The sequence below is a fragment of the Lissotriton helveticus genome, chromosome 2_1 (genome assembly GCF_964261635.1).
Source record: "Lissotriton helveticus chromosome 2_1, aLisHel1.1, whole genome shotgun sequence".
Lineage (NCBI taxonomy): Eukaryota > Metazoa > Chordata > Amphibia > Caudata > Salamandridae > Lissotriton > Lissotriton helveticus.
Window position 1 is genome coordinate 1,023,643,751 of NC_136059.1, and position 144,179 is coordinate 1,023,787,929.

The following is a 144,179-nucleotide window of genomic DNA, read 5'->3' on the forward strand; positions in this document are numbered from 1 at the left end:
TTGCACTCGCAGCTTGCGAAGCCAGGGAGGGGACAGGCAGAGCCATAGCGGAAGTAGCCGGGTCAGAGACAGAAGGGCCGGATGCAGTAACAAGAAGGGCAGAATTCGAGGTGCCTTCCGGAGGCGCAGGTTATCTCCCCCTCTAGCCAAGCTTCGGCAGAGCAGCGGCACCCCAAACACCATAGTTTGCTCAGACAAGGCATCTTAATACAAGACACGGTCACTCTTCACACAAAAACAATAACACATCAAACAAAGGAAATCCAAGAGGCAGCCCGCAGACTGCACCAAAACCAAGACAGTCCGGAGACTGTACCAAGACAAGACAGTCCGGAGACTGTACCAAGACAAGAGGATAGGCTCTAGCCCCAGGCCTTTTAGGAGTAAATCAAATTCAGAAGGTGGCCTGGCAGAGTGTTTGCAAACACTCTGTATATCAAGGGTCCACAGACCCATCAAGTAAGTTCAAACAAGCTAGGAATGGTCCTCAGACCATGCTCAATATTACTCCAGATAGCACCATATTTACCAAGAAGCAAGACAAACTCACTTGGTGTACACAGGTCAAGCAAAGTTATACTCCACCACTGACTCTTCGGACCAAACGGTCGGATCCAAGGGGTTCGCCTTTTCAGGACCCCAGCCGGGAGGACTGCTGGGCAAGGCACCGCCCGACCAGACAGGCAGAGCAGCTTCAAAAACTAAGCTCTATCATGTGGGGATCCCCGATCCGCCCATCCGACCCGACGCGCCATGTCCTCTACATGATTACAGGCGAGATGGATCAGCCCGATGGAGTCCCTGTTCAGGCGCCAACTGATGGAAGTGACCCGAAATGGGCCACCGGGGTCAATCGCGACCGCCTCTTGGTCTTCCCAGAAATGAAGAGTCGGGATGACAGTTAAGAAAACAATCTAACACTTTATTAGCAAGTACACTGCAGTGGAGTCCGGTTTGACCAGCGTCACAGGATAGCTGTCGAGGGACTGCCTTCAGAACACTTGGTACACAAAATAAGCTTTCCAACACTTCCCAAGCCCCGCCAATGGGAGAAAAGTACAGCTTGGGCAAAGGCTGAACAAAGAAGGCAAAGAAGGACGAGCTACCACCTGCAGAATAGGTACACATATCAGGCTCCCAAGGTCATCTTGCTCGGTCTCAGCTATCTCTAATGTGGGAGCATAACAATGACCAGGGATAGACATGCGAAAGCCGAATAAACTATTCATTTAGTACATCTGAGTTTCAACCTTGAATACGATATTAGAGGGAACAACTGAACAGCAGCTTTTTGAGGAGACAACAGAAAGGAGCACAGGGGCTGGGTTTCAATCACAGCATAACATGGAGGTTAAATGGCAGAAAATGGCGTCTCAGGTGTTAATTTTAGCCTGCACAATTTTAGAAGGAACTGGCCACACGCGTTTGCAATAGCGATCAATATAAAATAGCTACATGAATGCTAACATAACACAGTATACGGTATAGAGGATGGGGCAGTGACACATTTAATTCTAACACACATACAACATACAAAAATAACTTGCGCACAGTCTGGTTTGATTCGGAATGTCAAAATCTAAAAAAACTGTTAAAGAAAGCAACTGAATTTAAGGGGGAAGTAATAAATCCAGAAAGGGAAGCAAGTATTCTCAAATTACACACAAAGTATGATAATTTAAATAAGGGAAAAAGAGTAAGTATTACAGAACCAATTGAGATAGGATGTTGGCTGTAATAGCATTAAATGACATGAACACATTTTGGGAAGTGATGAATGAAGGAGGGAATAAAAGTACTAATACTTTGATTTTCATTGTACCAGAAGAAGCCTGATTTGACTTTTTATGGAAGCTGTATTCGGCAAACATTGAGGTAGTATTTGGAGACTGGGTGGGCCCGGATGAGGATCTGTTAGTTTACATATCTCGGTCTGCAACAAAAAACAAGCATTTACAATGCAACGGTCTCGCCTTTGCCAAAGTTAGTGCTATTGGCATTGTAAATGACATAATGTTTATTTATGTGTTGGTTTTGCAACAGATAAATAAATGGCATTGTCATTTACAATGTCAATAGCTTAATCTCTCGCAAATGCGAGACCTATTGCATTTGCACCCACACACACACAGACTCACACACACACACACACAGAGAGCCCCCCACACACAGAGCCACGCACACACAGAGCCACGCACACACAGAGCCACGCACACACAGAGCCACGCACACACAGAGCCACACACACACACATACAGAGCCACCCACACAGTCATTCACATAGAGCCACCCACACACACAGAGCCACCCACACACACAGAGCCACCCACACATAGAGCCACCTACAAAAAAAAGCTACCCACAGAGCCACACACACACACACACACACACACAGCCTCCCCCCCCACAGTCAACTAGCTCAATGCGTACTGTAAAATTACGACATGTACATTGAAAAACAGTTGAGAAGTCTCTTGTCCTGGCACGCAACGTGCCACCCACAACGCAGCTTATCGCCGATGAAATATTTCCAATCAAGAGCTTGAAAATCCAAAGGCTGGCACAAGGATCGTCTTATGGGGCTATACAATAAAACGAAGAGGTAGTAAATCTGTAGTTGGGTCTCCTTTCATTACCCTCAACGTACCCGTTCTTCATGTCTACCTCCAGGAGCCTGCCATAGCCACCGAAGAAGCGCTGGATGTCCTTCTCCCGAACCTGGTAGCTTAATCTGCCAATGTAGATGCGCTGCATCCTGGATTCAAGAAAAGCTTCGAGCTCTATGTATAACCTAGCATGTCCAGGCAGCTCGTCAGCTTCCCAGCCTCCGCAGCCTGTAAGAAGACGACACAATAGCCTTGCAGCGCGTTTTACTAAGACGTCTGACGTCAAACCTAGACTGAAGTAACGTATCACACAGTGAGCCCTAACTAGAGATGTGAAAATAGGACGGTCTTCGTGATTATGCCACGTACCCATTCCAATCTACAATTTAAAAATGTACCGTGTTTTGTTCGTTTCCACGTAGCTAGTCGCTGAACCCAAAATGTATTAAAGCGTTTAAAAGATAATATAGGGCGGCCGCTTTATCGTAGTTTTTCAGAAAAATATTTTGTATTGTCTTCAGAGGTACTGTCACTATAGGCTATTATGCATCTGAAAAATAAAGAATCACAGTTCCTAGTGAAGTCTGAAGATACCTTTTTTTGTTTGTTCCTAATTTCCTTTTGCACAGTGGCGATTTCACTAATGATACGAGGCCGCATTCTAATTGGCTGTTTCCTTGGCGTATCTTTTCCATTTCAATAGACGCCAAACTGAACTGGAATTTGGCGCATGCGTATCTACCTTCGCAAATCGCGGTTCGGACGCGACTATGAGTGGGGATCGTTACTAGTTCCTCGTAATATTCAGACCCATGTGTGAACTATTTACGCGTAGGTTAGAATTACGAGTTTAAATGTTTATTTATTTATGCGTTTTCATATTGCGCGAACTTTACCCGAAGGTGACAGAGCTTTAAAATAGAACCAGTTACATTACATAAGGACTTCACATGAAACCCTGCGCCAGACTAAAAAAAACACACAATTACAAAAATGTTTGCTGGTGAAAGCCTCAAGATAAAATGCGTGTGCATTTACAAAAAGCAAGAGAGGAGCCTCCACACGACCACGTTTCTCCGAGGCGAGGCAGAAATGCCTCGGAGAAACGCAGCCTCATTTTGGAATTCGGGGGCGTGTTTTCTTTCTCTCCTCTTCCCATTGGCTGGAAGGTAAAAATTCCAGCCAATGGGAAGAGGAGAGAAAGAAAAGAGAAAGAAAGTTAAAAACACTCCCCCGAATCCCAAAAAGACAGGGCTTGAACGGAGTGAAGCCCCTCTCGTCCAATGGCTGGCCTCCGTTTAGGAAGCCAGCCAATGGAGAAGAGGGGCAGGTTCAAGCCCCACTCTCCAAAACATCAGTTTCTCCCAGCGAGACTGCGCAAGCGCAGCCTTCGCTAGGCAAAACCTAAAAACCTTTAACGGGTACAAACCTTACAAGGTCTGCGGGTCTTGACAATGTCCTGATAGTTCTAGTCAAATCCGATCCAGATTGTTTGGCCATCTTTTTGAATATTGCCTCTGTTGACTTCTTGAAGAGAGGAACATTTCCAAGGAGTTTGTCAGGGAGCCAATATTAAATCAATTTATAAAAACAAGTGACCCATTTAACCCCAAAAACTATCATCAAATCAGTTGGGCCAAAGTTATTTAGCAAACAGATCCTCCTGTATTTAAAGGAGTGGATTGAGGTCAACAACATAATCCCTATTGAACAATATGGATTTAAGAGCAAACACTCCACTATTGAACACGGTTTTAGTCTTTGGGCTATGTACCAAAAAGCAATCTAAACAAGTGGGAAATTATTGTGCTGTTTTGTAGACTTTCATTCTGCTTCTGATCTTGTTAATAGAAACATACTTTAGCAAAAAAAAAGGCAGGGAGAGAAATATGCAAGTGTCTCCTTGCAGTACTGAGAGAAGTACATATTGGAAAGTGGGCAAGAGGGAAGCTAGATTTTAATCGATCCCCCTCAAGTCAAATCAACATAAATAATGACTTCTGGCAGCGTTGAGTTCTGGCTCCTATGCTTTTCGCACTGCATTTGGCTGATTTCCCAATCAATCAATCAGGGGTTTCTAAGGCGCCCTGCTCACGAGTTAGGGTCTCAAGACGCTAGAGGGATGTGTGGCTCCATTGGGGTCACTTGTTTAAACTCTTGCTCCCACTTGCTTAAAAATTTAAATCTCCCTCCCCAAGGAGAAGTGGTCACCATATACTTTGCCTATTATAAGCCGATGACCTAGTTATCCTTGATGTTACCCAGGTAGATCGCCATAGGAAGTTGAACATTTTAAATAATTATTGCAAGGTAAATCATTTAATATTAGTGGTAAAACAAATGTTTTAGTAGTGGGGAGAAAACCAGAATATAGAAGTGGTACATTGGGGATAAGTTGATTATAGAGGCTACTACATATAATTATCTAGGAATGACGTTCTAACATAAGTTGCATAGAACTCTCATTTAGATTGCCTAAAAATCAGAACATGTACTTCTGTGGGGGACTTGAAAATGTTTGAGAGAATATTTTAAGTTTTGAGTAGGCCTAAATCCTGGGTTCACTTTCTCCCTGGGACATGGAAGATTGATGAATGCAGATCATTTCTGGTAGTGTCGGCTAAATGCTAAATGTTACAGTATGCAGATTTTAATAAATTATAATTATTTTGTTAATTTTAGGTTACAGTATTTAAGACTTATTTTGAATAAATGTAGAATAAGATCAAGATCAACCAGATTCTATAAAACTATTATATGAGATATGTTTTTTAGGTGTTGCTATCACAATTGGGAGGTTTTTCGTAGCTGTAAGCAAATGGAATGAATAGAGAGGTAGGAACAGTTAAAATAAGGAAAGAACTTCCTAATTCCTGAGTATTGGAATGTTAATAAACGTATTTTATCAATAGTTTCAGCAGGTTGTTTTTATATATTTATATTTTATTCCTGCTTAGAATTGTAGATGTACATTTTAATTGTGTGTTTTGTTTTATTTAGTGAATCTAATGTACTTATGAAGTTGCTGTATGTTGGTTTAATAGACTACGGTCCAAAGAAGTGGATATTTATATCTTATCCTGTTTTGTGTATATTGAAGTTCTATAGTGAGACCTCTTGATGTTCTAGATAACGACGTCTTTCTCTATAATTTACTACCTTTCCTTTGCTTGTGAATAGTGACACTAAACTTGGAGAAGCAGCTCTATGCAACTGAAAGACTGGGTAGGGTAACATTTATTGTTGAGCTTCGATATTGTCTTAGGCTGACTCCCTAAATCCATCACCAGGATTATCAACTCTGAAGTAGCCCATTAAGGCAAGTCAGTAGCCACATTCTTCGAACCACCGCTGATCGCCACTGGGCAACCCAAGAAACCGATCCTCAATTATCACAATTTGCACAAGAGTCTGTGGACCAGGGAGTGTCACCTGAGTCCAGATTGGTTGCCAAAGACTGACACCAGCTGTTGGAAAATGGCGCTCTCTGAAGGGTCAACCCGAACATTTTACCTTCCTCCTCCTCTTTTTCTGACTTTGTTTTGTAGGCTTTAGGACTCTGGGCAACTTACGACTGCTAACCAGTGCTAAAGTGAATGTGCTCTCTCCTCTAAACATGGTCAAATTGGTTTACATCGGTTTGGCATGATTTATTTACTTGCAAGTCCCCTGTGAAGTGGTATACTATATTCCCAGAGCTTGTAAATGAAATGCTACTAGTGGGCCCCTGCAGCACAGATTGTGCCACCCACAGAAGTAGACTTGCAATCTGTCTCAGGGCTGCCACTGCAGGGCTTATGTATGCTACTAGCCAAGATTAAAACTCTTCTTTTATTACACATAAGTAACCCCTAAGGTAGGCACTAGTTAGCCCTAATGGAGGAGTGCTGTTTAGATGAAAGATAGGACATGTACTGGTATGTTTTTCACATCCTCGTTTTGACAAACAGCTGATTCATTTTTCACTACTGCGAGGCCTACTCCTCTCATAAATTAACATTGGGAATTCTTTAATACACTTTTAAGCTGTAATTCCTGATCAGAGAAAAGTAGCTTTTTCGTGTTTCATAAGTTTGGAAAGTTAATGACAAATCCTCCATACTGGTGAAGTTGGATTTAATATTACTGTTTTATTAACACCAATTTTAGAAGGTGGATAGTTCTCTGTGCTTGTAACTCTCTGTGCCCTGACAGCCCGTCTCTAATACACATCTTGACTGAGTGACAGCTACACTTTATACACACCCTCTAGACAGCCACAAACACAGTAAGGAGGTAAGGCTCATCTGCATTCTGAGTACTCCTCTGCATTCTGATGGGTCATCCTGGGCAGGGAGGAATGAGAGCAGCTGACACACTTCAACCGGTAGTGTCCTGCACCGATTTACCTCCCCGCCCCCCAATGATAGCCTGGCAGACGGTACTGGGTTGAAAGGGATCATTTTGCACTTCAGAGACTCCTTAGAAGTCAGCCCCTACATCAAAAGCATTGGTGAGTAGAAGTACTGGGTCTCGGACTCCCTGAAATCAGACACTTCTGGATCTTGACCTGAACCTCTGTCCAGAAGGACGACGGAGCTGCTTAAAGGACTAAACTGGACTGCTTTTCTGCTCGTTGCCCTGCCGCCTGCTGCTGACTCTGGTGAAGGAGAGCTGCACTCTGCCTTCACTCCAAGTGATATCCATGGGCTTGTTGGCTTGCCTTCAGTTGCTTGAGACCCAGGGATATTAAGGTCACTACCCCTGCTTCTGTACCTGGCTCACTAGAAGTGGCCCAGATACTTGCAACACGAATTTTGATGCACCTCCTGTCTGTGTGTAGCAGAACCGGCGCATCTGCCAGGTTGCAGGAGTAAAATCGGAGCATCACTTCAGAACCAGTGCTTTTCCTCCAGAGATCAACGTATCGCCGCCGCTGCATCTTGGTAGGATTGATGCATCCCCTAAACTGCGTGACAGAATCAAGCACATTGCTCGACGCCTCTCGACTCCGGCACCCATCTTGGGATTTAACACATTACCTTTACTGCGTGGATCAGATTGACGCATTTGGTTGCTGGCGACCAGGAAAGGTACTTAGTTCACCGGAACCTCCGTAGGCCCTGTGGCTGGCCTACGCTTCCCCAAGGTCGGCCTGAACTGTGACTTTGCACTGGTTCAGCGAGACCTAAATTAACCATTTTTAGCGGTAGGTGCCTCTAAGGGCTTTACTGGATTTTCTCCTTTAAATTCAATATCTCAAATTATGTACCTTGGAGTTTTGGTCTTTTTTTTTTGTTCAGAATATAACTCTCTATGTTTTTAAACCTTTGTAGAGTCTTTTTGTGGTGCATTTATTGTGGCACTGTGTGTGTTGCACAAATACTTTACACATTGTCTTTTTAGAGAAGCCAGACTGCTCTGTGCCAAGCTACCGGAGGGTGAGCACAGGTTATTTTTTAGTGTGCATCTAGCTTACCCTGACTAGAGTGATGGTTCCTGCTTGACCTGGGTGCAAACATCAGCAAACCAGGAATCCCATTTTTAATACTGGCCTTCACCAAAGTATAACGCTGGTTCACTGTGTACAGAGAACGATAGCCCAGCCACAGCTGGCATTCTACTAACGCAAAGAGGACTCTAAGGGACACCAACCCCTGTCGCCCCACCTTACCCCTGGATTGAAAAATAACCGCAAGGAAATCCCTGTCGACCACACAGCACCCACAGCTTCTTTCAACATCTTGCATCCCCACCATCAGGACCACACCATTGAAGTCTAAGAAGCTCTTGATTTAAAGTCTGTAACTGGACTTGAGACTGCTTTATTGACCTGGTCACTGTCCAAATACTCCCTATTGGCACCCCTGACCTCCTTCCTGGCAGGATTGGTCGCCCAACCTGGGCCGGCGAGCCGAACACAACTCTTTCAAACTTTAAACAGTTTCTAAATATTACAGTTACCAATGCTTGTTTGTGCCTTGAACTAAAAAGCTGGGATTTAAGTTTAACTTAAAAATATATGTTGGTATCTAAAAATTTGTAAAAATATCTATTTTTATACATTGTGTTGCATTTCTTTTGTGTAGTGTGACTTTCTTATTTTAATGTGTGGCACTTCTAAATGCTTTAGACTTGTTCCTTTGTTTAAGCCATTTTGCTAAAACCCGCAGGGAGTCAGGGTTGAGCTAAACGTTTTGCTTTACTGGTCACAAGACAGTTTTGAAGCATATTACAAGGTAAGGTCGCAAAACGATGCCATATAACATAGCACAATCCTCACGGTTCTATACTCTCATACTTTTTAATATCCATATGGAACCCCAAGGGCTCCTGTAGATCACCAGGGTATTGGCCTCGCCCAATATTCTAGGTGTCTTGGCTCTCTTATGCCATTGCAGCATTATTTACTTTGAAGGTCTTTCTGGAGAACCTAAAGATTTGGATGCCAGACCTCTTTCGACACTTAAATTTACCGAAGAACAAGTTTCTTCCTTGTACCTCAGATTAATGCAGAAACTGAATATTAAGCCTTTTGGTATACCGTCCAAAATCGTCATCTCTGAAATCGGTAGGGTTTTCTTGTTTGTATTTAAAATATGTTCCCTAGCAGTAACACCTCCTGCAGAAAGCAACAAAAAAACACTGATTGCAAGGGATGACTGTTGTACAGGAATCTGTCTTGTCACACATTAAAGGGGAACTGATCACATCCGCAGGGCCATATATGGATCCTCCTCGAGGACCTAAATGCTTTCAAGGAGGAATACATGGTCTGTAAGGCTGGTGACTTTCAGAAACTAGCTTATTACTTTAAAAATGTCACTTGTGGTTGCTCCAATTATTGGAGGGATAAGGCAATTCTAGAAATCCGGCTAATAAACATAAGAGAACTTTCTCCTGTCTCGCCCCCAAGACTTTAGGGGTACATCAGGCAAACCTGGTTTTCAAAAGTCCATAAAACCCATATTTGCAAAGCACATTTCTTAAACTGTTTCCACGCTCATTATTTTTTCCATTGGATTGCATGCTACAGGTAATAGTTCATGTAGCTTTTCCATTCAATGCAGCTTGTTCTTATATGTGTAAAAGCCTCTTGTACGCATGTCAGCTGTGCACTATATAAACATCCAGTGCACACGCACAAAATAAACACAAAACGGAATTTTGAAAATAGTTTATTTTTCTTTACACAACATATAAAATGACAGTGTTTGTAAACATTTGCAGTATGGGCTACCACTTTGTAGCTCAGCTCAGCATATGTTAAAGAGACTGGTGCCAGAATTTATGACTACAAGTACAAATTCATACACGTACAAGCAGCTTGATTTAAGTGCAACTAGGCAAGGAATAAGCTGATCAATTAAGAATTTCCAATAAATATAAAACGTAATACTTCAGTCATGTCTGTTAACAAAATGATTTGGAAATAAACGTCTTCCTCACACTCCTGTAAACAAATTGAATCTAATGTTTTACATCAGCCGATTAGTATGATATCATTTAACATACAGTAACGTTTTTTTAAATTACAAATAATAGGTGGGTAAAAAACTATTAGTCTTTGTAATGTCCAGCAATGTAACACTTGATTATGCAAGTGAACCTGAAAAATAACCCAAATGTTATGACAACGCAAACATCAATATCTTATTAGCAAGACAGATAGATATGGCTCAAATATCTGCTAACTTGCAATTTTCCGTAGTTTTTATTTATACATAATTTCAGGATTTTTTTAATTTAACTAACGCAGCCAGACGATGGGACTGATTCCGAACTTCAATAAACAAATGCACATCAAGTGTCTCCAAATTTTCCACAAATATCAATTACAAGTGATTTGCAAATGAAATGCCTTATTTGTTTTGTTTACATTATGGTTGCATTTGGTTACATTTTACAGGAAGTGGTACTTTTTCAAATGCCAACAGCACAGCCGCGCTCAGATGAAGAAAACACACAACACGTTTGAATGATGTAACTCACATTAACAATGTACACGTTTGCATAACGCTAAAATATGGCACAATAAAGTGCCTATCTGGTTTGCATTCTTTAACAAAGTACCACATGCCACACATTAAAAGGAGAGTCGCCATGATCATATAGAGGAACAAGGCAAAAGGCTGAGTTACATTATAAGGTCAAGGATTCTCGAAGTGATTTGCAATATCTTTTTGACAGAGCAGGAGGTACTTTATTTCAATTAGAACATGATCACATCATCACCCTTCACATAAACTCCTTAAATCTTTGGTTACAGACATGGAGAATAAACATGGAACTGTAGTGCAAAATTAAAACACACCAAAAACAGTTAATAATATGTTGCAAAAATATATTAGAATCAATCAATTGTGAAACGGACAAAAAAAATGGTGTAGCACATAATCTGTAGAAACATGCAGAGATTCTCCCTTTCCTGAAATGACCTAAAGCATGCGTAAAATAAACTAGTTACCATAACTATCCCATTCTGCTAGTCACTCTTCGTTTCAGGAAAACAAAACAGAAGAATGAAAAATTGGTTCTCGTTTTTGTTATCTAAACTGAAGCTGTAATTATGCTCTGTGACCTGCCGTTCACCTTGGCTGCTTGCTGTGGCAGCAGACATTATGGCGTCACAAGTCAACTGTAATAACTTATTACAGTTGAGCCGCTTCTTCATGTCAGGTGACTACAATATGAAAACTGGAGAATGGCTTTTATATAGGGATTGCAGGCTTCCATGTATTATCTAATTATGGCATACCTTCTTGCATAATGAAGCAGCAAATATGGGCTCTGCTATAGCCTTAGGGCCCTTCGTAGTGGGCTCTACCGCCCATTAAAGGCCCACACCAGCTTTCAAGGTCTGAGCAGAAGATGAGGGCCTTTAACAAGGGAGCAGGCCTTTAATGGCCGGTAGAGCCCTATACGAGGGCTCTAAGGCTATTGGAACATTCAGCCCATTGGTGGAAGAATGTTCTACTTTGTAAAACAAAGGCCTCATGGAGCCGAGAAGGTTGAAATCCCTGAAGGTTGAAATCCCCTCGGGCTCCTTGAGGCCTTTTGTTTACAGCAACAGCAACAGCTTTAAACAAACATTGGAATGTTGGAGCTCCGGGCTTCGACCGGCCATTAGAAGCCCGGAGCGTGCCATTCTGTTCAATGGAGCTCCCAACATTCCAATTTTCCAATATGGTATACAAAACTCAAACTATCGGCTGTGAAGTAGTACATTAGGAAAGGGAAAGTTCAGACTTCTTAATCCATACCTTATTTTTCATACCTTAGTCACATTTAGCATAAGACCTGCATTTGGACCAACAAAAGAGATTACATTAACTTTTATTAACAGCTTGATTTAAGGCACTGCAAGGAAATGGATAAGGTATGGGTGACCTTGACTGATTTTCTTTTTAGAGCGTTGAAGTAATCAACAAAGCTAATTTTCAATGTTAAAGTCTAAACTTTGATTCAGACATTAAACAACAAAGTAAATATCTCCTCAAATAACGTACTTTGTACTGCCATCTAATTAAAATATTTCCTTCTCCATCTACATTACCTTTCTCTACCTCCAACATTCTTTAATATCACCATCATGCAATCAGCTGTTAAGCGCTCTCAAAAATGGTTGGGTGTAATTGAGACATCAATGGCTACAGAAGGGTATGTAACTCGTGAAGGTGGCAGTTCGAGATCACATGAAATATTTGGAGCTTCTAGAAGGGTGCAACTCAACACAATTCAGAGACTATCTTTAAAACTGCAACTGAAACCTGTTAATGGTGTGCATCAGCAAGTTCCCCAACACACTCCTCTTGCGCTCAACTAATGTTTAGTAACAGAGGAGGTCGTGAAAATATCATGTTCTCTGTCGTAACTATCACAATGGGTCTGATTCGCATACTTTTTACAGACCTAAAAAAAACACTGTACACTAAAGCACTTTATGAATGTAAGCTTAACTTATGGCAGCTGAAAATCTGCAAGTATGTCCAGCACCATTTTAAAATTAGAAGAAATATGGAATATTGGATGGAGCTTAACAAAATGGGTGAGCAAGGGTTGTATGAAACAAGTTCCAAAATGCTGGTGCTAGGATAGATAATGATTCAGAGGGTATTTGATTTTGCAATCTAGACAAAATCAACTTGACATTAGTTAATAAGAATGTTTTAGAAAAAAGAAGGGCAATTTAAAATCAGTACTTAATCGCAGAATTGAAAGCTGCAATGTTTCTAGGAAGGAAAAAATTTGCTTTTGTATTTCCACCTCCCACAGGAAAAATATATTGGCCCCCACCCCAAGAAAAACTGATGAATCTATTTTGCTATGTTTTGTAATGGAAACACTGTCAACATAATCACATCTCTGTACAGGACTACAGATTGCAAATGCCTTCAGGGTATTTCCCCGGACTGATTCAAGAACACTGTTAGTGACTTCCTGAGAATTCCAAGCAGCACTTAATTTGTGAGGGCCCAAGATATTTTGCAGGAGGCCACTGCTGCCTGTCCCCGCACTGGTCTCTCCAGTGCTAAAAAAATACAAGTAAAAACAACAAATTCTTACCACTTCATTCCATCAAATGCTGGACAAGTTGACCAAAATCCTTAAGAATGGCCAGATCACCCTAATATTATAATTTTCTTAAGTTGTATATTGAATTGTTAAACACTTTGCTAAAGTGCTTTTTTTTTTAAAATAGACTGACAGCCACTATGTGGCGCACTGCCATAAATATGTGCCGGTGTTACGAAATAGGTGCTATTGCCGAGCAGCGGTAACCACGGGCACAAATTAAGCACTGACTTTCTTTTTTATTTAATTTCGAATATTTATACATCGCAAACTTGACCTGAAGGTATTGTAGAGCTTTACATGAGCACTAGTTAAATTACACAAGAACACATTCCTATTTTTTGTAGGCGTGGGGAGATTAAGTGATTTGCCCAGAATCACAGGATGTGGAGTTGACCAAGAGGCTCGACTTTGTCTTTTGAGGTGGATTTTTTCTCATTCACCAGAGATTTGAAGGATGGATGTCAAGTTCGCATTTATGTTTCTAATTTACTAGAGCAGTGTGCGCGCATAGAAACCGAAACCGAATACAGAAACAAATACAGACCTCCTTCCTTCCTTCCTTGTTGGCATGATTTAGATAAATCTATAAATATATGTATCACGGACTCCTGTCTATGAATTGCATAGATTAACACATTTTTGGTGATTCTTTTAATTTCTGCAGGAGGAAATTATGTTTCAACGTAGAAAAAAAACATTCCCTTACATTCTTAAGAATCATATTCTGATTCAGAACCTAGGAATTTCCAGACCAAATTTGTTAGGTAATGCAAGACAATTTGTATCCACTTTCAGATAACATATTTAAATCATCTAGAGTCAAAAATGTATTGAGCAATATCAATAAATGACAATGTGTTTAACACTCCCATATACAGGACAAAAAGAAAATGCAAACGAATAATCCAGTGTTTGTATAGTTGACGGGAGGCCCCTCCTTAACGGCATGATCTGCAAATTGGTGGTTTCCGTGACAGTTGTGATCTGCCACAAAACAGTTCCAGATCAAACCGACCTCAAGGGTTTAAACTTTCTAATCTAGAACAGTAGATACAGTTAACAGATTCCCTTAAGTGAAATTTAGATCTTGATCCACAACTATGGTTATGCTTTTCTCCAGCCTCATAAGTGTGTCCGTCATGACTTAAGCACAATAGTAACATCAGTACAAGATTCATTTCACTTTCTTGAGTCAAGAGACTACAGCAGTAAAGTGTTATGAAATTGATAACCTTGCCCCGATTCTTCAGGGGGAAAGTGCCGGTCCTCTGTTTGAAATTCCGAATTATTTCTGCAGATCTACTGTTGGCCGTACCTGCAGGCAGACTTGTGTAAGCAAGGGTTATCTGAGTGAGGCCCGTTTGGAACTCACAATGCAGGTTGCTAAATAAAAATGAGCAAGTTAGGCTCCCACAACAACCACTGCATTAGCAATGCTACAGGCGCATATTTATTACTGGAGGCCACAGTAAGCTACCAAGCCTGAAGATCAGGCCTAAAAAAATATATAAACCAATAGCTTGCCCATTTTCATAGACAACAGATTATTTAGTCTAGTCTATCATATGTTGCAAACGCTTACATGTCCAAAGAAACAAGGGTTTTCGCTTTGGTTGACTGTCTTAATCTGCTCTGCATCACTGCTCTAGGGTCCCCCTGACCAGACAGTTGGCATGCACGTGCCGATGCAGGTGCTGTAAGTACTCATTACTATTAGAGGGATCGTAGTAGACACTGAGACACTATACTAGTTAGATTTTCATGTTGGAATAGGATCAACATATTGGTGAAGTGCTGCAAATGCTTTATTCACTAATCACCTACAAAACATAATATGGCAAAGTAAACTAGCTGAACTGGTAAACACAAAGAACAAAATGAGAAAATCGTGTTTATCAGAAAAACTGAAACAATTGGCCGAACACAGGTGAACCGAAAGATGGATTAATCCTGGTACCCCATTTGTTAACTGACAAATGTATTTATGAATACATTACAAAGAGTAGATGCCCCCTAAGCATTGAAAATAATGCAATGTTAAGTCTACACTGCAAGACAAAGGTGCTAGACTTAGAACCCGGAATGTATGTAAGCAAACATTTCACAAACTTAACTTCTGCCATCACGTTTGGTTGATAACCCAACTTGGATTTTGTTGCAACACTGCAGCCTTCATTTTCAACATTATGACCATGACCCTAGCAGGCAATCGTATCCCACTGTTCAGCCGAACATTTCAAGGTTCCCAGCCCATATTTTTGAAAATTCATGCAGTATACCATTTGACTACCACAGTGATACTCAAACCACAGCCCAGGTTGAATTACAGCAAATATTTAAGTTGGTATTTTGTGAAATATTTTGACTCTTAAAGAAAGCTGCAAGACAACTGACATTGTAAGAAAACAAGATGCTAGGGGTTGTGTGGCGACAGGTGACAATTATACAGTGAGATCAGCACAAAGTACACCGAGATAGTAAAAAAGGGGGACCAGAAACAAAAACGTTCAATTGCACTTCAGGTTGCCCGCAAAACTGACCTTAAATGCTCTCCTAAAAAGAGAAAAATGAAGGTACAACTTGTGGTTAACTGAGGTTAATAATGCAAGGCACTCTGTGTCTAGAAGGAGAATCATTATACGAATGAGATGTAGGAAAATAAATACGCAACATGGAGACACTAAGACAAGAGATGTGCTTTGGAAGTGTACAAAAAGCATGGAACTGCCTTGGAGATCATGTAACAAAACTTTAAAGCCAATAATAATTGTCTCCCGATAAAGGGTCTTCTCTTATGGAGAAGAAACGTGTGGAATAACTTGGCATCAAAAAAATCTGAACATCTAGCTAGCTGGCCTAAATAGTTGGCTTGTTTTGAAAAGTATGTAAAGAGATGTTAATAATTGGTTCAGCACATTACAATCACCAAAGCTTCACAAATCACAAGCCCCTGCACCACACTTAATTTTATGCCATAGATTTAATTGTCAAATATTCCCATTACAATCATAGAGGTCACTGGAAGGATAAAATAAGACCTACTAAAAAACAGGACCAAGAGCTATCACCAAGCATTGGTGTTTACATTGTACAGGCTCAGTGTTTTCTCTCATTCTAATGTGTGTGTGTGCCGTCATATTAATAAGAGTAAACCTTGTCAACATGGCACAAAATATAGTCATCTATAAGGAACGGACAATGGCTACAGACTGAGGTCACTGAAGAGCCATACAAACAGGTTTTTAGGATAGTTGAATTTTACTTCTTTCATTACATAAGTGCAGGGGAAGAGGAGGTGTGCCCAATCGACAAAATCTACTTTAGTTGGGGTCACGAAATTAAGCGAAAATAATTGTGCATTTTAGAAACAGTAGCAAGCAGTGTGTACTTAACACAGTGCTTAATAAATGGTCAAGACTGCCATCTAAAATATATTTGTATAAATGTAATACCAATTTTAATAAACTGTATTGCCACCATTTTTGCTTGTAACACCTACAATCCATGAGAGATCATGTAATATTTTTGTGACGCATTTCTTAAAGTTACAAACGTTTGCTTCAGCTAAACTTACAATAAATAAGCCTACATTCTTCTCATCACATCTTACGTTTTCTGTAAAAAAAACATTATGGAACTTCCAAACAGGTATTCTTCAAATGAAGTTAAGGAGTAGAAAGTATGAGAAAACTTGGTGCACTGGCAAAGCGGACATCAGTTTTCAATGCAATGCTTCCTAACTCTAGTGCAATACTTGTCGGATAAGTAATATGGTACAGAATATATACTGGAATATAACATATATAGTGGCTGCAGCAATTGATTCTCAAAATAAAAATATCCACATGATGACAAATTAGGATATGAAAAAGGCTGGAAGAAAGGCTGGTCAATGACCATTCATTATATTGTTTCCAGTGTTGTTGAAGAACTGGTCTTTGAGTTTTGTGAATTCTGGCAAATCAAGTTGTTTCTTGGCCTCTTCAATGTCAGAGTGTATGGCAGAAATTAGTGCATCTGCAGAGATAGAAGAAAGATAAACGTTACCTCTATCATTTGCTAGCCATCAAATTTTACAAACAGAAATTATGAAGTAAGAAAGTTAGAAGAACTGAGTGTGCTCAAAGAGCAAGATCTTTCAGAACATGAACTTGAAACGCACAGTTTCCACCTCCCACGCACATCAGCCATAATTTCTAATGCCTACATTGTCAATTCAACCTAAATGGAGTCATTTCCCAAACGGTAGGAAGTACAAGTCTAGACTATAAGAACACAGTGGTCATCTTTAGTGGGGAACCAACATTTCACTTCCTAAAGTTCTGCTCTACATTTTTCATGCTCTAATTATTTAATATGCGTCTTAACATGTTCTGCATATACATACACCACACTTTATATGTTATTCACAACTTTGCAACATGTCTCATTTGACCAGTGATGTCGGCTTCAAAATTATAATTGCGAGGTCCCCTATTTTATGAGCCCATTGGGGAGCTTTAAGTTAGGTTGGTGGATGTGGTGATAAATAGAAGACTTCAAACTAGGTAATTGATAGACATTTCGGCCTAAGGGTGGTCTTCCCTTTAACGTTTTGCCTATTTGCCTCCCTTTTTTGCTGAAATTAGTTTTTGTTGGTCTTCGGGCTCTGCACACTTTACCACTGCTAACCAGTGCTAAAGTGCTTGTGCTCACTCCCCTAAACATGGTTCGATTGGCATATACCTAATTCAACCTAAATGGAGTCCTTTCCCAAACGGTAGGAAGTACAAGTCTAGACTAGAAGATTACAGTGGTCATCTTTAGTAGGGAACCAACATTTCACTTCCTAAAGTTCTGCTCTACATTTTTCATGCTCTAATTATTTAATATGCGTCTTAACATGTTGTGCATATACATACACCGCACTTTATATGTTATTCACAACTTTGCAACATGTCTCATTTGACCAGTGATGTCGGCTTCAAAATTAGAATTGCGAGGTCCCCTATTTTATGAGCCCATTGGGGAGCTTTAAGTTAGGTTGGTGGATGTGGTGATAAATAAATATAAGACTTCAAACTAGGTAATTGATAGACATTTCTGCCTTAGGGTGGTCTTCCCTCTAACGCTTTGCCTATTTGCCTCCCTTTTTTGCTGAAATTTGTTTTTGTTGGTCTTCGGGCTCTGCACACTTTACCACTGCTAACCAGTGCTAAAGTGCTTGTGCTCACTCCCCTAAACATGGTTCGATTGGCATATACCTAATTGACATTTAATTTACTTATAAGTCCCTGGTAGAGCAGTATACCATATACCCAGGGCCTGTGAATTAAATACTACCAGTGGGCCTGGTCCTTTTTGTGTCACCTACTCAAGTGGCACTTCAAAATATGTCCGAAACCGCAGCCTAAATGCAGTTCTAAATTGCCATGTAGACTTGGCATTTAAAACCCCTGGCCAAGCCTTAAACTCCTGTTTTGTTACATACAAGTCACCCCTACAGTAGGACCTAGGTAGCCCATAGGGCAGAGTGCTGTGTAATAAAAAGGTTGGACACAAACTTTTACATGTCATGGTAGTTAAAAACTCCTAAATTTACTTTTGACTACTGTGAGGCCTACCACTCCCACAGGATACCTTTGGTGATTCCTTATTACATTTAATAAGCTGTAATTCCTAATTAGGAGCAGGTGGATATAGCATGTTTGGTACCTATGAAATTGTAATGATAAACCCTCTTTAATGGCAGAGTCAAATTTGTCATTACAATTTTAGAAATGCAACTTTTAGAAAGGTGGCATTTTTTCTGCCCTCGGCCCTTTGTGCCTTCAGTCTGTCTTGGGTCACATGACTGGGTGTAGCCGACAGTTAGACTTTGTCAATTCCTCCCAGACAGTCACACAATTGAGGGATATGTGTGCCTCAATGGGAAAATCTACTAGCAGGATGGGGGAGTAGCTAAGGACAGCCCCCCTTTAACCGGACTAGCATGTGCTCTGCTTTCATACCAGGGGTGTATCAACTTTGTACTGTCACTGCAGACAGCTTTGAGCCATGGTAGAGAGTCGGGAAATTCCATGCACTTCAAAGAACCTTTCTAAAAACTACTCCCACCTTCCGGAAGGGCACCAGGGTATACAAATAGGACCTTCAGACCCACTTTTCAGTTCACTATTGGACTTGCGGAATGACTGAGCACTGCGTGCTGCTGTGACCTGCTGTGCGCTCTGCCACCCTGCTGCTGTATCTGGAAGGACTTCTTTGCTGTCTTGAGCCTGCCTTGAAACCTCAGAGGCCAGCCTTGTATCTTCATCTGCACCCGGAATTCCCAGAAGTGACTCCAATGGCTAGTTTGCTGGCTTCCTGTCCAGAGCCAAAGCGGCATAAAAGGCACCCACCCTCTTTAACCCGCACCCAGACCCAGCCGGAGTCAGTCCTGAACACCCAAGAGGTGTACCACCAGACCTAGACCCTTGGTTGCAGTGCTAAAGGTCCTCAGACGGGCAATTGTAAAACTGAGGACTTAGACAAAATTTGGCCAAAAAGTGCTCTTAGAACCAGGAGACCGGGACCAACATGCACCCCTATCCACCCAACATGCATCGCCGGATGGATTGACCTTTGTGGCTTCTCCTGCTAAGTTCACCTCCGCTGCAGTAAATCAGTGTTAGCGGTCCTTCGACAAAGGGGTATGCAAACTTGTGGAAGAGTCTTCGACTACAGCCCTCTGCATTATCCCACTGGAGATTTCAGTGACCTCGTCTGAATGCAGAAATCTTCACTGCGGCTTCGACCAAAGGCCATCCAATCACAAAACTCCCTTCTCAGACACCTCCAGCAGCCGTGCCCCACTATACTTTACATTCTCAGAACATTTTCTTCAGGAATTTTTCAAAGTCCAAAAGGTAAGCGCCGACCAAGCCCAACCCACTTCTGGTATCCGGACCGCGCTCCATCGCGGTCGGCCTCAACTTTCGACTTTTGCCAGGTCTCCTGCGACTAGAGGTCTTAGTTTGTTGCTTTGATCTTTTAGACACTAGTTTTCATAACTCTGTTTCTACCAATTGGATTTTTGTCATTTTACCAGCAAATCATAAATTAGAATGTACTTAATTTATTAAAATTTGCTTGGGATTTTTCTTCTGTTGTGTTTTCAATGTATTACTTTTAGCTTGTTGCATAAATACATTACACATTGCCTCTTAAGTTAAGCTTGACAAGCTACCCAGGATTAAGCGCAGGTTAATTTAGAGACTTTTTGTGGGTCACCCTACACGGGTTTGTAGCTGTTTGACCATGATGCACACCCCAGTCAACAGACAATCCAATTTCTCACAGTAACCCTTTACATCAGTGTTTTGTGACAAACTACAGGTGTTTACAGTATTAACTTTCTGTTTGAGGTTTTGATGCTAATGAGCTTTTGGAAGGCAGGCAACAGTCACCAGCAGTTGGGGCTATCCTGAGACGTGAACTGTGGAAGTATAGTGTTTGAGGGAAGATGGGAGGAAATCTATTACACAATCTGCAGCAATGTAAACATACTATAAGAGCTTTCTAAATATGTTATATGTCTTGCTTGTATAACTTGGGCCTTCAAGAATGATTGGAATGCATAAATATTTTGGTGAACTTCAAACTTTTTTACCCTAGAATATCAGAGGTACATACAATTATCCTAAGGATAAGTGAATAATAATTTTTTTTGAAAGTCATTAGGTTAATGATACTACAGTCCAAGAAACTTCTTTTTCTGTCTTGAGACAGTCAACGTTTGCCAAAAGAGGGGTATAAAGTGCTAGTACTTCTTATTTTTAACTTGTTCACATTAATTGCTCATAAGGGATTCATAAGTCCATGAGTATTAAACATTAAAAGGAAGTTTCAGACTCTGTTGAGCTTTTCAATAGTATTGAAAAATTGAATATCAATCATTCTAAACTCAGCTGATCATGGAAAAATGTCAGGGAATATGCTGATTAAGCTACAACACTGGCAAGTAATTTTATTGCTTTATTTAATGTAGATCTCAACATTGTTAGACGCACTGCACACATTAACATAGTTGGTGTTTGATGTACCCTGATGCTTCACAATATAACAATTATTGGGCGGTCCATGATGCGTTTTCTCACTGAATGTTAATTTTACATGATTACATTTACAGACCTATAAGATAGTGTAACACATAGTTGGGCTGGATTTTGCCCAGAAATCTTTTGTTTTATAGAATAGTACTAATAAATGTTTCATTTGTGCAGGTCTATATTTATCAACATAGGTGGGACAATTGCAGATAGAATTCTTGGATTTCTTTAATCGAAAATTCAGGTCTCTAAAATAGAATACAAGTGTGTAGGAATCAAAGGAATACACTTGATGGATCTTTATCTAACTGGAGAGGAGTACTCTGGTTACACTTCAAGAGACATGAATAATGTTGAAAAGTGAATGAAAAGCATGGAGGAGGATTATGCCCACATCAGAAGTTCCCCTATACCTTTGAACTAGCTCCTGATCCAGAACTAAAATTCCTGTCAAGCAAGACATATGCTAGGAAATATTTTTTACGTGAGAGACCAGGGATATCATTTCTATGGGCTGCATATAGAAACACAATCCAGAATAATTAAAATTGACTAACAATGACTGAAGATTAAAAAAAAGACCCTTTTTGAGTTTTGCAACAGTGCAATTACAAACAAAAACTCCCCACATTACGGTGGAGTGTAGTACATATTTCTGGTATATTCACTTTGATAACTTTATTTCGGTCAAAGACCATAAAAGTGCAATAAAATATGTACAAGCAGGATAATAAAACATAAATACTTCAGAATTAAAAAGTTATTAAACGTTGGTTATCAAAGGAATAGTAAAGCATAAAAACAGTAGTCCATTATTCCTTATGGATAAATGCAGTTCTTCTCCGACACATGCCGAATAAAAACCGGGAAACAGCAAAAACAATGAGAGGGGCAGTGTCATAAGTTAGGACTCTACAGGCATGTACACAATGTCTAAAACCCAGGATTTTGCATAATGGGATAATCCAGCACTTCCGGATTTCACTGTATGCTGGGCAAAAAAAGAGGATATGTATAATGTCTTCCCTGGCGTGATTACAGGCAGGGCAATTAGCCTTCATCGTTTTTGTCCATCTGGATGTGAATGCCCCAACCGGTAAGGAGCCCTGCCTCAATTGAATATATAGTTTTCTTGCCAGTGGCGGCTGCACCAGGTCCAAAAACGCCTCCATCCAGTATTCAACTTTTGTTATGAGGAACTCAGTGGACAATCTGCCCAGGGAAGTAGAACAGAGTAGCAGTTTGAGGTTATGGGATTTTACAGCTGCCACCAGTACAGTCCTCTGCATCCTCATACAGCTGTCCTCCGGTGTATCCCAAAGTTGAGGAAGACCAATTTGGTAAAGAAGAGTCTTAACGTGTACCAACCAAGGTATATTCTTGTTCTTTAACTGCCCCCAAATAGTATTGAATTCTGCTCTAAACGGTTCAAGCTCCGGCACAGACCAGAGCCTTCTCCAATAGAGCAAAGGTCGAGCTGCCACCACATCAGTAATAGGTTCCAGACCCAGGTCCAAGCGTAATGGTAGCAGGGGCGTGCTTTGTGGAAGACCAAACAGATGTCGCATGAAAGAGTGCTCGACTTTCATTAGATTACATGCATTGGTGTGTCCCCAGAGTTCAGCAGCATATAAGGCTGCAGACCTGACCTGTGTTTTGTATATCTCTAGGGCAGGGGTAGCCGGTTTAAAAGTTGAGGCACTATGGAATCTGCCTACGGCACCCATAATCTGTGCAAGTCTCAAGGAGGATTTAGAGACTTGTTGGTCCCATGTAAAATATTCAGTCAAAGTCACCCCCAGATATATAAAGGTCTTAACTCGCTCAAGTGGGGTTCCATTAAATGTGGGGTTTGGGCGGGTGCGCCTCGGGGGGGTTGAAGATCATAAACTTGGTTTTCTCCAAGTTTATCTCTAAACCCCGCGAGTCGCAGAAGGAAACAAACCCGTCCAGAACCCGCTGGATGCCCGATGATGTCCGCGACAACAAAGTGTCGTCCGCGAACATCAAAGCGGGCACCCTACCAGTAGCCAGGCGTGGAGCATCGTTATCCCTGACACAATTGAGTCTATCTATCAGGCCATTGACATATAAGCTAAAGAGAGTAGGGGCCAGTACGCAACCCTGGCGTACTCCCCGGGTAACAGGGAAACGATCGGATAATTCCCCGTTTTTCCAAACTCAGCGGATCATGGAAAAATGTCAGGGAATATGCTGATTAAGCTACAACACTGGCAAGTATTTTTATTGCTTTATTTAATGTAGATCTCAACATTGTTAGACGTACTGCACACATTAACATAGTTGGTGTTTGATGTACCCTGATGCCTCACAATATAACAAATTATTGGGCGGTCCATGATGCGTTTTCTCACTGAATGTTAATTTTACATGATTACATTTACAGACCTATAAGATAGTGTAACACATAGTTGGGCTGGATTTTGCCCAGAAATCTTTTGTTTTATAGAATAGTACTAATAAATGTTTCATTTGTGGCGGTCTATATTTATCAACATAGGTGGGACAATTGCAGATAGAATTCTTGGATTTCTTTAATCGAAAATTCAGGTCTCTAAAATAGAATACAAGTGTGTAGGAATCAAAGGAATACACTTGATGGATCTTTATCTAACTGGAGAGGAGTACTCTGGTTACACTTCAAGAGACATGAATAATGTTGAAAAGTGAATGAAAAGCACGGAGGAGGATTATGCCCACATCGGAAGTTCCCCTATACCTTTGAACTAGCTCCTGATCCAGAACTAAAATTCCTGTCAAGCAAGACATATGCTAGGAAATATTTTTTACGTGAGAGACCAGGGATATCATTTGTTTGGGCTGCATATAGAAATACAATCCAGATTAATTAAAATTGACTAACAATGACTGAAGATAAAAAAAAGACCCTTTTTAGGTCTCGTCCTTTACCATTCCGAAGGAATGGGAAATGGCGAGAATTCAAGTGCTCGAACTGATTGCCAAACCACCGCATTTTTTCGTGGCGTTTTCTTCGAGTGCACGTGGCCACAGGGACGCGCTTTTGGCCCATACACTTTCATGGCCATCTGTTCCTCAATGTCCCTCCCACCCTTCGTTTGATCTTGCCGCGAGTTCAGGCTAATGGCCCTCCCCCAGCACAGAGCGCGCATCGCGGCCGCACAGCACATCAAAGGGCTTCTCCCAGCGTGTGCTGTGCGGCTTCTCCTCCCCTAATTATGTGGCCGGCCGTACTTGTGTTTCCCGGCCTCTTCCCGGCCGCTCTTGTATTTAATTAGCAGCAGCAGCATTTCTCCTGCGCCAGGCCACATCAAAGGCTCTGTGCCACTTTCACCCACACAGCAACACTTACAGACACGCAACGCCACTCACACCCACGCAACGCCACTCACCCAAGCAACACCACTCACACGCAACGCAACTCATCCACGCAACACAACTCATCCACGCAACCCCACTCATCCACGCAACCCCACTCACCCACGCAACCCCACTCACCCACGCAACGCCACTCACACACGCAACGCCACTCACACACGCAACGCCACTCACACACGCAACGCCACTCACACACGCAACGCCACTCACACACGCAACGCCACTCAACACATCATAAATAACAATCATTTGCAATGCTATAGGTCTCCCATTTACTTAAATTGACCATAATGGCATTGTAAATGACAATAACTTTCAAAAAGTTTTACTTTTACAATAAATTGAAAAGGCATTGTCATTTACTATGCCAACAGCTTAAAGTTGCCTAAATGCAAGACTTATTGCATTGCAAATAGCCAATAGGGCTCGCTTTTGGGACCATCTAAGTGTTTATGCATGCGACATTTTATGTTGTTGCAACAAGGAAATTATGCTGCATAACTACTTATAAGGGCCCAAAAGCGAGACCTATTGGCAATGCCAATGCTTGTTGAGTTTTGCAACAGTGCAATTACAAACATAAACTCCCCACATTACGGTGGAGTGTAGTACATATTTCTGGTATATTAAGTCCATCCATATTGTTGTCAATGTCTGTCCAATCATGATCCCCTTTCAGATGTTCTTGGGTATAGACTGAGGGTGTAAGCTCTGAGTATGCATCCAATTGTTTGTTACAATATATCACATTGCAAAGCCAGTCCCCAACTTTCGAAGGAGGACCCCCAACCCAGGTGAATTGCAATTCTTCACTTTGCCAACCATTGGGCCAGCATGGTTAGCTTTCTGTGGGAAGAGGGAAGGTCTTTATATAGCCTAAGAGGGTTACCATCAGGGAAAACCGGATGTGATAGCCAGTGATGCCAGAGAGTTTGCCTTGCGCCTCCGACCATTAGCTTTGTATTACTGGGCTCGGCCAAGCAACATTTAAAAACCTTGCATTTATTACCTGACTGCCGGTGCATTTCTGGTCTGAATCCTATCGGTGTAGGGACTCAGCCATGTAATATATCTTGTTTATAAACTAAAGTGTACTAGTCTGAGCATATAGTTGGAGGGGACAGTACTCCTGTTTGCATACAGCAACTCCCATTGTACTTCTTTAATGAGCGGATTTAGTTCAACAGCCCATTTCAAATTGGCAGTTGGGAAGCATACTGGAGCTTCCTCCTGTATCATATTGTCTATTTTCGCTACAAAGTTCTTAGAAAATGGTGTTGCCATTACTCCCTCTAAAGTTAAAAAATCTCTGAGAAGCTGGAAGTCTTATGTTTCCAATTCAGCATGCTTCTCAAAGTCTGTAAGAAAGAAAAATGTCCAATGTCAGTGTGCTACGGTATTGTGTTGACAGGCACAAAGGTCTCACTGGGATAGAGGTCTCCCATGTATATTAGCTTGAGGGAACTTAGCCTTTAACATTCTACATGGACATGTCAATGGGATTATCAGGATAAAGGCCAATATAAGACTGGGAGCGTATATTGTGCCTATCTTTACACAAGTCTTAAGCCTGTCCCTAGCCCATACCACAAATCTTGCTGTGTCTATTTCAGCTGTAAGACATCTTGCAAGGGAATAGATAATTATATTGAGGTGCACTGGGCTAACATTATCTAGTTCTATTGTAACATGTGGTTGGAACGACATTGGGCAATGCCAATAGTACTACAACAAACCGAGGAGGTAGGGTCGTAGGGAAATACTAAAGACCAGCCCTGGTTCACATCCCCAAATATAGCATATTAACAACAAAATGAACCGGGGGTCTACAAGCCAGGAGCATTTAGCAAGCTATCCTTAACTCCACTGTGGTGAGTTAATGCCCAAGTCTAATTGGAAAGCCTAAAGAGAAGAAGCATGATGTGCGTGCGAACCTAAGGGTACCGTGCAAAATAAACAGGATCCAAGCCACCCGTATGTGGATTGCCATCAAAAAGACTCAGTGATCAGTCATATCATATGGTCATCCAGCTCAAGGTATGGTACGTCCCTTGATCATCGAGACAGTTTACCATTCCATTGTGTATGGGCTGGATCTTGCCCATAAGCACATATGGACCGCCATAGAACAGCTAATCATAGATGGCCATGATAAGTGAAAAGCAGTGCAAAAGTAAATAAAAATGTGGTGATTTAAAATAGAGTGTTGTGTCCAGAAAAAAACATTTTAATTGGGATATGGGCACAACCCCTAGCTAAAAACGGAACAGTGCAAGCGACAGTAAGACCAAATAACTGTCGAAAAAAAGGCCAACATGTTTCAGCCAGTCGGGCTAGTAGTCCCTCGGCTTTCGTCAGGGCCTCTGCTCTCAAAAAAATGCTACTGCCAATAAAGTGATTAAGTAAGAAACAATAAGAGAAAATAATGGTTGGAATAAATACAACCTTCTAGCTGCTAATCTTCCATATCAGTGAATGCAGAACAACATCCATCTGTACAGGGGACTGGACCTCACCTCACCTGGACCGTGCTCAGGATAACGAGGCCCCGCTCTTTCCGTCGGTACCTCCCCCAAGACTCAGGCTAAGTCATATGTACCGTCCAGTGCCTGTGGGTGTCTTGTGTTCCATACAAGTAATCGTCTGTTATAATATCAGTTAGTTGCCTGGCCACAACCCTTTGTCTGCTACAAATTTTAGTTGTCACTTTAGTCCTTGTTATTGCTCTAGCCACCACTGTCTTGAGCCGAAGAGCGCTTAAGATTTTGTTGCAGATTTTTGCTGGCTGTGTTGGTGTTCAGAAAAATGAGTGCATTGCTCTTCATTAGGATGCAAACTTTAGCGGGATATACAAGGCTGTATTAAATCCCTGCTTTCAGTAGCATGTGTTTTTTTGCAGAGAGGAATTCCATGTTGCCACTTGCATCCCACCTGTAAAATCAGTGTTAATTGACACTGTATATGAGGTTGCGATACTCTTTTGATAGGCACAATATCGCTGCCTTTGAAATTGGAAAGGCATGTAATTATTGGCTGAAAAGAGGCCCCCGTTAGTGGGCGAGGCCCAAAATGTTCTGTGTGATCTGTCCATGGAAAACATGAGGGTGAAGGCAGCTTTTAAAAAAATGCTTTTAAGCATTGTTTCCACATATTCCTCTATCCTGCCCATATTAATTTAAACTGGGATTCACAGGATTCACAGGTTGAGGAGTGACCTTGACTCAAGGTCTTGATTTTTGGCTTTATGACCAGTACTTTCTCCATCTGTAATAATTTCTCGGTTCTCAGTTAACAGATGTATGTTGTTCAAGGTGCCAAAGTTCACTGCACCTAAATTCTGTGCCTATGTCTCCCGCTAATTAGTTAGATCGCCATAGTGGTTTTATCTTTTTGTCTGGCGCTTCAACTATCTCTACTGGTGTCGCCATAGCACACCTTTAGGTCTCTCTCATGGAGGTGTTCACAAGCATACCAGTTGTTCGCCAATAATGCTTGTGCTGTAGGAATGAGGGTAAGCTGGGATGCCTCACTGTAGATCCACAGGTGTCCCCCATATTAAATGGTCCTGATGAGATCACGCTTACAAAATGGGGGTCGGAACGTCATCGAAATTCCTTCTAAACAAACCATTTATCCGACCCCTTTGATTGTTAAAAGGGTTTCAGTGCAACGGATATATATATAGGATTATTATCGTTGGTCATTTGTCATCTTTTGGAAACCTGTCATTTGCATTCTTCTGTACTGGATGTATAATTGTATTGTATTTGCCCTACTTTGTTTAGGTTGGTTCCTTTTTCACATGGGACACTATGCACTTTACTTATTAGTATTGTTAAATACGGTTACTATTCATTTTGCCACAACCAGTGTTGGACTACTTTGTGCTGCTTTCTCCGTCTACATCCTCCAAACAGTCTCACTGTGGGAATGTGCTCCTTTTTGCATCAAGTATACATTTAATATTCCGATAGGACCACTGTTTTTTGAGAACACTTAATTTCCCTGGTTCTTATTAAGTAGTTATGACATTAAGGATAGCATGCCTCTCAAATTCGGGTCGCTTCTGACACGGTACTCCTCTGTTTAACTCAGCAAGCTCTTCCTCTGTAATTAGTTTCTTAGATGCCTTTCTTTATTTATTGTGGGTTCCACCTACTCGCTCAAGGTGGGGGGGGAGGGGGCTGCTCACCCTCCAGATGTGGCTATTCCTGCCACGATCCTCCTTTGTTGCTCGATGCTACAAAGTGAGGGGAGCCTTTCCACAGTCTAATTTCTTGGCAGGCTTGTCTTGGTCTCCTTTGCAGAGCTCCCAGACAGGCTGCCCCGCCAGCTCGCAGCTATTATGATGGTAATATGCTCAGCCAGCCATTGTTTCCTCACTCAGCATCCCACTCCGCAGGGCTTGGTAGTCCAGGACTCCACTTCCGGAATTAACCCCAGCGTGTTCCCTTCCACTCCACCAGATAGGGAATCCAAGAGGCTGGATAACTTTGGCAAGAGAATATTCTCATGCCAGCCTAGCACTGTGGCCGGTGAACACCGCGTGCCACTGAGCTGTTACTCCCACATGATCTGGAACTCAGTTGCGCAAGGGCAGCCAATGGTTTTGGAGTGTGCACAAGCCATGCTCTCTTCAGGCTACTGCTGACAGGACAGATGCCGCTAAGTTCACCATTTGTTGTGGTCTGGACATGACAGACACCTGGCTGAGGACTACTGGCTTCTCTGGGGATTAAAAGCATCGCTTATGGACATGCCCTTTGATGGCTTCCATCTCTTCGGAGAGATTGCGGACTCCGCACTAAAGTGCTTTATGGGACTCTAGGGCTACGGCCAGGTCCTTGGGCCTCTCTATTGTCCATCATCATCTCTGGATGCCCCTTGCGGCCATGGACAGGGTTTCCAGCCACATCAATATCCTCCCAACCACAATGACCAACAAGCTTTCACACCTTTTCATGGCTGAGGACGCAATTCCCACAGACCACGTGGGACAGGTAGCCAGAGGTCAGATACAGGTAGCCAGAGGTCAGGTCAGTGCACACTCTAAGCGCCTTTAGTTTGCTCTCCTACCATCATGGACATCCATTGGGGGCAGGGTATGTTTAGTACCATCATGGACATCCATTGGGGGCAGGGTATGTTTAGTAGTACAGAATCTACAAAGGGGCTACTCCATCCCCTTTGTGGCTGCCCCTCAACACAAGCCACCCACCCTTACGACTGGTTAATGGAAGACCATCTTTCTTTACACAATCCCGAAGTGTTTGCTTTCTTGGCCAAGGGAGCTATAGCGAAGGTGCCAGTATCAGAAGTAGGTCGTGGTTGCTATTCCTGCAACTTTCTGATGCCCAGGAAAGAAGGCGGCCTTCGTCCTGTACTAGACCTATTCACTGGCATTTCATGTGGGGTGCTCAGCATAGCTTTGGCAAGTCCATACTTTGTTTGATAGGGTTTCTGTATGCATATGCAGAGGACATTTTCAGATGTAGGAACAACTCGGGAGACCAGCCTTTTAGCTTTCAATATCTGTAGACTGGAATGGAGCTTGCTTCCTTTTTGTCACAACAGTGCAATGAATTACAGGTGACCCATGTGTGCTACCCAGCCATGCGGGGAAGCATCTTTCATCACTGTGGCCTAATGTCACGGGGCCTAATAGGGTTGACCCACTAAGAGCTTGGGTGGAATGACTGCCCACAATTAAACGGAGGAGCCTCCAGTGCTTCCTTGCAAATGGAATGTGAAAATATGTACCCTGGAGTTGTATCACACATTCAATCTCCTTATTGTGAACCGTTGTAGTTGATTTTGCCAGTATCATGAATTCAAAGATATTTGAAGGCTTGAAGCTGAAATATACCTGACCTCTTCTGGAAATTCATTCTTTACAACAAAATAATGGGAACATATGGCACTGCCCTTTTGTAACTGGAGCACTTCCTACAACATACTTTTCTAGAAAGTGGGACATTATCTGCACCAGTCTGTGCACAAGTTGTGGATTTCTTCTGATAGCTGGGATGATTGATAGTAGCATACTTAACACTGTAGAGAATTAATAGATACTATGATTATTCATCTGTAAGTCTAAGGATGAATATTCTTATGGGAATGATTGATGAATTAGGCTGATGACAGTAGAGGAGTGGTCAATACTTCTTGCCAGCTGCTGCTAAGAGGTGGCTCAATCTTCTGCATTCCAATATTTCTGCTGATGGAATTTTGTTGCTCTTATTGAAACCTATGCCAGCGACGTATACCCTCTCCATGATCCTTTATACTGAGGGCAAAGAATCTTGGTTCTTCTCAAGGTTGACTTTTTTTCAGGGTGTGCACTGTGGCTTTAATTTAGTGAACCCAGTCACCAATATGAGGTACTTAAGACCTTTTGCTAGGGTTCACATTCCAAGCCGGAGAGCCAGAAAAAGTGGCAGATAATCCCAATAACGATGTATGTGCCCTGAAAGAGAATCCAAGATCAAATTTTTTTTTTGTTTCGCAAAAGTGTAAGATTGTGACAGGGAATTTAAACTGCTGGTGTGAACTTGTGGAAAGCAAAGAGCCGCCCTGTAATTGGAAATACTTACATTTTAGGTGGGATCCTCGAAGTGCTGTGGATGCTTTTAAATGAGATTAGAATGTGCTGATTTGGACACTGTAGTACTTTAAGCCTGGGTATAAAAGTTATTTATGGATTTAGCAGAACGCGTTATTTTTTTGGCTGTGACATTCTAGGTATTGGTTTAATGATCTTAGACACTGAAATAAAATGATAGCTATGTAGACAGATCGTGATAGATAGAGATAGGAAGAGAGAGACAGAGAGGGAGATTGGGAGAGAGACAGATGGGTAGACAGGGAAAGAGATAGAGAGAGATAGAGATAGAGATAAAGATCCAACACATACATCTTTAAATGGAAAGTTTATAGCCACGCACAGGACAATTGTGATAATAAAAAAAACACTATTTAGTAGAAATGGGTAGCTGCGGGGGCAATGCCTGCCAAATAACGATGACTGTAGGATTCCAGGGAAGCAGGTAGGGCACATGTACACTACACAGTTTATGTTGAGCTAGTTGTTAGTAAGTGTTATCTACCAGTATCAGGTCGGCAACCTTGTACAACACCAGAAGCTGGATTGGGAATTGTGGGTAACCAGAACACATACTAGCTGAGGCTTGGTAAGTGAGCTACAGCCCGCAAGAGAGATAATAAAAACCCTGATGCCGAAAAAAACCTAGCGAGAAACACTTTAAGCAGACAGCAACTTATATTTATGTAGTCCTGGAACCAGAGCCCTCAACAGGGTTGGCTGCCTTCAAAGTATAAGAAAGAGTTAAACCTGCCCTTAAAAAACACATCACCTAAAAACAAGCATTGGCATAGCCAATAGATCTCGTCTTTGGGACCTTGTAAGTGTTTAGCCATGCAACAGTTGATGTTGTTGCACCAAGGATATTGTGCTGTATAACTAAAGTCTCATAAGGTCCCAAGGGCGAGACCTATTGGCTATGCCAATGCTTGTTTTTTCTTCCTTGTTTGTAGTGCATGTGGCCCTGGGAGCGTCCTTGCAGGCTGACGGGAGGATCTCTATTACTGTTGGCAATGTTTGTGTTCCCTGCCCCCTCTTGCACCCACACACATCCCTGCGATTGGCACTGGTTACATGTTTTCTTACAATTGCCCGCTCTTCCCTGCTGCTCACTGATAAGAGCCTCATTTTTAATTTTAACCAAACTACCAGATTTTCCCCAAACACTATAGATTTAGATTTTCTCATTAAAAATGTACATTTTCTTTAGTTGTTCTCACTCACGATGCATGTGAATTCCAGTAAAATAAGTGCTTTCTGTTTTGCACAGCAGCATTGCAATCCAATAGTCTGTTCTTTGTGTTATGATATGTGACTTGAGGCTGCAAGGCTGTATGGTGGGTGTCAGCTCGGATAAAAACGTTCCCATGCTAGTGCTGTGCGAGCAGGAGGCCGCCGTACCAGACCACCTCCTCTCCCGCCGTCTCCTCTTCTCGGGCCGAGCTGCCAGGACACCGCCGGGGCCGCTGCTCCTTCATGCACACTGCGCTTTCCTTCCTTCCTTCCCCAAGGAGAGCCTTTTCCAGAGAGCTGCCTTGACGGAACGTCTGAAATCTTATGAAGGGTGACTTGGAAAAAAAGAAAAGGCTTGCGGATACTATGCAGCTTTTGTGGGCATCTGCGTAAGCCCCGTGCGCCCTGATGAAATCCTCCAGTACATCTGCGGTGCAAAACAGGGAGCGCAGGGAAGAGTGAGCTTTAGAAGCAAAGGACAAAAAAAACAAAAAAACAATAACTCTTCTAAAGAAACCAAAAATAAGCAGGAGATCAGGACACAGGTAGAAGCAGCAGAGAAGCCCAAGTCCTCCTCCGCCCAGTCGCTGCTGCTAATTTACAAACAACAAACCCGTACGCGCATTCAAAGGAATTTAAAAAAAAGCCCGGTGAGTGGTGCGTGCGCACTGCAAACACTTTAAGGAATGCAGCAGGCACAGTGCGGGCCGCTGCTAGCTCCCGAGCTCCCTAGGCCAGGGGAGAGAGAAGGTGGGACATGCACCCGCCTTTGGCCAATTGCGTGTTGGCTTTCTTAGAAAGACACACAGAAAGGCCAATAGCAGGTGAGCAAAGAAAAAAAACACGCACAAGCGTGTGGTCTGAGTTGGAAGACATTACTAGAAGCCTCGCAGTGCATGCGCACAGGCTAAGGCGATACCTAAAAATGGTTATACAGCTTTAAGGGCCAGATGTAGGTCGGTCGGTAACGGACGAAAATCGGTATTTTCGGCCGTTACCGAGCGGTATTCAAGAATTGGTATGTAGGGGCATTATTTTACAGAATCGGTAAATTTACCGATTCTGTAAAATACAGAATCGGTATTTTTACCGATTCGGTAATTCCCAGATGTAGGTGGGACTCTTCTGAGTCCCATAGGCACTACAAATTCGGTATTTTAACACACAATCCAATTGGGTGTTAAAATACTGAATTCAGGTGTGCATGCACATGTGTGCATGCACACCTAGCCATGTGACAGACAGACATGCCCTTAGGGCATGTCTGTGTGCCACATGGCGCACATGCCTATTTTTGGGGTGCCAGAGGGTGTCAAAGTGACACCCCCTGCACCCTTGCCAAATTCGGTATGTACCGATTCTGTAATTACAGAATCGGTATTGTCCATTGATTCCTATGGGCTTCAAGGCCCATAGGAATCAATGGGCAATACCGATTCGGTATTTACAGATTCGGTAAATACAGAATCTTAAAGATTCAGTATTTACAGAATCTGTAATACCTACATCTCCCCCCTTCATATTTACCGACTCTTAAATACCGAATCGGTAAAATTCGGTATTTAAGAGTCGGTAAATATGAATTACCTACATCTGGCCCTAAGTATCCTGAGATGGATTCAAATCAAAATTGGAAAAGAAGTACAAGAAGAAAAGTTGAGGGTCTGAGATCAGAAAGGGGGCTCCAGTATTGTTTTTTTCTTCAAGATATGACTGTTACAGATCCACATTCACTGCTTCTCTAATCAATCCAATGCTGATGATTTGATTAGTAGGTGGGAGTATTCACCCTCAGCTAGTAATAGTACCACAATCACTGATGGGTCCAGTAAATTATTCTTTGCTCAACCATTGGTAGCTTAGTAAACGAGCAATCAGGATTAACTTAGAAGGCAAGTAAGGGTAAAGCATTTATAGAAATTTGTAATATTTTTATCTTAAAAACACCAAAATGTCAAAACTCCAATGTAGGGAACCGAACATTTGAATATCTAAAGATTTGAGTACAAATAGTGCCAACTGGAGCAAAGGTCCAACTGAGGGTTATCTGATCACGCTGGGCCAGGACAAACTCACAAGTTCAGGCTTACCATGATGGAGCACAGACCGGGCACAGGACCTGGTTAGGCCCGCTGAGTATTGCACCTTATGTCTTTGGTGCTTGGTCTGCACAGTGTTGCTATGCAAGGCTTCGCATCATCCGGTGTCAGTCAGAGGAGCTGCGACGGCTGCGTTGCAAGGTCCTTCACCATTTCACGTTGCGCTGCATTGTTTCCGATTAAGCTGTGCAGCGAGGCTTTGCATTGTTTTTCGTCGGTTCTGTTGAAGCTGTGCAGTTCATGTCGTCTTCCATCGGTTCCAATGAGGCTGCCAGCTGGTTTTTGGTTCCTTTGGGGAGATAAGTGTCCTTTAGCACTGACCAAGGACTCAGAGGCTCTGGGTTGCCAGTTGAGAGGCCAAGACTCAGTGTCCCATAATAGACTTGCGCAGTACAGGACAAGCCCAGTTACAGCTGGTCAGGTGGGATGTCCTCACTTTGGCTTTGCAGGTGGCTTCTTTAGCTCTTTTGCACTTGTTGCTGGTCATAGAGACAACTCCTTTACTTTTGGAGTCGGGCACAGTCCATTCTTTGTGGAGCCTTCTGAGTGCAGCAGGTGCAGTCCTCTCTTTGGTGCAGTCCAGGGGTGTCCTTCTCTTTGTGTTTTCCGAACAGTGATCCGAGGAGCTCCTGCAGCTCTTCCATATTTATATTTTATTCCGGGCTGGGAGGGGGGCACCCTAACCATTAGGGATAAAGCTACCTCCCTCTACTATGACCTCCTCCTGCGAAGTGTAGCATATATCTGTCCAAGAATGCGACATTCTCCCAAAAATCGAAATGGAGAAAATCTCTCCTTGGTGTGTGCAAGTCTGTGTAACCAAACCCAAAGCTGTGATTAACAACTGACTACTCTCCCCTTCTAGCCTCTATCTTAATCTAATCAGGTTGGCTTCCATCTGGCTAGAGATCAAGGAACTGGGGGTGATCTGGGTCCTTAGACATCTGTTTTCTGCAGAGGCTCTTGCCTTTTTATCTACCCAGCCCACTTCCTCTCCCTGGCTTCTCCAGGAAAGAGATCTCCTCCCACCAAATGGCTGTACTGTTGCAGCCCCAGGCCGCTTTACACCGACTCAGGGAGCAGCTTGGCTCAGGTTGTCAAAGGCTGACCAATCAGAAGAGGCTGCTACATGACTGCTTTAGGTAAATTTAGGATAGTGAGTTATAAAACTACTTTCCTATAATAGTTATATGGTTGGGTTTAAGATAACTATTACTTTGATACTTTGAAAGATGTAGCTAGCTAGCTCCAATCAAAAGTTTACTTTATTAAGTTTAATAAAGCCTTCCCGTTTTAGCCTATAGGGCTAGCAGCACTACAATAGATAAAAACAACATGGGGTTGTTTTCCTTACCAGGGCATATAAAACAATGTTTCTTTTGTCCCTACTTTTTAGAACTATGCACCCAGTCCTTGGGGCACCTAGGGCAGAGGTATCGGACAAATAATAAAAAGGTTGTTTCAGACTTCGGAAGTGCTTTTAATTCCAAAGTCAAACTTGGACAAAGTTTTATCTTAAAACCTGCCTGCAAGGCAGGCTTCACTTTAAAATGACATCAGACACCACAGTAGTGCACACTTAAGTGTATTAATTCCACTGGGCTTTCTAAACATACCTGCCCTACCATATACTAAGGACTTACAGGTAGGTTGTCTTTGCTAACTAGAATTATACCAATTAACAGACACCATTTACAGGATCGAGCACTGGCCCTGGTCAGGTTAGCAGAGCCCAGGGCACCTTTAGAGTCAGTAACCACCAGCATCAGTCCGAAAATGGGGGTGATCAGGGAAAAAAAGATGGCTTTCCTACACACCTCTTTAGGTGGTGCATGCTCTGTATGAACTAACACACAAGGCCATAATCATCAGTGCTCTCTAAAAGAAAAATAAGGCTTGGTGGTGAACAAGATATCTGATAAAAGAAGATTAAGTTGTAGAGTAGGAGATTTTCCTCACTCTATTTGGTACAGCCCCTAGAACATTAGGCTGTAAACTGGCAAGTTAAACCCAGATCTGAAGTTGTCCATAGAAATGATCATCAAATAGAAGGAATGTAGTTTACTGAAGCAAAAGAAAGACACTTTGTGGCTCACAAAACCAGAGCAGAAGAGTGGAATCCCTATCACTTGATTCATTGAACCTATTTTCTTTTTTGTTTTGGAGGGGGGGTTAACAAGCTTTCATGCTTCTTTCGTCTACTGCTAAGTAGGCCTAATCCCCTGCAACACAATCACATTAGTTTCCAACTTGTAATACTACTATATGGATCCCTGAAATAGGACCGTCTTTCAAAAAGGCAAGTTTGTATTCATTTGTATAAAATTATACATTTGATTCATTAATGCGAAGCCTTCACTATTAAGGTGGTTGCTCCAAATAAATGTAACAAGCTTTGTACTAAACTTGTATTAGTCAAAGTGGTTCCAGTATAAATATATGCAAAAACAACAATTGATTGACAGAATGCAGAACAATGTCATGTCAATGTCATCTGGGCCTAAATCCATTGTTTTTTTGCTCACCATGCCATTCCAGTTTGAACCCACCCATATGCAAATCAGTCTTGACCCTATGCCTCATGGGAACAGTCCAGCCCTTACTGCCAAGCCAGGTCCTCCCTGAAACAAGCATCCTAGGACCGGTTTGGGGGTTTCACCCGTCTTCAGCCAGGATAGCTTGATTCCAGTGGCATGGAGAGCACGGGACCTATGTCTGTCCAGGGAAGACACGGCTTGGCAGTTCGGGCTGGACTGTTCCCATGAGGCACAGGGTCAGACTGATTTGCATATGGCCATGCCTGAACTGGGGTGGTGGAGTGAGCTAAAGAATAATGATGGATTAAACCCAGATCAGTTGACTGGGGGTGAGTGTTTGATTTGCTCAAACGCTCCGTCCATCATCCCCTTTGGTATCGCTTTGTTCGCCTTAAGTAGGCAGGGTATGCCCAGACGTGGGTCCCTTGCTCACTTTGCCACTGGATCCAAGATAGCCTGGCTGATGAGGGTTATGAACACGAAACCGGTCCCAGGATGCTTGTTTCCGGTCCAGGGAAGACATAGCTTGGCAGTTCGGCTGGACTGTTCCCATGAGGCACAGGGTCAGACTGGTTTGCATATGGCCATGTCTAAACTGGGGTGGTGGAGTGTGCTATAGAATGATGCTGGATTAAACCCAGGTCAGTTGACTGGGGGTGAGTGCTCAAACGCTCCGTCCAGCATTCCCTTTGGTAAAGTATAAAAATGTGGACATGTTACAAAATGTTACAATTTAAGGCTAATTACAATGCTGCCATATTATATGAAAATACATACATTAGCATGGAAGGAAATGAAATAAAGATTTCAACCTAAAAAACACGTTTTGCCAAACTATGTGCAGGTTTACCTTTGTCTGGGGCACCATTTAGCAAAAAAGTGTTTGATGGGTGACAGTATTTAAAAATAAGGTTAATAATGGAGAATCAGTATACAAATCAGATGGGAATCTTTGTGGAAATCTTTGTGGGATACTGCAAAATAAACTGCGGTCCCAATACTTTAAAAAAAGTACAAAAGTGCACCTAAAAGGTATAAGTTGTTGCATTGGACTTTCAGGAACTCCTAAGACTTTACATAAGTAGCCATGAACATGATCCTCTTAGAAAACGTTTGTGAATTACATTTTCGTATGAGCAAATATTCACATATATATTTGTTCAAGAGAAATCTACCGAGTTCTCACTTTCTCTTCACCCCCTTTTGCCACAGCCGGATTTTCTTTTTTTTACCCTTTTGCCCTTACCAGGAGAAACATTCCAACCATCTACAGTGTGGAAATATTGGTAAGGAGTTGCTGAATACCTTTAAATATGTAAGTTGGTGGGTGTGCACAGACTTTGAGTATTCCAGCCTAGAAACTCCAGCTCCCATCAACTTCTATTTATATAGATTTGCAGAAAGGTGCAAAGCTTTGCTAGAATTAATAACCTGATATCCTAGGAGCCATAACATAACCAGGAGGTATGATATGATAAGAATGCGGTCATAATTTGTCACCTCGCTTCATGGCACCAACCGGGACAAGTGTAGTTTTAGGGTTTTTCCTTTCCTTTTTCTTTACAGGACAGATGGATTTCTGAACCTTTATGAAACTTGGACAAGAAGATATTTCACAAAATTCCACATCCCCGATTAGAAAGGGCTTTATTACTTGTGTAAAATATGAAAAAAGTCTCAAGGGAACGCCCTGCACAAAGACAAGTAGGATGTTTTGTTAATTAATTTCGCCTCCTAAAAAGCCGATATAATAAGCAAATGGCAATTTATTTGTGAATAAGATGCTGGAAGCCCACAATACTTCCAAGGATATTTTTTTTTCCAGTTGTACGTTCACTATTTTCTTTCCTCTATACTTCAGCCAGACAAACACGGAAATTGTGTAGTGAATTAACTCTTTTGAGGAAAAAATCCTCAAGATTTCTGTGGTTCTGGTAGCTCCACATAACAGCCCGTTGTTGTGTAGTCAGAGCGACAGATTCTGCTGCAGTCCAGTTTATCTTGTGAGGCTGAGATGCTCAGAATTGCTAAGTTCGAACAGTTAATTCCAAAGGAGTTTATGGACATGAATAATTCGGTCACTTCGGGCTCACCACTGGGCCTTAACCCACCAGCTGTTTGTAAGGCGGTAGCACCCTGCCGAGCTAAACCTCTCCTGGTTATCTGTAATAAACATATCAAATAAGCATTAATGCTTAATGAGTGGAAAAAGGCCTTGGTTGTTCCTATGCTAAAAGAGTCCGATGCAGACCCTGTAAATTTGAGCTACTTTCGCCCCATATCATTTTTGCCATTTCTGATTAAAAACAAATTTGAGACATTTGTCAATAGGCAGGTTTCTTGATTTATAGAGCAGTATAACATCTTTGATCTGACGCAATCAGGATTACAACCAGCTCATGGGATGGAAACCACGGTAGTATCTAATTTCCTGGATGGCCTTTGATTGTTAGCAGACAATGGTCACTCAATAGTGGCCAGGTTGATGGATATGTCTGCTGCAGTAGGTATGATGTTTCAGATAGGTCGCTCTCAAGGTTGGCATTCAAGTTCCAGCTCTTCAGTGTATTAGATTCTTCCTGGAGAGTAAATGTCAGGATGTTTTTTAAGGCCTTTCAAAATGGCATGCCGCAGGGCTTCTCGTTGAGTCCTATGATCGTTAAATTAACACATACATCCCTTGGCACAGCTGATACAATCTCATGGTGTCAATTGTATGAACTATGCTGATGACACCCAGATGTTAATCACTATTGACAACATAGTAGTCAAACCCCTATGCGGTCTTAAATGATTGTATGGTAGCCGTTAACTCCTGGCTGTCACATAACTCCCTTAAATTCCGTTTGGATAGAACAGAGGTTGTGCTTTTTGCTAGTGATTTCTCTTCCTCAGCTATTCCCAAGAACAGCTTCATTAGGCTCTCCTCCAATTCCAGCCGATGATGGATGTAATCTACGAGCCTATCTTGACGATAAGCTGTCCCTTACTAGCCCGGATCAACGATCTATTTCTTATCGCAAAACTTCCCTATGCATTTTGTGTAAAATCTTACCTTTTCCGCTATCTTCTGTATGACCATTGGTGGTTCACAACCATTCTCAGTCGCTTGGACTATTGTAATTTTAGGTTACTCGGTTTATACGCAGGGCTCTGCTCTGAAAACTGCTTTATTACATACAGAATGCTACTACAAAGCTGGCCACACGGAGGTCACGTTTAACATCTGTCTCTGCAGCTCTTAACACTCTACATTAGTTACAGATGGTCAAAATAATTAGTTTTAAGTCCTTGTGCGTGGTTCACTGGGCCTTCCATAGAAAAAAACAATTGAAAGGGACCTTGTTATCTTGAAGAGAAACTTTCTTTACATCCCTGCTCACAAGTTGCATTCTTCTGATGCCCATCTAGTACGATTACTTAATTATCAGAGGGTGAGACTGGGGGGAAGGACTTTCTCAGTTAGAGATGGTCCTCTTTGGAACACGATCCCTTCTCTTTGCCTAAGATGAGTAAAGCTTTGAAACCCTGGTTTTATACACATTAGGCGGTCTAGTATTCTTACTTTAATTTGGATGGTGTAATTAGATTTCTATCCTCTGTGCCAGGATTCCTTTTAGAGCACAGTAGCACCACATAACACACTACACAACACACTAAACCTTAAACAGTAAACACGCATAACATACTACTAACAGACGGTATTTCCTAGAAAGTTGTCAGATGAACGAATGAAAGTAGGCATCTTTCACAACTAGGTCACAGAGCCAGATTTCAAATGTAAATGTCAAATATTATACACAATCCAACACTTTAATCATGTCTTCCAAGGTGTTGTTTAAAGAGGTGCTGCTCTAATATAATACAGAAACAAAAATCCTGAAGGATCATATGTTTGGACATTAGTCCTAGAGGCCCCTGCTCCAGCAGCATCTGAATATATATTGGAAGTCCAGGTGACAGTGGATGTCGAAAAAGAAAGTACGAGGGAGGAGAACATGGTTAGTTAAAAAAGGTGAACAATCATTCTTTACCACAACACAAACAACGATAGCCACCAAGGCTTTCTATCCCACCCACAGGAGAGGAATGAATTCTGGCTTCTATCAAAATGGGTGAGGCGAGGGAGTGAGAGATATATTACTTTTGCTTGACATGTTACAATTATACCAAAGGCATTTAGTGCGCCGGTAAAAGAGGAAATTAAACAATTACATAACTAAAAACAATAGTTGATAATAAAATATCAACAGACTTTGAAAATCAAGTTCTGGTGTCTCGGAGGGTGTGGTCTGTATGGGATAGGGAGCTGCGTTCCCTCCATGATAGATGAGAGGTGGCCAGCGATGCCAAATAAAAAATGACATACTTCAATTATTACACAAACAACAAAGGAGTGACTAGGCACAGGCATTTGAAAAACAATAACCACGGTTCTCTTAACGTGTGGTGAAGGTTAAATAAATGAATAAATAAACCCCCATGTAAAGTGCTCTGTCTTTATCTAAGATAAAATGGTGCTGTCAGTTCCGTTAGTATACCAACTGGTACGCCTCTCACCCTCTGGAGCTAGTAATCTGCAGTGGTGAAGCTCTATTCATTTAGAAGGACCCTCACTCACCACTAGTTGGTGACATGCTTCATCATCGGGTCCCCGCTAGGGTGACCGAGTATCACCCTAGCGTGCTACAACGCCTGACTACAGCGGAGCAGGATGTGGTGAGTGGAACAGTGCCCAAATCAAAAAGTGACTAAACGTGTGGTGTCAGTGCAAATTAAAAAATGCAGAGGTTGTAACCAGGTCAAAAATATTTTTAATGATGGCCAACCCGCATTGATTAAAAATAGTGAGTGGACTAGACAGGTTCTGAGTTACGGAACCGCAGTCCTAAAAATCGGTCGACATGTTTCTGCTGTTTTATTGCATTTTGCTCAGCTTTCTTCAGGACCTAATAAATAGTCCTCCGGTGGTGTGCGCGCACTAAGGCGTACCCTCCCGGGAGGCTCTAAATGTGAAAAATTAATAAAATTTAAAAGAAGGTGTGAAAAATTTTTTTTATCACACAACAGTTGACCATGTCATCTCATGCCATTTGCAGAAACAATCATAGCAACCTATGGGAAAAAAAGGGACAAAGACAAAGACAAACAATGACACATAATTAGATCTCAATTGTGGTCCAATATCTCAGAATAAGCTGCATTAATGGAGCTGACTGGGTGTGTCATACTGGAAACAGAGCCCATCCAAAAGTGACGGTGCAGTATAATATCATTTATATGAGTGCCTCAAAATTCTAGATCAGCACCCAACATGCCCGACCAGTTCTGCCGGTAAAATGCGGGGCAAATCGCATGTATATTCTGCTTTCAAATCAAGTCAGACTTGCCTTATACATATGGCTCATTCGTCCCATAGTATCATTCATAGTCGAGTGGGACGCTGATAGTCACGTGGTGTCGTCTGCAGTGGAATTCTTAAAGGGATACAGCGCAAAAGGCGAGATTCTAATGCCAAGCATTGCGAGTTCGATCCCCCGTATGGCATTAATAACCACATTGCCCTGTAAGTGTTATCAATATTCTGAAGTCAGCAGATAATTAATTATCATTATTCCAACAAAGGCTCATTTGGAATATATAAAGGGTGATGCATATTATATCAAGGAAGCAGAGTATTAATGATGCTAAATACACAACCTGCTTCTTCATACAAGTGGAGCAATTATAAATACTGACAATGCCTCCCTTAGTTGAACACTCATCAAGCTCCCTACATAGGTTTTTTGCTCAGGGATGCTAAAACAAGGCGAGTTTCTCAGCTGTTATACGGGGGATCGAACTCGCAATGCTTGGCATTAGAATCTCGCCTTTTGCGCTGTATCCCTTTAAGAATTCCACTGCAGACGACACCACGTGACTATCAGCGTCCCACGTGGTGTACTCTGTTCCGCCCAGGGCGTTTCATAAACACAGGTCGCTTCCCGGTGAAACTATCGCTTCCGGGAGGGTCGGACAGGAAAGCAGGTCACGGGCGGGGAGCCGCGAGTGCAGAAGTAAGTGACACCCGATCTGATAAACAATCACCCGGGGCCCCTGGTTTTCCGTGCTATCATTATTCTTGGCAATGGGGTAATTGATACATACCTACGCCCTTTACTTTCTCCCATTGCAGAAAGCCACCGCGTGAAGTACACCCGCGCCACCCTCACCGAAGGGGCATCTTAATGTCCCGCTTTTTGTGAGTAATTAAGAAATATAGCATTTTCGCTCCTTTTCCGTTTTGGAGAGGTTCACAGCCCTTGATTTTTATATTGTACACACGACGTTAAAACGGAACGTTTAGACCTTCACTCGACTATGAATGATACTATGGGACGAATGAGCCATATGTATAAGGCAAGTCTGACTTGATTTGAAAGCAGAATATACATGCGATTTGCCCCGCATTTTACCGGCAGAACTGGTCGGGCATGTTGGGTGCTGATCTAGAATTTTGAGGCACTCATATAAATGATATTATACTGCACCGTCACTTTTGGATGGGCTCTGTTTCCAGTATGACACACCCAGTCAGCTCCATTAATGCAGCTTATTCTGAGATATTGGACCACAATTGAGATCTAATTATGTGTCATTGTTTGTCTTTGTCTTTGTCCCTTTTTTTCCCATAGGTTGCTATGATTGTTTCTGCAAATGGCATGAGATGACATGGTCAACTGTTGTGTGATAAAAAAAATTTTTCACACCTTCTTTTAAATTTTATTAATTTTTCACATTTAGAGCCTCCCGGGAGGGTACGCCTTAGTGCGCGCACACCACCGGAGGACTATTTATTAGGTCCTGAAGAAAGCTGAGCAAAATGCAATAAAACAGCAGAAACATGTCGACCGATTTTTAGGACTGCGGTTCCGTAACTCAGAACCTGTCTAGTCCACTCACTATTTTTAATCAATGCGGGTTGGCCATCATTAAAAATATTTTTGACCTGGTTACAACCTCTGCATTTTTTAATTTGCACTGACACCACACGTTTAGTCACTTTTTGATTTGGGCACTGTTCCACTCACCACATCCTGCTCCGCTGTAGTCAGGCGTTGTAGCACGCTAGGGTGATACTCGGTCACCCTAGCGGGGACCCGATGATGAAGCATGTCACCAACTAGTGGTGAGTGAGGGTCCTTCTAAATGAATAGAGCTTCACCACTGCAGATTACTAGCTCCAGAGGGTGAGAGGCGTACCAGTTGGTATACTAACGGAACTGACAGCACCATTTTATCTTAGATAAAGACAGAGCACTTTACATGGGGGTTTATTTATTCATTTATTTAACCTTCACCACACGTTAAGAGAACCGTGGTTATTGTTTTTCAAATGCCTGTGCCTAGTCACTCCTTTGTTGTTTGTGTATGAATTAGCCCGGGGTCCAGGAGTGTCTACTCATACCCTCCCTCTCTTGTTGCTGATATATTTATACTTCAATTATTCACATCGCTCATATCTGGCCCCTAGCAGAATACACAGGCCTGCATCCGGCCCCAAAAGTGACCAGTGGGAGGCCACTTTCCTACACATGGTCTGGACGTGCTACACATTGTTGGGATACAGGGAAGTGGTGGTCACTAAGCTCAAACAGGTCAGGAAAGTACACTACAGCTAACGATGTAACATTGCCTACTTAGTGTGGTGCCCAAGCAAAAACAGGAAAATGCCCCACAGGTCTGCAAATCTGGGTCTCCTATTGGAGAAACGCTGCACAGCAATACACTGGTTGTCCCAGACTGTCAAAATGGCACAAGGATAAGTCAAGTCGGTCCTCATGGAAGAACTTCGATTAAAGTTGATCTGAACGGTCACAAATACAGAGAATGACCTTATGGAATGGGTGACAGGTAATCCTGTAGTTCATGATGAGGGAGGGTGACAGATGAGGGAGGAGTGGGGGGGGGGGGACACTCACGAGGCCTTTCAGAGCTCACTCCTGGTAGGGATGTAGGGCAGGAGTGTATAGACGATTATGTGACTCGACTATGTCAATTTAACCATACTTTGTGCTTGAGCTATTCTTTCTATTTCTGTGGATCTCTATAATGACTGTCGTGTAGGGCAGTCTAATTTCAGCTTTTCAAATAAGGATGAAAACAAAATCTTACCAGACTTACTGAAGTAATCTACACTATTAAAAATATGTATCGAATTAAACATTAGTACAATTAGCTTTAGTATTTCAGTGGTAACTTAAAGATATGCAATCGAACTGTGTAATCCTCGTGAGTTTTTAGAATGCTGGCACAGTGTTTTAAACAAGAGAAAAAAAACCTTTGGTCAAATCAGACATTTACATTTAATAAAACTCAGGTTTGCTGGAAATGTTGATGTATAGATAGGCAAACACTTTATTTATTATGTGCATCAAATCACTTTAAGAAAGAGAGGCAAATAGTAGCACAGTTGGCAGGTGTTACAGTACTTTGCTTTTGTAAGTATTTGTGCAAGTAAAGGAAGCCTGAATTAAATTGAAAAGAAAATAATTTTCGTTTACTTACCCAACGAGTTAAAGGTTCTTTCTGGTCTAATATACCCAGCAATAACAATACTGAGGGTTTCTCCATAAAAATCATCTTCGAAAGTATGTATAATGTGGGTTTCCTAAAACAAGAAAGGTAAACTAATTTACGAAGTTTCACTATTTTTTTTACCTGCATTTTTTTTTATCTTGCAGTACTAGCAGTGGCTAGCATGCGCTTCGTATACATGAATGCAAAGACAGAGGAAAAAGGAGGATTGTCAGGCTCATGTGGCCGGCTCAATTAAAATGTGTTTAACAAAGTAAGTTTCAATTCTATTAAGGGCACGGAGGCGAGGATTATGCTACTTCTTCCTTTGATTTAATACCATATTTTCAAACAGCACCTATTTACATTTTTGGAAAAAACGATTTTTCCCACGAACATCAGGAAAAACAAAAAAACAGTTCAAGAGTCCTTCTTTAATGCCCACAACTTAGGATCTCACATAGTCCTTCCTCACTGCCTGGACTCCCTCTTTCTTAGCGCTGATCACAAAATCAATTCAGTATCACTAGTCCAGTTTCAATCAATTGTTTCCTGCAAAAACACACCATGTCAGAAATTGTTTTGGATCGTATTTTGTCACAACAGGTCACATGACAAACATTAATTTCGCACAAGGCAGAAAAACTTCAGCACATTGACATCAAAACATTATAATATCCATAATGAAAAACAGCCTTACTTACTATGATACGGGGAGAGTTTGCATCTTAATGATCGCCGGGTGGGATAATCCTCGCCTCTGTGTCCTTAATAGAATTAAAATTTACCTTCACATTGTTCGGCATATTTTCATTCTATGTCCGGACTAGAGGAGAGGATTATCCTAGTTCAAAGCTTACTCACCCCACCAACTGAGCCACCTCCATCACCAGCTTAAAGTAGAAACCTAATTTTTTAATAATCGGGGACCTCACTATCAATATTGGCAAAGTCAATTGCCCCATAGCTAGGGGCCTGACTGTTGATCTTGGGCTGTTACAGCTCAAGCAGCTTGTACTTACGCCTACACATGCGCACAGTCAAATCCTAGACCCAATTTTTACCAATTCGACTTTGATAGTGGCAGGTCTTCTTATCCCCATGGCATGGTCGGATTATTTTTAGGTTCCTTTCCAAATCTTTTAATTCCCTCTGCCAATAGCACAATCCCATAAAAGGAGAGCACATAAATGGTCCCTCATTACGCCACAATCAGGAAGTATTAGAACTTAATTTCTGTCCTCGTACTGCTAACAGAGAAGCAAAGGGTGGATTAATCAGGCCATGGATGATTTGACCCCATTAAACTTTATAACCAGCATGCACTCCAAACCTTCGGCAGAATGGTTTACTGTGGCATTGCTAGATAAGAGGAAAACTTGCAAGCAGCTGGAACGCCTGTGGCGGAAAGATTATGATGTTCACAAAAAAACAATTTACCTAGATTCTCTGAAAGAATATCAGAGATCTGAGGCATACGTGTGCTAATTTTTATACCTAGAAAATTGAGCAGTCAAAAAACTCCTCAAGGGAACTTTTTCAGATAGTCATCCTTAGAACGTACGGCTGGGTCAAATCCACCCACCACTGCTCTCTGCGATCAGATGGCTCTCTTTTTTTTCGAGAGATAAACACCATCTATACTTTCTTTCCTGAAAACGCTAGAAACTTTCAGTTTCCCACATCTGATCCATTATCAACCACCTCTCCTGACGGCTTTTCAAACCTGAAAACTATTTTGGAGGCTGAGACCTACTACCTTATGTCCAAAGTAAAATCTTGATATCCATTGGATCCCCGCCTCCCCTGCCATATAAGAGCGAGGCAGGGAAGTGATAGCCCCTGTGCTCACTAACGTGATAAATTTACCATTCGTGCCAGGGCATGTTCTCTCTGATTGGAAACACACTATGGTGATCCAACTCTTGAAGAAACAAACATTAGATCCTCGAGTACCTGAGAATCTGAGCCCCATATCCTTGCTGCCTTTCTTTGCAAAAGTTGTGGAACAATTTGTCAACCAACAGCTGATGAACTTCGTGGAAGAGAAAGTACTTCTACATGAGACTCATTCTTCAGCACAGAATCGGCTCTCCTATTTGCATCAGTCATGGCGTCTTGCAGCAGATGAAGGCAAGACAGCTGCACTAGTCATGCTTGACCTAAGTGCAGCTTTTGATATATTATCTCATGGACTGCTATTAGAAAGGCTACAGAATTACGGGGGCACCGTGTTGGGCTGGATTGCAGACTTCTTGCAGGGTCACAGTTTATCAAACAGGTCTACACCTCAAAGATACTGTAGCTGCAGCAGGGAGTGCCTCAGGGCTCGGCCCTGAGTCTGACCCTATTTAACTTATACATGCACCCTTTAGCCGAACATATTGAGAGCCGAGGTGTCACAATAGAATTCTACACTAATGACACCCAGCTGATTATAACGTTGGCTCAGGATAACAGCAAAGCTGCCGATGATTTCAAACTATGTCTGGTAGACCTGGCCAACTGCATGAAGGACAGCTGTCTGACATAGAATGCAAATAAAACAGACATTATGTTAGTAGGCAAACAATATTTTATCTGGTCCACATTGTGGTGTCCAAACGAGCTAGACCCTATGCCGGTTCCCAAACCTAAGGTGAAAAACCTTGGAATCGGGTTCCATTTTACCTTATCATTTGAAGATAAAGTTTCAACTCTAGTCAGTACCTCTTCTGGTACCCTAAAAATACTTCGGAAGATTCTGGGGCTTCTACCAGATCCTGAAAAAAGAATGGTAGTTCAAGCCCTAGTAGTATCGCGAATGGACTACTCAAATGTACTCTATTTGGGGGACTCTAAGGGCAGGCTTAAAATGCTCCAAAGGCTACAAAATAAGGCAGCATGACTGCTCCTGAATATTCCCAGACTCGCTTTGACTGGGCCAGCCCTGGTAAAACTTCATTGGCTCCCTATTGAGGAGAGGATCTCCTTCAAAGCCATGTGCTTTGTACATAGAATCATCAACAAAAAAAGGCCACGGTTATCTCTCTTTTCTGAATAAACCTTACCTTCCAAGTCAGTGTTTGATATCATCTGGAACTGGTTTGACCAGAATCCCTACATTTTACAAAACACATCTTGGTGGTAGCTCCTTTAGGTTTTTTGGCAGCCAAACAGTGGACCTGGGTCCCACTCAATCTTAGATTAGAACCCTCGGAGGTCCTTTTTCGGAAACATCTAAAAACCTGCCTTTTTAGAAATGGCCTTGCCCATTAACAATGCAGGGACTCCCATTATCTGACTGACAGCTGGAATCCAGCGCAAGGATACTGCGGTTTGGAGTAACCAGGAGCTTAACAAAATGCTAACATAACATAGTCAAGTCTGAGGACCACTCTGCTGCGCACATCAGGTCCCCCAGACATGCCGCCAAACAAAATAATTTGGAGGCCATTGCTCCCCTTGCGGATTGTGCTCCAAACATTTTGGTAACTATGTCCGCTTCTTGCATCACCTAATGGACCCAACAGGCTATTGTAGGGAAGGATTCCTCCTTATATGGTTTTCTCAATGCAATGAGGAGCTGTCTATCGCCCTCGAGTCATTTCCTCATATGCCTTAAGGCAGCGCACATCGCACCACTTGGGAGAGCCACTGAACGCTGGGTAAGAGACTGTACGAGTATTTGACTTCCGGGGAAAATACACTAGCTGAAATATCCAAAACTCGCACAATCGAGACAGGTCTACATGAAGCGAGGCAAAGCAGCATTGCCAATTTAGCCAAAAGCTACTTTTTGGATATGAACCTGCTCAGCTGCAAGGACAGAAACAGGTTCAGGACAAAATTTACATCCCACAGAACCAAATATCGAGGTTCACGGGTAAGGGAAAGGCCGATGCCGCGAAGCAGCTGGCAAACGACAGGGTGGTCTCCCACCGGGGCCCCGTTGACAGGGGTATGTATGACCTGCCAAATGGCAGATCTGATTGTGTTAATGGAATTGTAGGCTAATCCGTCCTCCACCAGACCGGACAGAAAATTCTATAACTGCAGTATATCAGTTACCACAGGATCCAGATCCCATCGTAGACACCAACGGACCCATCTCGTCTAGGAAGAATGGAATAGTTTGGTGAGACGGTCCACCCAGGCTTGGGACAGGAGAAGCTCAGCCTGTCGCAAAAGGCCTGGGAGTGACCAGTGTCACTTGAAATCCACCATGCTATCAACTGGAGGGAACCCTCAGATACCAGGCGATGCAGGGCCCGATCCGGATCCAACATAATGTATGGAAACATGGGGAGACGGATTGGAGAATCACAAGAAAGTTCCATAAGAACTGGAAACCATATTGGCGACCTCCAAATGGGGGTTATCAGGACTACCTCCGCCAGCTGCCCACGGACCTGAGCTAATGACAGAGTGATCATCAAAAAGGGGGGGAAAGGCATAACCCCTTTCCTAGCTCCAATCCTGGAGAAACACATCAGCCGCAGCTGCCTGAGGGTCCGGCCTACAGTTGAAGAATTGGGGCAGGTGATAATCGAGGCAGGGCGCGAACAGGTCCACGAAGAAAGAGCCCCAGGAGTCATCCACCGGAAGACCCGAGGATACAGGATGCATAGATCTGGAGAGCCAATCCGCCACCTGGTTGGCCTGGCTCAGTAGGTATTCTGCCATGACAGAGATTTAATGCTCTGGACAGAAGTTCCAAAAATCCTTTGCCATGAATGACAGAACACAGGATCTGTTGCCCCCCAGGTGATTGGTACATCTCACTGTAGAGACACTGTCGTATTCAGCTGGACACAGGATTGGATTTGGTCTTTGGTCCAACAATGGACTGTGAACGATCCCGCCAGGAGCTCTATACAATTTATATGTAAGCTTTGTTCTACTAATGATCAACTTCCTCCTGTGGAGAGATCCCCCACAACGGTCGCGCCAACCAGAACTGCTGGGGTCCGATTTGATGACCAATTCAGGAACAGAACCGAAGATTGCTCTTCCGTTTCACGCCTCCATGTGGGTAAACCATCATCTGATCTCCTCTCTGGCTCCGTCCATCAGAGGCACTGATTGGGCATTTGTCAAACCCATCCTCAGGTGGTGCGCTTTCAGGCGGTGTACTGCCTGGTAATGAAGTGGACCCAGGACAATTGCCAAATCAAGGAGAAGAGGAGGCCTCACAGGCGGGTAATCTGTTGAATTAATGTGCAGGGCCTGGCCAGTGTCTGGCATAGTTTGTGCCTTATTTTGGCCATCTTCCGAAAGGAAAGGCTCGGAAGACGCAGACGTGGAGTCAACGATGAAGCCCAAGAAGGTCGTTCTTTGGGAGGGGGAAGAGAAGAGTCTTCGTCTAGTGGATTACAAAACCCAGGCCTTACAAAAGGTCTATAAAGATCTGAAGCTGGGTAAAACAGTTTTTAGGGTATTGGGCCATGAGCAACATGTCGTCCAAGTAAACAATTAACCGGATGACCCGTGGAACTCTTTCCAGTCTGAGCACCTAGGTGAAACACCACAGCACTGAAGATAGGCCGAATTGGAGCCTGGTGAACTCAAAAACCTGCACCCGCCACTTGAATTACAGAAATCTGCAATGGGGAGAAAAAACTGGGATGGACAGGTAAGTGTCTTTCAGATCCAGACCCACCATCAAGTCTGATGGGAGCAAGACATCCATGAGGAGATGAACTCCTTCCATTTTGAAGTGGGGTTACACCAACCACTCGTTGAAATCTCAGAGATTGATAACCAACCCGCACCCGCCTTCAGACTTGTCGACTAGAAAGACGTTGCTTAAAAAAACATTGGGAGGCAGGTCTGAGTGACAGATGGCTCCTTTGTGGAGGAGAGCCAGACTTCTATAAGAGCTGAGTCTCAGGCAGAAAAACATATGGCCTTGGGTGTGTAACCTGAAAAGGACCACCTTGCCCTCCAGGGTAGGTCGTGGGCACTTCGCCGTGAGGCTATTTCGGGCCTCCTTCTCAAAAGATTTGCGGAAGCGCCCAGTGACAAACTTAGCAACCCATCACCAGGCGCTACACAGCTGACCTATGGTGTATGATGCGGTCATGATCCAACATATATGAATCACATACTTGAGGGGAATGGGGTTGGTAGACGGGTGCTAAGGCATCAAGGAACCAGCCTCATCCTCGGAGTTCCCTGGGAAATCGCCGTCCTGCTGGTCAGGAGTATCAGGGCTCGGGAGAAGAGGTAGCAGGTGCAAGGGGGGGCGGGGCTTCCTGGGGAATTGACTTGGCCAAGACTGCCTGTTTAAGGTGCTCAAGCCCATCTCTATCCATCCCCTTCCTCACATTTCCTTTTTAAGGGGGTGGGGAGTTTCAACTAGAGCATCCATAGGGTGGGGGGTGGGGCGTTTTTCGGGACAGGGGCCTGGTCCTTGGCACGATGCTATCGGAGAGACGCTGTTCCATTACAGCTCTGTAAATTGAGGGTTTCACCGCCTCATAAAAGTGCTCATCCCACTGCAAATATGAAAGGAAATCCTTCTCCTCATAGGTTGCCTCAGAAGCCTCCATGTTTAACTTATTGCACTGCGGGATGCAGAAACCATTAGCATATTACTATAATGAGGCAGGAGTGAATAACCAGTATTTGAATTGTGCTTTCATGCAGCATGCATGTGTGCAGGAGTGGGAGACAACTTCTGTTCATGCGCAAAATTGGGTGCCGTGAGAATGACAATGTGGGTGGGTTTGGGGCTCACGATGGGGATGCACCAATCCCAGTGACACAAGCATGCCCTTTCAACTTACTGGGCTGTGCTGTCCGGGACGTGTTGCCCCAAACAAAGCTTTCAAGCCTGTGGTGCGGTACAGGCCCAAAGAGCATCAATGCGAGCAAGCCTCGCAATACAGACCCTGGGTGGGGGCGTAATTATTCAGAATGCAGGGAACAATACCGAACTGGCTGATCGGGTATAACCATGAACAGCGGAGACAAGGTTCTGTGGCTTGCGGGCCCCAGCTATGGGCTCTCCCCTGCCGTGAAATGGGAGAACGGCATGCGCTGTGGAGCCAGTTAGACGCGCCGGACTAGTGCCCTCTAGCGGGCAAAGAGCGCACCGACTCATAGGTTGAGCATGCCCCGGACGTGTGAGGAGCGCAACAGCGGTCCCACGACCAAACTAGGGATCTGAACTAAAAACACCATCAATAGAATACTGCCGAGACGTGGCGCCTTTCTACCAATGTCAGCATCACACAACCATTACAGTCACAGGGAATCATCTGGGGGAAGAAAAAAATCAGGGAAACAAGTTGAGTACTTAAGTGGTTGCTGAGCAGTGAAGGAATAGGGAGTCCAGGCAGTGAGGAAGGACTATGTGGAATCCTAAGATGTGGGCATTAAAGAAGGGCTCATGAACGGTTTGTTTGTTTTCCCCTATTTTCATGGGAAAAATATTTTTTTCTAAAAATGTGAAAATGGCTACTGTTTGAAAATATGGTATTGTAACGAAAGAAGATATAGTATAACCCTTGCCTCCTGTCCGATCATAGAATTATCTTCTCTGCACAAGTCTAAATCATGTGGCCAGTGTCATTCAACTTTCTTTCCTCATAACCAACACTACCAATTAATTCCTAAATTATCTCCAAACACTCTAGTAAATTAAAGCTCTTCCTATGCACCTTGATGTTCCCTTGATTCTGAATACTGCAACAGCGTGAAAACTAAATTAACAAAGCGAAAAGCCTCCAAAATTCTGTACAATGGACATTTATTGTATCAAGTTCTTAAATGTTTTTAATTTATTTCCCACTCATAGAAAGCTATTTTGTAGATATGAGATATAATAAAGGCATATATTTCCTTCTATTTTGACCTAACATCCAAGGAAAAAGCACAAAAACTAAGCACTGAGTCAGATGGAAATTACTGTCACCCCTTACTCCATCATGTCTCCCTCACAACATCTATCAATAGGCAAGATGGGAGGGCAATGCGAATAGAGAGAATTCTCTTGTAACACAAATATAGGACTACAAGAATTGATAATGTAAGCCTAAATTTACACATAAAGGACAGCTTTCACTGAAGGTCAAAGAGTAGATGATACAGTTTCCTTTCTAGGGAATACTGCAAATAAGAAGACCAAACCAGGAAAACACTTCGTCCTCATCCAAAAGAATCTGTAACCTAAAGGGACCCGAGCACCTACTCAACTATGTTAATTTGCACATTATAACCAACACGTTTCTCCAAGCTGATCATAAGGTAATCACCGTAATTATGACCCCCAACAATAGGCTACAAACCACATCCTTCTTCAGCAACCCTAACACATGGAAGAATCATGCAATGATGCAATATTCAGGTTTTTCAACTCTGTTACTGGAATACCACTGGATTGAAGCGACATATTCACTCCAGTGGCACTAGTCTACTTACTTATTCTAACAACCCCTAAATGGTCTTGGATCTTGGAAGAATTCACCATTTAATTTACCTAACTTTTCCATGTATAAAATAATGCCTGCAAAAAATACATCAGGTAATTCAAGTGAAGAACTTCAAACCTTAAACAACAGTCTGGAAATGAAGTCATCCATTATCAAATTTAAATCCAAACACTTCCCGACAGTCTTACTGGAAGATCGCTACACAAACACAATCTAGTGATAAATGTTTATTTTCCTCCTTTACTAATAAAGGAAAAAAGAAATATTATTAAACTTTGGATTAACTAAAACTGATCTTGGGGTCACATTCATATTTGTAATTTTAACAGCCGATTTCAATCAAAACGTACCAACGACAACTCAACCAGGTTCTACTGGGGACATACCAGACCATAATTTTCAAATCCGATAAACAAAAAGATGCCCTCAGCAATCAGTAAGCTCACAAACAACTTAATAATCAACCTAGATTACAGTTCAGTTTTATTCATAAACCAGCAAAAACTATTTTTCAATATGTGAACTCAAACAGTATATTTGGTTATATGTTCCTTCAATATTCCAACTTTAACAACTGCAAACACGTTTTTTTTCTCAATGAGAAAGTGATCACAACCCTAAGGAGATACTATTTTATTTTAATGACAATCACAAATTACAATATTTTAATTAACATTTTGAGAATGCCTTAATGAACAAATTCATAATATCAATAAATAACAGACATAAGATTGAAAGCTGGCCCTTACCTCTAAAAACACAATGACTACAAAAACCAGACTTAATTCAAACCAGATTGTCACCGGATGCTTAACTTGAACAAAAACAGATAAACTGGCTGTGTGACTGGAAATTATTAAGAAACAATCACAACAAACTTAGGAATTATGGTGAATCACAACAAAATACAAATAGTTTGCTCACAAATGCATAAAGGTACCACACAAAAGAACTAAGAGCCCTCCTAAAAAGATTTTGCTTCTCTGGATGGGATCTCAAGATTAAACAAGCAAAGCTTCAAAGGAGACAAAGAATGAATGAGGTAGAGGGAAACTTCCAGGTCTATGTCAAATAACACCAAGCTATTTTTGTCCCAGATTAGGCAAGGTACATAGGGCCAGATGTAGGTCGGTCGGTAACGGCCGAAAATCGGTATTTTCGGCCGGTTTGTAAGAATTGGTATGTAGGGGCATATTTTTACAGAATCGGTAAATTTACCGATTCGGTAAATTTACAGATTCTGTAAAATACCGAATCGGTATTTTTTACCGATTCGGTATATCCAAATGTAGGTGGCACTCCTGAGAGTGCCACAGGCCTTACAGATGCGGTATTTTACCACACAATCCAATTGTGTGGTAAAATACCGAATCCAGGTGTGCATGCACATGTGTGCATGCACACCCTAGCCATGTGACAGACAGACATGCCCTTAGGGCATGTCTGTGTGCCACATGGCTCACCTGCCCGTCTTTGGGGTGCTAGAGGGTGTCAAAGTGACACCCCCTGCACCCTTGCTAAAATCGGTATTTACCGATTCTGTAATTACAGAATCGGTATTGCCCATTGATTCCTATGGGCTTCAAGGCCCATAGGAATCAATGGGCAATACCGATTCGGTATTTACAGAATCGGTAAATACCGAATCTTAAAGATTCGGTATTTACAGATTCTGTAATACCTACATCTCCCCCTTCATATTTACCGACTCTTAAATACCGAATCGGTAAAATTCGGTATTTAAGAGTCTGTAAATATGAATTACCTACATCTGGCCCCTAAGTCTCCAAGAACTTCAAATGAGGACTTCAGAGCAAGCGATATTTGGGCAACCAATTTAAAAGACCTATATGCAAAGTAACAAAATTGGTTCTATTCTTTTTGTCTGTTATTACAAAATCTTACTCACTATAACTCTAAAAGAAATTATCACCTTGATCAAAAATCCACTCCTCAAGAGCAGCAGGGCAGAATCTAAGTATTAAAAACAGATACCACTCGCTAAATTTTCTAATATTCTCATATGTCCTGTCATCCGTGGAGATTCCCACATCATGGAAAGCCTCCATCATCCATCCTATTCACAAAACAAGGCCAAAAAATTACCCTAAGAACTACTGGCTTATAGACCTTTTAGACTGTGAAGGCAAGTTACTAGTAAAACATATATTCAATAAATTAACAATGATAAACACCGACTACCCTTCACCCAAAACAGGATTTCGTTCTGGTTGTTCAACTGTTGATAATATTGCAACACTGTTCATTCTAGTTAAGGCCAGCATAATAAACACCACCATTATGTTTGCTTTATCGATTATAGTACAGCCTTCGATAAAGTAAACATTCCATATTACATCTTATAAAAATACAGCTACATAAAGACACTTGGCTGAGAATCAAATACCATGTAAGAATACGTTGACCCCTAAAACAAGGCTGCATCTTCGTTCTTTGTTGCTCTTAATATATACAATGCTGATTTAGCAGATTATCTGGACAGAGTGCAAGGTTTACCACCCACATTAGGTCTAAGCCGATGACAAGGTCTTACTACCATTACCTTCAAAACACCAGTTATCAAAAAAAAAAAATCAATGAATATAATATGGAGAATGAACTATCTGTCAACGATTCTAACAAAAGGAGGGACTGGGAGGGCTTTAAGGGGTCCAGTGTACGTGCCCTGACTACAATATAACAAAGGAGAGTACACGGTTCCCCAGAGAGAAAAAACTATCGAAAGTTGAAATCAAAGTGAGTGAAGGCACACAGGAGGGGAATCCTCCTTGTTGGAACTAGAGTCCCCACACACCCAGCAAGCTAGGCGTCATGCTTCTTCCTAGCCTGCTGGGTGTTATACTATCCGTCAACGACTCAAAACCAAAAGTAATTACATTTGGGAAAACATCAAGTAATTGGTATGGCAACTTGGAAGTGCAACACAGGAACATGTAGATCAATATCAATACTTAGAAGTTATTGTGGACAAATAGTTTCTTGGTTTGAGCACAGGCTCACAAGAAGCAAAAATAAATTATGATCACTAAGTGTGTAAGAACGTTTGCTAGCCTATGTTGTTCAATTCAATAACAATACTTAAATGGAAGCCTGTCCCACTAATGCTCTACGAATTTCCAATATTTAAACCGCATAAAAATAGTGGAGTATAAAAAAATGTGTGCGGAATGTATGAACAGTAACTACCAAGAGCAAAATTAGGTTGGAGTTGAATGTAAAATCCCTGACTACTCTGCATATAGCTACAATAGTAAATCATGTGATTTCAGTAATACCAATCCTTCCATGAAAAAGGGGTTAATTTTGAAAGAACTAAAACAAAATAAATATAACAACTTTGCTATAAACCTGAATGATACTGGCAAGAAGATCAGATAACATAATTTCCTTGATCTAAGCTAACTTGCTGTCTGGCTGGGCTTGGGGCGCAAACAAATGTTTGAAAAACTCTAAGGCAAAATAGTTGTGAGAACGACCATGGCACTAGCGAACTATAAACACTCTGTTCTGGTTAATAATTCCTACCTCATCATTAAGCAACAGCAACTGGATTCAAACCTGGAGGCAGTTAAAACAAGAAAATACAAGAGATTTGGGAGTATGCTATTATGTTCCAATTTGGAGGATCCTGGAACCCTTGTTTTAAAGGAAAGAGTACATTCTGGCTATGTGACTATAAAGCAGAAACCTTGAACCACATCATCTAAATTTGTCCTAAATGATTAGTTTTCCCCAAAAAAGTCTCTGTGACTCTTTTATCAATGCAAACACAAGGACAGATAGGCCAGTTCATATTGTAGTGCAACCCAGATGCCCAGTTATTTAAAGCTAAAACGATGGATGGGTATGGTAGCCTGCCAGTCGACGCAGTCCTGAAAGGGGGTCAGGGGCACTAATAGGGATTCTGAGGAGTTCACCTGATGCCTCTCCAAAGCAATGCAGGAGGTGGAGACAGCAGCAGCCACTCACTGCGGGTTTCGATAAATAAAGCAGGACATCGCCTGCATATAAGGCTATATGATCTCCATGGCCGTCCCTCCATCTTCATCCACATACCTTTGCATCAATGCGGATGAGCTGCTCCAGTGACTCGATCACAAGTGCGAAGAGGAGCTGGGACTGTGGACAGCCCTGTCTGGTCCCTCATTCCAATCAGGGAAGCATGGGCGAGTACTCCACTGTTCTGAACAACTGCTCTAGGAATGAAATAAAGAGCCTTGACCAGTCCACTGAAGCGAGGTCCGATCCTGGCCTGTGCCAGCAACAGCTGAAGGTAGCCCCAGTCCACTGAGTCAAACGCTTTTTCAGAATCAATGAAAAGCAAGGCTAAGTAAGGAGGCAATATATGTCGCTGGGCTAGGGCCACAGGAAGCCATCGAAGGCAGTGTCTTATGCTACAGGCTGGCATGAAGCCACATTGATCATGATGCATCAATGTACGAAGAACTTGTCTGAGTTTGGTGGCTAAGAGTATCACAAAGATTTTAACTTCCCCGTTGATGAGGGATACTGGACGATTAGCGGTGCATGTTGGAGATGGAAGCTGTGTTTTGGGAATCACCACGATTGTTGCAATGTCTATCTCTGCAAGAAAGGCAGCCAACTCTCCAACCTAGGGCTAGGAGTTGCGGGGCCAGGAAATCGCGGAACACCCGTAGTTTGCTGCAGAAAACCTATCAGGACCAGGAGTCTTTCCGGGAGCCATCTTCAACAAGTATGCCCCAACCTCAAGGCCGAAAACAGCTTGTCTAACACTCGGACCTCGGTCATAGAGAGAGGCAGGGGAGAGGAACATCTTCGAGGAACTGAGTGGCAAAAGCTGTGTCTCACCCAAGGGGAGCGATGTATAAATGTAATCTCAGGGAGGGTATGGAAGGAGCTACCGCATTCATCAACAATTTCCGGCACAATCTTATTCACTTGCTGGTGGGAGGCTAGCCAGTACAGCAAGTTCCCATTCTGATCTCCCCACCTGTAGACTCTGGCTGAGGGGGCACGCCATAGATGTTTGGCAGCTTTCAGGGATTGAAGGAGAATTTCTTCACATTGAAAATTCAGTTATCGGAAGGTATTGCCACAGGGATAAGTCACAAGATTTCTCTCAAGCCAAAGGGCATGCGCCTCCAACTGAGTGTTGTGAAGGGAGCAGGCGCGCTCCTACATACGGATACGCCCACTTGCAAATCCCCACAGAGTGGCCTTTCTGGCAGCCAAGAGGGTGCAACAGCTGCAACCGAGCCCTCTTTATTGTGGAAATACGTTTGCAGTTCTTCATTCAAGGCTTGGACATAGGTTTGGTCTTGGGAGATACTAGGCACTAAAATGACACATGGGTCGTGGACCATCTCTGGAGGAACCAAGATGGAGAGGAGCGTGATCAGATATGCCTTGAGAGAGCCTCTGGGCATAAGATATGGCACAACAACTGAGGGCGGGCATGAAGACAAGGTCTATATGCGAACAGAAGTGATGGGCAGCTGAAGTATGTGTATATGGTCAGCGCCTCGGGTTCCAAATCCTCCACGCGTCACAAAGACCCAAGGCAGTGGCCCAGTTAGAGAGATGATGGGCTCTGGAGCGCCTGAATATTGTGGGAGGTCCTGTGGCATCATCCTATGGGACGGGAACCGTGTTGTAGTCCCCACAGATAACGGTCAGCCCCTATGGAAGTCCAGGAGCATCCCGGACAGGTCATGGAGAAAGGTGCCAAGGGCCGCAGTTGGAGCATACACACTTACCAGATTGAAGGTCTTGCGTTCAAGCATTCCAGTAAGGGCAAGGAAGCGGACCTGTGGGTCGCAGACGTCACAAGAAACAGAGAGGAGGAAGGAATGGCGCAGCAGAATGGCCACTCCGAGGGATCCGGTCGTACAGCCTGCGTGAAAGACACTATTGTATCCCTTACCTGCCAGGAAGGGGCAGCGGTCACCCATAAGGTGGGTTCTTGGAGCAGGAGAGCCTCTGTGAGGTGTCAGTGTGAAAAGGTAAGGACTGCAGTTCACTTCACCCTGTCCAGGAGGCCATTAACATTCCAGGACAAAATGCAAAAGGATGCCATCAAGGGGGGTGATAAGTGTGCTGTGTAGAAAGGAGGATAGGAAGAGATATATCCGGTCTGATTTGCGGACAGGAGCGCGTGCTTGCGAAGTAGGAGTAGAGGCCGTGCCTTGGCAAGTGCAGAATGGAATATAATACGGGTGTGTGACAGCCGGAAAGGAAACATACAACAAACAATAAAACAAGCTAATACCATAACACTGTACTGAATCCCAACCCCCCCCCCCCCCCATTTCCCTCCCCACCCCATACTTCTACCCCAAAAGCCTCGGTGAGCTAAAAAGGAAAATTAAAAAAGGTAATTAACAAACACAGAGGGGGAATCATGAGTACTGGATCCCTCATCAGTTGACAGATACGTGACTGCCATTGGTGGAACAATGTTTAGTTAAGAAAGGGTTCATGTCGACATTAAGTAGCAGAGGAGTTATAATGCGGGGCTTTGAGAGAGATCCAGGTCTACCTGGTTCTCGTACGGTAGTAAGGGTGTTGCGTCCAGGTGAGTTTCTAGGTTAGATTCCTGCCCCTCTCCCCCACTAGAGGCCCCAGTATAATGTGACTGGGAAGGAGAGTGTTCACACATTGGAGGAGCCCTGGAAGGTGATTTGGAGCAGTTAGCGGGGAGTCTCTTCCGGAAGTGAGTGCGGAATCTACGCAGCTTGGGTGCCGCAGCAGAGCAAGCCCATGGTTCTCAGCGCCGACCGCATTGGCCCACACCTCGTGACTCAGCCAGCCGGCATCAGCGGGGGTGGGCGGGCCGCCTTCATGGCCTCTGTGTTGCAAGGAGATTGGAGGGCGAACAATGTCTATGGAGCCTCACTTCCAACGCAGTTAACTCCACTCAGGAAGGCCCAAGCCAAGGAGCATCCTCTCCCCCACCGCCAACGCGATCCGTTAGTGCTGCGGTCGGCGCTGCAGGGCATTCTCTGCATTCCAAGTCGCCTCCACAGCTTTACCCTGCAGTGTAAGGCACAGGAATCAACTAGGGGAACTTTCGATAGCCAGTACGTTGTCGGATAAAAAGCAGGATTAGAGATATTCATGCGGAGCTTCGTTAAAGAGCGTCCACCATGTTGGCTTCACAAGCTATGCCCCACGGTCTGGAAATGTATCTACACTCAAGCTGGTCAGGCCTTCTTCAGCAGATTTTGTACCATACATTTTAAATTCCAGATCACGCATACTATACCCCAAATCATTACATAGATATGGCTTAAGACAAGATGACAAGCTGTGAGAAGTTGGGTGCAGGCTTCTTGCATTTAGCATAGGCGTGCCCTGTGGTACATAAATACTGGAAGGCGGAGATATTTGCAGCTCTATCTGCAATAACTAGCTATGAAATGGAGGTGGACCCAGGTGTAGGTCTCCTAGGCTACGTGAAAGATGTGGCCTGAGGACGAGCCTCCAAGTTCAAGCAGTCGACTGCGGACCTAGTGTATTGCAATGAACAATTAGAAATGTATGCATATATATTGCCACCCTCTTCTAGACAGAGATATTTGGTAACCCTTCAAAACATACCTCTTGCAAAATGCAGGTCAGCTGGAACTAACATATGGTTACCTCTAAGCACAGTACTGGATGAACTTTAATTATTGAGCTTATAAGAATCCTGCCCTCCCCTGGCTGAAGGGGCTGTTGACTCTTACCCTAGGAGCGAGGTACCTGCCCGGCCTATATCAGACTACAGCTGCTAAATAGAGTTGCCACTCATGCGCAGAAATGCTGTACGTGTTTACTGCTCTGCACTTACTTTGTTTGTGCTATGCTTCATCCTGTCTGGATGATAAGCATGCCGCAATTACTTGCTGATACTCGTCTGTGCCTTCCATCACTTATGGTTGATTTTTCGGCAGTGAGTACTGTGCTGCTGTGACTTGTACTTTTTTTTGTCTTTCTCCTTTTTAGGTCGAGCCTAGCACAGCGCACATGCGCTGCTCTAGGAAAAGGACCTCTTGGAATCACTCAAGGCTTGCCACACGCTTCTGCATGTGGTTTTTTTTGTGCATTATTTTAATTGGTCTTTGCGTAGGTCTTTCTAAAAACAGACATCATGCAATTGGTCAAAGGCGGCTGCATGTCCCACCATGTATCCGCCCATGGCCTACGGTTACGAGCAGGGGCGCGCTGTGTGCCATCTGTTCGGTTTCGTATTTCAAAGACTTCGCTTCGCGTTCACTTTGTGGCCGCGCGGCCGGGCACTGTTTCCTGTAATTGCTTTTGTCCTACCTGCTACCTGCTACCTGACACGCTCTTTGGCAAAGCGTTTCTCTCTCGCACCAGGGCGCGAACCAAATTTTTCCAGTTCTAAAGCTCTGGCCGCAACTCCACATCCTCTAAACTCACGTCGCTTTGATTTCAGATGCATGTCGCCCTGGAAGTCTGGAGAGTTCCAGATACTGGCCATCAGCGCTCTTTGTTGTCCTGGCTTTGATCTCGTGATGTATGTAAGACTCTGACAGTGATTTGTGCCCTGGAGCCTAATGTGTTCATGCACTTGACGTCCAGCTCTGTTCCCGTACAGTTGGTGTCACAGCTGCACCGGGCAGGGCTGGGCTAGAACCCACCAAAAGCGCCGCAGTCTGAGGGGGATGGTAAATGCTCCTTCAACAACAGCATGGATGGGCTTTCTTGTATCGCGCACTATTCTCAACTCAAGCGCTTCAGTGGGCGCAAAGCTGTTGACAGAAAAGCAAAATCAAGGACATGAAGTGATTTACCAGATATCACACATTTTGATAGAGTGTGGTAGCCAGGATTGAAAAACACCGGTCTTGATCATAGTCACTAGCCCACCCTTCTCAAAAGAGACTGGAGACCCACTCGACAACCAGTCAGACATCAAAGGGGTGAGCATTCACTGTTCTCGGTAGGCGACTTCAGTGGCATTTGTGAAACGGGCAGGCATTCCTAATGCAGAGCTCAAAACCCAAGTCTCCACTCAGCAGCATAGCTCAGTTGGCTCAGCGCCTACTCCAGAGGGGCATGTGTAACTGATGCGTCACAGGTTAGATTTCTCACAGGACTGGCTCAGTCTTTTACCCTTCTGAGGATGAAAAAAATCAGTATGATATTTGCTAATGAAAGATGTTCATTGTAGTACTAAGAGGCTAATAATAATGATAACAACAACAATGAATGAATGAATCAAATTGATTTATTAAGCGCAGCTCCTGGCCAGCGGCGTCTTGGCACTATAGAAACAGGTGCAGTTTCCGTACACTCTGTGTCACAGCTGCACCGGGCAGGGCTGGGCTAGAACGTGCCAAAAGTGGCACAGTCCGAGGGGGATGGTAAATGCTCCGTTCAACAACAGCATGGATGGGCTTTCTTGTATCGCGCACAACTCTCAACTCAAGCGCTTCAGTGCGCGCAAAGCTGTTGACAGAAAAGTGAAATCAAGGAAATGAAGTGATTTTCCAGGGATCACACATTTTGATCGAGTGGGGTAGCCAGGATTGTAAAACACTGGTCTTGATCATAGTCACTAGCCCAGTCTTATCAAAAGAGACTGAAGACCTACTCGAAAACCAGTCAGACATCAGAGGGGTCAGCATTCACTGTTCTCTGTTGGCGACTTTAGTGGCATTTGTGAAATGGGCAGGGCTCAAAACCCAAGTTTCCACTCAGCAGCATAGCACAGTTGGTTCAGCGCCTACTGCAGAGGTGCATGTGTAACTGGTGTGTCACGGATTAGATTTCTCACAGGACTGGCTCTGTCTTTTATCCTTCTGAGGATAAAAAAAACAGTGATTTTATTTGCTAATGAAAGATGTTAATTGTAGTGCTAAGAGGATAATAATAATGATGATAACAATGAATGAATGAATCAAATTGATTTATTAAGCGCAGCTCCTGTCCGGCAGTGTCTTGGCGCTATAGAAACTGGTACAGCTACAGGAGAGATGGTCCTTGCAGATACTCAAATATCTCCTAATCCTGAGAGAAAACCCAAGTTTTCAGGGCCTTTCTAAAAATAAATAACGAAGGAGACTTTTTTTTCCCCGGAGTTTTATATAGCGCAAACTTGACCCAAATCGGGTATCAGAGCGCTTTACACAGCACATGAGGACACATTCAGTTTTGTTAGCCAGGGGAGATTAAGTGATTTGCCCAGAATCACAGGATGTTCAGCGTCATTGCCGAGACTTGAACACAGTTCCCCAGATTCCAGGTAATCTGATCACATGTTTAACATAAACCAGCTACATTTTGAATACATGAGTGAATCAACTAATGAACACCTATGTTGGACTTGGCCCTTTTTGGCAGGTTCACCCCTGAACTTTTTGCCTTCAGCTCGGACATGGTGGTAGTGATTTTAGGCCTCTGGGCACTTTAGCACTGTGGCCCAGTGCAAAGTGCGTGCGCGCTCTGAGTGCGTGTGGTGAGATTGGCCTGCCCTCCCATAGGAATGCAAGGGGGATATGTGTGTCCATGGTAATTCCTGGTATAAGAGGAGTGCAGGGGCGAGTTTAGAATGTATGAACTCGTGAGGATAAATGCTGCACAATGGTGTGCGCAGATCTGGTGGAGAAATGCCACTTTTAGAAATTGACACGTCTGTGTACTGTGTGTCTGCCTGCCTGGTGTGAATTGCATTTCTGGCTTGTGATTGACAGGAGCCGAGAGGTGGGTGGCTCCAGGAGACAGGGGAAGTTTGCCCAGTGGTGAATAGAGAGATCTGCATACAGATGGGTGGGAGGAGTTGCACCTGTGACCTGAATAGGACTGTGCCTTCCCTCCACAATGCTAGATCCGCTCCCTGAGGTGCGTCTAATCACTGAGCCCCCACCAGACAAAGGAGAGAGGAGCTGAACAAAACAAAGTGCTCCAAAGCTTCCCTAAACCAGTTCTGACTGGTATCCCCAAACCCTGTGCTGTGACACAAAGGAAAAGGGCATATAAATATAGGGGCTGTGACCCCATGCATGTTGTTGTTCACTTGACTTGAGGGGGGGGAGGGGCTTGCTGCTGCTGGGGCCCAGGAGGTACCGCCATGGGGGTTGCCTTCCTGCTGGAGGGTACTGTGTGCTGGCCCCTGGGCCCAGCTCTGCCCCTGAACTCCTTCCTTGGACTTTGCCTGTTCTGCTCCTGATCCTGACGGAGGGGAGGCTTGCTGCTGCTGGGGCCCAGGAGGGACCGCCACGGGGGCTGCCTCCCTGCTGGAGGGCCCTGTATGCTGGCCCCTGGGCACAGCTCTGCCCCTGAAACCTCTCCTGGACCTTTACCTGCTACAGGAGCTGTGGCTCCTTAGCGTCCTGTGAGCGCTTTACTTTTACTTGGGAGAGCCCTTGGCTCTCTGTTGATGAGGAGCGCTTTATTCTAAATTCCCCTGAAAGGGAGAAGCGTGTGCTGTGCAGCGCTGTGCTGCAGCCTCCCTTTGGAGAGGGAATCCCCCTAGTAGGGATTCCCCCATGATGCCTGAATTACGGGTGCCCAGCCTGCTTATGCTGCATTTGTCGTGGGTGCCTACCCCGCAAATTGCCACTTTGAGCGGGTGCTCATCCCGCTTCATATTGTGAATCGAGAGGGAGCCTACCCCTCATTATCCACTTTTGTTGTTGTTGGTGAGCGGGAGCCCACCACGCCGAATGCTGGTTTTGCGGGTGCCCACCTTGCTCTATGTTTGTTTTTGCTGCGGGTGCCCACCCCGCTATGGCTGCCTTGGCGGGAGCCCACCCCGCGATTTGCCTGTTTCACGAAATCACCGCTGTGGCGCGGTCTTTTCGACCAGGAAGTCAGACACGTTTGCCTAGGAAATGGGCGGAGCGAGGAGAGGACGTCCCGCCCCGCCACCAGAGATCCGGTCAGAGTCTCGCAGGCTCCGTGATGAAGTCCCGGGTCCCATGAGGGGGCCTGGATGAAGCCAGGAGAAGAGAAGGGTTGAGGCGAGTCGGTGGGGCTCCCGTGGCCGAGGGAGAGCCCCGCGTGTTACCCCAAGTGCCGCTAAAGAGTCCCGAGTCCCACGAGGGGGCCCGGGTGAAGCGAAGAGGAGACCGGGAGAGTCGAGCCTCCAGGGAGAGCCGGTGAGTGGCGCTCTGTAGCGGCTCTGGGTGTTGGTGCCTGTTGAAAGCACAGAGCCTGAGCGGCCCCGTCTGGCAGCGGGCCGCTCCAACGTGTGCCATGAGTTTAGTTCAGAACCCGGATTGCTCCAACATGGGGGGCAAGGTTATTTAGACGCCCTGTGGGGGCCGGAGGGCACCATGCGCTGGGCCCCTAGTTTAATTTACAGCTGCCCCGAGTGCTAGAGGGCAGCTGCCACGTTTTGTGGGCATGTTTAGTTTCAAGAGCCAGTGCGCTCCAATGATGGGCTATTTGTTTTTAAGGGCCCCAGGGGGGCCCCACTGATCGGAGCACATTATCCTACCCCAGCTGTGCCGCACCAGCGGGCAGCTGCAACGTTTGTCTATCTGTCCAGAAGGCACAGAGGTGCCAGTGAGTTTCCTAGCTGCCCAGCAAGCAGTGGGCAGCTGCTACGTTCAGGTTTGCGCAATGGCGCACCTTGACTTCCGCTGCATAGGCAGCAGCCCTGACATTCGGGACACAGGGCGTTTGAGCCCCTTTGAGGTGGCCAGTTGGCCAGGGGGACTATTCGGTTAATAGGGCGTCAGGCCCAATGATAATTATGTTGTGCAAGGAAATTTAATTTATATACTATGATTTACATACCCTGATTTATGCCTCTAAAATGTGGTTTTTATGATTATGAGGTTGTGCCTACTGTGGTTAGGTTTAAGATATTCTCTACTGTGTTTTATGCTGGTGAGGTTGGCGCAGAAGGTATTCCGTGCCTAAATGCGATACTGTGCATAATGTAGTTTATGTTACAGGCTGATGCTAAGTACAGTGATTACTAGTGGTTACTGGTTGTACGTTGATGACATGTTTTGCTTTTACTAAGTACGCTTTGTGATGGTTCTGACTGTGGCCCAGTGGGCCCTGTTGGGTGTATATAATCCCTTGTAGATATGACCCAGTGCCAGGTGGCACCATGTATATTATGTGTTTACTATTCTAATGTGTTATGAGAATACAAAGGCTATTTTTTTAACTAACCTTGTGTGGAGTTCCTTTTGTAGTGTGCCTGGAATATTGCTGCTGTGTACGTGCGCAAATGCTTTACACATGGCCTCCGGGATAAGCCTGACTGCTCGTGCCAAGCTACCAAGGAGTTGAGATGGGGATATCTTTGGCGTGTAACTCCCTTGCCCTGACTAGAGTGGTGGTCTCTGCATGGATTTGGCGCAAGCTTTAGCCAACCAGAGATCCCATTTCTAACATTGGTGGCAGAGGTGGGATTCATTTCTAGCAACCTACAAATAAATAGGTGCATAAAAGAATGACGTAGGTTAAACGGATCACACAGTGTGCTTCACACACCCAGTTACCGCCTCGGGCGCTTTGGTGATCACGGTTAGAGCAAAGGAGGGACCGATTTAGAATTTGGGCACTTTAGTGAAAGATGCTTTTTCAGAAACCCTTTTGAATGGCGTTAAAGGCCGGTTTGCAGAAAAAAGTATTCAGTTGGATCAAAGTACAAAATTAGAAATTGTTTAACTCTGCTGTGTACAAAAGTTTATTGATGTGTTTTTGCGTGCTCTTTCATGTGCAAATGCACAAAATTAAAACAGTCTTAGAAATACTGGAGACATTTTATGTTGTGGCGCAGGGGGCACTGTGAACTTACAGCGTCATCACTGCTGCCGACACAAAACATATTTACAGGTTTTTTAGGTCAAGCTTGTGCTCATAAGTATGTCTCCCTGTCTAACTCTTTGTGTGTGTGTTTATGTATAATTGTCTCTTTTCGAAAGTGTTTTTTTCAGGTATGTGTTAACCACCATAGGTTTGTGTGTTTGTGTTTTCTTTAGGCTGCAATATGTGACTGCAAGTGTGTTTAAGGTCTTGTGTTTATGAACCGATCTCCATACCTAGTCTGTTTCAGTTATGGTGAGTTAATGTAATTTTGCCACATGATTTACTTAGCTGTGCTGTATAATTCCAGTGGCCCTGGTTTTAGCCTTTGTACGTTATTGTGTGAATATGGAAGTATACTTCAATGTGTCTATTTTAGTGTCTATCTATTTTGGGCAAATCATTAATCTCCATAAATGTGCACTTGTGCAATGTAACTGGTGCTCACCTAAAGCACTCCAATACCTTTGGGTCAGAGTTAGTGCTATATAAAAATGCAAAAAAAAGTGACGCAATAAAAGCACGAAACCATTTTCTCCCAATTTCGAAAGTGTTTTGCAATTATGTACATACCTATTTGCGCTTCTGAGCTTCACATATACATACATGCAAGGAGATTTAACAATGAGCTTAACACCCCAACCCCTCTATTCCTCCTTCCTCCCTCCTCCCCCCCCCGTCCGGCCGCCCCCCCCCCCGGGAGTACCATGGAAGACTGAAAATATGCTTTCCCACCATATTAGAAAGGTTACTAGTCTTAGAAGTAATATTAGAAAAAAATAATACTTTTAATTCCACTTCTTCTCAATATGCATTGCAAGAACAAGAAAACTAGAAGACATTTTTAATGTTAATTCTTTTTTTAATAGGGTCGTTCAGTTCTATATAATGTCTTATTGGTTACATATAAGGTAACAAAAATAATTAACACTTTTTATATTATAACTTTTCAACATGCTGCACAGTAGCCATGCTGCTTTACAGCATAGCTTAAATACATTGCCAAAACCAATAGCTCTGGCGAGACCTATTGGCTATGTCAATGCTTGTTTTTTTTGTGCCCATCACTTTGAAACAATTCGGCAATTAAAGTGCAATTACCAAAGCAAATCACTAAAGTTTATGTGCACTTAGTAACATTACCATCCATCTCATGGTGTATCAATAAGTCTTTTGCAATAATAAACTTGAATTATCTCCAATGTAACCGTAATGTAGCACAACAGGCAACACTGAGTTTTTGGATACTGAACATTCACAAATCGTGAACATGGGTTAAGAGTTTGAACACAATAGTCATCCTAAACAAGCTATGGGGTTATGCTCTTACCGCGGACTTCTTAGTGTTTTTATAGAATGGGTTCCAGCCAATGCTCATAACCATCTTGTGTACGTCTCCATCACCGACACAACCCCAGCCATAGTATATGCCAGTGGATATATCCGAAGGAAGATTGTCAACTACATCTTCTGGAAAATTTGCTGTGGATAGGTAAAGAAAACGCTCATCAAAAGATTGTCACTATCTTAAAGTCATTCCATACTCCTGCAAGTATATCCAGAATATGAAGCAACATTCTGGGAGTATTAAAACCTGCCATATAATCATACATTGCACATGTACAAATGTTTCCATCTTGGAACCACAGTCAATAAAGCAAGCTGAACTTACCAGTCACTGTATTTCCCAATGGCACTCTCTCTACCAGTGAAAGGTTTGTGATAATGAATCACATACACAAGTCAGAACATCTTATACATTGGAATAGATATCTTGTCTTAGCAGCAGTATAGACAATTATACCTCAGATTATAAAACTATACCTTTAAATGCATTAAATAAGGAGGGGTGAAGTACAACCAAAATGGTGGCTGTTTACGAACCTTAGTGGTATGTAAAATCCTTTGCCTCTGATGCCCCGTTTCGGAGGCAAGAAGTCTGCCGTGGCATTGGGATATGGTATAGGAAGGGGGACTAAGCTGACCGAAAGCTTTGTTCTCGGTCTCTTTTACTGTTTTCACAGTGCAGCAAAATTAATGTATGGCTTCATGACTGGAGCCTGGACCTTTGAGCATATGGGATAAAAAAGTGAATTGAAACCTTAATCTGCCTGCTTAATAACTGAGTGCACGAATGTTGTAACCTATGAAAGTCAAGAGCAAAGGATGTGGGACGGCTGCTAGAAGAGTAGGCACGCCGCTGCCTGAAAGATCATTAGTTTCCAACATTGCAAGTAAGGAGCAGAGCCGGGGTAATTCCATTTGAATCTGAAGGTTCATTTGGATCTCTTTAGCGCATATTGAGCCTGTGACAACTTGAGGTCTGTATGAGTGGAAAAAGAGGAACAGGGGAAACAAACAGAAAAGCTGAATTCTGATAGCAGTTGCTGGGAAGTAGAGTAGAGGAAACATGGTTCAACTAAATATATGGAGCCACTGCAAAACAGAACCTGGTGAATTAAAGTTTGGTTTCTGTGTTGTATTTGAGATGCCTTTAATCGGGAAAAAGTGGAAGAACAAAGATGTTTAAAGGTTGAGAGACAGATAAATAAAGAATTGAGGGGGGAAGGGCATTTTTATGTATAGGATGGATACGAATTATTCCCACTTATCTTTCTCCAAGAGTAAAATGCACTTGTTAGACAATGGTGAGGCCAATGATTGGTTAGTTTACAAAACAACCTAGATTCATGCTGGGAAGAGCAGGAGTTGAAATAAAAGTATTTCAGTGCTCGTGAAGCCCTGTTACAGCCCAACCAAATTCGGAACCGCCTCAGTGAAAAGTACCCTCACGCTCCAACTCGGATAACAACATACATGCCTATAACATCCCGGTTGACATATAAAAGGACCTGATACGACGGGAAACTAGTGTTCCAATAAACTTCTAGCTGGTCTGGTGAGAAATGCAAGGTTCATCTGATGCAAGCTATGCAACATGCCCAGTGCTCCAAGTCCATTAGGCATTTATGAAACCCTGGTACTGTGCAATTTATGTCACAGCTGCCGTGAAGAGAGGCCAATGCTTTGTCCCATCCAGAGTATGGCAGCTCTGTTCAGTAGTGCTATAACGGTCATATTAAAAGCAGAGCAGCCCCCCTCAGAAGAGATTGTAGCTTCGCATTCACTCATTATCAGACTTAGGGATGCCTGCTCTGAAGGTTAAAATGAAATTTCAACCCCATTTTTAGGTCTCGCTGGGTCAGCGCGCATGCGCTGCTCGGAGAGACATTTAGTAGCGGCTTTTGGAAGTGCCCCCAAAGCGGCCACCCGCTTGTGCTCATCCCTTGCGTATTTTAGAGCGTCATCGCGATCATTTTGCTTTCACAGCGATCGCGATGACTTTCTCTTTCACAGCCAGGCGGCATTACTATTACTGCCGCGCGGCCAATGCTGGTTAGGAATTGGGGGAGCATCATTTTATGCAACCATTGCTCCAGCCCCACGAGATTGAAACCCATTGTCACACATTCAATGCAGTCACCAATAGGATGACGCCGAGAAGCCTGCGGCAGACCAGAAGAGTCTGTACTGGGGTGATACAGCATGATCTGTAGCGGGCAATCACCCAGTCCACCCCTTAACTTTCCACAGAAACATCCAACTTGCCAGAATATATTCGACGAGCTCCTCTCCTTGTCCCCACCTGAATTCGATGAAACCCTTCTTCTGATCGGATTACCTTCTTCCTAACAGCATAGTCGTTGGCCCACGCAACCTGCAATGCGGAAGTCAGAGCATCTTTCTCACACACTCATAGGAATGTACACAACGATCCCAGCCCCTACAGGATCAACATATGGCCTTTCTGTGGCGCGATTGTCTGCATGAACAAAAAAAACCTGCTCTGTAAGTCACCGTTAAGAGCTCTGTCTGGCTTTCCTTAACTTTACGGGAAGCCGTCCTTCAGACAATGCAGGGCTCTGCTGCCATGGCTCCGCCCCAGCCCTTCTAGCCTTCTAGTCACCGTGGTGTCTGTCCCACCTCTCGATGAACCACTTGGGCAGCAATGCGGTGCTGATAAACCCTTCCCATGTAACTCGGACTATGGCAGGGAGAGGCTCTGAGTGACTGTATCCTGCCCCCCCCACCCCCTCAGCTCATTCACCGCACGTCTTCATTTCCCCCACGCGCGAAGGTTCAAGAGCGAACAGCTGAGAGTGAAGGAGGGGAGTCGAGGGGCCGTATCAATGCACTCATGAACAGCACTCTGCCCTTTACTGGGCCTTTGTATTTTTTGACCCCGTTTCTTTGACTAAAAGACAGTGTCCTCGGACAGTGAAGCGTGCCCTTTGACCTGCATTGTGCGGTTACTGCGGAAACCAAATGCACACTTACAAAAGAAGTAAATGATGGAAGATGTATTTGATGCTGAGCGGGCCAGAGGAATGGTTTAGTGATATTAAAGTATCCTTCCTTAGGTAATTCAGTTTACCCGACGATCAGTTATGTGGGGCCCAAATGGTTCTTTCTATATGCGCATATATAAACAAGCATTGGCATAGCCAATAGGTCTCGACTTTGGGACCTTATAAGTGTTTAGCCATGCAACAGTGGGTGTTGTTGCACCAAGGATATTGTGCTGCATAACTAAATACTTATAAGGTCCCAAAGTCGAGACCTATTGGCTATGCCAATGCTTGTTCTTTTAACCTCTGTCCAACTAGTGCAGACTTCAAGCATTTTAAAATACCTCGAGTACGCAATCTTACAAAACATAAATAACAAATCTTCATACTAAACCTAACAAAGATTTTAACTGTTAGAAAGCCAGCTCTAACAGCTTTCGCAAGAATTGTTACGGTATGTCCCTATTAAAACAGTTGAATACAATGAATTTATTTTATTTATTTATTTATTGGTTTGTATAGCGCTTGAATCCACTCCAGCTGGAGTATCTCTGCGCTTTTAGAACCGGTAAGCTAGCAGGCATGATATGAGGCTGACATTTTAGATTTCATTTTTAACCAAGATAGTTTTTAAAGATTTCCGGAATGTAAGATGTTCTTTACATTGTCTTAACTGCAGAGGGAGTTTATTCCATAACTTGGGACCAATGATGGACAAAGCTCTATCTCCGTGTCTGGCTTTTTTAACTCGAGGAACCACAAGAAGGAGATCATTGCTTGATCTAAGGGATCGTGCTGGAATGTAAGGGACAAATTTCCGCTCAAGATAAACCGGCCCCTGTCCATTCAAGCACTTATGGATCAAGCAGCATATTTTAAATTTGGCTCTTTGTCGAATTGGGAGCCAATGAAGTTGTTCCAGGAGAGGCTTAGAGGCGGTTCTCGCAGGGGCATTCAGAACAAGGCGGGCTGCCGTGTTCTGGATGACCTGCAACTTAGCCAGCACTCCCTCATTTGCAGAAAGCAGCAAGCCATTGCAATAATCGAACCGGCTAATGATCAATGCTTGAACTAATGTTTTCCTAACAGAGTCAGGTAGAAGTGGAAAAACTTTGCGGAGCATACCGATGGTATGGAAGCATATCCCTGAGATATAGCTTATATGTTGTTTTAGTGACAGGTCGTGATCAAGCCGAATTCCCAGATTCTTCACGACCTGTTTTGGTTCAGGGACTGCTCCTAATTCCGATGGCCACCATTCAGGAGTCCATAGTATTTTAGCCTCCCCAAACAACATGACCTCAGTTTTGCTGATGTTACATTGGAGATAGTTTGTAGACATCCATTTTGCCACTTCCTTCATACCTGAAGAAAAAGAGTTCCTAACCTCAGCAGAAAGAGTTTTAAAAGGAAAAAGGAGCTGGGTATCATCTGCGTATGATACGGGAATAAAGCCATACCTACGTAATACTCCTGCCAGGGGTGCCACATAGATATTAAAAAGAGTGGGGCTCAAACATGAGCCCTGTGGCACCCCCTTAGAAACCTCTATTTCCGCTGAGCGATACGCACCCATGGTGACTCTCTGGGTGCGATCAGAAAGGAAACTCTTCAACCAGTCAAGGGCTTTGTTCTTAATGCCAGCGTTCGACAACCGTTGAATTAGGATGGTATGAGACACGGTGTCGAACGCTGCCGACAGATCTAATAGAACCAAGATGACTGAAAAGCCCTTGTCCTGGTACATGTGGAGGTCATCAGTAACAGATAAGAGAGTGGATTCTGTACTGTATTTGGGGCGGAATCCTGACTGGGAATCATCCAGAGCATTGGCAAGTTCGATATGTCCGGATAGGTAGTGGTTCACATGCTTTTCTATAAGTTTCCCTAAGAATGGTAATAGGGAAATAGGTCTTAGGTTAGTTAGGTCAGACCAAGGTATGGCGGTGTTTTTCCTTATAGGTCTGACAAGAGCTTGCTTCCACTCCTTAGGGACGATGCCTGAAATAAGTGAGAGATTCACCAATTCAGTAATCGTTGGACATAGTTGTTCATCCAGTGCAGGCATTAGTCTGGCAGGGATAGTGTCCTCTGTACTCCCACTTTTAATCTGTTTTATCAAAGTAGATGTTTCTTGTAATGAAATGGGTGGAAGGATATTTAAAAAGTGTGAATCTGATATAATTTCTGTAAAATTGGGGGGGGGGGGTTCTACATTTAAAGATGTAGCCTGGTTCGAACACACTATTTTGTCGTAGATGTTATCGATTTTATTAGTGAAAAAACAGGAAATTTCATCACACAACTGTTGGGAAGATATATCAGGGGCTTCGCAGGCAGTGGGTTTAGCAAATGTTTGTAAAATTTGGAAAAGAACCCTGGAGGAGTTCCCTGCCTCTTGTATTTGTGATGCGATATAAGTTTTTCGAGCAGTACGAATCGCTTTATGGTAAAAGGATAATGCATCCCAATATTTGTTCTTATCCTCTAAAAGATGGGATGTTCTCCATCTTTTTTCTAATTTCCTAGCCCCTAATTTAAGTGTTCTTAGATGGTCAGAGAACCAAATTTCTTGCTTTTTGGCTGGCCTAGATTTAAAATGTTTTAATGGGGCAATTTTATCTATAACTTTCTTGGTTCCTTCTTCAAATTTTTTGAGAGCAGTTTCAATGTTATCCGAGGGTAGGAGGATAGGAGGATAAAAATTTTCTCCAAAGGTCAGGTTAGTAACTTTATGCCACTGTCTACGGATGCAAGGTAGTAAGCTGGGGCATAGAGGAGTGGGTACTCGGAGAGGGGTAGTAAATTCCAAAATAAAATGGTCAGTCCAGCTCACCTGCATTGCGGGCGGGCAGGAGACAAGTGGAACATTAGAAAATATCAGGTCTAAGGTATGACCTGCCTGGTGTGTGGGTCCATGGTTCCTTAATATTAAGCCCATGGATGATAGGTCTGTTAGTAGAGATTGTGCCTCATTACAGTCTGATCTCTCACTATGTACATTAAAATCTCCAACTAATATGAACTCACTATCATTGTTAATATGTGGGGCTAGTAATTCTACCAAAACATTGGTGAAATTACTGTAGGGACCAGGTGGCCGATAAACTAAAGCGCCTTTATAGTTTTCTTTAGAGGATGTGTGTATTTTGAAAACTAAGATTTCAATGTCGGAAGAGCTGAATTCCTCCAGGACCGAAACTACCAGCTCTTCCTTATGTACAATAGCAATTCCACCGCCAATTTTCAAAGGACGGTCCAATCTAACTATTTTGTAATTACAGGGAGTAGCTAAAGGTATGGCTGGAGTACAATGTGGCTTAAGCCAAGTTTCCTGTGAGATAGCATACGTCAGGTTGTTTGGAGGAGATTAGTTCCCAAACCTCCGCAGTATGATTCGAAAGGGACCTTATATTACATAAAATGTTTTTCCTCCCCATTGGAAGGTCATCCGCGACCAGCGAGATGGTGGAAGTTAATGAATCAGGACATCTTCCGCAATATATATTTCTCAATTGCGTAGAGAACTGAGTGTGACAGAGGCGACAAGAAAAAGGGCCTTCAACCTCAGTCCGCATACTGCAGCTTATGCCTGACGCATAGTGAATATTTAAGCTTCGCAGTACCTTAGAGGAGTATGTTATTCTTTCCAGGGGGGATGCATGAGGTAAAAATGTATAATCCTCCATGGCCCCTGGCCCGTTCTGGCGCGGACGGGCGCAGACGGGCTACTCTTTGGCTCCTCTTAGGCGATCTCACAGGTGATCCACTGCGCGCGACCGCTGCGCGCTCGAAATGGAAAAGGGGCTTTATGGCTCTCACCCTTGTGTAAACTAGAGCGCTGACCGCTCGCACACCGGAAGGGAGTCTGGCTCTCGCCTGTCCGCCCTCCGCCCAACGGTGCTAGTCACCGAGTCGGAACGAGGCGTGCAGGCAAATGATCGAGCTCAGGCACCTTGGGAGGTATCAATACCAGTCAGGCATTTAAAATTACCATTAAACAAAAATGGTTTCGTTGTGCTTTTAAAATGTTTCAAATTAAAATGATGTCACAATAGTGCTGGTCAGTAAATATAATCATGCAGCCTTGCTCATAGCCGTAGCGCTAACCAGTTCTAGAAAGCGGAGGAAGAGACTCTGCCACCGTCCCTACCTTACCGCAAGCGCCCGCTGCTTCTTCCTGCCTTCATGGCTCTCGCCCTTGTGTAAACTAGAGCGCTGACCGCTCGCACACCGGAAGTGAGTCTGGCTCTCGCCTGTCCGCCCTCCGCCCAACGGTGCTAGTCACAGAGTCGGAACGAGGCGTGCAGGCAAATGATCGAGCTCAGGCACCTTGGGAGGTATCAATACCAGTCAGGCATTTAAAATTACCATTAAACAAAAATGGTTTCATTGTGCTTTTAAAATGTATCAAATTGAAATAATGTCACAATAGTGCTGGTCAGTAAATATAATCATGCAGCCTTGCTCATAGCCGTAGCGCTAACCAGTTCTAGAAAGCGGAGGAAGAGACTCTGCCACCGTCCCTACCTTACCGCTTGATCAAATCAAGCCACTTCATTTTTTTTAAAGTGATTCGTAAGTTTTACCACCATTATCTAAGCTTTGTCTGCTTTAACGTGTCCTAAAGCGCTATCTCGCATACACGGAGAAGGCACTTCGAATCACACGGATACCAATTTTGCTTCGCTCAGAGCGGCTGGTGCAAACACCGACCCTGCCAGCAAGAAAATACAAACTGCTTTTTTTTTTCAAAATATTTTTATTGAAAGTAAATTTTCCATATACAGAGCAAAACATTCGTAATACTTGTACTGTTCTTGCAATGTTGCGGCATGGCGGGGCCAGAGAGAGAGAAGAAAAGGAAGAGAGAAAGAAAAAAAGGAGGGGGGGGGGTCACTAAACTGCTTTTAATCTGCTGCAGAGACCCGCAATGTACACCAGCCACTTTCAGCATCCATGGCATTAGTAAAAATATTACTCCAGTCCGTCCACCTTAGGGAGCCAGTACGTGTTTGCTTGTATGAACAGCAGAGGAATGTCCCTACTTTGATGGGATTTAGTTACGTCATGGCAATATTTATCAAGTTTTCGCAAGTACAGAAACATTGGCAGTTGCACACGCAGTAATGATGACCTACTAGTGTCTAACAGTGCTGATAAACTGAGCATGACACACACTCTGGCATATGATATCCTAAAAAGCACAAGCTGTGAACCTAGTCATCTGTAATTAAAAGTAAAACCCACAAGCAATAACAGCACAGAACAAATTCCCAACTAATACTCAGAAATGGTGTGGCAACAGGGCTTGCCAAAGAACACTTGTGCAAGACAGAGTATAAATTACGCAAACCCATTTCGAGATTAACAAATTACACGTAGCAAGCATTATATGTGTTATGCATCTATTGAAAACGTGGGCTGTTACATAAAAAAAAAACACTTTGGCAGTACATACACAAGCAGAAATTCTAAAATGTTAAAGCTGCTGGCATAAACTTAAGGTATACATTAAATTGTTGATTAGGTATTGAATGTTGGCCTATAAAGTGTGCCTTGGTTGTTCAACAGTAAAGTTGAGTGAGAACAAGTGTCCTAAACCTGACCTGTTCATCAACTCATACACCATAACCACAGTGGTGTTAGGAGACCACACTCCTAGCGGGTTTAAATCACCTAGTAATGGGCTGGAGGGGCGTATTCCCTGAATGCTGGTGGGTAGCTGGGCATTACCTAGCTGTTCCTAGGTGCTAGCTTTGTTGGTGTGGGCACCAATATGACACTGCATTGAAAATTCAACTACGGTCCTCATTATGAATTCCCCTTTAAATCCCGGTGCGTGTAGTAACACCTCTTACCACACCTACCGGAATTTCAAGTTTTGCATCAAGCACTGCACTGCCGAAAATGTATTTACCCACATAAATTTCACCAGGTCACCCGAGGTGAGGGGTGTCCGGTAAGTATCAGGATATGCGGAATTTCGTGTAGGTAGCACAAACACCTACCCGGGAATGCCTCATTTAAAGGCCTGAACTTGTTAAACGTGCTCCTTCATGCCCCCAAAAAATTCTTATTCATGCGAAGTTTGATTTTATGCCATGCAATACATTTCAGAATATCCTCTGTGGCACTCTTAATGGGGGCCTTATTGAGACATAGAACCCATATGTGTGTGGGTTTCCTTGGTGTATCTTGGAATGGAGTATGAAATAAAAATAACTAGTAAAAAACTCTTGTTTTGGTAGGCCATTTTCAAAAATCGGGAGTGCCGAAGACCTGTTTGCAAAGTTCCCTTTCAATACGACAAATGTCAGGCCTTCATTTGTGTGTTAACGCAGGCCTTCTATTGTGTGTTCCTCTTGTGGAGTGGTGAACAGGTGTTTTTTTATATCTTTTGTTGATTACGCTGTTAAAACTGTGCTGGTTCATTATTTTGGGAAGCTTCTGACATGTCTCACCACATACTGGCCCTGAGGACACTTATTTCTCTAACTGAGCTGCTTGAGCAGTAGCATGTCTTTTTAACACATCCTGTGCAGCTATGTGGAGTTGTTCTACAGCAATATGTGCCTTTTACTCTCAAGCTATCCACTCACATTGCACAGCTCTGGTATCAGTGCTGGATGATACCCAATAATTAAAAACACTTGTTCTGATCTCGCTGTATCACAGTAAATTCTCTATGGGTAGCTATGAAGAACAATCCAAGTAGCCATTTGTTCTCAACGACATGGTAGTAGTATTGGCAAAAAGGTCTTGAAATGCACAACTACAAATTGGATGGAATATGGGAAGCCATGGTATGCTTTGTGAAATCGTTCAAGAGATTATTTCCCTTCTGTCTAAATCATGAAAAAGGCACCTAAGAACTAACTAGGCTCAGGGTTTGCATTAGTCAGAAATTATTTTGCAGTTTTGAAATAAAGAGGTCCGTGTCTAGCAATGTTGTTTTCACTTTGCGGAAATCTCCAGGAGGCAACTTTCCCATTATATTAGTTGTACAGGTCCTTCCTATCTTTCTGCATATTCCTCAAGAAGTTACCAGTGAAAGTGTTGTCACGAGTAGAATGATTTTTCTAAAAGACAAGTGCAAATTTATAAAATGACCTCAAGTGTGTTATTTAAAAGCAGATGTTGCTTGAGAGGTGCTGGTGACTGTGAAAGGAGGGTAAAGATTGGATCAACAACTATTTAGAGTGTATGCATGAAGAGACTGGGATCTCATACTGCTTTGTTGCCTTGAGTGGATTTCCACAATTTGTCTCGTCTGAGTAGATGCAAATGGTCATGGGTGGGGAAACTTGGGTTGAATTGTATTTGGCCCGTGTACCTGTTGCCATAAAAACGATGAGCTGTGATGGGAATCTGCCTTTTCATTATTGATGGAATAAGTACTAGTCTTTGTGACAGGTGAAGTGCTGCGGAAACAAGAGACATCTTTGAGGCAAGATGAAGTACTGGCACTTGAAGAACAGGCATGTCCTAGCTGCACCATCACAAGCAACTGCCTACTTTTTGAAAAGGATTCATTTTATTATTACGATGTTTGTGTTTCTCTTTTCTTTTTGTCTATGCAGCTTTACTAGGTCTTACCAGAATGTTTTAAGTTAACTTTCTATACGTACAGTGTAGTGTGTTCATTTAATTTCCTGAGTTGGTGAAAGAAAATGGATGAAGATATTCTAGAGAGTTTAAAAAGGAAGGGAAAAGATTAGATGGGCTAACATGTGTATATGTATATGTCATGTCAATGTGACACTCCAGTCTAATGGACCTACAAAGTTTGTACAAGCGCTGTGCAAACAGTGGAGAATAGGTCTACTGAACAAGTACACAGCAACCGTGGACGTCAATATGTTATGGTGAGTTAATTAGGCAAAACCATTTATTTCCGCACAACACAACCAACACTGTCAAAAAAGTCCTCCTAATGCCACTAGAGGATAGCAACTGGAAACTAGAACAAAGTGGAACATTATTATTGCCTACTGGAGGTTTCTTTCAGAGAGCCACCCAGTGCACCTCCATGTGTATTCCACACATCGATTGTAATTTGAAATGAGTAGTTTCAACTAATTCTTGCTCATGAGACTGCAGCGATTTTTGTGGTGCATCTGGCTTCGTATTTTCGATTAAAAGGGGACCTGAAGTGAACCATCAATTGTATTGGCCCCCACTTTGTCTGGTCTCCGATACACGATCATACTTTTTAAGATTGAAGATTCATTGTTTTGCCATATCTGGATTCTCTTAATATGACCCATTAGTTGTCTTAGAAACGCCAAGATAAAGGACATTACCATAATTCAACCACATATTCCCCACAGTTCCAACTAGTTGTGCTTGTAGTTTCTAAATCATATCTCGTGTTTTCAGCAGCCATGCTCAAGAAAGCAGTTACATCTCTATTTCTTTGTCAAGGTCTAAATGCAGCTACGTCTCTAGCAGCAACCAGGACAGATTTCTCCAAGGAAAAGGTAATGTGGGGAATGGAGACATATCACATACCCTTTGGTGACAGTACTATGGAACATGATGGCAGATACTGTAATGTTACTGACAGCTTTTCAGGGGCCTAGCAATCACTAGTGCAGGGCATGCACTGGCATCCAGGCACAGTGATTTAAGAGGAGTACTGCAGCACACCTATAGCTACCTTCAAGTGCCCAACTAGGGGGTACAAGGATTTTCCCGTTTTCTTTGCCTGCATTAGGGCCCATGGCATCATTACCTTACTTAAGGCCACTCCAACATAAAATAGTGGCAGTTCAGATTATGAATAAAAAACACACATTTATTGCAGAATTGAAAGAAGTCATACCAAGAAGAAACTTCTAAATAGAACCATGTATCTGCCATGGCCTGCACTTATGGAAGCAACAAACTATTTAATACCATGCCCAAGAGTGTAGTTAACATCAATACAATTAAAAAACGTACTAACACTATACTATAAACATCAACAATTTAAACGGTCACATAGCACCACATCAATGCATTTAAAAAAGCACCCAGTCAATTTGGGTTGGGGGAGGGTAGGGCGGGAAGAATAGGTGCCACTCAAAAACATTCAATGACTGCACCGCTGCAATTCCGGATTCTCAAAGTATTGTCTTAATGTCTTGGAGGACCAGACATTTCCAATACGCAGTATATAAACAAGTTTTTCCTCACCAGCAAAGCATAACAGCATCACATGTTTTTATCACTTTTTCACTAGACAAAGCAAAAACCCAATATTGTAAAGCAGTAGGATCTCAGTCTAGAAAGGCCACGCTTAACTCAGAGAGATCCAAATATTCCTAAACTGCGTTGTAAGCATAGGATTGTAGGGTCTTCTACATTTATTTTTTCTGCTGTACCACCCGACAGTCTTTGTAAAATAAGAATGTCTTGTCTCTTCTGGAGTGGAAAAAGAAATTAGTATTTTAGCTTCTGACACAGCACTTAAACCTGCCATTACAGGAATTTTCTCTGTTAGGTAACAGTGCATCAGATAGGCACGTTGTTCCTGTAGTACAAACATTTCTTATGATGTGCAACTTACACTTCTCCATTGATTATTTTTCTGATGGACACACAAATATATGTTGTGTTGCTGAGAAATAATGCTCGTAAGTACAAGGGGAATCCTAAAGTATAAAAAAAATCCTAAACTTATGTATCAAACCATCTGACACCCACTGCCTTTTGGACAATATATTAGGAAAATGGTTAAAATGCACCATTGATATTAATTTTTGAATTTCTTGTGAAGACTTAGTCCTCAAAATACCTTTAATAGAACCATTACATTTATGGTACTTGAGCGCTCCGTTACTACGAGACTGTTTGACTCATAAAATGTCCATCTTCCAAAATGCATCCTGTCTGGATACAAGACAGTGTGAACTATTTGGTCTTGACAAAGTCAGAGGAAATCCGATTCTGATTTTGTTATACATTTTCATCTAGTATTTTACACATGCAGAAAACAGATGTGCCCAAAAAGCAGATGAAAGAAAGTATGTCACCTGCTCCTGCCATTAGTTGTATTCTCGATGCAAAATCCTTTGTCCACAGTTTTTGCAGCAAAGGTGAATCTCTGTCCATAATCCAAAGGGCTCAAAATTACTCAATTTAACTCTTCAAGTGGATCGCTAGATCTTCTTTTTTCTCAAATCGTAAATTTAATAGAATTATACATTAGTGAATTATGTAGGCTGTAGCACTGAGGCCCTCGACATTTTGAACAGGTGCAGCACTGAGCCTGGAATTGCACAGCTCCTTGTGCACAAGTATAACAATCTTTCAAGGAAGTTGGAACCTTTATGTCTGCTTAGAGCATAGTTAGTTATGCTGCAGTGAATCTGCTCCAAATAGCAATGACCTTTGGGTGATGTCTACTTTCAATACATGGAAAACAGAATCAACACCAACACCAGGTGTGCCACTGACAGCAGCAGGAGTTTCAGGACGCTAAGCAAGAATATTGCCAGGACTTGCATGTTAACCACTCATCCACCTATACATTTATCTCAGAGACGTAAGGACACTCCAGATATCATCTGTCTGTAACCTATATGTAACTCATGCCTTAACTGTTTATGTTCTGTGAGCGATAGAAGTTTATACAACTCTGCCATGCTGGGTCTGACCCAAGGAAATGGAAGATTACACTTATTGCCTTCTGCGAGAGAGGGAAGCTGGCTTTGCTACTGTCATACAGTCCCAGTTCGGTGAAAAAGAAGAGCCTGCACTGCTGCTGCTCAATTTGAACCGTTCCTGTGATGGGAAAGGAGTATGCCGGTGCTACCCCAGCTGTACCTGTCCTCCGAAGTTGGGAAGCTTGCACGGTTACTGGCCAAGGTGTACCTCTTCTATGAAGAGGGGTATTTCCAATGCTGCTGCCCCATCCTCTAAAAACACAAAGGATATTTTGAAGATACTTACACAACATGCCCAGGCCAGTCAGAATCGTTTGTTGGACCAAAGGCAAAAAGTCGTTGTGAGGTCCTGGCGCAGAGACCCTGGTTTAGTCACGGTTTCAGAGCTTTACGAAATGGTGCCCCGCTGGGCAATTATTTTATTCACTCTGCCTTTTCTGTGACCATCACATTTCAGAACCACTTGAAATAATTCAGTTCAGGATGTGCACTGTACATAAACCTATCTCTAATACTGTGTAATACAGCGTAATGTTACTTCATCTATAACAACAATAAATGCCTTGTGTAGGTGGCCTAAGACAATTGACTTGCATCTTGAAATTGTCAACAGGGTAAAAGTAGAAAAGAATGAGATACCTATCCAGGATCAGAATTACACAATGTCTAATCAAGACATCTGGTTTCAATCCTTGTGTCCCCTTTTACATGAGCATCACATTTGAAAGCTCCTTCAAAATCTTGAGTTCAGGATTAATAAGCCACACTATTGCTCTATCTATGAACATATAGGCTTATATAGCAGGAAATAAGACAAGTGGCTTGCCTTTTGAGTCATTAAGTAAATTGACACGGTAGAAAGGGTGTGGTTCACTAATTCCAATAAAGGCCACTAAGTGCAGTGATATAATCTAAGGTGCAAAAGTGAAAAGAGTCCAAAATGGCAGTTTTTTATGCAGAAATGTGACTTCCGCTACAAATCAAGTAACAGTCAGCAACACTTTCAGCAGTGCATGGGAGCCAGGGTGAGCGAAGAGCTGTTCTTCTCAGCCTCCAAGGGGCTCCTTTTCTAGACAGGATGCAACACAGACAAGGTTGCAGAGAATTATGGGACCAGGCCATCACTGCCCTACTAGCACTGCCCTATTGGCACTAGAAGCATAGTAAGAGATGCTTTGGGACTGGACATGTGGTTCCATTATTAAGGACTATACACACCAGCTTCCCACACCCACTCAGCTGCAACAATGGCTTGACAGTGTGGGTATGGACAGTTTCATAGTCCTTACTAGGATTACAGTGAATCACCCTGTGAAAAATGCAGCACGTGTTAACATCCTCACCAATAGCATGCCTCTTCAAGTAGTGCGGCCTGAGGAAACTTTCTCCATTGCCCTCCTCCTGCCACCTCTCTTCTGAGGCTGCAGAACATACACTAGGAAGGAGGCACTCTAACAATATTTGATGTAGGATACGTGTGTTTTATGAGCAGACGCTTTACCACTAAGGGCAATATTCGAGCACAGAAACATGCCGATGGAAAAGAGAAGTAGTGTCTGTTGACCAGTCTTTCTTTTTAAATCTTGTGGTAGGGAGACACCAGTAAACACAATGTTTATCTCACCCACATATAATTTTAATTGAAGTCTGACAGTTTAAAAAAGGAAGAAAATAAAGTTGACATAGTGACATACATGCCCCGAAACTAGGGAACCAGTACCAAGAAACTGTAAACCAGTGACCATTACTACTCTTGAATCCTTCCCACTGCAAGATATGGAACCCATTGATGAAGCATCCCACACTAAGTACACGAGGGTAGAACAGCATCCTATACAAGTATATGAATGTATATCAATTCCTTAAGAGGTTTAGCAGTTCCTACCAGGAGTTTTGAACTTCTTTTAGGTTTATGAGAATGGCACAAAAGTTGTTTACCACCTCTCATTCATTTGTTAATGAGTTAGCTACCTGTGCGGTACTGGTCCTGTATGGGTGAGATATTTGTGTTATGTTCCTTCTGTTACTGCCACCTGACCTTAAGTTAAGGGCTAGAGTCGGGGTACCACGCAGGTGGACGGCGTCCCACCACTTATTTTACCGGGTGGACACCATCCCTCCTGCCCAAAAGATGGAGCCGGTCTGCACCTGCGCGCAAATGATAGCCTTTCAAATGCACCCGAAGCTCAGACTAATCTCCCCTTCCAACTCGCGCCCTCCCCTTGCCAGCCTCTCTCAGAGCACAGCCAAGGCGCAAAGGCTTCATGGAGCTGCGCGGTCAACACGCCGAGCATGTCACTTCCAGGGACCCTGACAGATGCCCGAGTCTGTAATAACCGTGTAATCCGCAGAGGAATGGATCCTGTGTATAGTGTGCTGAGTAACTGCCACTTATTGCAGTATTATACCTCTACTTGTATCTTGAATGTATTCACGCATTTCAGACGGAGACCGGCAAATTTTGTGACGTCACTTCCTGTCGTGACACCACCTAACTTGGAACGCCCCCCACTTCTTTTATTAGGACTTGTGCCCTGATTAACCTGTTTGTATTACAGTAGGTTTTGCTGCTGCTAAGCATGTTGTACTGTTATTGTGTAATGAAGCTTGGTATAAAACTTCCCACTACACATATGAAAAAATTATTCACATTGCCAAGACTTGTTTTAATGCATGATGCGAGTGAAAGCTCACAACATTTATGAGCAAGGTTTACTTTTGGATTTACATGTAAAATATGCATGTTTTTGTTTTAATGTGGTAGTCCACTTGCCAAAGTTTAAAACAGGTGAAAAGACCATTTTCTTAAAATACAGCACTGTGTATACTGGGGTTTTGAGCCCATAGTGAAACTATTAAAAAAAGAAAAAACTACAACTAAAAAAAACAAGCCCCACAAAGCAGTATGCCGTTGGTTGATGAAAAATGTTGATTCTGATGTACTATGTCATAGTGCCAAAGCGCAGAGTTGTGAAACGTAAACTAAAATGAAATGCCAGGCTTTTTTTCCTTGCAGATAATCACGTTAAACTCCTCAGTAGGTGAGAGGGCAAAGAAGCGTTTCAGATGCAATTGCAAGCATCGCACTGCTAACATTCCTTCGAAAACCTACAAAAGGCATAATTTACATGAACAATGTGAGCAGCAACAATTAAAAACGTATACATATATCATATACTCAGAAAGGAAAACTAATGTCATGTTGCCACTATTGCCAAACACATCCTCGCCTAAAACCTGGTGCACGGTGGCGCAATTACAACACACTGCAAAACACTCAGCTTGGAGTACAGCACATGCTGCAGGTGCTGCCCGCGAGGGTTGCCAGTGGGCTGTTGTGCCCATTCGTTGTTTTCCTTCAACAGAAATGGGGCAACTGCCGACAAAATCTGCGACCACTGCACAATACAATAAAAAAAGAAGAGGAACAAATGTGAAGGGATGGGGAAGGAGGACAGTCACGGAGAAGGGCCAACAAACTAGTGGAAAATGAGAACCAGCAAGGGAGCTGAATAACCTATATAAATTTAAGGCGAGGGAGATCTGTTAAAAAGGGCATGTCCGTGTTGGAAAGAAGGGGGATCCAGATAGATTATAGATCCAGCAGGTATTACTGAACTGGATCCAGGGAAGCCCCAGTGAAATAAGCTGGGTGTGAGCAGTGCAACCCGCAGGCAGTAGAGCATTCAGCAGCCCATACACTTTGAGATTTGCATTCCGAGCAACGACCTGGTGAAAGTGAAAGTGAAGGAGACCTTATTTTCAGCTCCAGAAGGACCTAAAATAAAGTTATCACTTAAAGGTCTGTCAGCACTACTTTTGGTAGAGGCTGGCTCAGGCTGTGAGATAGCTCTAGCACGTAACACTGTGATATCAATACAACTAAATAAAACAATGCCACTCAGCTTATCACTCACAAGTGCTTAAAACTAAACCAATATGATTAAGAGCCAAGTTATGTTCTAAAACCTGTATGTTAGATACGCGTATGCACTTTAATGATGTCGTCGGACATATCTATTTATGAGAAACTACACAAATATCTCTGCAAGAAAAGCAGTAACCACTGAGCTGTATATATAAAGCAAACTGTCGTGGCCTGCATGTGGGAGATTTAGCAGCGGACACATTAACTCTATGCTGTTTTGTGATGAGTCATGAAGAGCGAATCCTGCGATTGCACAACTCGCTGCCCTCTCCAGCAAATATATTTAACCACCATCGCTCTTACCTAAATTATGCCCTGAAACTTGCTAGGTACATAATCTGGAGCAGGTGCCATAGCCCCGTAAACCGATTTAAATGCAGGGTGTTTGTGACCATATAACTTATCCAGAACTCTTGCTGCTAATTTCAGCGTGCGTAGATTCCCAGAGTACGCTCCTCGTCACTCAGCCGCCTTTCTGCTGCAAATTTATAGGATGCCGGAGTCGTTTTCCCCCTTTCGAGTACAACATCCATACCAATGAATATGTGCACTTTGGAAAATAAAATAATGCTTGCCGTCTGAAGTTACACACGTCAAGTCTTTCAATGATAGGCGACAAACTTTCGGTCAGGGATGGAGGGACCTGTTATCATTAAAATTAGCTACGTTACGGCTGTGCTTAAAATATGCTGTTAAAGGGTCACTGGTAAACTGTGTACGTTTAATAGAAAACGTGATCCACACGAGGTTGGAATTCATTCGTTTTCCTCCTGAAACCTATCTCCAAACCAAACCAGGTAGCACACTGAATCCCCGCACCAGGAAACGCAATATCTACCTCATGTGGGGTGGTGAGCTGTGCTGTAGGTGTGGGAAAACAGTTGAGGTGCGCTGTCCAAAGGGGTATTATCACACAAGAAGGCAAAGGGGAAATGCGTACCCAACATGTTTCGCAACACCCAGACAGCAGGACTCACCAGTGGGTATCCCCAGCTCCTTGGAACCGCGGCCGAAACCCTTCACCACCTCCCCCTTACAGAAGTAGGGTAAAGTGTTCATGGTGGCAGCTCCGAGCGAGGACGTCCGGGAAGTGCACGCGCTGTCACAGCACAGAGCGAACCGGCGAATGACGCGATTGGGTATGGATAGTCGCTATACGATAGTGACAGGCGGAGGCGGTGTGACGTCGCATTGTACGTAGATCATTCACAACCACAGGCTGAAGGGCAACCGGGCCCAAGACTAGAAGAAAGACTAGACTGTCAACATTATTTTTCACTTCTCCGACTGCGGCCATCTTGCATTACCAACTTCCTTCTCCCACTAGGCATCTGAAGATCCATGTACACGACATTGTTGGAGTCGAGTGACGACATGTTTTCCCTTCGCGGCGTACTCCACACGATGCCCGCTGCTGGAATCCCCTTGGTTAATCCATTTATCATATGCCGGGGCAAGACAATTCTGTGGTAATACCGGCGGGGGATATTATGCTTAAACTGTCTTCTGCTTTATTAAATCAGAGCTCCTTTACCAAGTAAATATACTTGAATTCCTATAAAAATGTAGAAGCACTTTAAGTGGGCAGGGTCCTGCGGGTGCTCAGTACCGCCAGTTCTAAAAAGCAGGTGCTGAGATGGGTCCTGTAATGAATGCTATTACACATCGAGTATTCAAGTAGTTTATTGACAACCTAAGGACATCTAGGCAGGAAGGTGATAACAAGTAAACAGCTACACAGCAACTGGCCCAAGTCTAGCATTCTAATCTACACGTACAAATATACAGAATATAGAATACAGAACATTGCACATTCTAAAATCTATTAAAGGCATCACTACACATTCCCCTTCTTTAATTAAAGAACAACCCATATCCTCTCCATAGAAATAAATAAATACAATTAAATAAAACAAAAGAAAAAAATGAAATATAAAGTCAAATATAAGTAGTACAAACATAGTCCTCAAGTTTCTTGGGTTTAGTAATTTTCCTACCAAAACCACTAAACCTGTCAAAACAATTTTGGTTATCTGGCAAATTAGAAATCGTGTTACCGTCTCTTGAACCTAAAATATCATTGGACTCAATATCAGTAGGTAGATGTACTTCATCAGTGGAGACAGGCTTGTCAAAGCTTGAATCATTTTTTGTACACTGATTTTTCTCCTTAGAATCATAAGTTTTGACTAAAGCTAATTTGCTCATATGATAGATAGAATCATCCTCAAGTTGAACCGTGTTTCTATTTACTTTGACAAATTTTTGTGGTTTGCTAAATCTATTTTCACCTTTCACAATTTTCCTTCTGGATTTTACTTTTACCGATTGACCAACATGAATATTTACATCCTTAACTCCATATTTGTTGTCAAAATATATTTTATTTTTCTGTTGAGCATTAGTCATGCACTCTTTAATGTCATCGATGTTCCAGTCAATTTTCTCCCCTTTGTTCATCCAACCTGGATTTACTTTGGAATGGGGAACTCTACCTCTCATAATGGTAAAAGGACTATTGGCAATGGAATCATGTACAGTGACTCTATGACTCCACATCATTTTCATCAATTCTGTTTTCAAATCTTTCTTATTACTCATGGCAAGTTGGATGATACCTTTAATTACTCTATTCATTCTCTCAACAATAGCTTTTCCCCTCGGGTGGTATAAAGCAGTTAACCTTTGTTCAATCGCGGCATATTCCATAAACCTTTTCATTTCCAAAGATTTAAACTGAACCCCGTTGTCTGTAAGTAATGTTTTAGGAAAACCTTCCCTCAAGAATATGTTCTCTCGGAAATTAATAACGTAGCATGTGTCTACTTTTTAGTGACTATTTCAAGTTCAAGCCATTTTGAGAACAAATCCATTAATACAATGATAAACTTTTGTGTACCATCCTTCTATAATACAGGTCCCATTATTTTAAGGGCCACATTGTCCCACGGTAAATTAGGACATACTAAAGGACATAATGGAGGATTCAATGTTTTCTGAGATTTGTCAGCTGAAATACACTCCACACATGATCTAACAAACCGTTCAGTTTCAATGTCGATTTTAGGCCACCAATAAAGTGACTTGACACTCCGTTTAGTACGGGCAATACCTGTATGACCCTCATGACAAAGAGCAATTATCTTATTTCTCAAAACAGAAGGTTGAATAATTGTATCGCCTCTTACTAAAAATGTCCTTTCAATGCCTAGCTCATTTCTTTCTTCCCAGAATGCTCTGAGTTCACTATGAAGATCATGTTTATTACATCCTTCCCAACCTTGTTCAACACAAACTTTCACTTTTTCTAGAATAGGGTCATTCGTTGGGGCTTCAATCCATTCTTTTTCTTGCAATCCCTGACTTTTTTCATCCACAAAAATGTCAGCAATGCAAACATCATTCCAAGGACTGGAATCAATTTCTGTAAGGGGTAATGACAATCTACTTAAAAAATCAGCAGTAACATTCATTCTTCCAGGGACGTACTGTACTTTATAGATAAAATCTTGTAATCGCATAGAAATTCTGGAAATTCTTGCTGAAGCTCTTGATAATCCTTCAGTAGTTAACACTTTAGTCAAATGTTTATGATATGTTCTAATAGTGAACTCTCTTCCCCAAACAAACTTCCTAAATTGCTCAAGAGCCCAAACACATGCTAGAGTCTCGCTTTCTTTAACTGAGTATTTCTCCTTAGTTGGAGACAGGGATCTAGAGGCAAAAGCTACAACAACTTCACTCCCCTTCTCATTATTTTGTGTTAGTACTGCCCCCAAACCTTTCACACTGGCATCTGTAGTTATAAAGGTTGGAGCAGAAGGGTTAAATCCTTTTAACATGGGAGCTTTAACTATGGCAGATTTAATACTCAAAAAGGAAGGCTGACATTTGTCAAACCACTCAAATTTGCATTTATTCTTGAGTGAATCACGCATTTCTTGTGTTTTATCCACAAACTTTTCTATAAATTTGGAATATTATTCCGCTAAACCTAAAAAGTAGTGGAGCTCATCTTTGTTAGATGGTGGTGGAGCTTTGGATATAGCTTCAACAAATTTGTCTTTAGGTTTAATGCAATCACAACATATCACATGACCCAGATAGGTTACGCTAGATTGAGCAAAATTACACTTACTGATCTCACCTGTAAGACCCTTTTCATCCAGAACACGCAAAACATCCCTAAGGATTTCATCATGGTGCTTTTTGACTTTTCCATGATTAACATATCGTTCTGAAGAAATACTACATCACGAATGTGACCTAATAATTGTGACATGAGTCTTAGAGATACAGCTGCTGCCGATGCCAATCCAAAAGGCATTCGGCGGAACTGGAAACATCCAAAAGGAGTACAGAACGCTGTTAAATGTTTGCAATCAGGATCTAATGCGATTTGATGGGTAAAACACCTTTATAACGCAACTTTAATTCCGCATACCTTCACTCTGCATACCATTACAACGAATGTACCATTACTCTGCTATTCTAACGCATGCTATTATATCTTATATGCTTTTACCACGCATGCTTTTACAACGAAATTCGTTGTAAAAGCATGAATGGTAAAAGCATATGTTTTTAATATTTAAGTTTAAGGTAAGTATATGCTTTTAGTTTGGGGGTGTTGGGGTATATGTTTTAGGGGTTCAGGGGTATTTCAAGGGTTTGTGTGGGGTTCTTGAGTATTTTTAGGGTTAAGAGGTTATTTAGATTTTGGGGTGCAGGAGATCTTTTTAGGGTTCAGGGTTAGTTTAGGTTTTGGGGTGTAGGGGGGTTTATTAGGGTTCAGGGTGGGTTGTGGGGTACAGGGGTATTTTTAGTGTTCAGGGATAGGTTTGAGTTTTGAGGTACAGGGGTATTTTTGGGGTTCATGGCTCGGTTTGGGCTTTGGGGTACAGGGGTATTTTTAGGGTTCAGGGCTAGGTTGGGGGTTTGGGGTACAGGGGTATTTTTAGGGTTCAGGGCTAGCTTTGGGTTTTGGGGTACAGGGGTATTTTTAGGGTTCAGGGCTAGGTTTGGGTTTTGGGGTACATGAGTATTTTTAGGGTTCAGGGGTAGGTTTGGTTTTGGCGTACAGGGGTATATTTAGGGTTCAGGGCTAGGTTTAGGTTTTGGGGTACAGGGGTATTTTTAGGGTTCAGGTGTAAGTTTGGGTTTTGGGGTACAGGGGTATTTTTAGGGTTCAGGGCTAGGTTTGGGTTTTAGGGTACAGGGATATTTTTAGGGTTCGGGATAGGTTTGGTTTTGGGGTACCGGGTATTTTTAGGGTTCAGCGATAGGTTTGGGTTTTGAGGTACAGGGGTATTTTAGGGTTCAGGGGTAGGTTTGGGTTTTGGGGTACAGGGGTATTTTTAGGGTTCAGGGCTAGGTTTATGTTATGGGTACAGGGGTATTTTTAGGGTTCAAGGCTAGGTTAGGGGTTTGGGGTACAGGGGTATTTTTAGGGTTCAGGGGTAGGTTTGGGTTTTGGGGTACAGGGGTATTTTTAGGGTTCAGGGCTAGGTTTGGATTCTGGGGTACAGGGGTATTTTTAGAGTTCAGGGGTAGGTTTGGGTTTTGGCGTACAGGGGTATATTTAGGGTTTAGGGCTATGTTTGGGTTTTGGGGTACAGGGGTGTTTTTAGGGTTCAGGGGTAGGTTTGGGTTTTGGGGTACAGGGGTATTTTTAGGGTTCAGGGCTAGGTTTGGATTTTGGGGTACAGGGGTATTTTTAGGGTTCAGGGGTAGGTATGGGTTTTGGGGTACAGGGGTATTTTTAGGGTTCAGGGATAGGTTTGGGGTTTGGAGTACAGGGGCATTTTTAGGGTTCAGGGATAGGTTTGTTTTTTGGGGTACAGGGGCATTTTTAGGGTTCAGGGATAGTTTTGGGTTTTGGGGTACAGGGCCATTTTTAGGGGTCAGGGCAAGGTTTGGGTTTTGGGGTACAGGGGAATTTTTAGGGATCGGGGATAGGTTTGGGTTTTTGGGTGCAGGGTGTATTTTTAGGGTCAGGATGGGTTAGTGTTTAAGGGTTCTGGGGTATTTTAAGGAGTAAGGGTGGGTCAGGATTTTGGGGTGCTGCGGTATTTTAAGGGACCAGGGTGGGATTAGTTTTTAGGGTGAAAAGGGTAATTAAAATATATATATATATATATATATATATATATATATGTATATATATATATATATATATATATATGTGTGTGTGTAATATATATATATATATATATAAATAATAAATTTGTATGTATATAAATATGCATTTATATATATATATATATATATATATATATATATATATATATATATATATATATATATATATATATATTCACTGAAAAAACCATAGGTTATAGACCATATATAGTTAGGAATTAGCATTTACAAAACCTTATTTTACTCACACAAAACCATTGAAATTCCATATATAGTTAGTTGCACTAACTATATATCGCGCACCCGCAATCCACTGCTGATGATGTCACATATTACATCATTCATGACATGGTCAGTGACATCACTGATGACATCACTGATGACATCTCAAATGACATCACTGATGACATCACTGATGACAACATCCAGTGACTGTATGTTTCTGTAAAGTTAAAATATGTCTTACATATTGAAGAATGAGTGGATGTATAAGTGTCTGGATAAAGGATTTAGTAGGTGCATGACTGACTGTATGAGTGAGTGATTAAATGTGTCTCACTGAGTGCATGGGTTAGTGACTAAACTGTTTTAATTTGTGCATCATTGTGTCTGTTGTTCTGTAATCTGATGCATGTGTTGATCATTAGCTATATGACTAACTATATGGGTTATTGATTTGTTGCCCAAGTATTTGTATGGGAGACTGAGTGTGTGTGTGGGTGTCTGGGAGGTGTATGACTGTGCATAGATGTGTGAGCAGTTGATTAACTAGATGTATGGGTTCAAAAGTGCATGTGGAAACAGCTGTATGGGCGGTTGACTGTGTGCATGAGTGTATTGGTGAGTGAATGGATATCTCAGTGCTACATGTCAAAGTAAGTACATATGTAAAACACAGTACATGTGAGAGTTGACATATATAAATAACTGTGCATAAGAGCCAGTGAATGTGTGAGTGGCTGTATGGATCATTGTGAACTTGTATCAGGGATTGTATAAGAGAGTAAATATTTGTTAGTATATGTTTCAATAAGTAAGGTGTGTATAACTATATAGTTGAGGAAATGGAGGTGTGATTGATTCTTTGCAAGACTGACTAGGTGTGTGAGTAACTCCATGGATGAGTGACAGTCTGTGAGTGTCTGTTTACACTGAGTGTATCTAAGGTTATATTAGAGTCTGAAGAGGTTCATCGTATCATCACATGAATGATGTCATCAGTGATGTGATCAGTAATGTCAAATGAGATGTCATCAGTGATGTCATCAGTGATGTCATTTGAGATGTCATCAGTGATGTCATCAGTGATGTCACTGACCATGTCATGAATGATGTAATATGTGACATCATCAGCAGTGGATTGCGGGTGCGCGATATATAGTTAGTGCAACTAACTATATATGGAATTTCAATGGTTTTGTGTGAGTAAAATAAGGTTTTGTAAATGCTAATTCCTAACTATATATGGTCTATAACCTATGGTTTTTTCAGTGTATTTTCAAGGTTTTGTAAATGCTAATTCCTAACTATATATGGTCTATAACCTATGGTTTTTTCAGTGAATTTCATAGGTTTTTTAATAGCAAATCTTTATAGTTATAAAAAATAATAAATTTTAAAGCGAATTTTATATTGTATAATTATGTCATTTTTTATTTATTTTTTTTTTTTCACCCCGGGGCGCGGACCGGTGAACGCAATCTTGCGGCGCGCCCCGGGGCGCGTACCTGGGAGCGTCCCGATAGCGCTATTGCAGCGAACGAAAACAACATCGTGACGTATTGCGTAGCCGCCACGCCTTGCGTCATAAGACACGTATCGCGTAGCCGCGAGATGCGTCTTATGACGCACCGCGTAAGCGCACCCGGAAGCGCATACGATCGCGCAACGTAAACGCCCCAATGCGCTTATGAAACACGCCCGGGGCGCGTAGCGTAAGCGCGTCATACCATGTGACTTTAAAATAACACTTTTCATTGGTTCAGAACTTTTTTTTTTCCAAATTGTATGAAACCCACCCATTTCTCTCACTATTGCTTTGTACTTGGAGAGAGCAAGAGCTGTTCTGTGTACTGTCTTCATCTCCTACTTTCCTGATCTACAGCAATGGCTGCAAGAGAGTCATCCAGCAGTGATTCCGACGGATTTTTAGATGAGGACCCTCCTCAGCAGAAGAAAAAAGACCATTTCATCTGGAAATTCTATGACATCCCTGAAGGTCAAAAAAAAGTCAATACTCCAAAAGTAACCTGCAAAATATGTGGTAGTACTTTATCCAGAGGCAATCCTCTGAAAAAATATAGTTTTGGAAATGCCAATTTAATCAGGCATGTCAAAAGAAGACACCCAAACAACTTTGCCAGGGAGAGTGTCAGAGAGCTGGCACGGAATTTACCCACAGATGGCGGCAGCACCTCCACTGGTGGAGCAACACCTTCGGGACCACCCCGTGGAAGAATGGTCCCTAACATACAGCCGGTGTTTGCAGGCATCAAATTTCTGTGCACGGAGTGTGACGAACTGCTCTGCTATGCGGAGCAGAGTGTTGAACTCATTGCCATAAAGAAACAGCAACACCGCTGCCCTGCCAGTCCCTAAATTTTCACATTTTTTTGCTCCTGTTGAGCAGTTTTGGAATCCCTGTTTTTGTTTTTCCCCTGACAAAAATCAAAAAAAAATATAAAATCGTTTTAAAAAGTCTAAAAAAATATAAAACAACAAAAACAAAAAAAAGTTCTTTTCAGAACTACCTCCAATTTATAAAAAATTTCTTTAAAAAAAAAAAAAGTCTGTCATTTTTTATCTCCATGGTACGCTCCCCCGTACGCTCCCCTGGGCGCGTACCGGGCGCTCCCCCCGCGAAAATCGATTTAAAAAAAAAAAAATTATTTATTTTTTACCCGCGGGACCCTTTTATGGCCCCCACATCAAAACTAGGGGGTCAGGGGGGTGTACCCTGCCCCCTTTTGCTCATTTCCCCCTTTGATTTTTGCCACCTCTTGTATCTCAATCCTACCGAGACACAAGATGGCGGCCGCTGCGGACTGTTTCGAATGTTTACAGACCCCCGAGAACCAATCAGCTTGCCGTGCGCAAGTCGCGTGGCGCGCCCGGAGCGCTCCCCGGTACGCGCACCGGGGCGCGGCTCTAGATATATATGTTTTTTTAAACCTAATTTACCCAAAATTCACAGGAGCACATATCTTGAGACCTAGCAAAGGCACATCGGGCAAACAATATCTACAATTTTGCCAAGTTTCGTGGAAATCCATTCAGCCGTTCGAGCTAAAAGTGAGTCCAACCGCCCTATGGAAAAATGAATGGGAAAAACGCGTTTTGGGACCCCCCTTTTTTCTCGGCCCCCCCTTGACAAAACCCCCCCAAATTTTCAGGGGCTGCTCAGAAACAAAATGTTCCATTTTCCTGAAAATTTCAGCCAATTCCATCCACAAACGCCAAAGTTATTAGACATAGAATTTTGAAAAATCCCATAGAGAAAAAATCCTAACTATATATACCTACTGGCGACCGCCAGTAGGTAATATATATATATATATATATATATATATATATATATATATATATATATATATATATATATATATATATATATATAGGGTAAGTACTTTTAGTAAGTTTATAACTTCACCACACATGCCTTTGCATTATAAAGGCATGCGTGGTAGAGTTATATGCGGGGTAAAAGATTGCGGAGTGATGGTATTGCGGAGTATTTTCTCCTGTTATGTGATGTTATTCCGCAAACTATTTTCCCGCATACCATGACTCCGCATTTTTAACAACGCAGGTGCAAATACTCCGCAATACCACACTGCATGCACACACTTTAAACCACAGTCCACCTTTTAGCCAGTGATGCCACATGACTCATTAGACAATTTTCAGGATGTGGTAGTGAAAGAACTAAGGTAATATAAACACAAAAGAAATACTAGAGACAAAGCTAACTTTAATCTTACAAAAGGAGAGAGAGATTTTATCATCTCACTTGCAGAGGATAAAAACGTGATTATTAGACCTTCTGATAAAGGAGGCAATATTGTCTTGTGGGGGAGGAGCCTATACATTCAGGAGGCTTTATTTCAACTCAATAATAATGATTTTTATTGTAAGAGCAGTACACGTGAATACAACCAGAGTATTACAAATACATGGGAAAAACTGTCAGGATGGCAAGAGGAAGGTCTCCTGACATGGCCCGAATTTTGCTTCCTCAAAAAAGATTACCCTAAATTGGCAATCTTTTATCTTCTCCCCAAAATACACAAAGACCCCATGAACCCAGCAGGTAGACCCATAGTGTCCTCAATTGGGAGTGTGAACGAAAATATGTCTAAGTATATAGACCATTTTTTAAAGGACTATGTTACCTTCCTACCGTCACACATTAAGGATACAAAAGACTTCCTGAACAAAGTAGAATGCATAAACTGGACAGATGATTGCATTCTTATTACAGCAGATGTGAGTACATTGTACACTATAATCAACCACGACCAAGGGATATGTGTGTCAGGGTTCCGTCATCGGAGTGCCGCTGTCCGCGTAATGCGTGACAAACGGCACACCGGTCGAACCGAACTACAATACCCAGCAGCATTGCGGTGACGTAGCGCTAGGACGTCCGTCACGCACGCTCAACCAAGGAAAAAAAGGGAGATGCGGAAGCACAGGAAGACGCCGATAATTCTTCCTGAGAAGGTGCCTTGGTCGGTAAGCCGTTACCAGCGTGTCCGTGAGTAATCAACCCTTCCCTGTGTGAAAGACAGCCTTGTGAGACGCCCGGCTGGGGGTCACTGGGTTGTAATCCCGGCAGCTCCGTGAGAGCAATTCCTACCCGGTATAACAAACTGTTTACGCGGGTAAAACCTGTGCTTGTTTCCCTGTTGGACGAGAGGAGCGCCCTCTCTCTCATGCAGGGAACATAACCTTGGAACAATTACAAAAGCGACTGAGGTGTTCCGTTTTGAATGTATTTGGGAAAATTCGAATCTTGCTTTGTTGGTTAAGGCAATAATAGTTTCAAAGAAGGTTCTATATGCACAAAGCCTCATATGTGTATTAGTGACTAAGTAATGAGATAAAAGGATTCTTATCTCTTCTCGAACCCTTGGGTGAAAACAAGACTGAACTGTGGTGATTTTCAACCGACAGTGTCCTCTTTCATTTCTTTGTTTGTACAATCTTTTTGTTTGCATTCTTTTATCCAGTGCAGGAGAGAACAGTCCTTGGGGGGGTATTACACAGAGCACATAAGCAGCCCAAGTCAGAACACAGCAGTATGTGGTAGGTTATGTTTGAATGATGTTGGTTATGTAACCCTGTGGAATTACTGTATTACTACATCCTGTTTATTGTTCCTTTCTTTAGTTGGTTGCAGTCTCTGGTAATACACCTATCTCTCCTGTATACAACGCCTACCATATTTTCCTTTTCAGGTAGGGGTTATGTGATAAAAGTGAGCGCATAAGGCTTAGTAGGGATAGGAATCCAAGTAGGTTACGAAGGGGGGGTTTCTTCTAATTATAGTGTCTTTTGTCGTTTCAGATCTCCCTCCCCGCTGTCCCCTTCCTTTCCCGCGCCCGCGGAATAGTTCTGTGAGTCTGTATACTAAGTCAGGCTCCGGAGTTGTTGTGTGGGTGTGGGTTTGGACTTTTCTGCACAGTCCCGAGGAGTATACCAACGGAGCCTGACAGAATTATCGGCCCAAGAATACTATCCTCCTCTTGGCTGTGCTGAAAACAAAACATGGCCACGCTTGACGATGTAATGGCAGCTTTGGCGTTAGTTCAGACGGAGTTGGCTGCTTCCAATAGAGAAGTGGCGGCTTCGAGAACTGAGAACGCGCAATTAAGGGCTAGGATGGATAGAATGCAGGGGAATCCCTTTGATGTAGGGAGTCCAGTTACCCAACCCCCCTCCTTAGTCGTGGAAATGCCCACTCAGATACCGCTAGCTCCCCCTGAAAGGTTCTACGGGGACAACAAGAAAGTTCAAGTTTTTTTGACTCAAGTATTATTACACTTCATGTGTAAACCAAAAATGTTTTCAACGAATCAGGCTCGGGTGGCTTTTCTAATCTCCTACCTTGGGGGGGAGGCGGCACAATGGGCTGTACCAGTGGTTAGGAGAGACGACCCCCTGCTATATGATTGGGACGAATTTAGACTTGAGTTCGAGAAAACATTTGATCGAAGAGCTGAAACGTTTTCAGCTGACCGAGAGTTGTTGGTCCTCAAACAGGGCCATTCTGACTTGGTGACATATCTGAACAGTTTCCGTCGCCTAGTAGTGGAAACAGATTGGCCAGAAGCGAAACAGTCAGCGTTATTTTATCAGGGTTTGTGCGATGAAATGAAGGATGTGTTGGCACACATCGACCCGCAGCCTCGCACATGTTCTGCACTTATTGATCTTGCCCTTCGCCTGGACCACAGGATCAGAGAACGAAAAGGCGAACTGAAAAAGAAAGAACCAACAGTGGCGGCTTATGAGAGAGGTGGAGGAGAAAAGACCACCTCATCGTCTGACTCCATGGAAATAGGAGCAGTCAGGGCTGCGTTAACTCTGAACGAAAAAGAACATCGTAGGAAGAACGGTCTCTGCTTGTATTGTGGCAGGAAAGGACATTTTCTAAGGGAGTGTCCGGTGAAGCCCAAGACCAGCAAATACAAGGGGGGACAAGCAGCTGCAGGAGCGTCTGACAAAGGAGCGGAAAACTCCAGTGCTTGAGAGAGAACGGAGGGGGACTCTCAAGCAAGAACATCATCCCTTCGATTAATCCTGGTAGTGAACAAGAAAGAAACCACGTGTTCTTGGCCATGACCCTGATGGTAGATTCGGGAGAAAAAGAGATCAACGCGATGGTGGACTCCGGGGCAACTGGGTGCTTCATGGATTATGCAGAAGCCACAAGATTGGGCATTCAGCTGATCACCAAGAAACAGCCGGAACTGGTGTACGCCGTGGATGGCAGCGAGTTGATAGCAGGACCCATAAAGTATCAGACACCGGAGTATAGGCTAGTGTACAACGACACGCATCAGGAAACGATCTCGTTTAACATCATACAAGCCCCGCAATACGGGGTCATATTGGGGTTGCCCTGGCTCCAAAAACACGAACCTCATATTATATGGACATCCAAGAAGATCAACTTTGACTCTGATTTCTGCAAAGAACACTGCCAGGTAACAACGGATGGCCCATCAAGGAGTCTGGCCCTGTTACATAAAGTCGCCACGGCCGCAGAAAAGGATGTGGAGTTGCCTTCTTGCTACACCGCCTATAAAACAGTGTTTAGTGACAAACAAGCCGAAGAACTTCCTCCACACAGACCCTTTGACTGTCGGATCGACCTTATTCCGGGGTCCATCGTTCCGAATGGAAGGTTATACGCTCTAACTGTGCCTGAAAACGAATATCTGCGCACCTACCTGGACAAGTACTTGGCCATCGGATACATTCGACCGTCGAGATCACCTGCTTCATCTCCTTTGTTTTTTATCCCCAAGGCGAATGGAGAGAAGAGGTGCTGTATCGACTATCGCGCCCTCAACGTCATTACCATAAAGAACCAATACCCCCCGACTTGCCGTGTGGGTTTAAGTGTACTGTGTACTTCGCCACACCCTGTGCTCGGCTGCCGGGATGTGCCTACCCAGATCTACGTGGAGGCCTTCGATGACCCAGCTGTGATATTGCCTGTCATGGTTAGGCTGCGGAGTGCGCTGTCTGGGCTGGTGCACTGGCTGGGGGATGGTTTTTGGACGCTATGCCGAGCAACTCCTTTGTGTACTACCGGCATGTTTCTCTGCCCTATCCTGGCTTTGTTACTCTTGTCTTGGCTGATCGCTCTTCGAGGGATGCTGTTGTGCACCTCCCTGTTTTGTTCAGCCGACGACCACGGGACATTGAAGTGGACAGACCTTGGTGGACAGAGCTCTTTATTGTGGTTGTCGTTTTGTCTGTTTTTTCCATCCACGGGGGCTACGCTACGATGGTACCTCGTCGTCATGCTCGATCGGAAGGGACAAGGTTGATGATGTTTTTTCTCCTTTTTTGCCTTCTGCTGCCTGTTTTGATTGGATAATGTTCGCTGGACTGGGGAGTTAGTCGTTGGTTTTGCTTTGGGTTTCGGGGCCGGGGGGGGGGGGGGCAGCTGGGATTAAATGTGTTTATGGTTTTGTTTCCAACTGTTTAGCTCTCCTCCGATCTTCACCGATTCCCTTTTTCTTTTTCTCTTTATTATTTCTATATTTCGGGTACTCTTCGGGGCGACAGGCACGCTGCTGGGGGGGGTGGCCGTAGCCTCTGCATGCGTGTAGGGTGGGGGGAGGGGTTTTCTCTATTCCTTTTCGGTTTCTATGGGCCTTTTCTTCTTTTCTATACTCTTATTTCCGCCTCTTTTCGGGTGGTGGGCGGGATCGATGCGAGGCGGGTAACGACTGGCGAGTGACGTGCTGTGGGACTGTTCATCCTTTTGTGTTATCTGTATGCCGCCATTTTGATTTAGTCTTACGGCTTGCTGGATCTCTGTTGGTGTAACTCGCCCGCTTCTGTTTTGGACAGATTATATGGACTTCGATCCTCCTCAACTCCTATTTTTACGCTATACTATAAATTTTAAAATGTAAACCTTCACTTATCCTACTTCTCGGTATTACCCATGTCCCTAGTGTACTACAGAATGCTTATACTTTGTTTTGATTTGTTACCGAGTCGCCGTTTCGATCGCTGCTTTGACCTGCAAGATGTTGTGGCCGGCCGGATGGTTGTAGGCCCGTATTTGTTTGCCAATACTACGAAATAAAGGTTTTAAAAAAATAAAAAAATAAAAAGAACCAATACCCTCTTCCATTGATTCCGGTTTTGTTGGAACAGGTCAGAGCAGCCAGGATATATACAAAGCTTGATTTGAGAGGAGCGTACCATTTGGTTCGTATTAAAGCCGGGGATGAATGGAAGACAGCCTTCAACGCTTTGCAACGCCCCCGCCGCCTTTCAGTATTTCCTGAATGAGGTGTTGAGAGAATTCCTGGACATCTTTGTGGTCGTCTACATCGACGATATTCTGGTATATTCGGATTCGACAGAAGAACACCGCAAGCATGTCTGTAAGGTGTTGGGGGCCCTGGAACGTCATAGTCTTTTCTGCAAGATCACGAAATGCGAATTTCATGTAACCACTGTCGAATTCTTGGGGGTAATGCTCACCCCGTCAGGTCAGGTCATGGCCGAAAGAAAAGTTAAAGCCATCAGAGATTGGCCACGTCCATGCACTGTTAAGGACATTCAGTGCCTGTTGGGATTCGCCAATTTCTATAGACGTTTCATCTCTGGGTTTTCTGCTTTGGTTACCCACTTGACCCGTCTCACCCGAAAGAACGTTCCTTTCCTCTGGGATGGAGAAACGCAAGGAGCTTTTGACGGATTGAAGGAAGCGTTCACACGGGCGCCTGTGCTAAAACATGCCAACCCGGAACTGCTCTTTATAGTGGAAGCAGACGCCTCTGAAGTGGCGTTAGGGGCGGTACTTTCGCAAAGACACCAGACTACCGGTATACTGCCCCCCATTGCCTTCATGTCTCGGAAACTTAGTCCTGCAGAGGTCAATTACACCATCGCGGAAAAGGAGCTACTTGCGATAAGGGATGCTTTTCTGGAGTGGAGACATTGGCTCTTAGGAGCAGCCCATGAGGTTACGGTATATACAGACCATCGCAATCTGCAATTCATCAGGGCAGCCCGTCATCTTACCCCCAGGCAGCTACGATGGATGATGTTCTTTGAGGAATATCAGTTCACCGTTACCTTCAGACCCGGAATACACAACAAAAAAGCGGACGCTCTGACCCGGTAAGAAAATCCCAGTATGCATGCCATAACCCCGCATCGTTCCATCATCGATCCATCTAAAGTAATAGGAGTCACACAGTCAAAAGACTTCCTGCAGGCAGTCTGTTCAGGGATACAGTCTTGTGTTTGGAGAACATGGCTTCGCAGACATCCCGAGTGGAGGATAAAGCAAGGAGTGGCCATGAAGGGGTCACAAGTCCTTGTACCTACCAAGGCTTTACAAAGAACTGTGTACAAATGGTGTCATGATACACCTAGTGCGGGACATATGGGATGGGCGAAAACTCTCGAGAAGGCATTGAGACAATTCTGGTGGCCGTCCAAACGCCTGGACATGAATCTTTGGGGAAAGAAGTGTGTGACGTGTGCTCGCATGAAATCAGACCGGCAACAACCGCAAGGCTATTTACGACCCCTACCCACTCCTGAAGCACCGTGGGAGAGTTTCTCTGTGGACTTCATCGTGGGCCTCCCCAAGGACCAAGGCAAAACAGCCATTTTGGTTGTTGTGGATTTTCTCACAAAGATGGGTCATTTTATAGCTTGTGACCAAGTCCCTACAGCAGGTCGTTTAGCTCATCTCCTTCTGACACGTGTGGTGAGGTTACATGGTCTCCCTAGATGCATAGTATCAGACAGAGGGGCCCAGTTCACTGCACGCTTTTGGAAGGTCTGGTGTGAAGCATTACACATTTCCTCTTCCTTGTCCACAAGTTTTCACCCTCAGTCCGATGGCCAAACGGAAAGACTTAACCAGTCCTTGAAGCAATATCTCCGTTGTTACGTTCAGGCTGATACAGATTCCTGGGTCGATTGGCTGTGGGTGGCTGAACTGGCATATAACAGCACCCAACATTCATCCACGGGTCATTCACCATTCTTTAGTTTCTACGGGCATCATCCCAGAGTCAATCCCCTGGTACTACCTAGTAACACCGTGAGGCTGCCTGATGTCAAGACAAGATTGGTGCGCATCCGCAGAATACTGATGGAGACGCGCAGGAATCTTGTGCGGGCCAAGGGGAAGTACAAAGCCCAGGCGGACAAACATCGCAGGCCTTGCCCTGTGTACAAACCGGGTGACCTGGTGTGGTTGTCTACCAAACACATTAGATTTCCGAAATATAGTGTGTTTAACCCCAAATTCATAGGCCCCTATCGGGTGGTGAAACGAGTGAATCCTGTGGCGGTGAGGTTACGATTGCCTGCTCACTTCAAGATCCATCCCGTGTTCCATGTGTCTCTGTTGAAGCCCTCTGTTGTCCCTGTTCGTCGTGTTCCCTTGCCTGTGTGGGTGCAGCGTGAATGCGAATATGAGGTGCGGAGGATCCTTGATTCCCGGTGGGTGAGAGGCAGATTGCAATACCTGATTTCCTGGAAAGGTTATGGTCAGGAGGAGAATTCTTGGGAACCGTCGGGTTCGGTGCATGCACCCCGACTTGTGTCACGTTTCCACGAGCTGCATCCCGACAGACCGGCTCTCGGACAGCGTCCCTTGTGAAGGGGGATGTACTGTCAGGGTTCCGTCATCGGAGTGCCGCTGTCCGCGTAATGCGTGACAAACGGCACACCGGTCGAACCGAACTACAATACCCAGCAGCATTGCGGTGACGTAGCGCTAGGACGTCCGTCACGCACGCTCAACCAAGGAATCAAAGGGAGATGCGGAAGCACAGGAAGACGCCGATAATTCTTCCTGAGAAGGTGCCTTGGTCGGTAAGCCGTTACCAGCGTGTCCGTGAGTAATCAACCCTTCCCTGTGTGAAAGACAGCCTTGTGAGACGCCCGGCTGGGGGTCACTGGGTTGTAATCCCGGCAGCTCCGTGAGAGCAATTCCTACCCGGTATAACAAACTGTTTACGCGGGTAAAACCTGTGCTGGTTTCCCTGTTGGACGAGAGGAGCGCCCGCTCTCTCATGCAGGGAACATAACCTTGGAACAATTACAAAAGCGACTGAGGTGTTCCGTTTTGAATGTATTTGGGACAATTCGAATCTTGCTTTGTTGGTTAAGGCAATAATAGTTTCAAAGAAGGTTCAATATGCACAAAGCCTCATATGTGTATTAGTGACTAAGTAATGAGATAAAAGGATTCTTATCTCTTCTCGAACCCTTGGGTGAAAACAAGACTGAACTGTGGTGATTTTCAACCGACAGTGTCCTCTTTCATTTCTTTGTTTGTACAATCTTTTTGTTTGCATTCTTTTATCCAGTGCAGGAGAGAACAGTCCTTGGGGGGGGTATTACACAGAGCACATAAGCAGCCCAAGTCAGAACACAGCAGTATGTGGTAGGTTATGTTTGAATGATGTTGGTTATGTAACCCTGTGGAATTACTGTATTACTACATCCTGTTTATTGTTCCTTTCTTTAGTTGGTTGCAGTCTCTGGTAATACACCTATCTCTCCTGTATACAACGCCTACCATATTTTCCTTTTCAGGTAGGGGTTATGTGATAAAAGTGAGCGCATAAGGCTTAGTAGGGATAGGAATCCAAGTAGGTTACGAAGGGGGGGTTTCTTCTAATTATAGTGTCTTTTGTCGTTTCAGATCTCCCTCCCCGCTGTCCCCTTCCTTTCCCGCGCCCGTGGAATAGTTCTGTGAGTCTGTATACTAAGTCAGGCTCCGGAGTTGTTGTGTGGGTGTGGGTTTGGACTTTTCTGCACAGTCCCGAGGAGTATACCAACGGAGCCTGACAATGTGCATGCCTACACTACTTAAAGACACGAGACATAGGTTACCTACAACATACCAAAATGCTCCTAGAAATGATCAAGACCTGCCTCACTCAAAAAATGTTCATGTTTAACGGGGAATTATTTAGACAGGTACGGGGGACCGCTATGGGTTCTTCGTTTGCACCCAGTTTTGCGAAGGTTACAGTTGTCTTTCAGTTCCTCCTCCCACTTCCAGAGGAATAGGTTCGCAAAACTGGGTGCAAACGAAGAACCCATAGCGGTCCCCCGTACCTGTCTAAATAATTCCCCGTTAAACATGAAAATGTTTTGAGTGAGGCAGGTCTTGATCATTTCTAGGATCATGTTGGTATGTTGTAGGAAACCTATGTCTCGTGTCTTTAAGTAGTGTAGGCATGCACATATCCCTTGGTCGTGGTTGATTATAGTGTACAATGCACTCACATCTGCTGTAATAAGAATGCAATCATCTGTCCAGTTTATGCATTCTACTTTGTTCAGGAAGTCTTTTGTATCCTTAATGTGTGACGGTAGGAAGGTAACATAGTCCTTTAAAAAATGGTCTATATACTTAGAAATATTTTCGTTCAAACTCCCAATTGAGGACACTATGGGTCTACCTGGTGGGTTCATGGGGTTTTTGTGTATCTTGGGGAGAAGATAAAAGATTGCCAATTTAGGGTAATCTTTTTTGAGGAAGTAAAATTCGGGCCAAGTCAGGAGACCTTCCTCTTGCCATCCTGACAGTTTTTCCCATGTATTTGTAATACTCTGGTTGTATTCACGTGTACTGCTCTTACAATAAAACTCATTATTATTGAGTTGAAATAAAGCCTCCTGAATGTATAAGCTCCTCCCCCACAAGACAATATTGCCTCCTTTATCAGAAGGTCTAATAATCACGTTTTTATCCTCTGCAAGTGAGATGGTAAAATCTCTCTCTCCTTTTGTAAGATTAAAGTTAGCTTTGTCTCTGGTATTTCTTTTGTGTTTATATTGCCTTAGTTCTTTCACTACCACGTCCTGAAAAGTGTCTAATGAGTCATGTGGCATCACTGGACAAAAGGTGGACTGTGGTTTAAAGTGTGTGCATGCAGTGTGGTATTGCAGAGTATTTGCACCTGCGTTGATAAAAATGCGGAGTCATGGTAAGCGGGAAAATAGTTTGCGGAATAACGTCACATAACAGGAGCAAATACTCCGCAATACCATCACTCCGCAATCTTTTACCCCGCATATAACTCTACCACGCATGCCTTTACAACGCAAAGGCATGTGTGGTGAAGTTATAAACTTAGTAAAAGTACTTACCCTATATATATATATATATATATATATATATATATATATATATATATATATATATATATATATATATATATATATATACATATACATATATATATATATTTATACATAGTAATGCATATTTATATATACATATTTATATATATATATATTTTACATATATATATATATATATATATATATTCACTGAAAAAACCATAGGTTATAGACCATATATAGTTAGGAATTAGCATTTACAAAACCTTGAAAATTCACTGAAAAAACCATAGGTTATAGACCATATATAGTTAGGAATTAGCATTTACAAAACCTTGAAAATTCACTGAAAAAACCATAGGTTATAGACCATATATAGTTAGGAATTAGCATTTAAAAAACCTTATTTTACTCACACAAAACCATTGAAATTCCATATATAGTTAGTTGCACTAACTATATATCGCGCACCCGCAATCCACTGCTGATGATGTCACATATTACATCATTCATGACATGGTCAGTGACATCACTGATGACATCACTGATGACAACATCCAGTGACTGTGTGTTTCTGTAAAGTTTAAATATGTTTTACATATTGAAGAATGAGTAGATGTAGAAGTGTCTGGATGAAGGATTTAGTAGGTGCGTGACTGACTGTATGAGTGAGTGATTAAATGTGTCTCACTGAGTGCATGGGTTAGTGACTAAACTGTCTTAATTTGTGCATCATTATGTCTGTTGTTCTGTAAACTGCTGCATGTGTTGATCAGTAGCTATATGAGTAACTATATGGGTTATTGATTGATTGCCCAAGTATTTGTATGGGAGACTGAGTGTGTGTGTGGCTGGCTGGGAGGTGTGTGACTCTGTGCAGATCAATGTGTACTTGTATCAATGATTGTATAAGAGAGTAATTATGTGTTAGTATATGTTTCAAAATGTAAGGTGCTCTATGTTTAACTGTATAGATTAGAAAATGGAAGTGTGATTGATTCTTTACAGGACTGACTAGGTGTGTGAGTAACTCCATGGATGAGTGACAGAGTGTGAGAGTCTGTATAGGTGTATGAGTGCATATGATAGTGTTTGTAAAGATGAGTGATTGTATGTATGAATGATTGTATGGGTAAATGAGTGAATGTGTGTGTAAACATAGGAATCACTGAGTGCGTATGTAGTAACTAGTATTGGTGTGTCAATGGTTTCAAAAATTATACTCTGTATTTAACACTGGGTGTAACAGAGGTTATATTAAAGTGTGAGGAGATGCATTGTATTGTCACATGAATGATATCATCAGTGATGTGGTCATTGATGTCAAATGAGATGTCATCAGTGATGTCATCAGTGATGTCATTTGAGATGTCATCAGTGATGTCATCAGTGATGTCACTGACCATGTCATGAATGATGTAATATGTGACATCATCAGCAGTGGATTGCGGGTGCGCGATATATAGTTAGTGCAACTAACTATATATGGAATTTCAATGGTTTTGTGTGAGTAAAATAAGGTTTTTTAAATGCTAATTCCTAACTATATATGGTCTATAACCTATGGTTTTTTCAGTGAATTTTCAAGGTTTTGTAAATGCTAATTCCTAACTATATATGGTCTATAACCTATGGTTTTTTCAGTGAATTTTCAAGGTTTTGTAAATGCTAATTCCTAACTATATATGGTCTATAACCTATGGTTTTTTCAGTGAATTTCAATGGTTTTTTAATAGCAAATATCATAAGCTGTCGAATGTCAAGTACGTGGTAAGTAAAAACATTTTCGTGTTTATGCACACTGATCTGCTTTGAATGCTGCCCCCCACCCCTCATTTCTATTAGGAGTACTCTCTCTTTGCAGATAGTGAAGGGTAGTTAACGCAGCCCTTTGCCCCCTTTGTAATCCGTTGTGCCTGCTTCTCTCTCCATTTGATTGATTGTTCTCTTTGGTTCATTCTCTATTTACAAACAAGCACAGAGTCGCAATACTCTGTTTAGTCTTTGCAGATAGCGAAAAATCGTGTAAAAAAACAAAAGGAATCGAGCAAAATCAGTAGGCCACTAATGGGATCTCTTTTTGACCTCGCTAAAATAGAAACATTAGGAACAACCTGTTGAAAATAGCAATGCGTATGTATATAAGCGGCGTTCATTTGTGTTCACAGTACCCCTTGTTGATTGTTTCAATCGAGCATTGAATTGTTCGAAGTTAATTCTCTTAAGGATCTTCTCTACCTGCAAACGAGGAAGAATAGGAATATTCTCTCTCCCTTTGCAGATAGTGAAGGGTAGGTAACGCAAGCCTTTAACACGTCGTACCTATTTCATTCCTCATTGATTGATTGATTGTCCGAACATTGACTGTTTGGGAATTAGTTCTTTTTGGAGGTATTCCCTGTTTGCAAATAAACGTAGGAAAATCTTTGCAAGTAGTGAAAGGGTACGTAATGCGGACCGTTCTCCCCCGTTGTAATCTGTCATGCCTATCTACTCCCCACTGATTGATGCACCTTTTTCACCCGGACCATTTACTAGAGATACGTCATCTGGCCCGACCAGAGAGCACCCCTAGTGAAAAGGACATATGCAATAATAACGAAGTGATCACTGTATCCTGTTAACAGAAACTTTACCATGAAACAACCTGGAAAGAAAAAAATAGGAAAACGAAAATCAGTAGGCCACTGATGAACATGAACTTTTATTAAACAACGAACAAAGAAACGATAACATAACGTAATGATAAAACCTATTAATGTCCTAGAAACAAGAAAACGTTAAAATATGCCAGTGGTGAGAGACCAGAAAAACAGTAAGAGAAACCAAATCACCCCTCACTGTCCCACCGCCTGCCACGCCAAAAAAATCGATAGACTAGGGAAAATGCAAGTCAGTAGAACATCCACCCCCACTCTGGAAACTTCCAAGGTGGGGCAGGGTTCCGGCTACGTCCAGCCGGGAGCAGCCCATATAAGGCAGGTCCTGCTGCCACGCCTCGGCCAGGAGATCCTAACGTAGGGTGTAGTCGAAGGAGAGGCCGAGGCCAGCGGGACCCGGCCAGGGGATTGCCTTTACAACGCTGAACAGTTGCAGGGGGGGGGAATGTCTCCTCGACCCTCCCCTCTCTCTCCCAGTCCGGCCGCGGTGGCCCTTGAGAGTTGCAGGTAGTCCCGCCACATGCTCTTCCGGTCCGACCACCAACGGTCGGGGGGCCGAGGCCGACGGGATCCGGCTGCAGCCGATAAACCAAGAAACCCGTTCATGGGGCCAGAGCCAGGGGCGTCCGGCCGACATCCACCGGAAGCCCGGCCCGAAGACGGACGGGACACTTCTTTCTTTTATAATGGCTGCGACAACACTGGGGGGGGATGTCTTGCACATGCCTCCGACCCCCCCCTCGTCCTCATCGCCTGGTCCGGCCATAACAAATCTCAAGCGAGACGCCGTGGGGTGCACTGGGAGGGAGAGACGGTGCGAACAGGCCTCTCCCGCCTCCCCAGGTGGAGACTTCCCAGCTGCACCCTCAGCGCTCCAGGCGCCCGGAAAACGGTTCTTCCACTGTGGCCATGCTGCAACGTCTCGCCCGGCAGGGTGGAGCCCGTCCGCTCATGTGACCCCGCGATCGCCGGTAGCTGCCGAACTCTCAAAATGGCGGTCGACCTGGCAAGAGCGGGCCCAGCATAAAGAAATGGCCCGGTCACTGGTTGACTCCACCACCGTAGTCCTCCACGACCTTGAAGATTCTAGAGGAGCCGCGGGAGTCTCCGACCCCCGATGGGGAATGACTGCCATGATCGCCCGTGGAGTGACGAAACTGTATCCGCGGGACGTCGGCGCTCCCATGCTGGCGCCAGCCTCACTTTGAATTACTAGAATCCTGCAGACCTCACTTCCGGTGAAAGCACAGTGTGACCCGGTAGGAAAAATTATTGCACCCCCTCCCCTTTTTGACTGATAGTTCAAACCACCGATCCTTTCCTTTGCCCTTTTAACGGAACTTTGGACTGCCTCCCCCTCTTTTACATTTTCTAGAGAAAACAAAACATTAACCACTATATTAGCATAGCAGTTGACACCAGAACTGTTTTCAAATTGAAAACCAACAACATCTTCAACAGAATCCTTTTTGTTTCTGCTGTGACCCTGCTACAGCACAGGCATTGTCCCCAGCAGTAATTCTGCAATGCCGGTAAGAATAGCTGTGGTGCCTACTGGACTCACTCACCCCCGCGGCGCCCCACGCCGTTTTTTGCTGGGCGGCAACTTACTAGACATCACTTTCGTGCCATCTAGATTTCAGCGCGTTCTGCTGCCTTGGAACTATTCGCACAACAGACCGCTACTGACAAGAATATTTCATTATTGGTGCTGTCAATTTCAATAAATCTATTGGATAATTAAAAAGAAATTGCCACGGTCTCTTCGTTGTTTAAATGTTTTTACTGTTTTTGTTTTGTTGTATATATTTATATGTTATTAAAGTTTTATATTCCTACTACTTTGTTGGAGTGCTATATATTTTTAATGTGACACATAATTGTAAAAACTTTGATGTACAAAGAGTCATTCCTGGAATCTTCCGCTTCAGGCTCGGTCCCCTCCCCAATCACAATACAGGATGGTTTTCAGATAGTAGGAACACGTGTGGTGTGACGGATCTCATCGGGTGTGGGCCTTGATCTACTATAACTCCTTTGAAGAGGGGTGATTCTTTACAGCTGGGGCCATAAACTACATCTGCAGGGCTAGCTGATAGCCTGGACAATCGGACACAGAGAAAGAGGAGTGTCAGAGGGTGCGGTAGTGAATAGGGCGAAAGGGAGGTGTCGGGCGGGCACAGAGTGTGATTCTCAGGGAAGAGCAGCGCAGATGGGGGGAGGTTTATTGCCCATGCATAAGACAGAGAGCGGTGGTGACCAGTGCCTAGGGAAGATGCTTGCGTGGGTGAGGAGCCATGCTACGAATCGACAGCGTGCAGAGAGTGGGTCTGGTCAAGACATCTAAAATGGCTGCCGTGCACGACAAAAGTGTGGCATTTCAAAAAAGGCAAGATGGCGCAGACAATGTTTTTCAACACTTCCTCATTTCCTTCGAATCGAACGTTAACAGACGTTGGGGCATATTACCAAAGTTAAGCGATATTTATCGCTAACGATGCTTACCAACCAATTTTTTACCACTAAGCATCGTCAGAAATTATCGAAGATAAACCTTACTATTATCAAGGTTTATCGCAAATGCGATAATAAACGGCCGCAATGCATGAATATCACAAAAAACTCAGCGATATTCATGCATTACCGAGCTAATGCTCTTAGCCATGTTATCCACCTCCCATTGGATAACATGGCTAAGAACTGCTCAGGGCAGGTGTTACTTTTTGGAGATATTCGCGCTTAGCGCGAATATCTCCAAAAGTTGGTAATAGGAGATAGATATCTTGCATGTTGTAATGCAAGTTATTGTGGTATATGGAACTCATACCATAATCTCTCAGGAAAGCAGAAACTGATCCTTTTGGGACCGCCTAAAAAGGCCTAGGGGGTGAGGAGTACTCTACTTTGCCCCCTTTTCACGTTCCGAACTATTTTATTTTACTCTCTTCTGTAATTACACAAAATAGCAGCGATAAGATGCATCGGAGACACACAGTGAGAGAAAGGAGGCCGGAGATGAAGAAGACATGTCAAATACACATTGGAGATAATATAGTGGCAGAAGGGAAGTAAATATGAGTAAACTTACCATGTAACATAAAAATGTTGCACTCTATACTATAAGTCTCATTTTATACTACAATCACTTCGCTACAACCTCATAAATTAAAAATAAAAATGAATAATGTCTCAAACAATTTTTGATTTCTAAATATAAATTTATTCTTCAGAATTTTCTAAATTTGAAAGAACTAGTAACATGTCCTCATCAGCAATGTCCTCATTAAAAGTCTCCAATGATGATTCTTGTAACTCTATGGTCTCCAAACACTCGATAAATTCGCCATCAAGAGATTGATCAAAAAAATCATTCAAGTCATCTCCTCCTTGTGACAATATTTCATTATTGGTGCTGTCAATTTCAATCAATGTAGTGGAATCATTCAAGTCATCTCCTCGTGACAATATTTCATTATTGGTGCTCTCAATTTCAATCAATGTAGTGGAATCATTCAAGTCATCTCCTCCTTGTGACAATATTTCATTATTGGTGCTGTCCATTTCAATCAATCTAATGGAATCATACAAGCCATCTCCTCCTTGTGACAATATTTCATTATTGGTGCTCTCAATTTCAATCAATGTAGTGGAATCATTCAAGTCATCTCCTTGTGACAATATTTCATTCTTGGTGCTGTCCATTTCAATCAATCTAATGGAATCATACAAGTCATGTCCTCCTTGTGACAATATTTCATTATTGGTGCTCTCAATTTCAATCAATGTGTTGGACAATTCAAAAGAAATTGCCACGGTCTCTTCATTGTGAGCCATTTTATTTTGAAATTGCTTGCTGTAAATTGCAGAAAAAAATAATCACTTTCATTTATCGTTTTTAGTAATACATAATATAAAACTAACTTTATCAAGTATTTAGTATAACAGAAGGACTGCAAATAAATAACAGAAAACATTTTTCAAATTATCTTCAAGTGTACAACATAGTTCCCCTTACAAATTAACAACTCACCTTTTTAAAAGTAGCAGAAGTGTTAGTACTGTGTAAATCAAACACCAGAAATTCACCACCAAAAATTCCTCATAAATGTACCTCAGACAGTAGTATCACAAAATGGCTGTGGTTTCCTCTCATTTGACATATATACATAACCAATTAACTTTCATCACACACAAATACAAAACCAAAGTAACATTTTAATTGGTTCTAAATTTCAACACTTTCAAATGTGTTTTCCCCATGCAATTTTCCATAGGACATTTACATACGTCTACAGCCTGAATGGCTGAACGGAATTACACCAAACTTGGCAAAATGGTACATCAAACCTAAGAGGTCAGGAAGGATCTACTATGCCCCCTTATGGTCATTTCCCCCTTCGCTTTGGCCTCCTCTTGTCTCTCAATCCTACCGAGGGACAAGATGGCGGCCGCTACGGACTGTTTGGAATGTTGACAGACGCCGGAGAACCAATCAGCTTCGCAAAGCTCCGTAACGCGAAAAGTACGCGAAGCGGAGCGCTGTTACAGATATATATCTTTTTTTGAACGTTAATTTCTCAAAATCCACTGGAGCACATATATTGAGACCTAGCAAAGGCACATCGGGCTACCAGTCCCTAATATTTTGCCAAGTTTCGTGCAAATCCATTCAGCCGTTCGATTATTATTATTTTGTTTTTTTTTTGCCCCGCGGGGCCCTTTTAAAACCTCCACATCAAACCTAGGGGGTCAGCGAGGATCTACTATGCCCCCTTATAGTTATTTCCCCCTTTGTTTTGACCTCCTCTTGTCTCTCGATCCTACCGAGAGACAAGATGGCGGCCGCTACGGACTTTTTGGAATGTTGACAGACGCCGGAGAACCAATCAGCTTCGCTTCACAAAGCTCCGTTGCGCGTAAAGTACGCGTCCTGGGACGCTGCCAGGTCCGCTGTTACAGATATATATCTTTTTTTAAACGTTAATTTCTCAAAATCCACTGGAGCACATATATTGAGACCTACAAAAGGCACATCGGGCTACCAGTCCCTACAATTTTGCCAAGTTTCGTGCAAATCCATTCAGCCGTTCGGGCTAAAAGTGAGGCCAACCGCCCTATGGAAAACTCAATGTTAAAAACACGTTTTGGGACCCCCCTTTTTTCTCGGCCCCCCCTTGACGAACCCCCCCCCAAATTTTCAAGGGCTGCTCAGAAACAAAATGTGCCGCCAGTAGGTATATATAGTTAGGATTTTTTCTCTATGGGTTTTTTGAAAATTCTATGTCTAATAACTTTGGCGTTTGTGGACGGAATTGGCTGAAATTTTCAGGAAAATGGCACATTTTGTTTCTGAGCAGCCCTTGAAAATTTGGGGGGGGGTTCGTCAAGGGGGGGCCGAGAAAAAAGGGGGGTCCCAAAACGTGTTTTTAACATTGAGTTTTCCATAGGGCGGTTGGCCTCACTTTTAGCCCGAACGGCTGAATGGATTTGCACGAAACTTGGCAAAATTGTAGGGACTGGTAGCCCGATGTGCCTTTTGTAGGTCTCAATATATGTGCTCCAGTGGATTTTGAGAAATTAACGTTTAAAAAAAGATATATATCTGTAACAGCGGACCTGGCAGCGTCCCAGGACGCGTACTTTACGCGCAACGGAGCTTTGTGAAGCGAAGCTGATTGGTTCTCCGGCGTCTGTCAACATTCCAAAAAGTCCGTAGCGGCCGCCATCTTGTCTCTCGGTAGGATCGAGAGACAAGAGGAGGTCAAAACAAAGGGGGAAATAACTATAAGGGGGCATAGTAGATCCTCGCTGACCCCCTAGGTTTGATGTGGAGGTTTTAAAAGGGCCCCGCGGGGCAAAAAAAAAACAAAATAATAATAATCGAACGGCTGAATGGATTTGCACGAAACTTGGCAAAATATTAGGGACTGGTAGCCCGATGTGCCTTTGCTAGGTCTCAATATATGTGCTCCAGTGGATTTTGAGAAATTAACGTTCAAAAAAAGATATATATCTGTAACAGCGCTCCGCTTCGCGTACTTTTCGCGTTACGGAGCTTTGCGAAGCTGATTGGTTCTCCGGCGTCTGTCAACATTCCAAACAGTCCGTAGCGGCCGCCATCTTGTCCCTCGGTAGGATTGAGAGACAAGAGGAGGCCAAAGCGAAGGGGGAAATGACCATAAGGGGGCATAGTAGATCCTTCCTGACCTCTTAGGTTTGATGTACCATTTTGCCAAGTTTGGTGTAATTCCGTTCAGCCATTCAGGCTGTAGACGTATGTAAATGTCCTATGGAAAATTGCATGGGGAAAACACATTTGAAAGTGTTGAAATTTAGAACCAATTAAAATGTTACTTTGGTTTTGTATTTGTGTGTGATGAAAGTTAATTGGTTATGTATATATGTCAAATGAGAGGAAACCACAGCCATTTTGTGATACTACTGTCTGAGGTACATTTATGAGGAATTTTTGGTGGTGAATTTCTGGTGTTTGATTTACACAGTACTAACACTTCTGCTACTTTTAAAAAGGTGAGTTGTTAATTTGTAAGGGGAACTATGTTGTACACTTGAAGATAATTTGAAAAATGTTTTCTGTTATTTATTTGCAGTCCTTCTGTTATACTAAATACTTGATAAAGTTAGTTTTATATTATGTATTACTAAAAACGATAAATGAAAGTGATTATTTTTTTCTGCAATTTACAGCAAGCAATTTCAAAATAAAATGGCTCACAATGAAGAGACCGTGGCAATTTCTTTTGAATTATCCAACACATTGATTGAAATTGAGAGCACCAATAATGAAATATTGTCACAAGGAGGACATGACTTGTATGATTCCATTAGATTGATTGAAATGGACAGCACCAAGAATGAAATATTGTCACAAGGAGATGACTTGAATGATTCCACTACATTGATTGAAATTGAGAGCACCAATAATGAAATATTGTCACAAGGAGGAGATGGCTTGTATGATTCCATTAGATTGATTGAAATGGACAGCACCAATAATGAAATATTGTCACAAGGAGGAGATGACTTGAATGATTCCACTACATTGATTGAAATTGAGAGCACCAATAATGAAATATTGTCACGAGGAGATGACTTGAATGATTCCACTACATTGATTGAAATTGACAGCACCAATAATGAAATATTGTCACAAGGAGGAGATGACTTGAATGATTTTTTTGATCAATCTCTTGATGGCGAATTTATCGAGTGTTTGGAGACCATAGAGTTACAAGAATCATCATTGGAGACTTTTAATGAGGACATTGCTGATGAGGACATGTTACTAGTTCTTTCAAATTTAGAAAATTCTGAAGAATAAATTTATATTTAGAAATCAAAAATTGTTTGAGACATTATTCATTTTTATTTTTAATTTATGAGGTTGTAGCGAAGTGATTGTAGTATAAAATGAGACTTATAGTATAGAGTGCAACATTTTTATGTTACATGGTAAGTTTACTCATATTTACTTCCCTTCTGCCACTATATTATCTCCAATGTGTATTTGACATGTCTTCTTCATCTCCGGCCTCCTTTCTCTCACTGTGTGTCTCCGATGCATCTTATCGCTGCTATTTTGTGTAATTACAGAAGAGAGTAAAATAAAATAGTTCGGAACGTGAAAAGGGGGCAAAGTAGAGTACTCCTCACCCCCTAGGCCTTTTTAGGCGGTCCCAAAAGGATCAGTTTCTGCTTTCCTGAGAGATTATGGTATGAGTTCCATATACCACAATAACTTGCATTACAACATGCAAGATATCTATCTCCTATTACCAACTTTTGGAGATATTCGCGCTAAGCGCGAATATCTCCAAAAAGTAACACCTGCCCTGAGCAGTTCTTAGCCATGTTATCCAATGGGAGGTGGATAACATGGCTAAGAGCATTAGCTCGGTAATGCATGAATATCGCTGAGTTTTTAGCGATATTCATGCATTGCGGCCGTTTATTATCGCATTTGCGATAAACCTTGATAATAGTAAGGTTTATCTTCGATAATTTCTGACGATGCTTAGTGGTAAAAAATTGGTTGGTAAGCATCGTTAGCGATAAATATCGCTTAACTTTGGTAATATGCCCCAACGTCTGTTAACGTTCGATTCGAAGGAAATGAGGAAGTGTTGAAAAACATTGTCTGCGCCATCTTGCCTTTTTTGAAATGCCACACTTTTGTCGTGCACGGCAGCCATTTTAGATGTCTTGACCAGACCCACTCTCTGCACGCTGTCGATTCGTAGCATGGCTCCTCACCCACGCAAGCATCTTCCCTAGGCACTGGTCACCACCGCTCTCTGTCTTATGCATGGGCAATAAACCTCCCCCCATCTGCGCTGCTCTTCCCTGAGAATCACACTCTGTGCCCGCCCGACACCTCCCTTTCGCCCTATTCACTACCGCACCCTCTGACACTCCTCTTTCTCTGTGTCCGATTGTCCAGGCTATCAGCTAGCCCTGCAGATGTAGTTTATGGCCCCAGCTGTAAAGAATCACCCCTCTTCAAAGGAGTTATAGTAGATCAAGGCCCACACCCGATGAGATCCGTCACACCACACGTGTTCCTACTATCTGAAAACCATCCTGTATTGTGATTGGGGAGGGGACCGAGCCTGAAGCGGAAGATTCCAGGAATGACTCTTTGTACATCAAAGTTTTTACAATTATGTGTCACATTAAAAATATATAGCACTCCAACAAAGTAGTAGGAATATAAAACTGTAATAACATATAAATATATACAACAAAACAAAAACAGTAAAAACATTTAAACAACGAAGAGACCGTGGCAATTTCTTTTTAATTATCCAATAGATTTATTGAAATTGACAGCACCAATAATGAAATATTCTTGTCAGTAGCGGTCTGTTGTGCGAATAGTTCCAAGGCAGCAGAACGCGCTGAAATCTAGATGGCACGAAAGTGATGTCTAGTAAGTTGCCGCCCAGCAAAAAACGGCGTGGGGCGCCGCGGGGGTGAGTGAGTCCAGTAGGCACCACAGCTATTCTTACCGGCATTGCAGAATTACTGCTGGGGACAATGCCTGTGCTGTAGCAGGGTCACAGCAGAAACAAAAAGGATTCTGTTGAAGATGTTGTTGGTTTTCAATTTGAAAACAGTTCTGGTGTCAACTGCTATGCTAATGTAGTGGTTAATGTTTTGTTTTCTCTAGAAAATGTAAAAGAGGGGGAGGCAGTCCAAAGTTCCGTTAAAAGGGCAAAGGAAAGGATCGGTGGTTTGAACTATCAGTCAAAAAGGGGAGGGGGTGCAATAATTTTTCCTACCGGGTCACACTGTGCTTTCACCGGAAGTGAGGTCTGCAGGATTCTAGTAATTCAAAGTGAGGCTGGCGCCAGCATGGGAGCGCCGACGTCCCGCGGATACAGTTTCGTCACTCCACGGGCGATCATGGCAGTCATTCCCCATCGGGGGTCGGAGACTCCCGCGGCTCCTCTAGAATCTTCAAGGTCGTGGAGGACTACGGTGGTGGAGTCAACCAGTGACCGGGCCATTTCTTTATGCTGGGCCCGCTCTTGCCAGGTCGACCGCCATTTTGAGAGTTCGGCAGCTACCGGCGATCGCGGGGTCACATGAGCGGACGGGCTCCACCCTGCCGGGCGAGACGTTGCAGCATGGCCACAGTGGAAGAACCGTTTTCCGGGCGCCTGGAGCGCTGAGGGTGCAGCTGGGAAGTCTCCACCTGGGGAGGCGGGAGAGGCCTGTTCGCACCGTCTCTCCCTCCCAGTGCACCCCACGGCGTCTCGCTTGAGATTTGTTATGGCCGGACCAGGCGATGAGGACGAGGGGGGGGTCGGAGGCATGTGCAAGACATCCCCCCCCAGTGTTGTCGCAGCCATTATAAAAGAAAGAAGTGTCCCGTCCGTCTTCGGGCCGGGCTTCCGGTGGATGTCGGCCGGACGCCCCTGGCTCTGGCCCCATGAACGGGTTTCTTGGTTTATCGGCTGCAGCCGGATCCCGTCGGCCTCGGCCCCCCGACCGTTGGTGGTCGGACCGGAAGAGCATGTGGCGGGACTACCTGCAACTCTCAAGGGCCACCGCGGCCGGACTGGGAGAGAGAGGGGAGGGTCGAGGAGACATTCCCCCCCCCTGCAACTGTTCAGCGTTGTAAAGGCAATCCCCTGGCCGGGTCCCGCTGGCCTCGGCCTCTCCTTCGGCTACACCCTACGTTAGGATCTCCTGGCCGAGGCGTGGCAGCAGGACCTGCCTTATATGGGCTGCTCCCGGCTGGGCGTAGCCGGAACCCTGCCCCACCTTGGAAGTTTCCAGAGTGGGGGTGGATGTTCTACTGACTTGCATTTTCCCTAGTCTATCGATTTTTTTGGCGTGGCAGGCGGTGGGACAGCGAGGGGTGATTTGGTTTCTCTTACTGTTTTTCTGGTCTCTCACCACTGGCATATTTTAACGTTTTCTTGTTTCTAGGACATTAATAGGTTTTATCATTACGTTATGTTATCGTTTCTTTGTTCGTTGTTTAATAAAAGTTCATGTTCATCAGTGGCCTACTGATTTTCGTTTTCCTATTTTTTTCTTTCCAGGTTGTTTCATGGTAAAGTTTCTGTTAACAGGATACAGTGATCACTTCGTTATTATTGCATATGTCCTTTTCACTAGGGGTGCTCTCTGGTCGGGCCAGATGACGTATCTCTAGTAAATGGTCCGGGTGAAAAAGGTGCATCAATCAGTGGGGAGTAGATAGGCATGACAGATTACAACGGGGGAGAACGGTCCGCATTACGTACCCTTTCACTACTTGCAAAGATTTTCCTACGTTTATTTGCAAACAGGGAATACCTCCAAAAAGAACTAATTCCCAAACAGTCAATGTTCGGACAATCAATCAATCAATGAGGAATGAAATAGGTACGACGTGTTAAAGGCTTGCGTTACCTACCCTTCACTATCTGCAAAGGGAGAGAGAATATTCCTATTCGTCCTCGTTTGCAGGTAGAGAAGATCCTTAAGAGAATTAACTTCGAACAATTCAATGCTCGATTGAAACAATCAACAAGGGGTACTGTGAACACAAATGAACGCCGCTTATATACATACGCATTGCTATTTTCAACAGGTTGTTCCTAATGTTTCTATTTTAGCGAGGTCAAAAAGAGATCCCATTAGTGGCCTACTGATTTTGCTCGATTCCTTTTGTTTTTTTACACGATTTTTCGCTATCTGCAAAGACTAAACAGAGTATTGCGACTCTGTGCTTGTTTGTAAATAGAGAATGAACCAAAGAGAACAATCAATCAAATGGAGAGAGAAGCAGGCACGACGGATTACAAAGGGGGCAAAGGGCTGCGTTAACTACCCTTCACTATCTGCAAAGAGAGAGTACTCCTAATAGAAATGAGGGGTGGGGGGCAGCATTCAAAGCAGATCAGTGTGCATAAACACGAAAATGTTTTTACTTACCACGTACTTGACATTCGACAGCTTATGATATTTGCTATTAAAAAACCATTGAAATTCACTGAAAAAACCATAGGTTATAGACCATATATAGTTAGGAATTAGCATTTACAAAACCTTGAAAATTCACTGAAAAAACCATAGGTTATAGACCATATATAGTTAGGAATTAGCATTTACAAAACCTTGAAAATTCACTGAAAAAACCATAGGTTATAGACCATATATAGTTAGGAATTAGCATTTAAAAAACCTTATTTTACTCACACAAAACCATTGAAATTCCATATATAGTTAGTTGCACTAACTATATATCGCGCACCCGCAATCCACTGCTGATGATGTCACATATTACATCATTCATGACATGGTCAGTGACATCACTGATGACATCACTGATGACATCTCAAATGACATCACTGATGACATCACTGATGACATCTCATTTGACATCAATGACCACATCACTGATGATATCATTCATGTGACAATACAATGCATCTCCTCACACTTTAATATAACCTCTGTTACACCCAGTGTTAAATACAGAGTATAATTTTTGAAACCATTGACACACCAATACTAGTTACTACATACGCACTCAGTGATTCCTATGTTTACACACACATTCACTCATTTACCCATACAATCATTCATACATACAATCACTCATCTTTACAACACTATCATATGCACTCATACACCTATACAGACTCTCACACTCTGTCACTCATCCATGGAGTTACTCACACACCTAGTCAGTCCTGTAAAGAATCAATCACACTTCCATTTTCTAATCTATACAGTTAAACATAGAGCACCTTACATTTTGAAACATATACTAACACATAATTACTCTCTTATACAATCATTGATACAAGTACACATTGATCTGCACAGAGTCACACACCTCCCAGCCAGCCACACACACACTCAGTCTCCCATACAAATACTTGGGCAATCAATCAATAACCCATATAGTTACTCATATAGCTACTGATCAACACATGCAGCAGTTTACAGAACAACAGACATAATGATGCACAAATTAAGACAGTTTAGTCACTAACCCATGCACTCAGTGAGACACATTTAATCACTCACTCATACAGTCAGTCACGCACCTACTAAATCCTTCATCCAGACACTTCTACATCTACTCATTCTTCAATATGTAAAACATATTTAAACTTTACAGAAACACACAGTCACTGGATGTTGTCATCAGTGATGTCATCAGTGATGTCACTGACCATGTCATGAATGATGTAATATGTGACATCATCAGCAGTGGATTGCGGGTGCGCGATATATAGTTAGTGCAACTAACTATATATGGAATTTCAATGGTTTTGTGTGAGTAAAATAAGGTTTTTTAAATGCTAATTCCTAACTATATATGGTCTATAACCTATGGTTTTTTCAGTGAATTTTCAAGGTTTTGTAAATGCTAATTCCTAACTATATATGGTCTATAACCTATGGTTTTTTCAGTGAATTTTCAAGGTTTTGTAAATGCTAATTCCTAACTATATATGGTCTATAACCTATGTTTTTTTCAGTGAATATATATATATATATATATATATATATATATATATTAATTACCCTTTTCACCCTAAAAACTAATCCCACCCTGGTCCCGTAAAATACCGCAGCACCCCAAAATCCTAACCCACCCTTACTCCTTAAAATACCCCAGAACCCTTAAACACTAACCCATCCTGACCCTAAAAATACACCCTGCGCCCAAAAACCCAAACCTATCCCTGAACCCTAAAAATGCCCCTGTACCCCAAAACCCAAACCTTGCCCTGACCCCTAAAAATACCCCTGTACCCCAAAACCCCAAACTATCCCTGAACCCTAAAAATGCCCCTGTACCCCAAAAACCAAACCTACCCCATTACCCTAAAATGCCCCTGTACTCCACAACCCAAACCTATCCCTGAACCCTAAAAATACCCCTGTACCCCAAAACCCATACCTACCCCTGAACCCTAAAAATATCCCTGTTCCCCAAAATCCAAACCTAGCCCTGAACCCTAAAAATACCCCTGTACCCCAAAACCCAAACCTACCCCTGAACCCTAAAAATACCCCTTACCCCCAAACCCAAACATAGCCCTGAACCCTAAATATACCCCTGTATGCCAAAACCCAAACCTACCCATGAACCCTAAAAATACCCCTGTACCCCAAAACCCAAACCTAGCCCTGAACCCTAAAAATACCCCTGTACCCCAAAACCCAAACCTAGCCCTGAACCCTAAAAATACCCCTGTACCCCAAACCCCTAACCTAGCCTTGAACCCTAAAAATACCCCTGTACCCCAAAACCTAAACCTAGCCCTGAACCCTAAAAATACCCCTGTACCCCAAAACCCAAACCTACCCCTGAACCCTAAAATACCCCTGTATCTCAAAACCCAAACCTATCCCTGAACCCTAAAAATACCCCGTACCCCAAAACCAAACCTATCCCGAACCCTAAAAATACCCCAAAACCCAAACCTAGCCCTGAACCCTAAAAATACCCCTGTACCCCAAAACCCAAACCTACACCTAAACCCTAAAAATACCCCTGTACCCCAAAACCCAAACCTAGCCCTGAACCCTAAGTATACCCCTGTACGCCAAAACCCAAACCTACCCCTGAACCCTAAAAATACCCCTGTACCCCAAAACCCAAACCTAGCCCTGAACCCTAAAAATACCCCTGTACCCTAAAACTCAAACCTAGCCCTGAACCCTAAAAATACCCCTGTACCCCAAAACCCCAACCTAGCCCTGAACCCTAAAAATACCCCTGAACCCCCAAAATACCCCTGTACCTCAAAACCCAAACCTATCCCTGAACACTAAAAATACCCCTGTACCCCACAACCCACCCTGAACCCTAATAAAAACCCCTACACCCCAAAACCTAAACTAACCCTGAACCCTAAAAAGATCTCCTGCACCCCAAAACCTAAATAACCCCTTAACCCTAAAAATACTCAAGAAGCCCACACAAACCCTTAAAATACCCCATAACCCCTAAAACATATACCCCAACACCCCCAAACTAAAAGCATATACTTACCTTAAACCTAAATATTAAAAACATGCTTTTACCATTCATGCTTTTACAACAAATTTCGTTGTAAAAGCATGCTTGGTAAAAGCATATAAGATATAATAGCATGCGTTATTATAGAATTGCGGAGCAATGGTACATTCGTTGTAATGGTATGTGGAGTGAAGGTGTGCGGAATTAAAGTTGCGTTATAAAGGTGTTTTACCACTAAAACTTGTTCCGGGCTATTTGGATTCAAAATAATGTCTAATTTGCATTGGTCTTTCCATCCAAGGGCAGATGGTCCAACTAGGGCTACATATAATTTGAATAAAGCGGATCTGCCCTTGAATCTAAAAAACAATTGTCTAAAGCCGATGATGTCAATTTTTTTACCTGTGGAGCTTTCCGGATTAATATCAGGAGATTCTAAATGATTTCCAATGGTGGAGCAAAAATGGTCTACCCACACACTTTCACCAATAATAGTATATGGTGATCCAGAATCTGCTGCGACCTGTAAGGAAACACCTCCAAAGGAAACCCAACACAAAGGCTTACTATCTCCTATTTCACCTGAGATTTTCAAAACAATTTTCTTTTTTTATCACATTTTAGTTTGACATCACCATCACTATCGCCTGAGGACGATTCCTCAGTATCACTCTCCTGTACACAAGCAACTTTCTTATTTTTCTTATATGTTTTACGCCTGCAGGCTTTGGCAAAATGACCAATCAAACCGCACTCCATGCATTTGGCAGTACGTGCTGGGCACTTGTAATACTGCGCAGAATGAGAAGTGCTACCACAACGGTAACAAGAATATTGTTGCTGCTTGTTAAAAGCATTATCATTCTTTTTCATGTCAGACTTGTCACTTTTTTTTTATGTGCTTGAAAAGATTTGCTAGAACAATCTGAAATTTTGTTAACAAAATCAATACTTTCTTTTTTATCCGATGAAAGTGTGACTTTAGCGCAGCGTACAGATAATTCTGCTTTTTTAACAATGGAAATAATTTCTTTCATACTTGAATCACCCTCTACCCATAGTCTGTCTTGAATAGCTTTATTTTTTGTGTACATAACTATTTGGTCCCTTATGAGTTCCTCATTCAAACTACCAAATTTACAAGTTATGGAAAGTTTGCGTAATGCAGATACATAATCTTCAACGGATTCATGTTTATCTTAATCCTTTGGAAGAAGACGTGACGCATAACAGCAACACACACTGTAGGCAAAAAATGTTCATCCAAATCTAATAAGTCAGACTTAAATACATCGATATCACCGGATCTTTCTTTTTGTTGCAATTGTCCACAAACACGAAGACCTTCAGGGCCCAGACAGTACATTAAAAGCCTTTTTTTTCTTTCTGGCGAGTAGGTTCCACTACAATCTTCAAGGTTGGCAATATAGTTTAAAAAATATTCCTTCGGGGGCGTGGCCAAGATGGCGAGGTGAGCGGACGCACTCTCCGCGAGCTCCTCCGACCCTTGAGCCCTAGAACGTAGTATTCTGCAGATCTCCCCCCTGATCTATAACGGGGCTGTGGCGGAATTAGGAGGGTAGCTGCTGAGCTAGTGTTGGACCCCCGCCCTGCACGGAATTCGCAGTCGGAGGCCTCTTGGGAGAGGCGGAGGTGGGAGGCGGCTGTGACGGAGCTTTGCTCGGAGGCCGGCCAGTGTGAGGCGGAGCACCGGGGCCGGTGAGGAGTTGTGGCGAGGGTCCGGTACCGCTCAACGCAAGAGGTAGACACCGGCGGAGTCCCGGGTCGGGTCCGGGTGCGGAGAGACGCCCGCCGGTGCTCCCTGCCGGACAACAGCGCTCACGCAAGGCCGAGGACGCGGCCTGCTGTCGGGGTGCCCCAGGCCACCGATACGAACCAGACTGCCGTGCTGCGACCGGCGCTGCCGAGGGACGGGCGCCGGCGGCGTCCAGGAACCGGAACAGGCACTGGGCAAGGCCCGGAAGCGGCCGGCGGAGGTGCCGATACTTGGGGTCAGCAGGGAGCCATCACGCAAGTCCGGGGACGCGGCCTGCTGACGGAGCGTCCCGGACCTCGGCTGCTGACAGGGCTGCTGGGGAGTGGCCGGCGCCAACAAGAACCGAACGGACACCGGTGGCGCCCCGTGTCGGACCAGAGCACAAAATGAAGCCCTGCGGCCGCCGCCGGCGGTGCCGATTTCGCTCCGGTTGCGGCCTGTAGACCGGGCACCCTGGGCCCTTGGTGCGATCCGGACTGCCGGAGCACAGCCGACGGAGAGACGATTGTGCATGCAGGGAGCGGGGTGAGGCTGACCCCCCCTGTTGCTGACCCCAGCGCCGAGTTGAGGGATACGAGCACTCCGGGTCCAGAGACGGAGACTGGGACTGTGAGCATCGGCACGGGCCGCTACGCGAGGCCGGGGACGCGGCCTGGTGGCGGACACCCCCCCTACGCTTTTCCGGCCAGCCCTTTTTCAGGACTACATGCCCACCCCCTCTGGGAACCCAGGACCAGTGGCAGCTGAGCCCCGAGTGGGCAGCAGTGGGTAGGGGCGGTATTGCAGAGGAGCCGTGCCTTGGACAGGACCCCTGATTGTGTGGTGGGCCCGGTAGGGGAGTCAGACTCTGCTGCGACGCTGGGGGGCACGGGTGAGCGACCGTCAGAGGGGGAGAGACTGCTTCCCAGCGCAGACCCTCGCGCAGGTGAGACTCACGGAGCGGGGTACGGAGCGGCCCCGGCCACAGACCTGGCATAGCCGGCAAGGGGGCCCGCAGAGGACAGCTTGCCTTGGGTGCCATCCCAGTGCTCCGTGGAACTATCGCGGCAGGCCCAGACTGCCTGCCTGTTAGGACTGACTGTTTACCTGAGCAACACGCCACTCGGTGTGCAACTCCGCTGGGGATATGGCTGGCAACAGAGGGAGCAAGAAGGGAGACCGGGCACTACCTGAAATGTTGAATAGAGGCCCGGCGAGGCAAGATAGGGGACAACAATCATCGAGCCCCGCGAGCGGTTCCCAGGGGGCTGTAGGGGGGAGCCTCCGGTGACTAGATCCTTCCTAGAGACTCTCTTCAGCTCGCTCAGGGAGGATTTCCACGCCCTGAAGCAGGAGGTGGCTGGAGAGGTACGAGAGGTGCGGAGGGAGGTTGATGGCTTGGGCGAGAGAGTGACCACGGTTGAGGAGGCGAGCCACACCCGAGACGAGGAGACCGCGCAGCTGCAACAGGAGGTGCTGCGCTTGAGAGACCAACAACTTGACCTCCAGGCGCACAACGAAGATCTCGAGAACCGGTCCCGTCGCAACAATATTAGGGTCCGGGGAATTTCATCCGGAGAAGAGGGTGAGGACGTGACTGGGTATCTACGAGACCTCTTCCGAAAATCCTGGGGGAGCCGGATGATCTCCCTATTAGAATAGACAGAGCACACAGGGTGGGCCCAACAAGCCGTGCCTCAGCACCTCCCCCTGATATTTTGGCCTTCCTGCCAGACTACCCTCTGAAGGAACGAATCCTCCGTGCAGCGCGACGGCAGCAGTCCTTGTGTTTCCGGGGGCATCAGGTCACCCTCTATCAGGATCTGTCGATAATCACACTCCAGAAGCGCAAAACGTTCAAAATAGCAACGGACTTCCTGAGAGAACACAACACGCAGTACTCCTGGGGCCATCCTTTCTGCCTTATTTTTAGGTGGAACGGCACTCTGCACCAGCTTCGCTCTGTCCAGGACACCTGTGGGGTACTTGGAATCACTGCGGCTGATGACGCTGCACCCGCCCCTCGCCGCCGACGCACTACCAGAGATGGTTGGCAAACGATCCCAGCGCGGCGATCCTCTGTGTCCTCGGCACGACCGGACTCGCCCACTATCCGGGCGGAAATGGCCAACGCGACCCAAGAAGCAGCCAGAGACGCGGCGTCTGGTGTTGCTGCTCTGACGGCTTGATTGAACTCCGGGGGGAGATCGACACAGCTTTACTGGCAATGCAGGTTTGGGGGTCTGGGGGAGGGGGGGCGGCGGGTGGGGTGGGTAGTGGCTAGACGTCCACTTGAGTAACTTTCCACAGACTTGTCCATTGAGGACCGGACTGGGACAATGGGATTTTGGGAACAGTTGGCGGGGGGGGGGAAGGGAGTTGGTGGGGTAGTTTTGAGTGTGGATGGGAGTTGGCGGGGGGGAGAGGAGAGGGAGAGAGGTTGGTTCTAAGCATGCAAGGACTGCTGAGGGGGATGAGGGGAAGGAGGTGGGGAGGACAGGGCAGTTTGAGGGATGTTCATGGGGACCTGGGGGGCCAGGGGAGGAGACCGTACAGCACTTTTGACGGACTCGCTTTGCTCTTACACTACTCCTACACACTAACTGCACCGAGGCCGCCCCTCCGGGGCCGTGACCCACTGGTAGGGCTACACTTTTATCCATATCAATGACAGCCCTTAAGGTCATTACTCTTAATGTGAAAGGGCTGAATAACCCTGTGAAGAGGAGGGCAGTGATGTCCTTGCTTGAAAACACACAGGCTGATATTTGTCTTTTGCAAGAGACCCACCTCCTGGCCCGAGATTGTCAGAGGATGCGGTCTCAAAAGTTCCCTACGCAGTTTTTCTCCTCCAACACTACCAAAACGGCAGGGTAGCAATCCTAGTGTCCAGGACGTTTAAGGGAGAGGTCCTACATAAACTCACAGAACAGAAAGGGAGGTTCCTCGCCTATAGAGTAAAGTCGGGAGGTCTGATGTTTACCATTGGGTCGATATACAGCCCCAACGAACACCAGGAACGATTCCTTCGCTCGGCCTTGGTGGACATCGCGGCCACCCCGGATAGGCACATAATCATAGGGGGAGACCTGAACATGGTCTTTGACTCATCTTTGGATAGGTCGGTGCAGAGGCACCCACAGACGGGGGAGATTTCGCAGACAGGCAGGTCCCAATTGGACGACCTGGATCTCCACGATCTCTGGCGCCGCCTCCATCCCACCGCCCGCGACTACTCCTATTACTCGCATGCACACAAGACCTATGCGAGACTGGACCACCTCCTGGTCACGGGACCGGTCTGGGACCTAGCCATAGCCTCTGAGATCGGGGTTCTTTTGCTATCGGACCACGCCCCCGTCACGGGCACATTCCGTCTACCACCGATGTCTCCCTCACGCGGGGTATGGCGCCTCAGAGACACTCTTCTGCATAAGAAGGCGGTGGTGAAGCACATGCAGGACTCGATTCGTGATTACCAGACGCACAATGATAATGCCGATACCACCCTGGCGACACAGTGGGCAGCACTGAAAGCGGTGCTCCGAGGAGAATTCATCGCTATTTGCGCAGCGGAGAATAGGGCGCGGCAGCAAAAGCGAGACAAACTCACCCGTAAGGTGCGTGAGCTGGCACAGGTACATCAGAGAACGGGAGCCCCCAGAGTCTGGAAGCAACTTAAGGCAGCGAGGAAACTCCTGTCAGCGTTGGATATGGACAGGGCGGAATACGCTGCGTTACGCTTGAAATACGCGTACTACACAGGTGGCAATAAGTACGGCCGGCTCCTGGCGAATAAGCTCCGAGTGGGGCACTGTGGGGAAGGGAACAGACTCACGGACACAGGAACTGTGGGTAAGGAGGGTTTTATTGTTTTTAACACTCTTTTCCGCTGTATAAACTTCCGGTAGAACGGTAAGGGCAGCTCCCGATCCGCCTCTGTCCTGGTGGTTCGTTTCTCCCGGTGTCTTCTGGGACTTGTAGTCCGGAGACTAGGGATGTCGTCTTCCAGGTCGGAGTCCAGATTGGAACATAGGAGGGAAAGGGAAAAAAAAAAGACTCAGTGTGGCGTCCTGCTTCACTCTTAGTGTCTCAGGGGGGGGGTTGTGAGGGAGTCACACATGCTCAACAAACAGGTAGGATATCGTGGATGGCAAATGCCGTGACGGGGTTGGATAGTGTCGAGGATACTCTTGTGAATCCCTCACGGAGGCTTAGCACACTTATGTCCCGCCCAGCCCGCAAAGCGTGACCGTACCTGCGAGAGCCACACTTCCCTGGTTGAAGTGTGGCTGGGCGAAGCGCCTTCTCGTTGGCCTCCTGGCTTGTCGCTGCAGTCGTCTGTTCTCCCTCCGGTCTCTTCTCCGTTCCTCCCCTCCGTCGTCTCGATGTTCCTGACGTTGCTGCTGGTACTGGTCGTCTCCTCCTCCGGTCTTTCTCCTCTGGCCTTGTCTCCCGCCACTCCTCCGATGTTCTCCTTTCCGCTCCTCGTCCTCTCCGCTTTCCGACCTCCGTCCTTCCATTCCTCGCCGTCTCCAAACCTCCACTGCTCGCCGTCGCTCTCCACTCCACTCCAAACGCCTCCTTCGCCTCCGGGTGATGAACACACCTGTGTGGGAAGTGCTTGGTGTTTTACCTGCTTGTCGAGGTGAGGTCAGCCCCGGGATACGCCCAATTAAAGAAACAGTGCTCCTCAGGGAGACTGTACTCGAGTCCAGGTGTAATCACGTCGTCGATCTTCCAGTTCTCGGGGTGCTGTTTGAAGAAAGGCATAGGGTCAATGCTTCTCGTGACCCCGTGCGCAGCCACCCCGTCACAGGCACCAAAGACACTTAGTGAAAGAGCTATCGATCTCCGCTGGAGAGACCGCCACGGAGGATTGCCAGATTGCAGAGGGTTTCCGTCGGTTTTACGCCGCACTGTACGCAGGCGAGCCCCTGTCGGCGCAGGCGGAGGCAGATTATCTGGCCTCGGTTGACCTCCCCTCCCTCACCACGGAACAAGCGGAACACCTGGAAAGAGACATTCGAGTGGAATAGGTGATTACAGCCATTTCCAGGCTCAAACACGGGAAGGCCCTGGGCCCGGACGGTTATACGTCCCTTTTTTATAAAACACTCTGCCCCGCGCTGGCACCTATCCTCACACGCCTCTTTAATTCATTCTCCGCCCCTGGAGCTATCCCTCCGGATTTACTCCAGGCGACGGTGTCGGTCATCCCCAAACCGGGGAAGGACCGGGCTCAATGTAGCTCATACCGACCAGTCTCTCTTTTGAACATCAACCTCAAATTGTATACCGGGATCCTGGCGGCCCGCCTGGCACTTCATCTGCTGGGACTGGTGGACCCGGATCAGGCGGGGTTTGTCCCCGGGAGGCAAACGGTGGACAATACCAAGAGAGTGGTTCATATTCTAGAGAAGGCCTCTCGGATCCCCGGGGAGAGAATGCTACTGGCTGTCGACGCAGAGAAGGCCTTTGACCGGGTACATTCGCCTTACTTGGAGAAGGTCCTATCGAAGGTGGGCATAGGTGAGAAATTTCGCACTCTAGTATTCAATTGCTATCGATTTCCATCTGCAGTGGTGCGGGTGAATGGCTGTAGCTCTCAGAGATTTGCGATAGAGCGGAGCACCAGACAGGGGTGCCCATTGTCCCCACTGCTCTTCGCACTCTATATGGAGCCCTTTGCCCAAAGGATATGCCAAAATCCGAAAGCGACCTGCATACGGATGGGGAGATACACACACACCATTAGCCTCTACGCAGACGATATTATATTAACGCTGGCGGATCCAAGGAGGGCACTCCCTGCATGTATCGCTGAGCTAGAGGATTTCGCTGCTGTCGCAGGCTTCAAGATGAATATGGGGAAGTCGGCGGCTCTTGATGTTTCACTGTCTGCTGCCACGAGAGCTGATTTACAGGACCTCTTCCCCATGCGCTGGTCTAAAGACCTGGTGCCATACCTGGGCATACTATTGGCGCCCACCCTACCCGATATGGTGACCGCCAATTACGCAGCCTTGGGTCAGAAAATTAAGGAGGAGCTGAGCCGCTGGAGCAAGGGAACACTGTCTTGGCTAGGCAGAATAGCCGCAGTGAAGATGACTCTCCTGCCGCAGGTGCTATACCTGTTCCAGGCTTTGCCGCTCCAGCCCCCGAAAGGATGGATCCAGCAGACTCAAGCGGACCTTGCACGCTTCATCTGGCAGAGCCGCAAACCCAGACTCAAGAGGGCCTTATCCACACTGGCCCCTGAGGCTGGGGGACTGGGCATACCGGACTTACGCAAGTACTTCCAGGCGGTACAACTGCGATATCTGGTGGAGTGGAGCAAGTGGGAGTCGGACAAGCACTGGCTTTTTCAAGATCAGGCGGTCGCAGGCCGGACTCTGCAAGAGGTGCCCTAGGGCTCACCGTCCCCCCAACCTGTGTGCGTCCTTTGTCACGCGAGTCCCGATGAGACTGTGGGACGCTACTAACGCTGCACATGATCTCACTACTTTCCCCTCGCCGTTCACGCCGTTGGTTGGGAACCCAGATTTTCATCCCGGGTTGGAGGTCGGGGCTTTCGCGCACTGGCGGAACGCAGGATGCAGTACACTGTTTCACATGTATACCCCGGACGGCGTCATCCCGTTTCAGGATTTCAGGCGGGAATACCAACTGCCTGAGACGGAAAGGATGCGGTATATGCAGGTGCGCCACTGGGCGCTCCAGCCGCAAGTGCGCGAATCGGCGGACAGGAGGCTTCGGCCTTATGAGAAGTGGCTTGTGACACGCACCTCGGGTACAAAACTTATTTTAGATCTATATAAGTTCTTGCAGCCTTCCTCCTCTCATATTTATAACCCGGGTAGGGAACGCTGGGAACGGGAATTGGGGAGGACCTTGAGTCACACAGAGTGGGACCACATTTCTTACCGGGCACGACACTCCGCGTACCACACGGGACTCACAGAAACGTTCACTAAGGTATCCACATATTGGTATTACACGCCAGAGAGATGGCATGAAATGAACCATAACGTTGAGAACACTTGTTGGCGGGCTTGTGGGCAGATAGGCACACTTACACATGTTTTATGGGATTGCCCCCTGTTGTGCCCCTATTGGAAAGAAGTCTTGGATGAGATTGATTCCCGTTTTGACATTGAGCTGCCTCGCTTCCCGGCGTATGTCCTGTTGGGCTTGCCCAACGGGTTGATGTACCCTCTGAAGTCTCGTAGAGGTAGGCAGATTGGTTTCCGTCGGTTTTTCGCCGCACTGTACGCAGGCGAGCCCCCGTCGGCGCAGGCGGAGGCAGATTATCTGGCCTCGGTTGACCTCCCCTCCCTCACCACGGAACAAGCGGAACACCTGGAAAGAGACATTCGAGTGGAGAAGGTGATTACAGCCATTTCCAGGCTCAAACACGGGAAGGCCCCGGCCCGGACGGTTATACGTCCCTTTTTTATAAAACACGCTGCCCCGCGCTGGCACCTATCCTCACACGCCTCTTTAATTCATTCTCCGCCCCTGGAGCAATCCCTCCGGATTTACTCCAGGCGACGGTGTCGGTCATCCCCAAACCGGGGAAGGACCGGGCTCAATGTAGCTCATACCGACCAATCTCTCTTTTGAACATCGACCTCAAATTGAATACCGGGATCCTGGCGGCCCGCCTGGCACTTCATCTGCCGGGACTGGTGGACCCGGATCAGGCGGGGTTTGTCCCCGGGAGGCAAACGGTGGACAATACCAAGAGAGTGGTTCATATTCTAGAGAAGGCCTCCCGGATCCCCGGGGAGAGAATGCTACTGGCTGTCGACGCAGAGAAGGCCTTTGACCGGGTACAGTGGCCTTACTTGGAGAAGGTCCTATCGAAGGTGGGCATAGGTGAGAAATTTGCACTCTAGTATTCAATTGCTATCGATTTCCATCTGCAGTGGTGCGGGTGAATGGCTGTAGCTCTCAGAGATTTGCGATAGAGCGGGGCACCAGACAGGGGTGCCCATTGTCCCCACTGCTCTTCGCACTCTATATGGAGCCCTTTGCCCAAAGGATACGCCAAAATCCGAATGTGACCGGCATACGGATGGGGAGATACACACACACCATTAGCCTCTACGCAGACGATATTATATTAACGCTGACGGATCCAAGGAGGGCACTCCCTGCATGTATCGCTGAGCTAGAGGATTTCGCTGCTGTCGCAGGCTTCAAGATGAATATGGGGAAGTCGGCGGCTCTTGATGTTTCACTGTCTGCTGCCACGAGAGCTGATTTACAGGACCTCTTCCCCATGCGCTGGTCTAAAGACCTGGTGCCATACCTGGGCATACTATTGGCGCCCACCCTACCCGATATGGTGACCGCCAATTACGCAGCCTTGGGTCAGAAAGTTAAGGAGGAGCTGAGCCGCTGAAGCAAGGGAACACTGTCTTGGCTAGGCAGAATAGCCGCAGTGAAGATGACTCTCCTGCCGCAGGTGCTATACCTGTTCCGGGCTTTGCCGCTCCAGCCCCCGAAAGGATGGATCCAGCAGACTCAAGCGGACCTTGCACGCTTCATCTGGCAGGGCCGCAAACCCAGACTCAAGAGGGCCGTATCCACACTGGCCCCTGAGGCTGGAGGACTGGGCATACCGGACTTACGCAAGTACTTCCAGGCGGTACAACTGAGATATCTGGTGGAGTGGAGCAAGTGGGAGTCGGACAAGCACTGGCTTTTTCAAGATCAGGCGGTCGCAGGCCGGACTCTGCAGGAGGTGTCCTTCCTACGTAGGGCTCACCGTCCCCCCAACCTGTATGCGTCCTTTGTCATGCGAGTCCCGATGAGAGTGTGGGACGCTACTAACGCTGCACATGATCTCACTACTTTCCCCTCGCCGTTCACGCCATTGGTTGGGAACCCAGATTTTCATCCCGGGTTGGAGGTCGGGGCTTTCGCGCACTGGCGGAACGCAGGATGCAGTACACTGTTTCACATGTATACCCCGGACGGCATCATCCCGTTTCAGGATTTCAGGCGGGAATACCAACTGCCTGAGACGGAAAGGATGCGGTATATGCAGGTGCGTCACTGGGGACTCCAGCCGCAAGTCGCGAATCGGCGGACAGGAGGCTTCGGCCTTATGAGAAGTGGCTTGTGACGCGCACCTCGGATACAAAACTTATTTCAGATCTATATAAGTTCTTGCAGCCTTCCTCTCCTCATATTTATAACCCGGGTAGGGAACGCTGGGAACGGGAATTGGGGAGGACCCTGAGTCACACAGAGTGGGACCACATTTCTTACCGGGCACGACACTCCGCGTACCACACGGGACTCACAGAAACGTTCACTAAGGTATCCACATATTGGTATTACACGCCAGAGAGACTGCATGAAATGAACCATAATGTTGAGAACACTTGTTGGCGGGCTTGTGGGCAGATAGGCACACTTACACATCTTTTATGGGATTGCCCCCTGTTGTGCCCCAATTGGAAAGAAGTCTTGGATGAGATTGATTCCCGTTTTGACATTGAGCTGCCTCGCTTCCCGGCGTATGTCCTGTTGGGCTTGCCCAACGGGTTGATGTACCCTCTGAAGTCTCGTAGAGGTAGGCAGATTGCAATTGCATTGGGTTCTGCCGTTCAAAACATACTCATTCACTGGCGTACCACCACACTCCCCTCCACTACGGGCTGGCTGCATAGATTGTGGCATGTCCTGGGGATGGAGAAGTTGTTGCTCATGGTGGCGGGTGAGGTGGAGCAATTTACTGATCTGTGGCAGCCGTTTCACTCACTACTTGTGACGGAATTCAAAGAACTCACATGCCCCGATATCTCCAATTATTGAGATTAACGTCACCAACGGATCCAGCTAACTAATGAGTCTAGAGTTACGGTCGGCTGGGAAGGGAGGGTGGCCTGAGGGAGGTGACACGGGAGGGTGAATTTCGTACTGTACGGGGGGTGCGGGAGGGGGTTCGAGGGGATGGGATGGGAGGGGGGAGTTCTGGAAGGGGTTGTTTATTCTGGATGTAGTTGTTGCTGCATGCGCCCCGAACACCACGCTCAGATGGACATTGCGATTGCAGAACTTCTGCGCGCTGGTTGCCCTCCTGTATGGTTGTATCATTGCACTGATTCTCAGCAACGACTGTCTTTCCTTTCTTTTGTAAAAGTGTTAATAAAATGCTTTAAACCTAAAAATATTCATTCCATTCATTCCACTGAATGGTAGGTTCACCAGGAGATGATAAAAATTCTCTGGGAGTAGAGAGGTGTAAAGCAGATTCATTACGAGGAACCAATTCTCTTTGAGAAGGTCCTGCTGGGGTGGTCATTGTAAATGTTAATGGGTAAAAATGCAAAATAAATAAATAAAATACTCACAATCCGGTTGAAATACCTTGAAAATGAACAGAAACGCTTCTGATATACTCCTTATATTCAAAAGGAATAATGTATTTCCTCTTGGTGAAGTTCTGTGTGTGCCAATGCTGAATTTGATGAGAAGTAAATATTCAAAATGGCGTCACGTCGGGGTCATAACCAGCGTGGTGACGTAGGAGCGCTGGGTCACGTACCCTAGTATATAGAAAAGGGTCCCAGTTGATACCACATCAAAGACACAAATTCATAATTCATAAACTGAACACTAATAAAAACTTCATGAGAGTTGACTTTGAGGAATGCTATTTAATACACATCTCCTCATTTGAAAATTAATTACCATTTCTTCACAACAAAACATTTCAAATCATTTCAAAGCATTTAGTAATAAGCCCAAGACAGCGAGACGTGGAAGGAAAGGAGGGTGAAGAGGGGAAAGTAGTGTGACAGATTCAATTAATCATAGAAGAATTACAGATTATGCGGTCTCATACATATTCAACATTGAGTTCCACATTAGACATGTGTACATTGTCATAAACTTATTTATATCCTAAAAGAATCCTATCCTATTTACAGCTTGCACAGTCACAAATAATCCGTTGCTACCAGGTAGGAATAGACAAAGATGTGTCGACGTTTCGACCCCAGTTGGGTAGGCGACGCTATTGCCCTACAGCGGGGTCTTCCTCAGGACAGGCAGTGGTGGGGTGTAGGGGTAGTGTAGAAGGGCACCTATGAGGGAAAGACTAATTAGTATTAGCTTATTTACAAGGGAAAGAGGGCGGCTGTACAAGCCACACCAAGTTACCTACATGAAGCACGATGATTCACGTGACTCCATCTGATAACGGTGTTGTAGGGCCGAGGGCTCCTGGTACCAAGAGAGCGTAAACCTAAAAACAAATTAGGCTTCCGTGAGGCTGTGGACAGCGGTTAGCTACATTCCACAATACAACATTACTATTCTAAACACACGTGCTTGAATTAATAAGCATCAAAACCAACCCAGCCGGGTTAAAACTTATTTACAAAGTCACACATTGGAGAACAAACAAAACCTGCCAATGTCAGGACAAGCCATAATCATTATGTCATACAAGACATTCCTTAATACAGAACAACTACTATTTATCCCGTTTAGCCGAAGGCTCACCTATTCACGCTGAAAAATCTTTGTGGGTCTTTTCCACAGACTTTTACTGCCTTATTAAGAGCGATGAACGCTTCCTTTGCTGCACAGGGTTTACTTCCACGGGAGTCCCTACAGTGAACAAAAAACCGAAAAGATCGTTTACTAACTATGTCTCTTGCGGTATGGCTCTAGCGGTACGGAGGAATGCGAGCACAAAGACTTTGTTTACTCACCGCAGTGGGGCTGGGACAAGCGGAATGAATCCTCGCTGACGGAGCTGAACGGCACGTCTGTGCACTAGCGCGGGCGTCTCAGCGCGAGGCAACGAGCACCGAGGGACCCGCAGCAGCTAAATGCTAGTACCTTTGTAACAACCAATGGGCGTGTGTAATGAAAACGGCAGAAAGACTCCGGTTGAAATTAAGCTACAGGGATTCAAAACTCACAATTGTAGGCGAGCTTCAGAGTGTAGATTGCCTCAATGTTAGTGTGATTAAGGCATACTTGAGCGCAACCGTTATTATTGCAGTCCTAACCCACAGTATGACGGAGTGCAGCAATACACCACAGACAATTATAAATAAGGCAAGACAACCAGGATGTGTTCTTGATGTTTTTTAACATGACTGATGCCCTCCTATTTGGGATTCTTTTTGTTTCCTGAACAAATGAATTATTTAGACATACAAACGTATGAATAAGGCAGTTGAGGCAACATATCTCAGTTCGCATATACATACAGTAGGACAAAATATCAATAGCGCATTTTTGTAAGAAAATAGACAAAACATTTCATCATAGCACAAGAGATATACTTGTAACAGGAAAAAGCTTATATCAAAAAATAGGACATTGCATACAACAATAGTGCTATAGGCATGCTAGTTGGGCATAATTATTGTCCTGTTCATTTAATCCATGGAGTACAGTGTCCAAACGATTCATCCATTTACTTTCTCTTATATTGAGGATAGACGTTACACTACCTCCCCGTGGTCCCACAGAAACTTTTTCAAGTACCACCCATTCAAGTTCATCCACTGTATGACCCAACCTCCTATAGTGGTCTACTAGCGGAGCCCCAATTACCTCACATCTAATCCTACTCTGATGCTGGAGGATGCGGGCCTTGATTTTCTGCTGCGTCTGGCCTATGTAGGCCAGGCCACATGGGCATTTGATACAGTAAATTACACAATTCGTGTTACAATTGGTAAAGGTTGTTAAATCTATGCTGTGATGTTTGTACTTGAACTGTTTCGTTTGCATACACATTGGACAAGCTTTACAATGTCCACATCTGTAGTTGCCATTCAACGGTGGCAGATTCCACTGGGATCGCAAGGACGGTGGCTCGGGCGTAGATAAATATGAGTTGACCACCTGATCCTTTATGTTCCTTGATTTTTTAAAAGAGTGCATAGGTAAATGCGGTTGACCGATCTCCTCAGCCACCAGAGGCCAGTACTTGTTGATGATTTTCTTTAAGTTACTGCTTTGTGTATTAAAAGTAGTGACGCAGATCATCCACTCATTACTCTTATCTGTCTTGATGCGTGGTGTTAGTAATTCATCTCGGGGGCTGTAGCATGCCCGTTTGCGGGCTCTCTTAACGAGTCTCTTCGGAAAGCCCCTTTCCAGCAATTTAACCGTTAGAGCTTCTGATTCCAAAAAATAATCATCTTTTTTAGAACAGTTGCGCCTTATGCGAAAAAATTGACCCACAGGCAGGTTGTCCCTCAAGCCTCTGGGGTGATGGCTATTGTATAATAATAGCGAGTTACGTTCTGCAGGCTTCCGATATAACGTCGTTGACAAATAGCCGTTCTCATGGAAGATGGTGATATCTAAAAAGTCTACTCTTTCATGGTGTGACTGCATGGTGAATTGAATATCAGCAGATCGTTGGTTTAGCCAGAGGTGGAATAGATTCAAGGTTTCTTCTAAGCCAGTCCAAATCATTAGGACGTCATCTATGTAGCGACGCCACATTTTAACTTGCACTTGATACGGATTGTCATGATTCAGGACAAATTTCTGCTCAAAATCCGCCATGTATATAATGGCCAGGTCTGGCGCGAAGGCTGCCCCCATTGCGACTCCTTTGGATTGTAGGTAAAAGTTGCCCTGGAACATGAAGAAATTCTTCCTCATTGCAATAGTCAGGAGTTGAATAATAAATTCAGTTGGCACTGGCACAGGTGCAGTGCGACCATCCAGGGCTGCACGCATAACCTCCAGAGCATCAAGTTGTGGGATGCTCGTATAAAGCGATACTATATCGCATGTCACCAACCTTTGTTCATCGCTATTGAATTCGATGCCATCCACCAGATTAATGGTTTGCATCGTGTCCCTCAAATAGGTAAAAGTTCCTTCCGCAATTGGTTTCAAGAAAAAGTCTATATATTTACACAAGGGCTCAAGAATAGACCCACACCCAGACACAATAGGACGTCCTGGAGGCTCTTGCATGTTCTTGTGGATTTTGGGGAGGGTGTAGATCGTAGGTAATCTAGGGTCTTTCTGGTTGAGGTACTTAAATTCCAACTCACTCAGGAAACCTTGATCTCTCCCTTCTGTTGTCACTGTCAGAATTTCCAATGCTAGGTCTTTGGTTGGATCACTTCGTAGTCGCTGATAACTTACACCGTCACCCAGTTGCCGTAGGATCTCATTCTTGTACTTCTCTGCATCTTGGACGACGATTGCTCCCCCTTTATCCGCAGATTTAATTACGATATTTCTATTGTCTCTCAGGGTGGTCAATGCTCTCCTTTCACCTTGGTTGATGTTGAATCTAGTGTATTTATATACAGACACAGTTTTGTCAACCTCTTTAAGCACCATATCTTCATAGGCCAAAATCTGATTAGTCATTGCACTCCTAGGTGGTACAAAGGTTGATGGTACTCTTAGTCCTGTAATGGAAGTGCTGTTGTAGTGTGAATTATTCCTAAAGAAATAGCGTAACCGTATTTTTCTGAAGAATTTCATTAATTCCATTTTTCTTGAAAAACAATTAGGGAGGGATCTAGGTACAAAAGACAGACCCCTTTCAAGGATCCTATGTTCGTTCTCGTCCAGTTTATATGATGATAGATTTACAACAGGGCTCTGTTTCCTAATTACCAACGGTAGACCTTCCGGCGGGTTGCAATCTCGCCGTGGCTCTCCTGGGGGAAGTGGACTTGCTTCTGAGTTTGGCCTCGGCCCTTGTCCCAGTTGGTGTTCTGGCCCCTCGTTGTTCCTCTCTGCCAATTTCCTCTGCCACGTGGCAGCCGCCATTGACCCCCTCCTAAAAAAGGTTGGGGTTGATTGTAGGGTTCCTGAGGTTGGTTCTACTGATTAGGATAGCTATATCCCGAGGTTGCGGCTGACTGACCGTTGTCACTGTCGCCACTATATGATGAGTCCGAGAATGTAGTAAAGTTCCTGCGTCCCCGGAAAACTCCTATACCCCTTCCCGAGAAGCGACCTTGGGAGTCTTGTTTGTAATAATCCTCGTTGAGGTAAGGGTACGTGTTCTTCTTTTCAGTAGTATTTGATATCTTTGGCCAATTTCTCTAATTTCCTCTGTTGGGTATTGGTTTCGAAGTCCTTTAGAGTTTTAGAGGCTTTTTCTAAGGCTTCCTTAGCATTGGTCAAGGTTTCATCGCCTGCAATCTCAGATTTCAAATCCGCAATTTCACGAGTGAGTATTTGCACTTGTTGAGCAGCAGTCTCAACTCCCAGCACCATCCAGTGCCGGGAGCAATTGTTGGCTACTAAACTGAAGCCTTCTTTGAATTTAGGCACATCCACAAATATAGCTGGCTCGTTCTTGACCTGCAAGCCTATTGGAATGATATTAGATTCCAAATATTTGGTCAACAAATGGCCATGCAACCGTGTTCTGATTAGTTTCTTTTCTAATCTCTCCAAGCGGGCTAACTTGTCATTCAATGTATAGTCAACATTAGGTGTATCAGATGACAAAAACTGATTAGACCTGTCCTTAATCAGCTGGTTAATATAGTCCTCCGTGTATGACAAAGTTTCGCTCTCTATCATTGTGTGTAGCAAAAGTGAAAATATATTTACAGTGATAATTTATAATACAAGTGACCTCGCAGGCATGCACCTGCACAGATAATGTTATGATATATGGGTATACCCAATGGTGCTGGGACCTGGGTAGTCAATAGTATATAGAAAAGGGTCCCAGTTGATACCACATCAAAGACACAAATTCATAATTCATAAACTGAACACTAATAAAAACTTCATGAGAGTTGACTTTGAGGAATGCTATTTAATACACATCTCCTCATTTGAAAATTAATTACCATTTCTTCACAACAAAACATTTAAAATCATTTCAAAGCATTTAGTAATAAGCCCAAGACAGCGAGACGTGGAAGGAAAGGAGGGTGAAGAGGGGAAAGTAGTGTGACAGATTCAATTAATCATAGAAGAATTACAGATTATGCGGTCTCATACATATTCAATATTGAGTTCCACATTAGACATGTGTACATTGTCATAAACTTATTTATATCCTAAAAGAATCCTATCCTATTTACAGCTTGCACAGTCACAAATAATCCGTTGCTACCAGGTAGGAATAGACAAAGATGTGTCGACGTTTCGACCCCAGTTGGGTAGGCGACGCTATTGCCCTACAGCGGGGTCTTCCTCAGGACAGGCAGTGGTGGGGTGTAGGGGTAGTGTAGAAGGGCACCTATGAGGGAAAGACTAATTAGTATTAGCTTATTTACAAGGGAAAGAGGGCGGCTGTACAAGCCACACCAAGTTACCTACATGAAGCACGATGATTCACGTGACTCCGTCTGATAACGGTGTTGTAGGGCCGAGGGCTCCTGGTACCAAGAGAGCGTAAACCTAAAAACAAATTAGGCTTCCGTGAGGCTGTGGACAGCGGTTAGCTACATTCCACAATACAACATTACTATTCTAAACACACGTGCTTGAATTAATAAGCATCAAAACCAACCCAGCCGGGTTAAAACTTATTTACAAAGTCACACATTGGAGAACAAACAAAACCTGCCAATGTCAGGACAAGCCATAATCATTATGTCATACAAGACATTCCTTAATACAGAACAACTACTATTTATCCCGTTTAGCCGAAAGCTCACCTATTCACGCTGAAAAATCTTTGTGGGTCTTTTCAACAGACTTTTACTGCCTTAAAAAGAGCGATGAACGCTTCCTTTGCTGCACAGGGTTTACTTCCACGGGAGTCCCTACAGTGAACAAAAAACCGAAAAGATCGTTTACTAACTATGTCTCTTGCGGTATGGCTCTAGCGGTACGGAGGAATGCGAGCACAAAGACTTTGTTTACTCACCGCAGTGGGGCTGGGACAAGCGGAATGAATCCTCGCTGACGGAGCTGAACGGCACGTCTGTGCACTAGCGCGGGCGTCTCAGCGTGAGGCAACGAGCACCGAGGGACCCGCAGCAGCTAAATGCTAGTACTTTGTAACAACCAATGGGCGTGTGTAATGAAAACGGCAGAAAGACTCCGGTTGAAATTAAGCTACAGGGATTCAAAACTCACAATTGTAGGCGAGCTTCAGAGTGTAGATTGCCTCAATGTTAGTGTGATTAAGGCATACTTGAGCGCAACCGTTATTATTGCAGTCCTAACCCACAGTGTGACGGAGTGCAGCAATACACCACAGACAATTATAAATAAGGCAAGACAACCAGGATCTGTTCTTATTTTATTTTTTTTATTTTTTAATGGCAAATTCAGACGTTGAAAACTATTTACAGAAGAATAAGCAATGCAAATAAGTATAATATGCATAGAGTACAGCGTAGGAACATATGATATGTTGGAGTAAATAACCAATAAAATACCAAGAAGAAATAGAACATCTGTGAGATAAAAATATCTTAATGGAATGGAAATCAATGCAGCCTATAGCATATACTTTTTAAACTTTTTAAACATAGCACGCATCATTATACTGCAAAGTAAAACACGCTGTAGGTCAAATATTTAAAGATGGGAAGCGAAGAGAAACATAGTATCAAAATACATCAAATATCTAATTAAAGACGGGAAGCAAAGAGAAGCATAGTGTCAGAATACATCAAATATCTAACACTTAATTTCCACTTCTCTCTATTATACCACCTAGTAATAGGCTCCCATAGCTGTTTCTCTATTGCCCTCATTTTCCTACCTCTTGTGGCATATATTGCAGTTTCTTGTTTATAGATAGCTAAAAAGCGACTAAGCCACATATGGAAGGTAGGGGGCTCTGTATCTTTCCATCTAGCTGCCAGAATTATCCGAAGCACAGCATATCCCAGAAAGAGCACCGCCTGTTCTTCGGAGTTATGCTCCAAGGAATCATCATGGCCTAATAGGAGCAATGTTATAGAGTCTTTTATTTGATGCCCGAAAATTTGAGCCCAATATTCCAACATCATAGTTTTAACTGTTGCCAATGCAGGGCATTCAGCGAACATGTGCAGGAGATTTGCAAGTGGTTGATAGCATCTGGGACAATTATCATCAGTCCTGAGCCCCCAGGCAAACAATTTAGCTGGCGTATAATATAGGTTATAGATAGTTCTGTAATATTGAGCCTTTAAATTAGAGGCTATAAAATATTTTGCCGAGAGGGTTAGTGAAAGATCTATATCTACATTGGGGTTAGCTAATTTCAGAGCCCAAGATTGTTCCGTACGCTCAAGGTCGTCAGAGGCATTGGTCATAAATAGCTGATATAGGACCCCGATTCTTGTGGAGTTTTTCCCTATAATATCAAGTAATGGCATATTATCTAGTACGATTTTTGGTGTAGTATTACGGATACTAGATGAAATTTGGTAAAATTTTAGAAAATCATAAGCGGGAATATTGTATCTTTCTTGAAAAGCCTCAAAGGATAGTGGAATACTGTTAGCAAATAAATCGCCTATTGTTTTAATGCCTAGGAGCTCCCACCTCTGAAATATAATGTCATTAAGA

General features: G+C 44.0%; 1 protein-coding gene across 1 annotated transcript; it reads right to left on the reverse strand.

Moving 5' to 3' along the window:
• Positions 1-9,747: 9,747 nt before the first annotated feature.
• Positions 9,748-87,946, reverse strand: RFK (riboflavin kinase). The gene is made up of 4 exons (XM_078675790.1): positions 87,739-87,946; positions 69,163-69,314; positions 45,628-45,730; positions 9,748-17,180 (listed from the first exon to the last, which is right to left on the reverse strand). The coding sequence occupies exons 1-4, from the start codon at positions 87,818-87,820 to the stop codon at positions 17,053-17,055; spliced, it is 465 nt and encodes a 154-aa protein (XP_078531916.1). The 5' UTR covers positions 87,821-87,946; the 3' UTR covers positions 9,748-17,052.
• Between the last annotated feature and the right edge of the window lie 56,233 nt (positions 87,947-144,179).

What these genes read in the sequence shown, in the direction of transcription:
- RFK (XM_078675790.1), bottom strand. Translation starts at nt 87,820, where the DNA reads ATGAACACTTTACCCTACTTCTGTAAGGGGGAGGTGGTGAAGGGTTTC. An exon ending in GGAGCTGGGGATACCCACTG is followed by an intron (nt 69,315 to 87,738) that starts GTGAGTCCTGCT and finishes ACCTATCCACAG; the next exon opens with CAAATTTTCCAGAAGATGTA. An exon ending in AAAACACTAAGAAGTCCGCG is followed by an intron (nt 45,731 to 69,162) that starts GTAAGAGCATAA and finishes TTCTTGTTTTAG; the next exon opens with GAAACCCACATTATACATAC.